This window comes from Melozone crissalis, unplaced genomic scaffold (assembly GCF_028551555.1).
Source record: "Melozone crissalis strain CALT ecotype California unplaced genomic scaffold, PUWL_Pcris_2 ptg000027l_1, whole genome shotgun sequence".
NCBI lineage: Eukaryota > Metazoa > Chordata > Aves > Passeriformes > Passerellidae > Melozone > Melozone crissalis.
In genome coordinates, this window is record NW_026535805.1 from 69,642,442 (window position 1) to 69,766,558 (window position 124,117).

The 124,117-nt window shown below is 40.8% G+C and overlaps 4 protein-coding genes across 6 annotated transcripts; 2 read left to right on the top strand and 2 right to left on the bottom strand.

Moving 5' to 3' along the window:
• The first annotated feature begins 425 nt into the window (after positions 1 to 425).
• On the top strand, positions 426 to 53,849 carry AGPAT5 (1-acylglycerol-3-phosphate O-acyltransferase 5). The gene is made up of 8 exons (XM_054280556.1): positions 426 to 745; positions 15,381 to 15,450; positions 15,660 to 15,775; positions 20,898 to 20,987; positions 28,371 to 28,461; positions 37,020 to 37,181; positions 50,569 to 50,692; positions 52,354 to 53,849. Exons 1-8 carry the CDS (start codon positions 527 to 529, stop codon positions 52,577 to 52,579), a joined length of 1,098 nt encoding a protein of 365 aa, XP_054136531.1. The 5' UTR covers positions 426 to 526; the 3' UTR covers positions 52,580 to 53,849.
• A 37,401-nt stretch (positions 53,850 to 91,250) lies between these two features.
• On the top strand, positions 91,251 to 99,692 carry TMEM14A (transmembrane protein 14A). 2 transcript variants are annotated; one of them, XM_054280568.1, is made up of 5 exons: positions 91,251 to 91,328; positions 92,579 to 92,664; positions 94,251 to 94,352; positions 97,715 to 97,799; positions 98,798 to 99,692. In XM_054280568.1, exons 2-5 carry the CDS (start codon positions 92,589 to 92,591, stop codon positions 98,835 to 98,837), a joined length of 303 nt encoding a protein of 100 aa, XP_054136543.1. In that variant the 5' UTR covers positions 91,251 to 91,328; positions 92,579 to 92,588; the 3' UTR covers positions 98,838 to 99,692. The 2 variants fall into 2 exon arrangements, with proteins under 2 accessions (XP_054136543.1, XP_054136544.1); XM_054280569.1 differs by lacking the exon at positions 91,251 to 91,328 and adding an exon at positions 91,726 to 91,819.
• A 1,083-nt stretch (positions 99,693 to 100,775) lies between these two features.
• On the bottom strand, positions 100,776 to 111,677 carry LOC128939531 (glutathione S-transferase). Of its 2 annotated transcripts, none has more exons than XM_054280559.1 (7): positions 111,605 to 111,677; positions 107,339 to 107,445; positions 105,898 to 105,949; positions 105,532 to 105,664; positions 104,773 to 104,914; positions 101,846 to 101,977; positions 100,776 to 101,122 (listed from the first exon to the last, which is right to left on the bottom strand). In XM_054280559.1, exons 2-7 carry the CDS (start codon positions 107,423 to 107,425, stop codon positions 101,000 to 101,002), a joined length of 669 nt encoding a protein of 222 aa, XP_054136534.1. In that variant the 5' UTR covers positions 107,426 to 107,445; positions 111,605 to 111,677; the 3' UTR covers positions 100,776 to 100,999. The 2 variants fall into 2 exon arrangements, with proteins under 2 accessions (XP_054136534.1, XP_054136533.1); XM_054280558.1 differs by lacking the exon at positions 111,605 to 111,677 and adding an exon at positions 110,052 to 110,264.
• Positions 111,678 to 113,828: 2,151 nt separating this feature from the next.
• Positions 113,829 to 120,576, bottom strand: LOC128939536 (glutathione S-transferase-like). The gene is made up of 7 exons (XM_054280564.1): positions 120,558 to 120,576; positions 119,363 to 119,476; positions 118,718 to 118,769; positions 116,375 to 116,507; positions 115,372 to 115,513; positions 114,549 to 114,680; positions 113,829 to 114,230 (listed from the first exon to the last, which is right to left on the bottom strand). The coding sequence occupies exons 2-7, from the start codon at positions 119,447 to 119,449 to the stop codon at positions 114,111 to 114,113; spliced, it is 666 nt and encodes a 221-aa protein (XP_054136539.1). The 5' UTR covers positions 119,450 to 119,476; positions 120,558 to 120,576; the 3' UTR covers positions 113,829 to 114,110.
• Between the last annotated feature and the right edge of the window lie 3,541 nt (positions 120,577 to 124,117).

Below are 124,117 nucleotides of genomic sequence, written 5' to 3' on the forward strand. Positions count from 1 at the left end.
TTTTCTTCTAACCTATACTAAGATATAATTAATACAAACTAAGTTCATCAGTCATAAACACGTGTGTCTCGTTTTGCACGGAGCCGAGCAGCCCGCCCCCATTGCTGCCTGTTCTACATGGGGAGCGATGGGGATGCGGCCGGGACGGGGCGGGGGACGCGGATAGAGCCGGTGCCCCAGACCGGGGGCTGCTCGTGGGGCCCGGCCCGGGCCCGGCCCAGCGCCAGCGCGGCCCCTCCCGCCCGCCCGGAAGCGCCGGGCCCGGGGCCGCCTTCCTGCGGCGCGGCTCCGCCTCCGCCGGGCAAGATGGTGGCGGCAGCGGCGCTGCGGGAGCCGTGAGCCGGTGCCCCTCACGCCGCGCTCTCTCCCCGTCCCTCCCGGCCGCGGTCGCCGCCGCCGCTGCTGCTTCGCGGGCGCCTGGCGGGTGTGCCCGGCGCGGCGGGCGATGCGGGCGGCGGGGCTGCGGGGCTGTGTGTAAGCGCGCCGCCCATGTGGGTGTCCCGGTGAGGCCGGGGGCAGCGGGAAGATGCTGCTGTCGCTGGTGCTGCACACCTACTCCATGCGCTACGTGCTGCCCGCCGCCGTCATGATGGGCACGGCGCCCACCTACATGCTGGCCTGGGGCGCCTGGCGCTTGCTCTCCGCCGTGCTGCCCGCCCGCTTCTACCGCGAGGTGGATGACCGGCTGTACACCATCTACCAGAGCATGGTTCTCTTCTTCTTCGAGAACTACACGGGCGTGCAGGTGAGCCGGGCCGGGCAGGGCAGGGGGGCTCCGGCCGTGGTGCCGGCTCTGGGCTCGTCCCTCGGGCCGGCCGCCGTGGGGCCCGCGGGCAGGTGCGGCCGTGGCCTGGGCCCGGCACCGCAGAGCATCCGCCTCGTTCCGCAGCCGCCGCTGCTCCTCTGGTGATGCTTTTCACGGAGTGTTGGTGTTGTGTTCGTTTTGCAGGTCGGGAATCGGAAGAGATGCGACACCGGTCGTGCTCTATCAGCACTTGAATGGCAGCCGCCTTTGCCCACTTTGAACCCCTGTGGCCTGTGCTGCACATCTGTAGCGTTAAATTGGCAGCAGATGAGAAAGCTGTCGTCAGCTATAATTGTACATAATACACGTACGAGGTTTTAATAAATAGATCACTTAATCTCTCTGTTAGTACAGATTTTTAGTTTTCGTGCAGTCTGCCTAATGTCACTCTTTGGCCCTTAAATTTTGGATCAGTCATGGATTGTGATTATTCAGAATCTCAGTTTCAGGTTAGTAAGTTGAAATTGGAGGCCTCTCTTGTATGATCAGAGGGGTATTTGCATTCAGATGACAATACCTCACAAAGTGCTCAGTGTTTGAGAGGTTTGTATTTATCTGTAATTTGGAAAGTAGGCAAGGAGACTTTTAATTCTACATGTAAAAAAATAATAAATGACAGGCACTTCCTGTGTCTAAACATGACCTTCAAAATTTTTTTAATATACAGAAGGCTGTTTGAGGATAGTGTCAGCTTTAGGTGCTTGAGAGCAAGGAATAGCAATATATGTTGACAGACAACAGAGCTCGTACAAATAAGGACTTCTCATATTCATGGCTAAGGCCTTTTTCCACTCTGTAATGGAGCATTTCTTTCAGAATCAGTCTGGATCTCTCCTAATTTCCCCTCTTGAGTGCAGTTGTAGGCCTTGCTTTCATACTGACTCCTGGGAAACCCACCAAGCCAGCTAAAGATACAAGAGTTGCAGTTTGACATCAGAGTAAATACAGCGGATACAAAACTTAGCAAGATCTTCTTTTGGTGGTAGTTTTTGTTTCAGATTGTAATTTATGTATCTTCGCCTTACCTCTTGTCCAAATAAGCTAACTTGTGATGTGTTTGATATGCTAAAAAAAAAAAAAGCCAAAACAAAAAGGAAGAAGGAACAGTAGTTAACAGGTACTTAGAGTTTTAGCTGCCTTCTCTTTTATGTAGTGTCTCTAGTGCAGATACTTTAATGTGTAGTAACACACTTTGGTCATTAAGTGCTGAAAGTAGTAGTATAGAAGTTTAACTTGACCTATTCTAAGAATGAGAGCCAAAAATCAGTGTATAAATTTTAATGGAAAAGCTGCTCAAGCTGCCTACAACTGCTGTGCAGACAGTACCAAATGCTTAGAATTTTTTAAAGGAACTATTATCCAAAAAATGCCTGTGATATTAAAGAAAGGAAAATGCTAACCAAAAGAAACAGCAAGGCAGTCATCATCTGTTGGCCTCTGTTTTATTGCACTGATAAACTTCATACAAACAGAAAAATGGTGATGATTAATTATAGGCCACTAACAGGAGATCAATTAGGAGAATATTGAAATAGAGATGCTTTGTCACAGTAAGCAACAAATAATGATAAGAAACTGTGGAGGAGGAGGCATGTGTCATAGGATAAATAAAGTAGTAATCATGACTGGAAGGTAAATAAAAGCTTGGAAAATACAATACATGTGTAGAGAGGTAAGAGCTATAACCTTTAAAATCCATGGAAGATAGTCCCCACTTGTTTAAGAGAGAGAAACAGGGTGTCCTTTTGGACCGACTTTAGTGAACGCTGCACGTGTTTTAACTTGAAACTCACAGTGGAAAGTTAACCATGTGCCTGAGTGTGTGAGATTGGGATGGTAACCTGAGACCTGCTGTGGATGGGCTGTCTTCAGGCATGTAATTAGATGCAGAAGTATGGCATCATTAAACTTAATTCCAGTAAACCAGCAAAAATAGTGGCTTCATAAAGGCAGCTGTAGGGCTCTACCAGCACTAAGGCACCATAAGAGCCATGGGAGGGAGGAATTCTGCATCTCTTTCAAATCTATTAATTTATTCAATCGATTGAAGAGTGTTGGGATGTTTATTTTTGTACCTGAATAAACAGGAGACAACTTCATCCATCAGAATACTGGAACTTGTAGTCTCACTCAAGTCATTAGGATTCTACAGATGCTTAAGTGACTTTTTGTTAACACTGTTGCTGTCTTACTGTATTTAAAATGCCTTTAATGTTATGTATTGTTTAGCATTCTTTGGTTTTACACTTAAGTTATTTGTGGTTTCTCAATACAAGGACATGCTAAACCAGTTGTGGATATTTGAAGTGTCTGATCTTAAAATAATTTTCCAAAATTCCCAGTAATGTGAGTGGGTATTAATAGGGTAGAGTTGGTTACAATCATAAACATGGATGACTATATTTTTGATTCAAATACTAGTCTATTGTGATATTTTTTTCTATTTATTTATTTGTCAAAAGGTGATGTTTCTCTCTATCATTTGCTGTTAATCAATTAAGCTTCTAAATCTGTCTCACAGCTGCATGCACAAGTGTATTTTTCTTCTTTTCTTTGTTCTTGACTTGGATGTTCTTAGCCAATTCTTTAAAAACAAAAACTGTAGTTCATGCTAGGAAGGCTTTTTATCTTTATAGCAAGCTCTTCTGTTTTGAAATGTAACTAAATAAGGTGATAACATGATAGAAAATCTTGAAATACTAGTCTTTTTCTTTAAGTATTTGACTTGAGATATAAAATAATTCCAGAGCTATAATTGCTGTGAGCTCTAGGTCCTAGCGAGTGGCTTATGAAGTGACTGTAAAAGTTTTAACTTGGTAAGTAAAAAAGTATTTAGTTGTAAATACTTTCTCTTTTTAAATTTTGGTCAGACTCTTTTTTCCATTGAAGCAATTTTGTTTTACAAAGCCTGAGAGAACTCAAGCTTCCTTGGCATCAGTTTAGGTTTTCCAATAATATTAGAATTCATTAACGAATTGCCAAAAATAGTCCTTTTTGCTGACTGTCATGCAAGAGTTGGCAGTAGAAGACTGAAGAACCAGTACTGAGAGTACAGAAAGCAACAACAACATCCCAGTGCTGTGAGGTAAACTTGACAAAGCCAATATGACTATAAAGTGAAACCCTATAATGCTGTGTAAATTTGTCAGTGCAGTTGCAGTTTAGCGGGCATCCATGAATTCTATTAAGCAGCTGTAAATATTTTTAATTAATTAATCTGTGGCATTGTGACAGTTCTCCTCACCAATCTCTTGGATTATATACTCAGAGTAATGAAATGTGTAGAAGTGGTATTGGAAAGTGGCACAGAGAGCACGCCCCTGCTTTGGCCCTGTGTTACTTCTCACCTATCCTGCTGTAAGATGCAGGTGCCCTACAGTACTGTTTTCTAGGAGGAATATTGTATAAAGTGAAAAGGATTCTATGTTAAGAGAGTCTCAGAGAGCAAAGGATGTTAATTTTATCAGTGATGAGTTAGAGCAGTTCCTGGTAGAAGCAGGTACAATTCATGCACTTTGAAGGACTTCCATCTGCGAGTGCTAATAGTTGGTTTGGCCCCAGGTTTCTGAATCATCAAATAGCTGATGAACTGTGGTTGTGTTACTACTTTTCTCTTTACTGTGTCAGGGAAGTCTGGTCTCTTCCATTTCAAACAGGCTATAAACAGTTGAGTCTTGCCACAGAATGTGAAAACCAGGATGGCTGCAAATATGTGTGTGATTAGAATGGTTGAAAGGCTGAAAGGACTGGTAATTGAATATGATGAATGCTCTCATCTCTCTCTGACCCTGAGCATCTTATCCCAGTTGCTGTCAGGGTGATGAAATTAATGCCTATTGTGTTTGTGCACATGTTTCAGATCAGATGAGGACTAAATGTTCTTCAACTTTTTTTGTTGTAATTGTGTTTGATATTTTGTACTGAATGCTAGTGAAGAAATAATAAAGAAATCATCACTCAGACTGCTTCCTAAAGCATCATTTTCATCTGAAAGGTTTTGACAATTGAATGAAATCCATAATTGAATTAATGCTCAAGGATTTTGTTCAGTACTTGTGTCAGCTGTGTTCCCTACCCCCACTTCCTGATTAATAGAAGTTTTTGGAAGCGGTGTTTTTATTAAAGACATAATGAAATTCTGGTCTTCGATGTCTTTACAGGGCTCTGGAAAGGCTGTAAGAATCAGATAATACCTTAGTGTTGTTTAGTAGAGCTAAACAATTATTTTATAAAATACAAGAGATGCTTGTTTAACAGTGTGAAGTGCTTCCCAGATTGATATTGAAGCTTGAACTTGCTGAATCTCAATAGGGTTGAAAACTACTTAGGTTTAGAGCAAATTAAAACTTTGTGGAGCAAATGTACTGCAGAACTCTTGACAATACTTTCCAGTGGAGTAGAGCCTGGGATATTTTTCATATCTTGGCTTCCTAGGAAATGTGTGAGGAGAGCTTGGTATGTGAGATTGGGATGCATGCTTAGTCTTGAAGCTGTTGACCAATTTGCAGTGCAAGTGAGTGTCTGTGCCCATCTCCGTTCCCAGGACAGCAACCTTCCCAGGCAAGATAATCTTTACTTACTTCTTGCTTTTCCTTTTGAAGCTGTTCAGCTGCCCAACAGGTAATTCTTGAGGGCCCAAGGTGCAAGTGGGAAGGCAAGAGGTAGTGCAAGTTTGACAGCCAAGTTGCAGCATACAAGGAGGTGCTTTGGTTGCTGTTGGTGGGGTAGTTTGTCTTTTCTTAGGAACCTGGTTCTTCCCTTTCTGCACTGGGGGAGGCATCACAACCAGGCTTCATCATAGCAGGGTGAAGGTTTGGTTTCTGACTGCTACCTGTTGGTAGATGTGAGTGACAGGGTTTGGCTTCTCTTTAGGTGAGGACCCATTTCCCAGGCAAATGACATAACCAGAAACTCCAAAGGAAACAGAACTTTTCACCCTTCTTCAGTTGTGTTTGGAAGGAAAGTGCTGGCAGTTGCATTTTGGCATGAGCCTGGGTATATGAGCCTGCTCTTGAGTTTCCTGAGCTCTCCTGCCTGTGTGGCAGCTCAGGAGTGGGAGGATTCTGGAATGGTGTGGGAGCTGAGCGGGAATGTGCAGAGCTGCCATCGAGGCAAACCTCTAAGCTCAGGTTGGAGCTGAGCAGCCTCTGAGGGCTCGAGCTTTCCTCGTTCATGTAGCTTGTGACAGTAACCCCAGTTAGTACCTGCTTACATTGCTGCTTTGTGAAACAGTGTTAGCTCTTGTGAAGTGTGCTGAGAGGTTAAAATAATCATGCTTGTAACTTAATTGCAATGGTGGAAATAATGCAGTAAAGGTCTTGGGGAAGTGATAGAAATGTGGGGACTTGTGCAATGCAAAGACTGAAAAGAAACTAGGAGAAGGTAGGGAAGCGTATCATGTTTGTGTGATAAACTTTTGAAAGAAGCCCAGTGAAATTTTTCTGCTGTGATGAAATTTTTCTGGCTCCATTCAGTAGGTTTACCCTGCTTCATTTCATTAGAGATTTCAGTGTACAGCTGTCTCCAGGCATATATGTCTTTTGTAGTACACAGCTAAGTTCTCTGTGTTATTAGAACAAAAATTAAGTGATACCTGCTAAGCCTGAGGGATGCAGCTTTCAAATTGAGATGCATACCTAATTTTAGACTCTTACGTTCAACTGTGGTATGAGGTAGCAAAAATAGATTAGGTGTGTTAACTTTGTGCTCTTTCTGTTTTAGATATTGCAAACCAAATATTTGCATATATCTTCATTTTTATCCTGTGCCTTTGACTATAGATCTGAAGGTGAAAGTGGTGTCCTTCAGGACTCTTGTTCAACAATATACCATCGAGAGTTCCAGTCTGTTGCAGATCTGGCTTTGGGGCAATCTGGAAAGAATTTAGTATGGAGAGGTTCTGCATTCAGTGCTGGTTCTGATCATCCTCCACTTACTGCCTGATATATGAAAAATAAAATAAATAAAAACTGAGGTCTAGTTAGCATTTTTAGAAATCAAATATCAGCTACCTGAACCGAAACTGCTGTTTGGGTTCATAAACTAGTAGCTTTGTGTGGAGATTTGCCTAGCATAGGTTTCATAAATGGCAAGTCACAACTGAATCTGAATTTTATAGAGCCTTATCTGTCTCAGTCCACAACTTAAAAAATAGGTGTTTACATTTTAAGTTAGCTGCATGTACTTATGAAAATATTGGAAAGTATGTGTGAGGTAGGAAAAACTAAGGAGTCCAAGGACAAGTTTGAATGCTCTTACAAATTCAGATTCCAAGTATTTGACCAGTAAGTTTTGCAATCTTATGGTTTGGTTTTAAAATTTTCTATTTAAATATACTTTTTAAAAATATCTTAAGATTTTTGGTATGTGGATTTTTCATTACAATTTGTCCTGACTTAGCATAATTTGTTACATTTAAAAATAAAAGTGATATTTATTGCTATTTTTTTAGCCAGCATTGGTTTTGTACACTGTATTCTTTTTGTGTTTAACTCTGTTCTGGTAGATGCTGGGCTGTGGAGTTTTACAGTGCTCTTCCATGCCCTTTTCTTCTGCTTACATAATATGTCCAGGTACTTTATGTAAGGATGATTGTTAATTTAGATGGTGTTTCTCCTGGTACTCTACCATCAGATGCTGTTCTTGCCAACAGAAGATTCTGTTCATTGCTAAACATTTGCGTGCACTTCTTTCAAACTTTTTGCCGTAGGCTTGCAGGTGGGGTATTCTTTTTTCAGTTTTAGTTGTGTTAGGTAAAGTTGGCTCAGATGTCAGGGATTTCGATATTACAGCTATGAGGAAGCAGATCTTCTCAGGGGAAAAATACTCTTTAATCTCTTTTCTGTCAGTTTGAATCCAATGAAGGGATTTAGTATAAAAAGCCAGGGAAATTATTTTCTTTTGTTCATTTCTTTTCTGTCACATACTACTTGTCATCTTCTCTGTTACAACTAGATCTTCTGTGGGAGTAGGAAATGGCATTTATGCTAGTTTGATTTTTTTAAATGTGAAGTAAACTATACATGATTTGGTAAAATTTTGTATTTTAGTTCATGACTAGATATAAAAAAATACTAGTTTGGAGTGCTTTGAACTGATTGTGGTAGTTGAAATAATTTTACCTGGCGAACTTGCAGGTTGACTAGAAGAGTTACTTTGCTCCATTTCATAAGGCTGCATGGGAATCTGGGGGCATGCATGTTCTTTTTGAGTAAGCAAACAGTGCATAGTTCTGAGCAAGCTGCAGGTGAACCAGCTCATTCACACGCTGTGCTGGTGAGCAGATAGATGAGAGTGATTTTAATGTGGTGATTTTTGAGGCTGATCAGTTCACTGTGTTCAGTTCTGGAGGCAGAATTGTTGCAGATACCTCCCTACATCTTCTTATGCTCTATAGTGATTCCTTTGCATTACTGTGAAAGTCCAGAGTGCTTAAATTCTAAATACCTACTGATGATGTGTGGAGAAGCTTTCAGAAATCCTATTTCACAATCACAAGCAGAGGCTAGAGAGGTTTCATCATCATCCTCATTCACGTCGACTCGCTGAGAGCTTCCCAGCAGCTTTCAGTCTCAACGTGCTACAAACACTTGTAACAATATTACAAATAGAGATGCAAACAACTTCTCCGTGAAATCCAAGGCATTTAAAAGCCAAGTTCCTGTTACAAAGAGCTGTGACTGGAGGAAACACTGCAAACTGCTACAAGGTTTCCTGCTCTTGTGTGGTGGGCAAAGGGTATTTCCAGAATGAGCTTAAATGGGTGTTACATATTTTCCACTACAGAAGGGTAATAAAGTAAACAATAGCTACATGTATGTGAGTTGCTTTTGCCCTTCTTTTAAGGAAATTACTGAAATGTGCGTGAAGAAGTCTCCAGAGATGCGAAAAGCTTATAAAGGAGACTTTCTCTTATTGAAACAGGTGCAATACTTACTTCCACTCTTGTACTAGAAGACATGTTCAGGTTTTATATAATGCCAAAATGCCAAATGTTCAGAAAAACACTCATGTTGAAATCTCATCATGCAAATAATTACCTTTCAGATATGTCTGAAGTATATGCAGTTATTATTTTAAAAATTTCATTACTGGTGATTTATGATGAAATTTAGGTACTCTAATTTTGATTTTTCCCAGATGGTCGCTGATTGTAATGGTGGATTTGTGCCATTGAACTGCACTGTAACCAAAAGCAAGTAATTTGGAGAAAGAACTGTAAATTACTTGGGCACTGAAAATAGGATTTTTTCAGACTTTAGGTGTCAGAATCTTAAAATCATAGCAAATCTTGGGGGGTTATCAAGACTGGAACTGTTATCAAGACTGGAACATTTAAGATATACAGATGCTTTTAAAAATTTTTGTTAAGGATTCATCTGAGAGCTAAGGAGTACAGAGGACAATTATCTTTAATTGAGCTCATAATCTGTAAAGGCTTTACAGTCAGCATCAGAACTAAGTGACTTTTATGCATGTATCTAGTACATGGAATGAAGTATAACCAAACACTCATAGAAGTTTGTCAATTTATACCATAAGGCTAAAAACTAGTATGCAAATAAGAATGTACAGGCTTCATATATAATATAGTTTTATTTCATCTAAATAGGTTGTTATTATAGTTTTCTTACAAAAAGGAAATTAAACAACATTAAGTGTATTTTCTAAAGTTCTGTGCTCTCTGGTTGAATCAAGTCACAAATGTATTTTTAAAAAATTGAATTACATTACATATAGGAATCTTTTCAATATTCTCCAGAGATTAATCTCTTAGTAAGGTTTTTTCCCACTGAACCTCAGCAAAATACATAGCTGCAGAATGTTTGAATGAACTCTGCTTCAATAAAATGGGTTGCTTTGTGATTTTATGGCTTGCTGCTGAGCTTGCTAGAGCTGTCTGAGCAGCAGACTTCAGACTTGCGCAATTCTGTGTTGAGCAGATAGTCCCTAAAGAGGTTATGACATGTAGCAATAGTATGATTGTTACCTTAAAGCTATGTGTCCTAAAGGTATTTTTAGAAAATTTATAAACTTTTTTTTCAGATCTAGAGAAAATGCAACTAATAACATCAAAGTCCTTCGTCTTCTGTTCCATTCATATTCTTTATGCTGTAGGCAAGTGAAACTTGTATCTGTTAAATGTGAATAAAAGTGCTCCTTTGTCTTCCATGAAGAAATATAAACATTTAAAATTCTTATAGTAAGACATCTGAAAACTTGAGAAAATTGTCAGCCCCAAGTACAGATTCCCTATCTGTATCCTGTCTTGAGCCTGCTTCTAGTCAAACAGGGTAAATAGATTCTATGGTGTGAGGTGCTTTCTCTGGGAGCTCACAGGACTTGAGACACGAGGCAGGTTTTTGATGCCTGCAGCAGGGCTGCAGAGGTCAGCTTGCACTTGGGTACGTGCTAGTTGGTTTGGTGGTTTGTCATGCAAGCTCCACCCTTTCGCCAGAAAATTGTATCCAGAGTTTGTAACAAACAGATGAAAAATACGTTTTAGGATACTATTTTTTTTAGTAGACGTGTTGTATAGTGCCCAACTAACAGAGATGCTCTCAGCCCCCATTAGTAATCGTGAAGAAATAGTGGAGAGAGGTGCATTTTGTGAGGATAGTACAGCTGAATAGGAAGTCTGTGTGGTCCTTTTTAAGTGTTGATGTCTTGACTCGTTCTCCAGAAGAGGGGTGGAATATTCTTCCTCTGATATCCTGCTTTTATCCCTCTTCCCAGTTTCTCTTGCCTGTGCTTGAAGCTGATGTTTTTCCTTAACACAGTGCTCTGCTTTCACAAAGTACTCCAGTGAACATAAGTTTTGTTGAAGTAGCAGCACAGATGGGGACATCATTCTTTAATTCACATCTGGTATCTTTGAATAGAGAAGGGAGGAGGGTTAAGAAGTCTGAGGAACCAAGACTGAGTGTGCTGGTGGACTGATAGACACCAGATGAGTTGGCCCAAGTTTTTACCAGCAATAACCAGTTGTATTGCCTTAATGTTGCTGAAGCAAAGTCACACTATCAGAAGATCTACTTGCAGATCAGCCTCTAACTGCTCCCATTATGAGCCACATCCAATTACAATATTAAGTTAATCTCTTTGCTAGGACTTTGATGTGATCACCAGTTGACCTGCAGCAGATCTTCTGATAGTATGATTACTTTTGCCTACAGTTATTTTTGCCATGGCAGTGTTTACTGAGCTGATACTGCTAACATGTGATTAAATGATCTATTTAATTTTCTTTAGTATGTCAAGATTTCATAAGCAAGAAATGAAATTCTTAACTCTAAATTAGGAGTGTCCACTTTGTTTCAGTGAAAACGTGTGCATATTATGGGTTATTTGGGTGGGGCTGCCATGCAGAACTGTTCCATATTGCTACATGAGCTACCACAATTAGCACAGCCGTAGTTAAGTATGTTGCACTGGAAAAAGCAGTCTGGTAGGGAAGCTGAAACTGGTGTCACCAGATCACCCAGGAGCTCCCATTTGCATGCCTAGATCAGCCTATCACTGAATCAGTATATTCTCCCAGCAGAACTACTTGTCATTTCCTGCTAATTCATCAAAGCTTCACCTGGACAGGACACCCTGAGGTGTGTCTTGTGGCTGCTGAGCCTGTGAATAGCTTGGTGTGTGGCATCCATGGAAGCTGGGTGCCAGCCTTCCCACAGAAGGGATCCAATAGCATCCAGTTTCCTGTATTTGAGACCTCACTGTATTGAGTTTGACAGTGCTGCTGTATAAACAGATGTGAAAGGCCCACATTAACTGTATTACCCATTACTGCAGACTGGACTGGTTAAGCAACCAAAACCTGGCTAAAAGCACACATTTCAGTGTTGTGTACACAAGTAATGTTTGCGGTGTTAGACTGTACATCTGCATTTTAAACACTTTCCCTCAAGTCTCTACTTACTTTGGCTTGCTGTGTTGCTCTCCCTATTGACTTGTTTTCTTTGCTTGACTTCATTGTGCCTTTTTTTTTTTAACAGCAAATTCTATTCTAAATGAACAGGTTCCTCGCTTGCTTCATTGTGGCTGGCAGGGCACTTTTCAGTTCATTAAGCTGATAGATAGGTAGAATATATATATACTGTAGTGTCTGGACAGCCATGCATGAAATATGTGAAACACTATACTAAAATTCAAATTGCCTCCCAAGCATGCCCTGCCTGTCCTGTGCTGTTTCCCTGGCACTGGCTGCAGGGGCAAGACCAGCCCTGCCGACGCTGTGTGCATCCTGGGAGCAGCACTGCTCCGAGGAGGAGGGCTGGGAGTCTAAGCCACTCTGATGTCTTCAGGTTGCATCCAAAGGGGCTTGAATAAAGGTGGGAACTGTGGACTCCTGTTTCTGCCCTGCTGTCCCAGGTGAGTCACTCAAGTGCTGCCTTAGAGCACAGTGCTAGAGGCACCAAGGTATGGGTTTGATCCCCATATGGACATTCACTAAAGAGGTGGACTCGAGGATCCCTGTGGGTCCCTTCCAACTCAGAATATCCTGTGATTTGGTAATTCACTGTGGCCCCCAAACATCTGCACCAGCAAAATGAGAGAGTTAGGAGGCTGCACAGCCTTTACAGCAAGGAATTCTGCAAAGTTAGCTGAGAAAAACAGCATGAAGTCCAAGGTTGTCTGGAGGCCATGAAGAAGAGTACTGTATTGTTTCCTTCTGCATCTATAATATGCATTAGGTGCTCTGGTTTACCTAAACACATCAGAAGGCCAGAAATTGGAGTCTTGTCCTGAGTAGATTATTCTGCTTATACACGGGCAGGTTAATTCCTCAGACACCATCTCAAAGGGTAAAGGACATTCTGTAGGATTCAAAGCTCTTAACTGTTACCATTCTGTTGTGTATGATGAATATTTTCATAAAGCAAAAATGCCATGGTCTCAGAGGGAGAGCTGCGTGGGTGCCCAGAGTAGGTGTCTCCTGGGACTGCAGGCTGGAAGCTGCCATTCTTAGCTACTTGTAGTAACAGTTGTAAGTTTGTTTCTCAGTTCTTTAACTGAGAGTGTCTAAGGTGAATGGCTGTTTGCTGGCCTTTGATGAACTGTGTAAGCCTTCCCTGGAGATCTGTGAGATGGGTGGTGCCGAAGTGGATGATGCTGCAGATAAAGCTGGTGCATCCTCTTAGGCTGAGCCATCTGAGCAAGCAACATAGAGCTTTCAGATTTTCTCATTCTTATCTTTGCTTTGAAATGAAACATCCAGTTTTCGTGTGTTTAATGAGAACTAATATAAATGAGACTTTTTTGTTTTCTTTTTTAGTTCTGTACAACAGTTTGGCTGTGTGTTTTATCATGAGTAAAAGATTTTGGTGCATTACATGTAAACACATCTAACCCTTAGGGTAAGCCATAATGGTGTGCATAGAAGTTGTTTACAGGAACAGTGAGTGGGTGTTCCTCTGAGGTTAAAAAGTGAACTAGATCCAATCTTACTGAAATAAAAAATTACGCAGATTAACTGTTTTATTTGGCAGACACCAGCAAATATATATTTTTTTATGAGAATGATCCTTTATATTTGTTTTTACCCATGCAATAGTCCAAAGCTAGTGCTTTAAATTGTGGGTCGGATTGCACTGAGATTTTGACTTCGTACATTAAAATGGAAATATTTACAAGTTGAAGTTATAAATTGTGTATTTCAAATCCTTTTTCTTGTGTGGGGCAGCTCTTGGGGTTAAGGGCAAGTTTTGTTTTACTCTTGTTCTTATTTTTTCTCTACATTTTAGAAAAGCTCAAATAACATTCAAGACCTTCTGGTTTAATGATTTCTTGTATTGGGCCTTCTCTCTTACTCTAAAATTCTCTTTGCCAGAAACTGCATAGTGGAGTCTTAACTTGAAATTAAAGAAAACAGAATTTATGGACATGGTGCATAACAGTGCTAGGACAGCGTACACTTGTAAAATGAAGTTTTAACTCTATAAGTGAGAGTAGGAAGATTTATTTCAGAGGAATTTGTGCACCTGAACTGTAAGGTCAACCCTTAGACTGCTACCTTGCTCTAAACTGTGAGTGGTACCTAGTGTCAGCAGTAAGGTTATAAATTCTGGTACTTAGGAGAAGGCTACTATAGGAGAAGGCTACTCCTATAGCAGAATCTTGTTCAAATTTCTCAGATACTGTTCAGAATATACTTGTCAACTGACTTGTTACAGATATCTCTCACTTAGAATTTATTGTGCATGCCTTTTTCATTTTTGGAAAAAAATATCTCAAGTTATATCCTCTTTTACTCTATGTTGAATGATCTCTTGTTCACATATTAACTGAGTATCACAGTTTGCCAATATCTGGTTTTGGCCTTCAAAACATAACTTGATCAACAGCGTGGTTGTATTTTCAAAGAAGAAACGGCAGGAATGTGAAACATATAGTGTTTTTGTGGGGTTTTTGCCTAGAGTTAACAATGTGAGACATTAGCCGTTCAGTATCAGAGGTTACCTGAGGGATGCACAGAGTTTCCAGAGATGCTGGTAGAGACCTCCTGTAAGGATCAAGATGAGACTTGGCATAATAAATTATACCATTTAAGAGATCAATGTTAGTGCCCAGACTAGGGAAGTGATAAAAATAAGTGGGTAAACCTTCCATATAGCACTTTGCTTTTTTGGTAAATGGAATAATTTCAAAGTAGCATGTATGTCTGATACAGCCAGCTTCTAGAGACAAGGAGTATGTCCACTGGCAGAACAAGGGTGAAAGCCTACCTAGAATGTACTGGTGAGAAAAACTATGCTTCATTAAGTAATGAAAATGTTTATTAAAGGTAATTGAATAGGTGAATTGGTTCTTCAGTTCAGAATTTAAATTATTTTCAAATATAAAATGAGAAATTAATTAATTGAATGAACCCATTTTAAAAGGGTGACCAAGATTCTAGCATCAGAATCTTGTTTTGTAGTCATGTTCTCAGAAGATTATTTCTCTAGTAGACCAGTACCTTTCAGGGGTGAGACACTACAAGGTTGAAATGAGTCTTTAATGTAGCAGAGGAAAAACATATTAAAAAACCTGCTACTTGGAAGACATAGACTAATTTAAAGGCACTCCTTAACCTCATGCTTTTTTTGTTCACTCTTGATGGTTAAAATAATGGCAAATGGTTGAGATTTTGTTCTTGATGTAATCCAGGAAAATGTACCATTTTAGGTTGAATGATAGCAGGTGTCTGGATAAAGCATGTCTTTTTCATTAGATGTGTAAATTAAATGGTTATTTTGTACATGTCTGTGATTCCTCATTAACTTCAATTATATTCATGTAGGGAGCTTGTGGCTGAAGGTCACATTCCATGGATCCAGTTCTGGGGCCATGGCACAAGAACAGAATAAGTTTCTTAAGCCATCCTTAATTGATATTTATAGCTTTGTTGATAAGACAGTTATCTCTGTGGTGGGTAATGATGTAGTGATAGGGTGTTTGTCTGTTAATGATGCTAACTTGCTGACAGTTTTTGTAGTAAAAAGCCTATTACTGCATTGGATCTCATCACTGCCTGATGCAATGAAAATAAATTATAAAGTAATACTGCATATTTTTTAATTTTTTTTAGGTAATTATCTACGGGGATTTGCCAAAAAATAAAGAAAATGTAATATATTTATCAAATCATCAGTGTACAGGTTTGTATTTCTTTTGCTTAACACTTTTATAGATTTTAAAAAATCTGCTTGTGTGTTTACTGTGTCTCTTCCCAGGCTTGCCCTAACAAGCAAGAACTTCTAGTTCAGAAACCTTTAATGACATTTATACATACAACATGTACTTTTTGTTTCATCAGTGGCAAATAGGAGGTAATTTAGCTGATTGCTGTGGGGTTTTGTCGTTGCAGTTGACTGGATTATCGCGGACATGCTGGCGATCAGGCAGAACGCGCTCGGGCACGTCCGCTATGTCCTGAAGGATGGCTTAAAATGGCTTCCACTCTACGGGTGGTACTTTTCACAGGTGAGCCACTTCACTCTCTCCTTGCTGTTTGTGAGTCAAACATGCAAGATGTACTTTGTCCCTATTTTCCATGCATGCTGAGTTGACATTCAATTATTTGAACATGAAAGCAACTGGCTTCACTCAGTGTAGTTAGATGTGTATCTAAGTTGAGAAACAGTTACTAAAAATTCAGCTTATTTTTCTAAATGAATACTTATAATAGAATTGAAACTGTGGAGTCTATTAGGAGTATTTCAGAATATTCTAAATATTTCAGAATATTCTAAAACTTTGTTCTTGTTACAGTCTAAAACTCGAGTTTGTAGTCATGCTCTCAGAAGGTTAGCAGGTGTAAACAGACTCATTTTGCTGTATATCATGCTACAAATTGGGAGGAAATTGGCATTACTGTTTAATGTACTTCTTTGTTTTTAGTTGTTTAGGTTTTAGCATGATATAAAAGAGAAAAATTGGATTTTAGTGTAGTGTGGAGGAAAGGCAGATCCCACGTCCATGAAAATGTTGATGGTTATTTCGGACTTCAATTAAGCAAAAACCTGAGTCTAACAGTATTCCTACCTTTTTCTTTCTTCTCTTTCTGCATAATATTCCTTTTGTTCATTCTAGTCTGAGAGCTCAACCTGATGTGACTCAATTTTATGCAATTACTGGGAAACAGTGGGCCATGATCACTAAGCAGCCAACATACTGAGTGGATATGATATTCAGTCTAAAATGGTGGAGAGCAGTGTAGATGACTTACTTCCCTAAAATCCCCTGTGAATTTGTCATGTCTGTTTTTTGCTTTTTCTGAAAGCAGAACTATTTCTATGTGAAACAAAATAAAATGTAGAGATGGATGGGTTTGGAAGTACTGTCCTTTTTCTAGGTGAGCAGAAATGGCTTCATGGTACTTATCTCAGGGTTTAGATGGGTGCTTAGTTGTTAGAATAGAAATGGATAGAGTTTTGGGTAGTGGTTCCAAGTGCTTATTCAGTAAGACTTCTCTCTTTTGTCTTTTGCATTTTCTCTTCATGTGTTCTCTGAATATTAATCTGCTTTCTGTCCCTCACCCCATTGCCCAGGCAAAAAAAATTAAAAAAAAAAAAACAAAGCAACCAAAACAATACAACAAAACAAGCAAACAAAAACACAAAATCTCAACCAAAACAAAACCCCCCACACGCTTAGGAAAATATTTCTAATAGAATTAGACAGTTTGATTGAATTGACTGCCAGCCCTGTCCAACAGGGCAAGAAGGTGGAGAAGATTGAGAAAAATATTATGTTAGGTATGTTTGGAACTATTTATTAATTTGTAATGGAGTGTATGAAGAGTAGGCAACTACAGGTGTATGTCTAAATAGGAGGATTTACTCTTTCCCTCATCTTTGCAGCACATCCAATGTCTTCAGCTTGATGGTTGAAAATCTTTGTTGTCTTTTGAATGAGCACTTTAGTGAGTAGGCTATAGATCTAGGCTGGAGCATGGGTGATTGCCATGGTTTCTGGTAAAATTGGTATGTTTAGAGAAGTGTATGCTGCAGAGAAAATGAGAAAACTGTTCACAATTTCTTTTATTGGTAGGTGTGCTGTCCCTATCCCCTGAATAGCTACAAACTGTAAGACCCTGTCATACCTCACTAAGGGTATGCATAAGGAGAAAATGGAATTCTCAATTGTCTAATGCTTGCCCTTAATGCTTCTTTACATTTTTTGTCCAGCAAAGTGACTGATCTGCTGCATGGAAATATTTTGCTCTTTGCCTTTAGTCATTACAGTCATTAAGTCTGCTTTAATTAAAATACAAACAGGATATATATTCCACCCACTATCACTAGATTTCCGGAAATTATTTTTTTCAAGATTTTGGAAAATTACTTTTGCTATGTGGAATATCCGGTGCTCAGTTTCCTGAGCTGTATATTGACTGTTAAAAGGAGGTTCCTGTGGAAATTAATCTGAATGTCACTTACATTTTTAATCAAAACATGTATATATTAAATATATATTTGAACTCCTCAAAAAAGAAAACTTCTGCAAGATTTAGTGGGGGGTGACTATGTATACATTTATATATATATTTAAATCAGTGACACAATTGACAGGCAGTGGTGATGCATATATGGCTAAATGACCAAGACGGGATGCAGAAGGCCTGCAGTGCAAGCTAATAGGTATTTTTATTGTTTTTATCACACCAAACAGTGCAAAAACATAAAACACTTCCTGCCCTTCCTGTTGATGTTCTGTCAGTGATGTCACTTACACTCCACTAAAAGTTTCCAGAGCCACATAATTACGCCATGCTTACGGAATTCATATTCCCTTCCTCAGGTAAACATCCTGTTTGGAAATAAACGTGGTCTGGATGTCCAGGAGAGCAAAATTCAGGCACAAAGGAAGTATATTTGTAAACACAGTCCATTGTTGACTGAGAGAGGGGCTTTTAAAGTACAGCGGAAAAAAATTATAACCTTAAAAACAGTACTTCCAGAAATCTGTTTTGAAGAGCGTTCATATATTTGATCTCTTACTGAAAAGGAAATACAATACAAGTAGGGGAATTTGAGCTATATACAATCACATAACTAGCATTCTTTTTTGAGGCAGCTATCTAATAGCAAGGAAAGAAAAGAAACACTTAAATTAACCTATTATGTTCCAAGTCTGATTTATTAAGTAGAACTGTTTTCTTTTCCTAAAGCTGTCTTTATTATTTTTGGGTGGATCTGAAATATTTTTTTGCTCCTATCATTTGCTACCAATGCATCCCATCGCTCCTATTTGCTTATACTATCCAATTCATTCCCATTTATCTTATGCCCTTGATGAGGCTGGGATGTAATTTTGAAAAGTATTTTTGATACCCCACAGTTTGCTTGACTTTCTAACATAGAGAGTATGTCTTTATCTTTTCTGTTATCCAGCATCAGCTTGTGCACCCTTTTGGCTGTTCCTGAGTTTTAGCCACATATCCTGCCTCTCTTTAGCTTTGTGCCCCTGAGCCATGGGGACCTGCCATAGTGGTGGAGTTGGAGTGAATGCAGGGAACGCTGATCTTGTGATACTTTGTCTGTTCTTATGTTACATGACTCTGTGCTCATTTACTTGAGAAGTGCAAATCTATTTCTGAGCATTAAAATGTCTGACATGCAACACCAGATCTATCTTTGGTGCCATGGTGTGTGTCCGTGACCAAAAAGTCCAATAGTAACTTCACTTGTCCAAGTTGACAAATCAAACAAGGAAAAGTTGGTTCAGTATTTTTCCAGTTTGCTGCAGCTGATTAGTAATTTGATGGTATGGGAATGCCTCAATTCCAGGTTTCACTTATTATCAAGGCTTGATCTAGCTGAGCTCGCAGAGAATGATGGCCTACCCATTACATGGAAGTCTTATATAGTAGATGAATTTTTTCTCATACTGAACTGAGTTTGCCCCTTTGGAAGTGATGGTTGTGTTTGGTGTCAGAATACAGCTGTACTTAAGTCTGCTTCAGCTTCTGTTTCCCTTTAATAGTGTCAGATCTTGAAAACAGTCTTACATGTGGAATGTGGAGATAACATGAGGCTCTGTTTGCTACACAGCTGAAGAAACGTCTTTCTGTTCATGCTGCTTTCTGTCTGAAGCTGTTAAACTGCTTGTGGGATAGTCCCAACACCATGCCACAGCCAAGCTAGGGAATTCTGTTCATGATTTTGGTCCCCTGCCAGTCACAGCAGCAGAGCTGAGTGTTAGAGCTGGCTACTTCACCTTGGGAGGGAACCACAGATGATAAAGTTAAGACAGAATATTTAGTATGGAGTTAATGCATCATTGGCTTTCTGTTCCCTGTCACTGCAGTCTTTGAAGAGCAACTCAAAAGTCACATCAAACACCACTAGCTAAGCAGCCATCTCTCCACACCATGAAAAGCAAATGCTGAAAGCTCTTGGCATGACCATCTCTTCTGCCTGCCTCCTCCTAACCCCTCCAATTTTATTCCTGTCCATGCCAGGGACACAGCTCTGCACATAGCCACCAGCCCTGTTTCTACCATGTACTGTATCTTTTCATGAGATCAGGTATTTGAGTGAGGCTCTGCTCTTAGTAGTTTTAATCTTGCTATCATCTTTCTGTTAAGAGCATGCAAAACCATAAATGAACAGAAGTTGTCTGACAAATCCCAATACCAATTTTTATGGTGAACAGAAAAGAGTATTACCAAGTTATGGAGTCACCATGAAAACAATGTACCTTAAACCTGAAATTCTCTTATTTGGAAGCTAATCATGTTTTTTCCAGACTTCATTGTATCAACTATGAACAGTAGTTCATAGTTGGTGCATCTTTGTTTACATATTCTTTCTCTGTAGATAAAACAACATGTTGGAAGAGGGAAATGATAGGGCAAATTTCTTTTTGTGTGTACTTTTACTGAAATTTTGTGATTAATTGTGTGCAACAAGTCATAAAATTAATCTCTTCCAGGACATAGTTTTACTTTTCAGTAAAAATACTTCTACAGAATTCTTTGCTTCATGAAGACTTTGGTTTACTTATTTAATTATTCTCTTGGTATATAATTTCTTTATTAAAAGTCTGGTTCTCTAGTAAAGTGCATGGAGGTTTCCAAAAACTATGCTGGTTACTTTTATGCTATTGATAAATTTTGTATGTAGAAGTATGATACTTGCATTCCCAGTATTTGCATTAGTTACTATTTAAGAGAGGGTACATAGAATTGAAAGCATTGACCTGTAAGTACTTGCATGTGAGCAACTTCAGTTCTTTGATTTTCCCTTGATATACAAATGAAGCTGCATGTCAGCGTTGCCAGGAATAAATACCCTGGGGTCACTTCTAATGCCATCTTCTAATTCATTACTTAGCACCTTTAAACAAGACACTTCAAGTGTCTAATGCATTGGGGGGTGTTATACATGATTTTTATTTAAACGGATTTTGTGAGCCGAAGTATATGCAAATGTAAAATTAGTTTCACATGTTTTTGCGATAAGAGAAACTCTTGTAGGCAATTTGCAGCGTGAGTCATAAAGATGACTTGTCATTGTCTCTTGTTTGTTCTTCTGTCAGCTATTCTGCATTAAACTACTTAAATATTTAATGCTTTTCCCTTTTTTTTTCTCTCTGATAGCATGGAGGAGTCTATGTAAAAAGAAGTGCCAAATTCAATGAGAAGGAAATGAGAGAGAAGTTGCAGGCCCAGATGAAAGCTGAGACTCCAGTAAGCTTATACCTTCCTTCTCATTTCTTTGACTTTTTTAATGGCAAAGGCTTGTTGGAGAAAAGAGCCATGCCCGATATCCACAAACTACTAAGATGGTAATCATGGATTTGTTTTCTTTCTGTGTTTTTACAGTTACTTTCTGTGATTAGAGTGATACCTCTAATTAAACTGTGGAAAGTTTGACTGGCTCCTTATGATTGACAACAGCTTTGTGGTCCTCTCTGTAGAGGACAAGTGGGGTCTGGACTTAGAACATGAACTATAGTACCTTCCTTGAGAAACCTCTATTTCAAAGGAGAAACCCTCTGTTTCAAAAGACAACATTTTGACTACTGTGTGCTTGTCAGAGACTGATACACTCGACTTCTAAAAGTCAAGAACCTTTCCTACCAAATGTTAATTAGTCATCACAATGATCAATCATTTTTAATGGCAATGACATCTTAGAATTCAATAACTTTTTCTGCTATGCCTGGAGGAGGGAAAAAAACCCAAAACAAACTCTTGATAATTTTCTATTTGAAGAATGACTGTTACTGCCAAGTGACTTTTCTCATGACTCCCTGTATGGTTTGTGGCTCAGTGGTTAGAATCGCTGTGCTTTGCTTCCATTACTTGCTGTGCATTAGATTTTTTTTCTTCCTTTTTGGCCAAGCTAAATGAAAACAACTTAAGCAAGCCTTGATATAGAACAGTTAAGCTTCTATTTTATTTAAAATTGTGTTATTAGGACTTAGACTCCCCATATTGTCAAAACTTTTATATCCTGAGACTTGGGTAAAAAGAATTCATAGGCTGTTTTGACATTCATAATAGTATTTTTTTTTCTTATTTGGAGAAGGTGAGTTTATGTTTGTGCATGTGCCTCTGTTGAAAAAGTAAATTGACCTTGTGCTTACTGAGGGGCTTAAATGAGCAAAGTGTCCCTATTTCAGACAGTGCTCAAACTCATTTTGTCTTCAGTTAAGATTTAACATTATCTTTTTGTGTTATAATTAAGAAAGTTCCAATTGTTAGCATATAAGTTAGGCCAGAAATACCTTACAACAACTAAACAGTATCTAATCAATGATGTCCATGGAGAAGATGGTCATGTTCAGTGGTGGCAACCTGCACCCTCATTAGCAGGGAGGGTTCTGGGATGTGAAGAGCTTGTGTTGCCTCATTATTTGCCATATGTCAGTGGTAAAGATTCTACTTGCTGTAAAACTTGGGGTGTAATGGAATAAGCAGAGGCTGCTTGCAGGATGTATGAAACATGCTTGTAGTCATCCCCCTAAGCAATTTTTCCCACTGAGGAGTGCTGGTTAAGTTCATTTCAGTTAGTCTGGAAGAAATAAGCCAGCAAGGTGTTTTCCTGCATAGGCCCATGGCTTTCTTGCTAGCTAAAAAGACAGGTTCTGCTTGAGTCTGGCTTTCTGCCTTCCCTCTGCACCCACTAAAAAGCAGGAGTTTGTTGTTATTATAAGGTTTACATTGTGGTAAGAGTCTTAATTCAAAGTCTGTGTTGAATTAATCTCCAATCGAAAAATGTGTATTTTTCTTTTAATACAATCTTGGGAAGATGTGCCTAGAAACTCTTCTGATTATGTCCTTGGAAACCTGTAAATGGTGTTCACCCTCACTGCAGTGTGTCATTTTAGCACAGTTGGAATGTAAGGAGAGGTTTAAGCATAATTCTTTTCTTTAAAGATAAGAACTGATGTGGGTTCTGCTTTCCATGGGGTTAGTAAGTGAAATAAATCCAGAAGTCTTAGTGGAATCATCTTTCTTCTCCCTCCTGAGTTGTGTGTAGATTGAAAGCCTATACCTAACCCATCAAAGTTAATGCCTAATAAATATGAGACCACTTGGGTAAGCTTATTTTTTGCTGCTGTTTAGCTCTCTGGGAGTTTGGTGCTGTTGGAAATGAGCACAGAACCTGGACCTGGGTAGCAGGCAGTTGTTGCCATTTGCCTCATATTATCAGGTGTTGCAGTATAGAAGAGAAATAAGTATTGCAGAAATTAATTGTTTAAAATCCTTCAGTCAAATGTATAGGGAGTGACACTTAAATTTACAAAACCAAAGTTGTTAAAAGCCTGTTTACTGAGGCAAATGTTTGCATCTGCAGGGGTAAAAGACACAGACCATTGAGCTGTCATTTGAGGGAAGACTAAACTTCTTTTAGCCCACTTTATCTGAGAATTTAAATGTAGAGGCTCTTAAATGGCCTTTAACCTACAGTTACTTCTGTGAGAAGAACATGATAACCTGTGTCCTTATTGCATTATTCATGCAGATCTGAAACTTAGCATGACATTTACAAGCAACCATATTGCTTTTAAAATGAAGACATTTTGATCAAGTATGCCCTGAACTCATCAGCTTCATGCAAAAAGAACTAATCTGTGATTCTGGAATTTTCATGCACTGTATGGTACAGCTCAGGGTGGACTTTCCTCACTGTAGTGGGCAGCTGGTGTAGCTTAGTCATTCTGAGTGTACGTGGTGGAGTTCTTTCTTCAATGTGGTGCTAGAGATGAGCTGGCCTTTCAGCTGCTCAGGAAAGATTTATATACCAATAACGAGGAGATGGACGGGAATCTGTGTTAAGGGTCACGTTGTTATTTACAGTTTCTCTCCACATGCAATTTAAACAAAAGAATCCAGATGATTAATGTTCAGTCTGTCTGGAGCCATCCCTTTTCCCATTAAGAAATTGAAGATGTGTAGGAAAACAGAACCAGTCTTCTGTTCTCCTTAGCATAGCAAGTTCTTTACTGCTTCTCTGTGTATCTTTGTTTTTTTTTTAAAGGTATGACAAGTACATTTGAGTTAAAACTGACAGCCAAACTAAGGCTGCCTCTTGGCCTCTTACATGCACAGTATAACTTGCTCAGTGCTCTGATATGCCTCCTTTTGTGTAGACAGCAGTGGACTGCATGATTCTCCTTGCTCACCTTGTCTTGTGACTTGCACCCACCTGTCTGCTATAAGCAGCCTCTTCTCCTGCCCTCAGCTCTGCAGCTGGTCCATGCCTCTTCCCAGATGCAGCCCAGCAGTGTCAGACAGGCACAAAGCTGATAGCAGACTGAAACATTGCTGCACCTGTGTTTTCTTAGTGGGCATCTTGAACTAATATATTTTCTTCGTTGTTTCTGGAAGTCACTTTGCTTTTCAAACTCTCATTGAATTATATGCTTAAATGGTGCATTGTTAGGACTTTTGTTGATAAAATTCACTCAAGATGTGATTTGGTTTAAAATTCCATAAAATTTGACTGATTGCTAACAAATTGCAATCATACATCTTGTGAGAGCAGAGACTGTCACAGTGTTTAAAGAACACTTTTGTGTTAATGTTGTTTTAATGTAAGCCATAGATGAATGTAAGCCCAATGAATGGGTATCCAGCTGTTACTTGATATGCTTAATCTACTTGATTTATAAAAAAAGTTAACTCTTCTGAACAGCAAACTATTCAATTTGGTGACTGAAAATGTCACTTCTATTTTTTATATCATGCATTCAGAGTAGGAAATCTGTATTCTGAGATGTGGGATTTAACCCTGTACAACCAATATTTAGCTGATTACTATCTGTTTTGGTTTTGTCATTCATTCAGTCCTAGAGTAATCATTGTCATATGAAGAAAGGCTAATCAAACAATAAAAACATAGAGGTTTAATTAATACAACTCTTATGAGGCTTAATGTAATAATTTTGTGATATGGTTACTAATTTGCAAATCCCTGACAACTATATAAATCACGGATGTCCTTGCCTGCTTCTTCCACATCACCTTTTGTATTTTGATCCAATTATACCAGATAGGCTTTCTCATACCATCTGCTTTTCAGTTACTGGTCTGAGTGGTAGTGTTTCTCATCCAATTCACTAGAAACATACTTTCTAGGCAGTGGTCTAAATGGATGCAGATATGAATCTGTTTAGCTGTCAGGATACAATAGCAGTAATAATAATATTAAAATTAAGCAAGTGCATTGTGTAAGACAATTTTGAATTTTATAAATTAAAATATTTGTTTTCCCTTTTTCACATGAGAGCAGCACAGTTAATGCAAGATACCTTTACTCAGCAGTTACCACTTCTTCATGCCCTATTTTCTTCTACAGAGTAGCATATACTCACTCCAGGATGTTCTCCAAAGCCCTTGGCCACCTTTTCTTGCTGTATGTTTGTGGTTGTTCTGTATTCCAGGGACCTGTGTGTCACTTTGCTGCTTTCCCATGCTCCACCCACACCAGCTCAATTTGTGGCACTCCGATCTATCTCAGGGACTCCCTCAGCTGCCTTGTCCCCTCTCTGGGAGCACGACTTCCCCTTAATGCCATTGCCATTCCTGTTTGCCTGTGAGACCCTGACAGCGCTGGGGAAATGAAGCATTGCTGTTTGGGAGAATGCAGCTACCATCTTCCATTCATTGCATTTGCGGCTTGTGGCACTGGGGACTCTTCAGGTAGCCCCTGATTGGCAAAATGCGAAACACTTACATCTTTTTTGATTTTCTGGCTCCAACAAGAATCAGTAGGGTTCTACTAAATGAATCCTGATCCACTCCTTGAAACTTTCAAATTGATGAGATATACCAAGTTTATTGACACCCACCTATTCCACAGATGGAATGAAATGCATACCTGAGCATAGGGACCTATTGCTTGGGTTAAAATTGGTGTCTCAGTGAATCAGGGACTGTGGTAATCCAAAACTGTTGCTGCTGTTTTGAACATGAGCACTGTATTTTGCAGCAATAAAGTGTGTAACTTTTATGTAGCTAATTGCCCTAACTGAAAAATCTGTATTAAAAATGGCCTAAACTGCAGCTAGTGTTTCTAGGCAATTAAAATGTTCCTACAAGTTCTTATTTCAAGTTCAGGGGAGCTTATTTAGTTATTAAAATCTTGGAGATTTGTAGTTCTTACAGTGTTTGGAAATAGTGCTTAAGGATTTAACTTCTGCTGCCCACGGTGGGAGAAAAGCCAGTTGTACAAGTGGTTCTGGCACTGGCAGGATATCTTTGTCTTGTGCAGGACTGTATGTGAGTATAAGTAGGTCATCTATTTACATTCATGAATTCTACTGTTAAAACAGTCCTAATGAGCTATATAGTAGGTTATTATATGCTGAATTTAATGCAAAGGCCAGTTCTCTGTCTTGTTAGTGTGCTTTTAACTCAGAGATATTCAGATTCTGGTCAAGAAACCTGTTTGGCTGCTTGTGTTGTAGAGGTTTACTAGTAAGTAAAATACAATTTCAGTCCCTGGTTTGTGTTACACATAGGTCTGCAGTAAGTAGATACTGTTCCCTGTTGTGCAACCAGCTTTTAGGGGTGATTATCTGCTTTGAAGACCAGTAACAATGTTGCCTGCTTTTAAGTGCTGAGCTATGTACCAAGACTGGTATTCCTGTCCTGGGTGCTTCATTTCCTTTGCTCTATAACCTGTTACAGTCTCTGTATTACCCTTTAGAGCTGAGCAATGCAGTCTTTAATGGGGGTGGAACTGGAACAGCTCATCTTGAGGTACCATTTTCAGCATCCAAATTACAAGTTTTGCACATAAGCACATATATGAAAAGATAGAAAATGGATCTGGATTTGAATGTTATGTCCTTTCCAGCTACCTCTGAAAAGTTTTACTTAGTCACTTAAATATTTCAACATTATACTTCTTCTATGAAATGTATAGATGACTGGGGGAAGTGTGGACTACATCTGGGTCTAAGGATTCCTGTGCTTGTCCCTATACTTATGCTACAGTTATATATGAAAAAGTACGCACCTTGACTCTTAAACCCATTTTCTTTTGTTCCCTCACCACCAGATCTATACACATCTTGGATTTCTGTGGGTCCTTGAACATTCTTGGACTTCACCTGCCTCTGCAGTCTGCCAGTTTCCCCCAAACATACTGTAGTCTTTCTCCTAATTCTCTTTACTCTGCTGACACTGGTTTTGCTATTTTTGATGTTTGTTTCCTTTTTTTTTTCCCTGTCAGGTTCTAGGCTATGTACTCAGCTCTCCTTTTTCTTGATCTCCAGCTGGCTTCTCTGGTTGGCACATTTCCTAGATTTCTTCCCACCTCTGCATTTTAGTGCATCTTTCAACCTTCCTCACTGTGGGGTGATTCTAGAGAGGTCATTTGCTGGGGCCTGTCTTTTGGCATTCAGCCCTTTCTGTAGCTGTTCCACAATCATTAAGTGCAAATACCAGCACGCTCTGATGTTTTGTGGGCTAGAAGCACAAAGTTGCATTCCTATGTGTCTCTTTTTGAGTTTTTATTTAACTTTGTATCTTAATGTGATGTGCACTCCAATTATCAAAGTCTCTGTCTAATCACTGATAATATTCCTTGGACTGTTTTGTAAATCCATTATCTTATTTTCTTTCAAATGTTTCTTGAGACTGCTTTCTTCAAAGTTAATAAATTATTTACATTAGGCATTTTACTGTGAATGTGTCGTGTTTAACTCCATGGCAGTAATCATTTGTGACCACAGTTGCTTCTGCAGATGAGCCCCCAATATGGAATTTTCACTGTTTAAGTGATGTTTTGCATCAGCTTTGTTTGTAGGAGATTATGCATGACGCACACACACACAAAAATCCTGAAACCCCTCTGTTCTGTTTCAAAAGAAAATGGAAAATTGTCAAATTTGGCTCCTCCTATTTGGATACATAATTTTACAGTCAGATATGCAGATACTTAGGCAACCTTTACCTGTGTAGTCATTTGAGAACCCATAGATTTGGTGCTGAACAGGCAAGGAAATTAATTTACTGGGGAAATCTAACCTTGCAGACACTCATGCTTAAAGGAATGTGACTTTAAAGTTCAAATTACACTAAACTATGAATTTGAGTTCCGAATATATTTAATATCCAATTCAATGAGAGACATAAAAGACCCAACAGACCTATAATTTCAATTTATAGTATTTCTAATAATGAATGAATTATTGTATATTTCAGTATAAGGAAAGACTAGAGGCAAGATCACTACTAAAATAAATTGGTCACTTTGTGATTTATTTGTCTGTCTTTTCAAAATCTCTTAAAACTGATATTCTTGTTGATATCAGCTGCTCCTGACTTGCTGACTTCTGTTGACACATGCTGCCTCCCTTCCCAAATCACATGGAGTATATTCTATGGTGTATTTTCAAAGGAAATTATTATGAACCTTGAGCAGTAAGTTTCTTAGAGCTAAGAAATGTTAGCTCAAGTATTCTGATTTTCTTTTGATCCTTGATTTACAGTAGTCAATGGTGTGAGCTAAATACAATATGGACCTATAAAGTGTTGATAATTTCTGTAAAAGCAGTCAGTTTACACTGATTATAAGAACTTGTCTGTTTTATTTCTTTTTTAATTCTACAGATGTATTTAGTGATTTTTCCAGAGGGAACTCGTTACAATCCAGAAATACCAAAAGTCATTGCGGATAGTCAATCGTTTGCTGAAAAGGAAGGTAAGCAAAAAAAATTTTGAAAGAATTCTTTTGTTACTGTGCTAACATATATTATATAAAATTGTTACATAATATGAAGATCATCTCACCTTAACTGGACTTTTAAACCTGCTTGGTATTTAAAGCTTTAGAATAGTATAAACTACTGTTTTGCTTACAGAGTAAGATTAAGGTAGCTCATATACAGAAATTTCACACATTTTACAATGTACAATAGTAACAGTACTCCAGAAGGCTCGCTGCAGCTTCTACCTATAGCTGTGTATTTACTTATCTTCTTGCTCCTTAAGGTTGTAGGAATTGCCTACACTGAATCAGGGCACTGGTCCATCTAAGTTGATATTGTAGCTCCAATTACAGTTGTTAGTCGATATAAAGAATATTTTGCATAAAGCTTGTTGTGTCTTAAAAGAAAGAGTCTTCCATCATTTCACTTTCAATTAGTGTTAGTACTCCTATGGCATTTTGGTTTTCTTCCTCTCTCACCTTCCAGTCTCACTGTTCCATGGTCGAACTTTATTCTGGAGTTGCTTTGATTGTTGGCATTGTCTCTATAACACAGATGGAATTACTTCATCTTCAGAAAGGCTTGCAGATAATCCAAGAGTCCCAAGATTTTTCATACTTTCTCACATCATATGCACGTAAACTTTAAATCCAACACTTCAGTGAGCATGTTTCCTGATTTTGTTTTTTCCTGTTGACCAAAAGTGAAATAATTCACTCTAAAAGTAAACAAAGAATAACAAATAGGTCTGGTAAATTCATCTCTGTGACACACTGAAATGAATTCACAAGTCTGAGAATCAGCCTGTTGATATAATCAAGCTATTAAGTATTGTTAGCTCTTGTCCAAAAGGATATATGCTTTTCTTCTCCTTGGGAAGAATGGAATTTGTTTGCGTGTATGAGCAGGAGAGCTGAAGTCATAAAGTATTTGTTCATCGCTTCAGTTTCCTGTCGGAAATGAAAGTCAAATGTTTCATTTAGGTTGGTGGTTCTTTGAGAGTTTAGAGGGAGGGGGCTGTTTGATATTTTTTTTTTTCCTCACCTCCTTCTTCAGGGAAAAGGCTCTTACTGTTTTACTATTATTTTATTTCACTTTTTAATTATATCTCTGCAGTCTGCAAAACAGTAAAACACTGCTTTTGTGCTTTCAGAGCACCTGTTTGTTTCTTGTAATGGTTTTCTCTCCAGTACTGGTCTATTTTTATTTTGCAACAATTACTCCTTTTAAAAGCTCTCACGACAAATAATTATTAAACAAGAAGTATCTCCAATTCTGTTGCAGAATCCTCTTGATCTCCTTCTCCCCACTGCTAAATTACTTTGTTGGCCTCTGTTCCCACTTTTTAGGTGGGGAGGATGGGAGGCAGTCTGTGCTCCCCTGGGGCCCTGCTCACCTGCATGTCCACACAGATACAGATGCTCAGAGGAACTGGAGCATCCCTCGTGCAGATGTGTTGAGAAGCAGGGGCCAATACTGAGAGCAGAACCAGGCTGTTCTGAGGGCTGAGCCTCGAGCACGTGCCAGTCCAGGGCACATCCCAGTACACTGGGAACTGTGGGGATGGGGAGCTCCACGTGGCTGCTGGCAGGATGTGAGCCCAGCTCCCCAGGGTCCCACCCTGCTGCTGGGCAGTGCTGCTGGCCCTGACCTGGGGCTTGCCCTGAGCAGCCCCGGTGTCCCCGCGGTGCTGGCTGGGTGCTGGGGCTGCAGCAGGGAGTGCCATGGCCACGGGCAGGCTGAGCCACGGCCGCGTCCCTGGGAGCGCTGTTACTGAACTGCTGAGCTCCAGCAAACACACCTTGCCATGCTTGCCCGAGAGATCCCAGAGACTTCTCACTTCCTGCCCTTGTAGGAAGGGTAAAAACACACAGCAGTTCTGCCAGCCAGAGGAATGAGGAGGACATACTGTAACTTACAATTTAAATAAAATTGCACGTCATTCTTTGTGGGGATATAATGAAGGCTAATAATTTAGTCTTGTCATCTTAGTGTATTTGTTACAGAGCACGGTGCTTCAGTGTGGGCCTGACCGACACATAGGGGAATTTCTTTCCTTTTTTTTACTTTGAAATGATTTTTTTTCCCTACATTTTTGCTCAATTTTATGTTGACAAAATACTACAAGCCTAATATTGGGGAAAGTGGTTTAATTAAGAAGAATTAAACTAGAAATGTTAGAACCAGAGCTATTACCCCCAAAGATAACAAAGCTATTCCTAGAGCACAAGCATAACTCAATTTTTATGATGCTGTCTGAAATACTGGTTTTGACATTAGTGTGTTTATGTGTTTTAGTAGTTTTGCAGAGAGGAAGTATAAAAAGGCTTTTGTGGGATTTTACTTTTACTCTCTGTGAGCTGCATCCTCTTCTTGAGAAGATACATAAGATTCATTGGTTTAGGCAGAATCCTTGGGCTGAACTTAATTACCTGCTCTTAGTGGGACCAGCTGATGAGCTGCATCTCATATGTTGATGTTCTTTTTAAGTTTTGCATACAGTTACTGGCTCTTTACAGTTGATCCTAGGACCAGTTCAACAAAATGAAATTTAAAATTAAATTTTGAAAAGCTGATATTGACATACAATGAAGTATTGTGACATACCTGATTTCAACTATTGTGTGTTCACTCATTGATATGATTATTTAAATAAATCTTAATTGTCTGTGAATAGGATGGAAGGATATCAAGCAGCAAAAAAATTAAAACTCTAAGCCCTTGAAAGAGAGGCAGCATTTAAAAATACCAATAATTATTCATGTTACAGTTTGTTTTACCATAGGGCTTGAGTTCTACACAAAATCTCAATTTCTATCAAGAAAAGATGGTTTTCTTCTTTATGAAACAAGCAAATCAAACACACAGGGTGGGTCCATTGTAAGTTCTCTACAGTGAATTGGATTCAGTCAGAATTAGCAACAGAAAGTTGGTTACTTCCAGGAATATTGATTTTGTGGTGATGAACTGAGAATGTTGTCATCTAATGGCAATGCTAGTACCTCCAAAAACTGAAGGATTACTCACTTTTACAAGTGGCAGAAGATTCCCTCAGATCAGCTTCTTACCTGGGATAGAAGGTAAACTCAAAGTATGTTTGTCTGGTTGTATTGGGAAAAAAACTTGTTGACATTTAAAAATGAAAGCAAAAGTCTCTAAAACTAAGTTGTTTCATTATTTGTAGTAGGATTAATGCAGGAGTTAATCATAGAACAAGTTGAATTTTGTAAAGTTAATTAATCCAGTATTTATATTTTTTGCCCAAAATAATAATATTTGCTGGAATTTTACAGCTACAACAAGCTACATAAGCCACGTGTTGCCACAATATCAGATGTAGATGTGTTAGGTTTTCTCATTTCTGGTGGAGGCTTCCAAGCTAAGGGGCATGTGTGCCATGTAGCTGGATTTGAGCCTGATACAGCTCATTGTCCTCTCCTGGCACAAAGTAGGTGCCTGGGTGAGATGACTCCAGGAATTGCTACCAGGATGGGCACTCCCTCCATGTTTCGGTATGGTTAGTGACTCCCATGTTTCTAATGGTACATATTGCAACATTCCCATTATCAAATATTTCTTCCTCTGCTCTCTCAAAGAGCTAAGAATATGATGGCATGGGTTTTGCCCCTTGTCTTCTGAGCTTTTGCATTCCAATTTCCAGTATTTAAGTATATAGTCAGTAGTCAAGTTTGCTTTTGTTTTCCACTGTGTGGGAGTGGTCAGCCAGCATGGTTCCTGTCTTCAAAGTCTGATGCCGTCACTCAGCTTACATACTAGTGATGCCTTTCAGGCTCTGTTCCATGGGTTTAGAAATCTTAAAAGTGCAGGACTTCTTCCCCACTAGTCAGTGAGCTTGAGTTGCTGAGTCCAGTCTTAATATATACGTGGGACTCATATTTTCATAGGGATTTAACTAAGTTTGTCATAACAATAGAAGTGGTAATTTTTATTGGATCTATTTAATTCAAACTGTAAATCTTTTAAGCCTGGGTCTTTATAATGATATTGGACATAGAGAAAAATGTTTCTAAACCCTGTGATACACATGATGGTTGTTTTTTTTGCGAGCTTCTGGTATAAAGTTTATTTCATTTGTATGTAGCCAAAATATCTATGTGTGGATTTCTTATCATTTTGTAGTAGTCAGTCATAGAATCACAGAATATGCTGTGTTGGAAGTTCCCTATCAGGATCATTGGGTCTGAATCGTGGCCCTGGACAGAATATCCCAAACACCACAAATTTCTTTGGTTAAGTAGAATATTAATTCTATCAAGATGTTAACATATGGCATTTTAAAAATTTGAAAATAAATAGAAATAATCCAAAGCCCTCCTACTCCTAATATTACTAGCTCTGAAAAGTCAAAGCCAAAGGGATGAGAAGCTTCTTAAATTTAACTTGGCTTGTTTTTGCTGAATGAAGACAAAACAATCTTCCCTGGTGAAAGGCGTTTTTGGAATTTTGTATTAATGTTCAATTTCTTACAAAGGTCATTTCATCAAGCAAATATTTAAGGTATGCATTTATTATCATCTTTGGTTTTATGCAGAAAAGTTGCTAATGTAAATATTTTTTAATGCTAAGCTTAGCTTGACAAATATGCTTTCTGCTAAGATGTTTATGTATGCAGGATATGCTTATCTCAAAATTGTTTTACAGGTAATGTGAAAAAGAGGTGTTTCAATGGAGCAAATTGAAAATGTTTTTCCTTCTAGATCTTGGCATTAGTTTTCAATTGTACTCTAAGGCAATTCAAAGTATTCAGTATCCTTAAAAGTTGTTTGGAATTGTCTCTAAAGAAAATAGCTTTTGGTGGTGTTTATTCTACACTTTCATGAAAGCAGGCTTGGTCTAAAAGTGCTTAGTGAGATGTAGACAAAGAATATAGTTTTTAAAAAGAGTAGGTTATGGACCTTGAGTAGCATTTGAGACCAAGCATTAGAATGAAGTAAGGGTCTATGTTATTAACAGCCATACATAGGAAATTAAGATAGGAAAACAAGAAGCTACATTGTATTTCTGTAAGTAACCATCTTGGAAGAAAGTGTACCAATGTGTGCTGTCTCCCATGTCTTGCTGTGGGCTGATCATGCTCTTCCTGTGGAGATTAGTTGCATTTCCTGTATACTTTTGTAACAGAAAAACAGTTTTACTAGTGCATGCAGTTTTTTATACTGCTATCATCTGAGTCCTGTTTCTGTAAGTTGATGGAATACTAGCATACAAATGGATGAGCTCTCCCACCATTTGTTATTTTTTAAGTCTAATTATGGATTCTGGTTTCAATATGTAAAGCTTTGAATCACTGGAGGCATTCCAGAAAGCTGGTGGGAGCTCAAGAGTTGGGTGAGTACTTGGGACACTGCACGTAACTGCAGAGCTGCAGTTTTTCTGTCTAATTAGTATGTCTGTCTAATCTCTTCACTGCACACACATTCATATGGAAAAGGAAAGATCTAATTGTTCTTGAAATCAATTCATTGATTTTCACCCTGGTTTTAGATTTTGTGTACATGAAAGTTGAGTTTCAATACATAGTTTCATAGGGAGGGGAGAGAGGTGTGGAGACCTCAAACTAATTCTGACATCCACTTTCAGTGAGTAATTAACTTTTGTTGATGAAATGTTGTAATGCTGATGTAATACACATAGAGTACTCTTAAATTAGAGCTGACAATTTTTACTGTTTACTTTTTCAAATGTGGTGTGTACACATAAAGGGTAGAAATATAACTAACAAAGTCCAACTCTGAAAATGTGGATGGCCTGCCTGTACTGAACAGCTCTTTGAGTGTCTGGCCTGGATCAAGAGGATGCCAATCTTCTACACAGAGTTGTACTTAGCTGCTATTATATGTTACTTCACCCTGATGAAGTTAGATAAATGATGTTTTGTTTAGTGTCTTTTTGTTATTTTATGTTTAGGTGAAAAAATCAGTTCTATAGATGTTAATGATTTGGGTCTTTGTACTTGCCAAAGTAATTATTTTATTTCATTCAGTTTTCTTGCAGACTTTCTGAAGTAATTCTACATCTTACAATAATGTAGTAAATGGATGATTTTTGAAGTATCACTGCTCATCATATTTCTTCAGATTTCCTTTTTTTACTGTCTATCATTCAAAAGTTAGGAGAGCAAAGCTATGGCTTTTTAAGGTAGAACATTACAATATTACTAGTATCTAGTTCATTTTCTTTGGCATTTAAAATAAAATCTCATGACCTTAAATACTTTGACAGAGGGTCCTAACTGTATTGCACAACATTAAAAACAGTTTAAGCACAGTGTGTTTTGTGAATTGGATGCAGGCAGCTTGCCAAGGTAACTATACTGTAACTACTTGGATTTAAATTCTGTTATGTTGATTTTAGCAAAGATCATAAGTAAGTGTAAGAATATGTGATAATGTTTTTATAGAACAGATTCTTTAAAAGGATGTGCTGAACTGGTGTTTCTGCATGTTTATCATGCACTGTAGTGTTTCTGAATAATGGATTATGGACTTTATTGATTTAGATACATACTCATATTGTACTTGAACTCTCAAGAGCACACTGAGAGCATGTGGAATAGGATTGGCTCATTTGCACTTCACAGATTGTCACTGACCATCTTCATCATCAGAACTGGACATAGATTAAAAAAAAATTAGCAGTTAATAGTCATAGATACCTAACTTAATAATTTGTCTAGATTATTCAGTTCTCACAATTTTCCCTTTTTCTTCCTCACAGTAATAGTTTGGTGAAGGGAAAGATGAGTTGGGCAGGAAAGGAATGACAGTGTTTTTAGAATATGTTTGGGAATTTGGCTCAGCAAGAGTTGTGTTGAGTGTCATGTCCACACTAATATCATTGCTGACACAGCACAAGAATATTCAGTGCTTCATTTACAGAGTAAACATTTTGAAACATAATATAATTAGCTGTTTGATGTAACAGTTCACAAGCTAAGAAAACACTACCACTATGTTATGCTTCAAAATATTTACATGATCCATATAACATTTTGCATAGACAGTTATCACTATTGCTGGTAAGGCATGGAACAATGGCTTCAGAAGGAGTGCTGATAAACAGTCTTTTATCTTTGCATTCAGACAAGGATATTCTTAGAAAATATTAAAAAAATCAAGATAGTGATTTATATTGAAATTTTCAACTCTTAAGAATGTTAAAAGTGGTGTAGAAATGAGCACTATCCTACAATGTTCACTAGATATTTTCATAAAGTTAGATCAAAGTATGTTTTATCCAGCAAGGGAGTTCAGTACAAAATCAGGACATAATATAGAATGTTTTGAATTGGTTTAGCAAGCAGAAAGGTATCAAAAGCAATAGCACAATACTTTGGTTCAGAAAAAATTCCTGGTTCACCCACCAGGAACCAGTAGATTCACCGATGGATGGTTCTTTAAAAATGGACTGAAGAGTAAGCCAAAGAAAAAAAAGACTAGAAATGAAAAGCCATAATTTTATTCTGATACTTCTGTTTGAGAAACATACACATAGAAAAATACTGAAAAATTTTACATAGCATGCATTTTTTTTTCCTAGAATCCCTTTCAAGTAAATATGGAAGAGCTGTGTTCAGGTGAAGAAAAGGTTTTGGGTTTGGGCTTATTTGCTTGCTTGCTGGTTTTAATTTTGAAAGTCATTGTATATTAAAATTCTGGAAAAAGAACCAGGTTTTTCCTCTTGAGGTCAATGTGTATTAATGTTCTTAAGTACGCTCTAAGTGGAAGTGGTCAACTGAAGTAAACATGGATATGAAATACTGTTGTTAAAATGTGTGGTGTGATGTTAAACCTGATATTCATGTGTCCTTGACATACCAATCTCTGTGGCTTGGCCTGGAAAAGTTAAAAGTTGATTTCTGTCACTGAGAGTTTGTCAGTAGCCAAGTCAATTGTAACAGATTGTTTGCAGAGAAGCACAGAAGATTTCCTCCTTGGTTTTGGTTCTCAGTGGTGTATTTTGCCCCACTGCTGCTAAGATTCTGCTGGGATAGTGAGTAGGTTAGGATTCAGTATGTTCACTAAATTGCTTTGTCCTTGGGAAGTAAAATGCTGGATGAGCATTAGGTGTGCTTAAAATTCTCTGTGATTATCTGTGAAATCTTTTTCTGATACAGAATTTCAGGAGGTGGTGCTATGTGTGTTTAGTATTTCTCAGATAATTTGCTCTTTTTTTCCACCTCAGCTGGACACACATAAACAGTAAAGAGAAGTGCTGTGTCATCACTCATGAGCCACATTGAAACCATCACTACTTCTAGTGAGGAGTTGTAAAAAAGGGCCCTCTTACTGAGCAGCCTTCCTATTGTTAATGTCCTTTAGGATTTCTATTTCATCTTCTACATATGTTCAGTAGAGCATAAGCAGTGAGTACACATGCACACTCTCTCAACTGAGAATTGAGATTGAAAGTAAAGCTCTTGTGATTTTGAGTGGAGATGCTGACATTCCTTGGTGTGATGTTCCTTTTGTGAATATAGTCCAGTTTGATTTCAAACACTGTAGTTATTTTTTATTTTTTTTCCCTCTAGGACTTGCTATATTAAAGCATGTGCTGACTCCACGGGTGAAGGCGACTCATGTAGCCATTGACTCCATGAAAGAATATCTGGATGCAGTGTATGATGTGACTGTGGCTTATGAAGGTACTGTGGACCACAAAGGGCAAAGAAAACTGGCTCCATCTATGACAGGTGAGTTGAGGCTTATGAGACATGCTGTAGCTGTTGTATGCTTGTTTATATACAGAACCAACTTCAGGTGCTTTGAAATGCTCTGATGATAATCTCCACAGCACTTCAGCCATCCTGTAGCCCCCTGGCAGGGCATTGTTTCAATCACTGGGCTTTTACAGGAGTTACCTTTGACACCTCTGCCCTCTGCTTCCCTCTTCCAGTTCTACATACAAGTGCCCTTTGCAGTCAAAAGGAACTTGGAGACACAGGCAGCAGAGTCCATTTACCTTCTAGCACTGGGATTTGGCATCATCTTAAATTCTCTCTCGCTTCCTCTGCTGTGCTACTTATGTGTACATGTACCCATGTACATCTAATTGCTGAAGTGCACATATTTTAAAGGTAAAATGCATAGCAGTAGTATTCTACTGACAAATTTTCAAATTGCTGCACACAGCCAATAATCTTACAAACACTCAACAGCATTCTATACAAGTGGGTTTCACTTGCTTTAGTACTTTAAACTACCTACTTTTAAGGACCTTAAGAAAATTAGATTGGTTTTACGTTCCTTGAGTATTCTAGCCAGAAAACATGTTCTGGAGTTTCTGCTGGGGAAAACTCAGGGACAGAGAGCTTCAGGGTTTGCTGTTTATTATGCTTGGTGGTGGACTGATAATTTATTCCTAAGTAAATAATTTGCCTGTGCTGTTACTGGAGTGCCAGCTATCATCTTTCTTTCCATTTTAGTTGCTGTGTTACTCAGCTGTATCTGTGCCTGACTGTCTGTTGCTGGTTGGCTCAAAGTGGCACTTTTGAGTCTTTGTCACTACGAATACCAAGTTGGAAAAAACAGCTACTGTAGTTCCACAGAGCTCTCCAGAGTTTTTGGCTGAGGGGTCGGTGTAGACTGAGGGACCTGCGGGGAACTTATCTAACTCTCTGCTCCTCAGCTCACCCAGTGTCACTGGGACTTGTTCCTTCTGCTGCTAAAAATAGTTTGTAGTGCAGCTGTTTCCATGTCACTTCATTAGCAGGTGTAACTCCTTGTGTCACATGCACTGCTTCCCAGGTGCTAGTTGATTAGAAGTTCTGCAGTTGTCTATTTTTACATCTTCACCCTGTTTAAAATTCTTCTGGATAGGTGAGAAACAAAACTGTCAACACTGTAAATTAGCTCAACACTTGTATTTTACTGTCATGTCTTAGGATGGTTTTATTTTATGTACATCTTGTTCCTAATGGGCATTTTTAATATCAAAAGTTCTTTTTATTATTTACAGTTTTTTTGGTTTTTTTAAATGCCTTCTGACCCTTTTATTGTACCTTTGTAGACTGAGCAGCCTCCCTCTTGTCCCATCACCCAACCCTAAGACCCCCTTCAAAACAAACAGGATTGTTTCTCCTTCCCTGCAGCATATCTTGTTTCATGACTTAATTACTAGGCAGTTTCAGCCATTCTCATGCTGAACTTCTCACTGCCTAATGGTTAATTAAACTATTAAAATGTCATTACCTAATGATAAGATGGCAAATGTTCAAATTCCTTACAAGACCTCTTCACCTATTGAACCTTATGGTTTGCATGAAGCATGATATAATTATGGAAGGGGAACCAACAAGCTGAATTTCCCCGGTGTCAGGCAGGAATGGGATGCTTTGGGGTGGCCACTCCACATCCAGCCTTTTGGAGCCTCCATGGCAGCAGTCCAGGCATATCTTTCAGCCAGGCTTACTGTTAGGGCTGGGGTAATTAGTGGCTCAGCCTTGGGGTAAAAATAAGGCAGTAATACAGAATGAAGTGCAGCCAAGCAGCTGTTACCCCTCACAGAGCAGATAAATGATAGATCCGTGACAGATCAACATCACATTCCATGCTATTGTGGCAGGCACATGTATTTCATATAATATAAATTATGTAGATTAAGAACACTTTATGAATTACAGGGTGGAACATCATTGTCATTCTTTTGGGCTTTCCAGACTCAAAGTGACAGAAAAACAATTTCTGTTGTATGAGATCAAGATCATTTCACCATTTGTTATGCAGAAGTCCAGCAACTGGTCTGTCAGGAACATAACAAGAAATGAATTAGGCATAATTATGCATGTGACATTTTTTAGCATTATTTCTCTTTCACAGTGCTAAATTGAGTTATGCACACATGACAAGGACATCTTATTTCATATGAACATTTAATATTTGTGTCAGGGCTGGTTGAGAATTTTGTTTTTCATTCTCATCGGAATAAAATGGCAGTGCAATCCTGGTAATTTTTAAAAGATAAGGTTGACATGTCTTTTTCAATCCAGTAACACTGATGGAAATTTATTGCATGGAAAACAAACTTCTGATAAACACAACTTTACTTGAGGACTTTATTTCCCATACTATGACATTTCCCATGTGAATGAAATCTGAATTCCACACTGATACAGTGTTTCTTCAAATGCATTTTGCTTTCAGTTCTATAAATCTCAATTCTTCAGAAGAGCCTGTGCCATTTTAGGAAAAACCCATACTTACCTAGGACATCATCAGCTCTTGGCTGTTGTGTTCAGTAGTAAACAAAACGGATTAAAAAGAACTTTTTAGTGACTTAATTGTGACGAGTGCTAGCACACTTTGTCTGAGAAATTGTTAGCAAAATGTGAATGGGAAAAAATCTGAAGAAAGGGTGAATTGCTTTTTAAATTTTGTAGTATGCAACTTTTAGTCTAAGTAGTCTTTCTTAGCAAAATTCAATTTTTGAATTTTTTTTTTTAGGTCCAGCAATTTTAAATATACTCTTGACTTGCTCAATAGGATTAAAACACAGCTTAGTATAGGTTTCACCATAAGAACAATGAATGCCAAACATACCTGATATAACATGGTGCTATTTTAGAGCAGGCAAATTGTTGTAGCATATACTTCCAAATGTGTTGAGCTTTTTGTCACTACTTATGCATGTTAGTATTTTTTTGGCACTTTTCAGTGGCAAGTTTGTTTTAGAAGACATCAGATTTGATTAGTCCTCGACAGTGACTAAGACTAGATTAGCTTTACACAGGGATGTTGCTTTCTGCTGTTGCTTCACGTCCAGTTGTAACCAATGGATGGATTTTTTTCCTACCATTTGTTCATTCCCTTTACTACAAGTTTGGATGTTGGTACATTACATGGCAGCCTTTCCAAAGAATAGCAATTTCCCACAGATTTCTCCCCCCTCTCTACTCCTGAAGATGGCTTGTCCAGATCATTAATGCCAGAACACCATGGTCCTGCCTGGGGAGGACCAGGCTGCTAGGCACTATTTATTTGTGGTCATTAAAATAAGATGCTAATAATCATATGAGCACTGCAGCACAGCTGAAAGACATCCCAGGTACTGAAGTCTGGAAGAACTATTTAGAAGGGAAAAGGAGGACAAGAAACTTTTGAATTTGTTGATACTGCTTTACTACACTGTCATCAAGTGAAAAGCAGAAATAAGTTTGGGAAGAAAGGATGAGAATGTGGTTTTCCCCCCTTCTGAATAAATGTGCTAAACGTTCACATCCAGCTTTGTCTGGTGTTAAAAGGCAGGTCTCGTGGGACGTGGGAACTGTTATCATTCTTGCACCTGAAAGAGCATTATGTACACATCTACATCTTTATTATTCTGCCTGAAGGCTTTAGTGTAACCAGATGGTATTTATCTGGCCATTGTAGATGAAAGAGTGTGTGAAATAGCAGTATGTGACAATGATAAACACTGAATAAAAATAGCAAGTATATAGAGACTCTGTCTTAAAGAAGTCTGAGGAATTCTTGAGAGTTATTGACTCTGCTGTATATCAGTTCCAGAACAAACACTTTGAAAGCCTGTGTATGTGAGCATTTCTGAAAATCTGTACATCACTTTGATCAGTATAATTTGAGGAGGTCAGACTGGCCTAACTTCCCTCGGGGAAAGTACACTTTTCCAAAAGCTTGTACTTTTGTTAGGACCCAGTTAGACAGGGACTATAGAAAAGACAAGACTATAGAAAATAAACTGGAGAGATAGAAAACATTCTTTGTCTGGACTGTGGCACAAATTTGTTAACACCCATTGTCTCTCCAGGTCCAAAGAAGGATAACAAGCACATGGATACAGATGTAACCATCAAGGAAAGAATTAAAAAGCTAAATTATTAAGCTGATAAATATTAACAGAAGTATGAAACAGTCCAAAGGAAGTTTTATAGTTATGAAATTACTAATAATCTTTTCAGATCTGTGCTAGCTGTCATCTTCTATTGCATGGAAGAATATTGAAGAGTAAATGTCATTTGTTTTAGAGTAACCAAAGAAAGGATGTAGATTAGACCTTTCATACTGTAAGAATTGAACATTGTACTTCTGGTCAAAAACAACATGTCACCAAAGAGCAGCATCAGTTTATGGGAGTGTATGAAAGCCTTGATGTAGTTCATCAGAGAAAATGAAGGTCAGTCTGAGCATGAGTAGCACCTCTGCTTCTTTATCCATCTGAAACCAAGGACACAAAGATGTCAGCTGTGTTTGGAATTCCTGTAACTCAATTTCTTGTCTCCACCATCAGCCAATCTTGGATGCCTAAGGAAGAATGTAAGATTCGGGTGATCCTAAATGTGTCTAACTTTTCCCAAATCACAGACACCTGTGGGCACTGTGTCTGTGTTCTCACACCCCCTTGGTGGGGGTAAAGACCCTCTGCAACTCCTTCTGAGCCCCAGGCATGTGTTCTCTGATTGTAAACCAGATTATTGTGTATCTCAGTTATTCCCAAGCAGCTTTTACTGAAGGTAAGCATCTGTAGCTTCCCTTTGGGAATTTTCTATTTGAAAACAAATGGTCATCAGGAAACCTCTGCTACACAAGAGGCTCTTGAAAGTATTTACACTGGAGATTCATAAAATTACCCTGCACCCTGGACCTTGTGCACATGTGAGAGGAAGCATTCCACTCCCCAAGCAGCCATTTATTTACAAAGGCTCAAGGAACTCCTGATCTTTATGCAAAAGTGTATCTAAACCCTGAGGATAACAAAAACAACTTTAACTTCTTCACACCGTCAGATTTGGCCAAAAATATGTTGCTGCTTTGAGAGTCTGTGTTTATTTTTGGGGGTTTTATGCATCACAATCCTTTCCTTCTACTCTGTGGTGCTGTTCCCTGTTAGCAAAACAGACTGAAAGGAAGGCAAAAACATCAATGCTAGCAGCACTGGCATAGTTCCTAACAGATCCTGTTTTTTTGATATAGAGAACATAGTTTTGAACTGGTCCACTCCTTGCCTTTTTTCACTTCTGACACTTTAAAAATATTCCAGGAAAGACACAGATATCTCCTGAATTTGCTCACTTTTAGTTACCAGTGATGGGATACCCTTTCGATGTAATCCAGAGACCTAACCTGACCCAGGTTCTGTTCCTGACAGCCTATTGATCAAAACTGTTACACTTTTGTAGGAAACCTCCTGCTAACTCAGCCAACATACAATATTCACATATTGTTACAGAGCAGTACAAAGGCCAGACTGCATCTGTTAGAATAACACATTAAAGCCACTCAAAGATGGTTTCAGTGAGCTATAATGTGCAAGTTCTGTGAGTCTTCATCAGAGACCATCTTGGAAGAGCAAGATAACTTACAATGACACTGTGCTGCTCTCCATTGTTAATATCAGTGTAGCAAACTATAGATACCATTTTCTAAGATTTTTTAGATCTCAGCATCTTCAGGAAGATACAGGCAAATGATTATTTTACCCTTGAATTTTCAGGATTTGTAGATCTATAGTTCTTATCTGCCATCTTCAGGATTTATTTTACATATGTATATATAATTTTTTAAAGCTGTCATATCCTTTGTTCTGCTTCCCTTCTCCAAACTGAAGGGAAGCAGAACAAAGGATATAAAAATTTGCCTTTTTCATGTCTCCTTATTTGTAATGGAGGTACTTTGGTACTTTTCCTCCTTAAATGTTTTAGTTGGTCTTTTCTGTGGCCGTCTCTGAGTCCACTACTTCCTCCTTCGGATGCAGAGACCAGAACTACACACCATATTTAAAATGTGGATTCATAATCTTTATCTGTAGAGTGGCTCTCTTTGCCTTGTTCTTGATGTCCTTCCTCAAGCTGCCCAGTATTTGGGGGATTTGGAGTTGCTGCTGAGAGGATGATTTTCGGGAAGGGTCACCAACTCCCAGATTGTAACCAATTCCAAGTTAAGTGTCATGTAATCAGGGTTTCAGTTATTTTTTTCCCCCACGTTTGTTTACACTGAAGCTTGGCTGCCATATTTTTACCCTGTTTGTTCAGCTTTGAGGGCTTTTTGAAGTTCAGCCAACATTTGACTACCCAAAAGAGCTCGGGGTCTTCTGAAAGAGATGTGAAAAACTGGAGCATTCACAGTTTGCTCCCTTCTTCAACTCATCAGTCATGAGACAGAGTAAAACCAGTCCTGGCATCGATCCTGGAGGACCCCGGTGGCCAAGTCCTTTCCACCTCTAAGGCCTTCCATTTGCTTCCTCTCCTTTAAGCAGCTTTCAGTCTTTAAAACATCATTTCCTCTAATCCTGTGGCAGCTTAATTTTTTTAATAGCCTTCGATGTGGAACCCTGTCAGAAGCTTTATGAAAATTCAAAAATATCATGTCCAGTGAATCCCCTTTATCCACCTGGTCCTTGACACTGTTGTAGAAATCCAGCAAGTTGATGGGACAGGATTTCCCTTTACAGAATCCCCACCAAATCTTTTTCAACAGACTGTGATTATCTGTGTGATTTTGTTACAGACCTATTATCTTACCCAGTGATGTAAGACTCTGGTCTGTATTTTTGTACTTTCCAGCATCATCTCTAAAGTCCTCATTTGTAGAAGGGAAACTCTCAATTTTTCTGGCACAATGGCTGTTTGTGATGATAGGTTACACATCTTTGTTTTTAAATTCCACATTTGAGAGCTTCTGGATGAATGCTGTCTGGTCTTGGTGACTTCCTGACATCTGACTTGTTTATTTATATTTAGTCTAATATTTTCTGTCTGTTTACTTATTGATCTAGTTCCTTTGAATGATCTGGTACAAAGAATGCAGTGGGTGTAGGAATCAAACATTTTCAACAAGAAAGAATTATGCAAGCAGATATATGAGCTTCTCTTGCATGGGCTTATACTTGACTATGAGTGCTGCTCTTCACACTTTTGTCATCCAGCAGTCCTACCAGTGGCTTATCAAATTTATTGCTTTTAATATACTGAAAAAAGTTAAAATTTCCATTTTTCAAGTTCATTTTCAGTCCTCTTAAGTTTATGTTTACATTTGGCCTGAGTAGTTTTGTGGTTTTTCCTTGTTTGGATGAGCTTTCCATTCCTCAGAGGGGAGAAGAAGGTATGAGTATCATGGTAGCCTCCTTGATTTTCCCATTAAAGTCATACAGCTGGTTTTCAGACCCACACAGACTTTTCCTTTTGCAGTGTTACGCATCTTTTATGCAAGCTTCTATTACAAGTTTTTCTGGGGTTTGGTATTTGGTGAGTTTTTTAATAGCTTCTAGGTTGCCTTCTTTTGGACTGTATATTATAGGGTGTTTTGACACTTTGCCTTCCCTCCCATTGTGTACTTCCTTTAATTCATAGAATCATTAAAGTTGGAAAAAACTTCTAAGATCATGAAGTTCAACTTCAACCAAACACCACCCACACCCTCCAAGCCTTATCACAAAGTGCCATATCTGCTTATTTTTTGAACACTTCCAGGGATTACAAACTCACCACTTCCCTGGGCAAGCCTGTTCCAATGCGTGACCACTCTTTCAGTGAAGAAGGTTTTCCTAATATCCATCCAGCCTGAATTTCCTGTGTTGTGCCTTGGGGCCATTTCCCTTGCCCTGTCAATAGTTGCCTGGGAGAAGAGGCCAACCCCAAAGAATTCTGCATTTCTGTGCTGGATTCTTTCTCTACTGCTCTGAAATTAATTGTATTGTGGTTGCAGAGCAAGACCACACCAGGAACAGCATCTTTTCTTGTGGGTTTTCTAATTTACTAGTTCTTCCAGGAAATACTGTTTTTTCTTCTCTGATGTTTTTGTCCAATTGTTTGGGTCATCTTGGTTTGGGTTTATTAGGGATTTTTCTCCCTGCTTATCCTGCTGAAGTATCAATGCTGTTCAATAAAGGTAGCTGGAATCTCAGCCTCCTGCTATCATTCCTGAACTTGCAGGTCTCAGTCTGGTTTCACAGTTTCTGCTCACTATTATTAAGCTTACTTGGAAGTAATTTTATTATTTATCTTATATATATTCTAGTAGAATCTGGATTTTCTGTCCACAAGGACTTTATTGTGCTTTTGTCCCCTTATTATATAAAGCTATTATACTTCATATAATCTTTCATGCACAGCACCCTACCCTCACTTGTACATCCTTTTCTGTCATTCCTGGTAGTCTGCTAACACTGCCCACTCCTGCAAGCCCACCGGGATGCCTGTGTTACAGGAAGGAGTGATTTCTAGGTGCCAGTAATCCTTGTAATGACCTCATATTTAGGCTCCTCATGTTGGTACAGAGGCACTTCTGAATCTGCCCCCACAGCGAATTTAGCTACATCCACCTCGTGTTACATCCACCTGAACAAGTTGCTTTTTCTGACTTTCAGTCTTGCCCAACTGCCAGTAGAAACTGTCTCTGATTTTTCAGTTTTCATGGTCAGCACCTTGGCCTAATAATGATGCAAGTGCATCCCGTTTCTCACTTCAAAACATCCCCCATCTCCTGAGCTGTACCATCCTTACACTGTGCCCCTTGTGCACGGAGGGGCGCTCTGATCTCTGTGTGCATGTAAGTCCTTGCACAAGCATTCCTGAGAGCTCTGTTCCTCAAGTGCAGGCTTGTTTCCTGGCTGTGAGCTTCAGTCTGGGCTGCACAGCATCCCCTCCACACTTGCTGCATCCTCACTACTCGCAGGTACTCGCAGGTGCTGCTCCTCCGCTGCTGCCCGGGGCCACCAAGCTCCGCTGGCCCGGGATGTTTGCTTTCCTGTCTAGTGCTGCTTTGCTCTACTGCTGCTTTATTTTGTTAGAGCAAGTCGTGAAATAGTTTCCTGTCAGCTCAGCTTGGGATGATGGAAAGCATGAAGCTGAGAAACAACGCAGCACTTAAATTTATATTTGTTTTGCTGTTTGATTGTTAATTTGGTGTACAAAGTAAATGGAAGTGGAGAGATGGGATTTCTTTCTTTGAAGAGGACGTAGTTTACAAACTGCTTTGGTAGCTGAATACTGAAATCCAGACTAATGGAAGTTTAAGAAGTGGAGAAAGAATCTACAGTTTAGAGGAATGTCTCTGCTGGCTTTGCCTGTAAAACTATACAAACCACAATATACAATGTTCTCTTACTGAAGAGATGTATTTTTACACATTTGAAATGCTAGTTATTTAGAATAAATATACATTATTCAGATTTCTTTTTCCTGTGATATCACTATCAGTTTATCACAAATATTACTGAAATTATTAAAACAGAGAGACTTGAGGGCTCTCAAAGTAAACAGAAGGCCTCAGTTTGTCCGTTCTTAATTTTGAAGGACTTTGGCAACAATTACATTGCAGTGGAAGAGTCGGTGTAGGAGGTTGAAACCTGAGCTACTTTATTGCTGTCATATTTAAAGTGCATATAAAAATAGACTTCATTAGTAATTGAAAACTGGAATATCTGTTTAAGTGTAACACTGCTGTCACAACTTTCTTAAGGGACAAGGCAAATAATTTGGAGTGGTGGAATGAATTTATGTGGTTCAGAAGGGGAAGGTAGTCTGAGGCCAGTTGTTTGTCCCTTCTCATTTACAGAAAAATCTGTGTTTCGGAGCTTCTCTCCTCCCCCAGTTTCCCTGGTAATGCTAGTAATTCCAAAGAGAATTAATTGGCTTTTGAAGGTGAGCAGTTGAGAACTGGTAGAATTTTGTAGGAGCCCCAAATATTGGCTTGCAATTAAAAATTCCTTGGATTCAATTTATTTCCTGGAGTCTGTTGAACTTCATTTGTTAATTCCAGTGCTGCATTGGTCCCCCCTCTGAAGCCTTGTGTTAGTGTGAATCCTGTCTCACCGAAGGAGGGATAGAGTTCAGTATCACAGTTCAATAACAAAAAATGTTTAATCCACTTTATTACAATTTTCAATTCCTTCTTTCTGCTGTGCTTGGTCGCTAGAAGCATTATAAACATTCTGTGCTTGTATCTGTTATTTAGCCAGATAGAAGGTTTTATTAGGAAATTATGTCCCACACGAAAGCCAGTCCATTTGGCTCCCACACAAAAGTTGTTAGTGTTCATTTAACCCAAATTGTACAGGGTTCTTGACTAATGCTATCCCCAACATGTTTGCTTGTAATGTATGATGTGCATTTCTGTTTTGTCTCTTGAAGGAAAGTTCAGGCTTGCTTGTTCCTGCTGTTAATTATAACAAATTCTGGCAAGTTTAGGAATCTGAAAAGCTTGTCAGATGTTGGCCTTAAGGGCTAGTGTCCCTGAAGTTGGATGTAATTTGTGCATAATAAATTGCTTCAATAAGATTTTGTTTCTTAGCTTAATTACATAAGTCTTTTGGGAGTTAAGCTAATGTGAAATTAAGGGTCATGGGACCACCACAAACTTTTGGAGGTTATGGTGATAAAATCCAGATGTTTCTTCTCACAATCAACCTCCAAGATGTTGTCCTTATCCAATGGTGTTCTTATGTGATTGCTGTAACACTGTAGATTGGTTAGTTGCATTAAACACTGACATGAATTGGATAATTAAATACTAGTCAGATTACCTGACTTGGCTGACTGCATGCATTACAGTGTCATCTGCAGATGTCCTGAATACCCAGACTTTGGATAAAAGAACTTTGAATCAATGTGTGGGAATCATGACCTTCCCCAGGGTAGTACCTGAAGCAGCAGATCACACAGCCCTGAGTGAGGCTGAACTAAGTCAAACTCAAAAGGGAGGGTGAGGTTGTTGGAAAAAGCAGTGGGATTCATAAAAGGTAGGAAATAATGACAAAATTTAGGACCTTCACATATGGGGATTCAATTTAGAGTAGTTGAAGAAGACCAGGGTGGGAACTGGTAAGAATCAGCTTGCATTGGAACTTGGGCCGGAGGTGAAAGCCAGCAGCAGCACTTAGGTATTTGAGGGGGGGATTTTGTTCTCTAAGTAGAATTACAGAATTGCTACACTTCAGCTTTGGTGGGGGAAAGTGTTTCTTTTTAAATACTTATGTCTTGAGTTTTGATTGTTTTATAATTTTCCTTAATAATTTATAACAGAGTTATAAGTGACATCAGTAAGGACTTATTTGTTCCTATGCAGAACAGCCCATGTGCTCTGAAGCAAAAGAAACATACACTATACAATGCACAGAGTTTTTTAAGTATCTTTTGAAGCTCAATCTTCAGCTCTAACTGAATATGCATACCATAGATGCTTTGTATAGGACCTTATTACTTTTTCTGAAAAGACCAGATCATCTGGCTTCCAAGCATTTGTTTTCTAGATAGTTTTGCATATGATTAGAATGTTCCACTTAATAGGTAATGACTCAAAAGAGGATTTGTACATCATGAACATTATAAGCATTTAAGACATGGATAATACATCTGTCACTTTAAGATATTAATAGAATGCTTTTAGGTGCCCATATAGTCACTGACCTTCATGTAGTGGCCTGGATAGTATCTTTAGAGAAACAGCCCTGCAAAATCCCTTCTTCACATTAAAGCAAGAGAAAAAAAATTTCTTTCAGATAATATCGATTTCTTTGTGGTTAGTAAAAGCACTGCACATAAATCTGAAGGAAATGTCTACATGTGCCATCATTCCAGACTCCAGGTCCTTAACTTGCCATCTTATATACTTAACTGCCATCTAATAGCTGGGAGAAGGTTCTACCAGAAGCCTCTTGGCAAGAGCTGTTTGCTGCTCCATGGCCAAGAGGTAGACTCGTGCCTGGATGGAGCCCTCATCCAGCTCCCCAGCCGATGCTGCGGGGCAGTGTTCTCCCTTTGCGCTGTGGGCTCTGTGCACGACGTCCGGACACAGCCACGCAGCACCTTACAGATTTCTGCATCCAAGCGCCTCTAGACCTTAGAGATCTCTTTATCTCTTCTCCTTCCCTCCCCCTCTGCAAGTACACACACACATTTGCATGAACAGGCTTTTAAAATTCCTTAAGGCAATTTCTAGTATGTGATAAGGACTGTTTTTACAGCAGAGTCCTTACAAATCAATAATCCTTTAAAGATGAAAAACAAATGGGGGATATCTGCTTTGGCAGACAACAATAAAGATGTACATGCTGTAACAATTTATTTGCAGATTCATTCCTCCAGATACCCCTTACAGTTACAGGTCAAAGTCTTCTGTGCATCTGCACTGCTGTCCGAAAAATGTCAACAACCTAAAGAGACCACCCAGTCTGTGTTACATTTGTGCCTGTCTGTATTGTAGGAAGGCACTTCTGGTCTCTTTTCAAAATAGGATTCCTATCCAAATTTCTAAGGACTTCTATCCTCACATCATGCAAATCTCTGTCCAGGGCTACTGTGGTTACTGCCATACCCCTTGCTACTGATAAATGTGAATGGTTACCAATACACACTGTGCAGGATTTCACATTTACAACATGCAGTATATTACAGTAATCATGCCCAGTATTTTTACCACTTGTTAGTTGTAAGAAATCTCACAAGGCCATTTGAGTAATGGAGTTTTGTTTGTCCTTAATGCTTGCTTGGTAAGTTTGTCTAGGGATAAATTGAGGAAATGGCATTTGGGGGCAGGGGGGAGGCAATAGGGCTGTCTCAGGCTTTGTGAGACAGAAAAAAAAAAGGAAGGGATACAATATAGAGAGCAGCATTTTGTTCTAAGTCTTTTATCCTATTACACTTTTTAATTACAGATTATTGCTTAAACTGAGGCATACTTTCTCTTGGAGATGCTTTGGGAAATCACTATAATTCAAATTTTGTCATTCAGCAGCAAACAAAATTTAGATTTTAAAAAGGACAAGCAAGGAGGATTACTAACTTTAAACAAAATTGCAGGATTGATGACATCAAAGTTACTGTATCTGACACTATTGAGTGACTAGATTGCTGCTAAGTAGAGGGTAATATTTTCAAGCACAGCCTTTTACAGTTAACAAGGTGCATATTTGGACAGTTCTTCCATGCTGTGCATGATAGTGGTCCACCATTTCAAGTGTGAGGCCAGATGGTTTCTAAGTTCAGTGAAGTGCTCAGGATCAAAACATAAGGAGGGAAGGTTTTTGAGCACTGAAGTTAGGCTTCCAAGGCACTTACAGTCAGATTTTTTTGGTGTATTTATAACTCAGTGTTTTTGTAACTCAGTCATGTTGTTTTGCTCTCTTCTTAGAGTTTCTTTGTAAGGAATGCCCAAGAGTTCATATTTTCATTGACCGAATTGATCTGAAGGACATTCCAGAAGAGCAGATGTATATGAGGAGGTGGCTTCATGAGCGTTTTGAAATAAAGGATAAGTGAGTAGAAATACAGAGAACTTTCTATTTCAAGACTCTGTCTTATTGCTTTTATACTAATAAATATACCCATGATTTCTGTGTTCCAAGTGGTGCCTGCTATAGGGCTCTCTGAAAAGGGGTGATGTTGGTACTCCTGTTAATGTACTATAATACAATATAATATGGCCTTGTGGTTAAACCTTTTGCTGAGAAGGTTGGGATTCCTCAGGTTTTGTCCTTCTTTAGATTGAAGAAGTGTGAGTCCATGTTCCAGGCAAGACTCACTCATCTGAATACTCTCCATTCATCTTCTTGTAGTTAAGTCCTGTGCAGGAATGTAAGATGCCTGTGGTAGGCAAGCAAGAAAAAGCAGTGTGATTCTGCCCTTGTAATCAGTGTTAAGTTGGAGTGATAGAGGGGCAGGTCTTGATCTAATCTCTTCTGCCCAAATTGTTTACAAATCTTTCATCCAGACCGCGACTGGATAAAAACACAGTTAACCCCAAAATTCCTACCTTCACTGGGGAAACAAGGTGAAGTAGAAGTTTCATTTGTCCATTTTTGAATTGTGGCAGAAGTTAAGTGCCTGGCTTCCTCCAACATCTCCAGATAAGGTCACTAGTGAGTATATGCAGCAGATCCTGGGGTACCTTGTTCTGCAGAAGGACTTTGTGTCTAAATGTAGGATTTAAGTTTTCTTTGAGAGATGATGGTTTAATTTGCCAGATCTGAAGTCCTGCTTAAGGGAGGTGAATCTGTTTACTTTCTAAATCCTTGAATACTTTGAGTGAGACAGAAATTTCCCTGGTTCTTTAATATTGTTCTGCCAGTCTCACACTCCATGGAAGTAAAAAATGTATTCATTTCTCCTGAGAACTTTGAATTCATGAAGTTAACATGACTATCTGTAAACATGACATTGTTACTAAAGTGTCTTAGACATTTAGGATCACTACTTTTGAAAAGTAGAAAGTCTGAATTTAATTTAAATAGACAAGGAGCTGATACATAAAATAAAAGGCTGTCCAATGTGTCCCTTTAGTTATCTAGTGAAAGGGAACAAAACTGAATCATCCATGTGTCATTGTAAGCTCCTGTTCATTGGAACATCTTGCCTGGGACCAAATAGTCTGTCAGGCAAATTTAGAGATAGTTAAAACCTCAGAATTTCCAGATCCGTTTATTACTGTTTTTAAAAACTAGGAGGAAAAAGGTTACTACTAAGCCAGTAATGCAGCATCTTGCTCTTGCATGTTTATCTTCCAATATATTCAGTGTGTTGGGTGTCCTTGTTATTTATTAATTTATTTTATGAAGATACTTCCTCCTCCTTTGGTGCTCAGTGTATTGTCATACAATATTGTACAATGCTCTGGACTTTTTTGCTAAATGCTGAATGAAATCAATTCTTGTCAACTTTTATATTCACTGTTGCGGTTGGTCCACAAGGAAAATATGAAATATGGCCTTAATGCTTCCAAGGGTTCAGGCTGAGTATTTTGACATGCATCATATTTGTAAGGTGTACTTATTGTTTGAACTTGTTACAGAGGAGCTGCTACATATTATGAGGTCATTTACTAAAAATGTTTGGTTAGAAGCAGTTACTGGTTGAAAGTAAGTTTGTGTAAAATGTCTTACTGTCTGACTCTGACCATCTCCTTTTTCTCTGCTTATAGGTTACTAATAGAATTTTATGATGCAAAGGATTCTAAAAGAAGAAATAAGTTCCCTGGGAAAAGTGTTCATTCCAAACTAAGCCTCAAGAAAACTTTGCCATCTTTGCTGTTTTTAGGTGGCCTGACTGCTAGTATGCTTCTGACAGAATCAGGAAGGAAACTATATGTAAAAACATGGATATATGGAACTTTAATTGGCTGCCTGTGGGTTAGCATTAAACCATAAGCAGATGTTAGTCTCCAATCAGTGAAATGTGCAGTCTTTTCTTGCACATTACACCAAATTTTTTCCTGACTTTATAGAAAAAAAGTGTAAATAAAGCCTTATTGATCGAATATTGGAAATAATAGATTTTGTGACTTAAGCCTCTGTGTGGTTGGTCTGGGGAAAATAAATGTAGATTTTCAAATTTGCTACTGATTTTTGCTGGAATAATGACAGATAAACCGAGTCATATGATAAATTGCTTTCCCCATGAGCTAACATCTATCTCTCTCTGCAGATTTGAAAAAGTATGAGTTATGCATAAGGGTGTCTTATGTGGACCTGTGAATGTATTTACAGAGATTAATTTAGGGTATATATTTATTCTTCTGATATTCATGTCAAATTTTTGTTACTCTTTGGTGCATTACAGCAGCTCAGTTGCATCTATCCCAGCTGTATCGCAACTAAAATCAAAATTTTCCTTTTTTCTTTCTTATTTTTACTCTTCAGTTTTCACTAAATACTGTGTTCTTTAAAAGGGACTGTGTAAGCTGGCAAATCATGAGATGTTACTAGAAGCAGCATAAAATGTTCCTGAGAACTACTGTTCATGGGGAAGAAGCTCTGTTTATCTAGTGCATGACTTTTGATTATATTGCAGTATTAGGTGATTGTTTTACATATGCAAAACATTAAATGGTACCGAACAAACGGCTTCTTTTGCGCACCTCACATTTGTGCATAAAAGGAATGTGTGCAGTGTAAGGAAATGTGAAGTTTTTGTTTCTGGCCAGAACCCCTGTAGCCTCCCTTGTGTCTGCATTACCCCTCTCACCACGAGCATTCAGCTGAGCTCACACTCCTCCTCCACGTGTATGTGCCATAAGCAGAAGTTTCCCATTACCTCACGATTTTCTGGAAGCAAACCTTGTTGTTTGAGAAGTGCATGGAATCACTGTAACAAGGAACCTTCAGGTGTTCCTGGTAAATCTGGAGCGTGTGCCTTTCCCACTGACCTGATCTAGCCTGGTGTTCCACAGGCTAGCAGTCATCTCTGTGCTGTAGTATCCCACTAGATTTGAGTCATTCTAGGCCATGCAGACTGCACTTAGGTTGAAATTATGGGGTTGATATATATGGTTTGCACAGTAGATAATCATCAATGAAACGCATATCTTATCAGTATTTCACCTGCTTGAAAATATACTTTAAAAAGCAAAATCAACAAACTCTATGAAAGTCTGAGATTCCCAAGGCTGGTATCGTTGCTGGGGAAAGCCATTTCCTGATTCTATATATACACCAATGGGGTAGGAAAGAAGATGTATTTTATCTTCTTCCATTAGGGAATTGGACTCCTGTATCAAAATTTAAAAACTAGAGAATATTTTTATATCACACTTGCAAGCTTTAAATGTGCATCTTTTTCTAGCTTCAGTATGATTTGTCTTGCTTTAGAGTCCATTGTTAGAGTTAAACATCTCTTAAAATTATATCTCAGTTTTTCAGATTCCACCATTGCCAGTTGATTAAAGGTTTTACTGTGTGGGGTTGTTTTTGGTTTTGTTTTTGTTTTCAACAGAGTATTACAGAGGAATTACAGTTCCACCTTAAAATCATTCAGTACAGCTTTCAGTTTGCAGTTCTGTGTCCTTCCATAATGGATTTTGTCACTGGAGTTATTTATATCGGTGATTGATTCAGGATATGTTGATGAACCATTTTAAAAACAATGACTGGGAACAATGTTGAAAAACAGTATTGTTATGAGGCTGTGAAAAAAAAAAAAAAAAAAAGCCATTTTATGTAACAGCCAAATGTGCTTACATGTAGTTCTTCCTATTCTCAGCTGACTGTTACCAGTGGGTATAATGAGAAGGCAACGTTCCTATGTTAGTGTGAGTTTTTTCAGTCATGGAATGAAATTTTATTCTGACATGGCTAAATTTCTTTGTAACAGCTAAGAATAACATTTAATTATACATCAAAAATAAATGCAAAATGCTTAATTCATTTGTAGGAAAATAACTGCTATTTTGGAGAGCCTAATTACATGAAATATTGGATCTCTCTTGCTGTTTAAGTACCAGGAATATAATTGACACAGTGCAGCAAACAAACAGGATGTTTATTTTGAACTTCATTCTCTATGTTAATCTTTTTTTTTTCCTTGCCATTAATTTATAAAGTCTTGAAACTGTAATTTGCTGACGTATTTGGCATTGGGAGTATCACATGCTATTTCTAAATATGCACTGATATTAACTTGAAATATTTCTTCATTAAAATAAGAAGAGCCAATGCTCATTCAACTTTTCTGTCCTGTCTGCTTGTTCAATTTTTTCTGCACTTTCATGTTTATAATTGGGAGCTGTTTAAACAAAGGCTACAAGTGTGGTTTTAAGTCCCCGATGGAAGGACTTGTATGAGAAGCAGTCAACTGAAAGAAAACAACTTTGTCTTTTTTCCCATGCAGCCAGAAATGTGTTGGAATTGATCTGTGCTTGTTCCAATGCAACACACCACCAGGTCAGTCGAGTGGCAATAGCTTTAATCCCTTGAGCACGTGCATCATTTGCTGCTCATTAATGAGGTTCATTAGTGTGCAGGACCAGCTTCTGCCCAGGAATTGGCCTCAGTGGCAACAGGCCCTGGCCTGACAGCACTGGCAGAGGGTGGACAGACCCAGGGGCAGGGAAGAAGTACTGCAAACAAATACCTGAAGCATATCTTGGTAGCAATGCCACCAAAGTTGTAGTGATGTGTTAAATCTCAGAAGGACCTTTATGTTCAAAAACTGCCTTTGCCAGCTGTATCAGTGCCTCTGATAAGAGCTGTTTCCCTCCCACAAATACCACTCTGTTCATATGCACAAGCTGTGTGTAAAACTTGCAAGACCACTAAATGCTAGTTCTACAATGAAATCCTTGTGTTTACTTTGGGGGAAGAATTCAGCTGAGCAAGCATTAACTTACGTGATGGAGAGCACAAAAAGTGAAGTGACAAAACATTGCATGATACTGGAGTGAAGAAATGACTGAGGAGGACACGAGGGCTCCACCCAGATGCAATCCTTTGCTAACTCCTCTGAAGCATTTTGCTGTAATACTTGTTTTTTCTCCTTTCAGTCAAATATAGAATACCTGTAAAACTTCCTTTAGTACTTAAAAGTTGGCCCCTGATTGTTTTGGCATTTTAGCTTGCAGAGAATGTTTATACTTACTTCAAGGGAGAGAGAGGTAACTGTTTTGTGTTTGGATAATGAAGAGGACCATGAGAAAGTTTGGGATTTTTGGCTTAGTGTTAAAAGTGAAAAAAGATACTTTTCCCATACCCACCTCCAAATAAAAAAACATTTAATGACAGAAATTTCAAATATTCAATAGAAAACCAGCTAACAGGTTCAAGATCTTGGCACCTGCTTTATAAATGCTTTTCCATTCTAAATATGGGAACCAGGGTTTGGTTCTAACCTGCAATTCTAGGTCACTTTTTAGCACAGTGGCTCTGGTGGCTGGGCTTGGAGCAAACACAGTGGGGTTTCTCTTATCATTTTCATGCCTGTCTCATCAGTTTGGAGCTCTGTGGTCCCAGTGAAGTGTGCTGCCCAATTTGCTGGGCAAAAGACAAAAGAAGAAATTGTTACTTTAGTTTGTATAATAGCAAAAGTCACACAAGCAAAACACATCATGTTCTGAGAAGGAAAAGGAACAATAATCTGAAACAAATATTAGAAACATCAGCTCTAGTCAGGCATGACCACATCTGAGTGATTCCAGGGAAAATTTGTTTCCTGTGTGAGGACCAGTTTCCCTGTCAGTGTGGTGAATATTTCCCCTGTCAGTGTGGTGAATATTTCTCCCACCTGTCCAGTTTCAGTCCCAGATCTGCAGCCTTACTCTGGGCTGACTGCAGTCCCTTTTTTCTAATAAGTCCTTCAATACTTTTCAGACTGATGCAAATCTTGTGTTTCCTTCATTCTTCTGGAACTGAAGGATTCCCCTATTTGTTTTCAGCCTGATAAACTGCTGACTGACCACTGCCACCCACGTCCTTCTAATATGTTCTCCTTTAGAGGACTGACATGTGGTGGGCAGAGGCCAGTGGAAAGGCAGGGGTCTGTTGCTGTTGCGCTGGAAGGAGGTGTTGCTGTTGAAAGAAGGTGTGTTGAGCTCTGAGCTGCTTGGGCTAGTGGAACATGTCCCTGCCCGTGGTAGGTGGCTTGGCACTAGATGGTCTTTAAGGTCCCTTCCAACCAAACTACTCTGTCAAGTCTATCCTGGACATCTGAGATGGATCTCCCTCTCTCCTGCCTGTGCCAGAGCCTGCTCCTTCACTGACTGGCACCTGGCATGGCTTTGAGTAAAGGCAAAGGCCAGGCAATGCCCTGAAAAACAGCGACTTGTTTCTGGGTCATATTTGTGATGTGAAAGCTCCATTAGTTAGGCTTGTACAAACTATTCCATAGCCTTTTATCTTCGGTGGGAACTCTGTTTTTGAAGGACATTTTGATGCCTTTGTTTGTATTCCCTGTGTGACTAATTCAAACCAGAGCCATTTCAACCTGTTTGCCTGACAGGCCCAGAGAACCTAGAGAGGATGCAGATGTTCAGGGGCAGAAGTTGCTGCCAGTTTTCTGTCTGTGCAGTGACAGAGCTGCTGATCAGAACTGTTGGGCTCCCCACAAAACCTCTGCAGAAAATAAGCCCCTCAAATCCCAGTCCCACCATCACAGCCCGTGAGAGGCATCACCATGGGCTGCCAGTACAACCAGTTTCGGAGTGGTAGGTCCTAAAAGCCACTTGGCTTGTTGGCAAAGTATCCAGGATGTGGTGTTCTCACTGTAGGGTAGGCTGGGCTTCATTGGTGCTTTGAAGCATGGATGAGCAACGAGTTGCAGAATTATGCCTACTTTAGGGCATCAAAGCCCTAAGTATCTCACTGGGATGAGAAATAGGAGATACAGCCTCAACAACTCCTGGCCTGAGGAAGACCAGAGATATTTTTCTTTTCCCACAATTCCATGCCCTCAAGGAGTTCCCAGTGCTGCTTTTCACCTGGCTAGGTTGGAAAAGATTTGAAGATTTATAGCACCAGCATGACTGCCTGATGCCAAAGGCATTGGCTGGGTACATGGATATCTGCACTCAGCTTTGGTCCTAGGACATTTCTGAACTGCCCTAGGAACAAGGTGGAACCAGAGATGGCCCATGGCTCACACCAGTCTGCAGGCAGAGGTTACAGAGAAAGGAACAGGAGAAGGGTTCCACCCTAAAGTGCCAAATTTTTGAAGTGCCTTTCCATGTTAGAAATGAGTCCAGTGCACCATGGGCACCAGCAGAACTTGTCACCACTACACTTGTTGGGTCCCACACTCCACACCAAGACCCTCTTTCCCTGTCTTCTTCAGAGGCACTCACAAAGGCTGAAATTGTCAAAGCAGTTTTGAATTTCTGGATATAACCAGACCCTGGCTTTATTCAGCTCTGCAACTATTTCATCCAGTTGGGATCACAAGGAAAACAGAATTTAATTTCCAGTTGGCCAAGATGGGAGAGTTGACACTGTAATGATCCCAAAAAGTATCAAATGCTGCACAACATCATTAAGCACAAATAGAACATGCAGATTTCTCAAGGCTGAAACCTGAACTGGAGGTATTAAGTTAAATTGCTTTTCATGCTGTATGCATTACAGTCACTGCTTAAGGCTGTCACGGTTTAGCAGGCATTTGCATCTCCTATAGTGTCCTATTGCACTTTTAGCAGAAACACTATAGGTCCATAAAATGGCATTGCCTTTAAGCTAGTTTGCACCCAAGTCTTTTAAAGTCTTTCATGATAAACAGGCTATAAAAATTTTACCTTAATCTGTATAATCTATGAGTATTTTTTGGCTTCTATAAACTAAGAAGTCTTCACTTTTTGTCTCACAAGGTATAAAAAAAGTTGGTTTGACATCAGGATGCTTTAATAAATTCCTGTTTATCACAAAGGATTGCATTAGTATGGTCACATACTGAGAGATGTTAAAAAGACTTTAAAAACACACACTGTTTTTATAGCCAGGGGAGATAATTCAAAATGCAGAAATACTTCTTTCGGGAATCCCACACTTGACCAGGACTTGGTTGTAGTCATAGGTGAATAACCTGGTTCACACAGCTGTTTAAAGACAAAGAAATAGAAGTTCTCTGGGAGATGGAGAAATGGTAATTTTATTGTCCAGAAAAGGAAAGGTATTCCAAAGAGCTGACAAATAATTCTGCATAACCCATAGTAGTTCTGTTGGCACAGGATATGGTATTGTTTTCTAAGTTTAAACAGTAATGAGAGATTGTGCGTACGTATCCTGATACTTTCAATTGTATTCCTGACAAAATCACAAGAGATTCAAGAAGTCTCAGTGCTTAGAACACATCCCCTTTTGCACTGCAGGGTTGGAAATGCCAAGTGGCTGCTGTCACTAGCTCATCCTGTGTTTCCCTTTGGAATGCTGGCCGCTGCTTTCAGAGCCTGTTTAAAACTAACAATCCTTCTTGGCAGCACAAACACGTGTGAAAGCAGAGGTGTGAACTGGGACACGTCCCATCACCAAGGACGGGGCACTGCAATAAAGCCTGGGCAACCCATCAGTTGGCCCTGCAGAAGCCAGGAATGGGAGCTCAGGCCAGCACAGAGCTGCAGCCACCGTGAGACAAGCACGTGCCTGTTTGAAGAGCGAGTCTCAGCACAAGGGTGGGCACTGGCAGCACCGCAGGCCTTACAGCACGTGCCACACCAGGCTCAGCTGAAGTAAACAGAGACTTCATTTTCCTTTTTTAATAGTAGAACAAATTTGAAGTTTAAGAAAAAAAAAGTCCTTTCCAAATTATATGGCATCCCGGAAAGGAAGGAGTACTCCTGAACCCTCCAAGTTTGGAGTAATTTTGGGATCAAATGATGCTGCAGAATAATTGAATAAAGGTCTGCCAGGCTGCAAGTTCTCATCCCTCTCTTATTTCTCAGCTCAGGTCAAATCTTGCCACATGCAGTTATAAGCTTCCCTTATTCCTTAGGTTCCTGACCTAAATTACGCCTAGTTTGCAGAAGAATTTAGGATTTGCAGCTGCTGGAGAAGGCAACACATAATGAACATGCACACATCACTATACCTGGTACAATGTACTTCTTGGATTGAATAATCAGGAAATACTTCTAGACTCTGGTTTTCTGTTTGTAATATGATGGCAGGGCTGTTCCTTGAATTTTAAAGGTGTTCAAAAAATGCTTTATTTTGTGAAGTTTTGGCACTTTTTTTTATAATATTCATCATGAGAGTATCAGAAAGAAATACATTATTCTGTCTTCATAGCCAGGCTTATTTACCAAGGAGTCAGTAATGGATGGGAAGACCATCTGAGTGAGCTCAAGTGTTCTTAAATGAGCTCAGAATAACATGCAAAGAGGCCAAAATGAAATCCTTCACATCCTTTTCCCACACACCACTTCCCAGTTGCCTCCATGCTTTGCTGTGCTTTAGTCTCCTCTCCATCCCCTGATTCCCACCTCAGTGTTCACAGACTTCAGGTTCCTCCAGTTCTCTGCCAGGATTCCCTTTGTCTGTTCCAAGTCTACTTTTCCAAATTATCTCCTCTTGCATGTCTTACCTCCACTGAATGTAGTTCAACTGATGTCCTTCATGTAGACTGGAAACAAGCAGTTAAAAAATAAAAACAACCTGAAAATCTGTACCTTCAAGTATCTGGATTTAAAGCTGCTTTGGCCTGAAGCAGTTAGGAAATGCAAGTTCTAGGGAAGTCCCACTCCAAGTCCTGGAGCATGTCCCATGCTCATGAACTCACTAGAGAACAAAGCCTGCAATCTCTGGCTGGCCTCTGGCAAGCACATGTGAACTGCAGCTGGCTTGGTTTTTATCCAAGGCTCTATGAATTGGCCAAATTTTCACTGAGAGTATAAAAAGTCCATCTCAACAGCAAGGTTAAATTTTGTCCACTTCCAAGTCCCTCTTCCAGTAAGAAAAAAAAGCACCACTGCTTTTCAAGGATTTCCAGAGTACTAGGAGGGGAAAGTGGTTTTTTGTTTGGCTTCAATCTGGCCATGATTAGGTTAAGAATAAAAGGTGCTCTCAGAAATATGAGCTATTTTGGCTGAAACTTTGAAGAAAATCCAGCTTTCAACACACACCTGGCAAGCAAAGTGTGGCTAAATATTTGCTAACTGGGCAAAAGTAAGCAATAATAAAAAAATATATATAAATGATAAATAATCCCAGAATTTAAAAGGCAAGATGCATTGGGCAGTCCAAAATTTGGGTTGCACCATCAGCCATCCATGTAGCTTGCATCTTTCCCTCCCTCAGCCTCAAACTCTGAGAAAATTTGGATTCAAGGATCGATGTGGGATTGGTTGTGGTTTGGATCAGTCTTTGTTTTTAACTTGATGTCTTCAGTGAATCCATTTTATGGCTGCACATATCTCAGATTTGCTTTCCATGTAATGAAGTTTGGCTACTTGAGCCAAACCCAGTAATATGCCTAGGAAGATTGGCTATAAAAATGAGGTTACAAGGGTTTAACTAAACCAAAGGGCTGAAGCAGAGAGTAGCTAAGTCATGTGCAGAATATCTGAGTGCTTTGCTTCCTCATGTAAGCAAATACTGTGTTTTGTTCACTGGGTATCAGTTTCTAACACTGTTCCTGAGTGTACCTTTATCATCCAGCACTGATGAGTCTCCAGTGCTTGGAATCAGTCCTGCCACCCAGGTGGGGTCAGTGTTGCTGTAACCAAACTGGCTGGCTGATATTACTAACTTCTGCCTCGAAGAATTTTGACAATTTGATTATGAAGTGCATTAGAAACATGAGACTTAAGGCTGAAGGAAAGAATGCAGGCTTTAATTGAAAAGAGAAGCGATTCCTGTCATGAAGAGCACCCTACAGCACACAGCTCTTCGGTCATACAGTATGCCAGTACTACATGTTAGCAATAGCCACATGCCTTGGATGTTCAGGCTCATGGGGTTCATTCTGGGGAGTTTCAGCATCCTCCTTAGCCCTGCAGACACGCTGGCCTGCCAGTGCAGCTGGAGTTTGCATCTTCATGCTGTGCGAGTTGGTTGTGAGAAGCAGAGCTGTAAGACCCTAGCACTCTGCCAAGCCTCATATCCTTCTCTGTTCTGGATCCAAGAGTTCCTCTTACACCACCTGCCACCTCAGTGACTCTGTTGAGTTTGCACAGGAACAGAGCCAAGGAGCAGCTTCAGACAAACAGCAGAGATCTCGGTGAAGAGGCAAGTATGAGCCAAGAGGCTTGTCCAGTGTTTGTTAAGATGTAATTTGTTCACAACAGCAGCAGCTCAGCCAGCATCTTGGATTAAACCCCAGAATTTGGGCCCAGCTGACACATGCAGTGTGGATGCTGTCTTACACATTGTCTGACACGAGCCTCCCCTTGCTCATATCCACTCCAAGGCACTCGGCCACCACAGTCCTGTGAGGCTCTGTCCTCTGTGTATTTTGCCTTTTTTACTTCTGCTGTCATCACTCACCAAACTGGAGCACTGAGGTACCAACTACTTTTTTCCCTGAAAATGACCTCAAATGAACTCAAGCTCACCTGTCCTCTCAGCAAGCCACAGTCACGGTGGGTGACACTCCATCCCTGTAAGCTCAATCTCTGTTGGAGGCAGGAGCCTGCGGCTGAATGCCCCATCTTATCCTACTTCCCATCCCCAGTGCCCCCACAGTGACATGGGCTAGCTCAGCCTTTTGAAACATTTCACACCTAATTCCTGTCCTGGGAGAAGCTCTTACATTGAGCTACACAGGAAGACCAGAGAGCTATGACAGCTTGCAAGCCAGGGGGCTAGAGCTGTCAGGGGGCAGGGATTATCCAGCAGCATGCCCATGCTGATGCCACGCACGCTCCGGGACTGTGCCACAGCGAGCACACCGGCACACAGGGAATGCAGGGGTGCTTGGGCATGAGGACTGGCAGCTTTTCCTTTCCCTTATCTAGTGTTTTCCCACATTAGGCTGCAAACACAGAAGGGACACGTTGGTTTTCATGGCAGCGAAGAAGTCAATCCCAGACCTTTCTGTGTGGTTTATAATGAAGCTTCAAACCTGAGGTGCCCTGCATGCACAGCTTTTGCGACACAGCGGCTACTCTAAGGTAGCCAATGCATATTGGGAAGGCACTTTCTGTAGGACAGATGTTCCCTCGGGAGCCCTGTGCCAGAGCGCTGGGGAGCCCGGGCTGTGACGGACCCTTCCCTCCCATCCTTGGCAGATAATCCTGCTTTGCCCAAAAGAGGGAAGGGAAGGGAAGGGAAGGGAAGGGAAGGGAAGGGAAGGGAAGGGAAGGGAAGGGAAGGGAAGGGAAGGGAAGGGAAGGGAAGGGAAGGGAAGGGAAGGGAAGGGAAGGGAAGGGAAGGGAAGGGAAGGGAAGCGGGCGCTCGAAGGCAGCTCCAGCCCAGCGCTTGCCTCTACCGCCATCTCGTGGCGAACCAGCAGATCCCAGCGCCGGGCCGTTCTCACCATCGGCAGCGAAGGGAAGGGGCAGGGAGCTGATCCTCGGATTTTAGGGTCAGTGCTGCCCCCCTGACCCCACGCAGAGCGGGGCCGGGAGCTCACTGAGCAGGGCGCACCAAGGGCGAGGGAAAGCAGCAGCGGGTTCATTCCCAGGGGATGTGCCCAGCCCAGGACAGATCATTCCCAGGTGATGTGCAATATGTGCCCAAACCAGGACAAGCTCGAAAAGCTCTGTCTGACAGACCTGAACTCATTGCACTCAGCAGGCCCCCCAAACCTCAGTCAGAAACCTGCCTTCCAAGGAGCCCTCCGTCCTGAGGGGTGCTCTCAGAGGACGTGATGCTTCTCCTCCCATGCTGGCATAAATGGAGGGAGGAATAAAAGATCTGCCTGCTCCTTTTTCTGTGGGATGGTCAAATAAACGAAACCAGTGACAGTAGCAAGACAGATTCACAGCAGAAACCAAGAAAATCAGTTTAGAAAACAGAATTTCATGGCAGGGCAGAAGAGGAATGCCAAAATGATGGAGAAGATTTATGATTTCCTACTGAAAATATGTGAAGCAGTTCTGAGCTTCAGTTTAGCTGCTTTTAGTAACCAGTGACAGTAACAAGCCTTAATACCCCATGCTTTATGTAGGGAAACTCCATAAATGCACCATGGACTAATTTCTACATCTCAGGTTCTCTCTGGTCTGCAATGAATCAGAAGTGGCCTCAGGTGTGTGGTGTGGGGTCAGCGAGCTGCAGTCTGAGCCAGATCAAAGGGGGCTGGGGACTAAGGCAAGGCAAACCCGGCAGTGCTCACTGGGCACCCTCAGGAAACACGGGGTGTGTCTCATGTGGTTTCCCCATGCAGAGCCTCTTGAGCTCAGGTTCCATGTACTGACTAACCAGGACATTCTGAGTTGGAAAGGATCCACAAAAATCATCAAGTCCAACTCTTAAGAGGATGGCCCAGACAAGAACAGAACCCACAACCTTGTCATTATTAGCACCAAATATTAGCACCAAATTGGCTCTAACCAAATGAGCCAATATCACAGAACAAAATACTTCCCCCCCATGCCCCATATCTCCTACTTTGCTGCAAAAAGCAAAGCGAAGAGAGATCCCTTTAACTTCCACCTCCTCCAGAAAAAAAAGACTTTCTCATCTCATTTTTGAGGGATCCCTAGTGTGGACTGTTTTGTCTTTGGATCCCATGCCAAGCCCTCTGCATTCCTTTACTCAGTTCTTGGCTGTCCCAGCTAGAAAAAGGGTGTTTGATTTAAATCTGTGGGTGGTGATCAGCAGGTCCCCAAGCTATAGCTGTGCAGACAAAGCATTTGGCATCACACTTGTCTCAGATAACTTGAGACATCCATGATATACACAGCTAGAGCAGATCTGGACTGCCTTATAGCAGACAGAGGAGTCCAGACCCTTTTACTTCTCTATACTATCACTTGGGAAGCAAATGCATGTCAGTGTTTCCTTCATCTGAACAATTTTAGACATCAATTCCAGGACAAGATGAAACAGAGCCTGGCCTGAATCATTATATTGACTGTGTGTCTGTGGAAAGCCCAGCCCCAGCAGCCCAGGCACAGAACCCGTGGTGCAGGTTGGCTGCCTTGAGCCAGGTGGGTGCTGGGCCCTGTCCCTCTGCCTCCATCAGCACCTGCAGCCCGGGGGGAAGGGCCACAGGCAGTGCAAGCAGTGCAGGCACCCCTGGGCAGAGGGGTCACCCCCTCCCATCCTCTGCCCCTGGCCTGGGGCACGGAGGGTGACGTGGGGTGCCAGCCTCCCAGGGATTGTTACAAACTGAGCTGCCAAAGCAAGGTGTGTGTGGTTTGGCTTGTGTGTCTTGAGATCCTCTCATGGAGGATCCCACCCCCCTCCTTTTGAGGATGGGCCTCGGGAGAAATCTGCCCTCTTGTCAGGTCTGCTTTCTCTGCCCCCTTGTTTTCTTGATATCCAGCTGATATGGAGCTACTTGTTTTGTCCTGTGGAGACCAACAGAAGCCGAGTTATATTTAGCAATGTTCCCATACAAAAGATCAGTCTTGTTAGGCAATGTTGGATGTACTGCATCTAGTGAACTACATGGCTAAGTGCCATACTCTGATCCAGAAATTTCTATTGCTCAAGCAAACAGGAAGCCCAGAAAATGCAATTATGTGCCTACTTTTAGAAGGAAAAATCTAAGCCATGGGCAGATCTATTTCTAACTTACTTCAGAAACTTCTAAAATGCATTTCAAGGTAGTCAGTGGTGCACTTAGAGGATGATAAGAAACAAACCTTGAAGCTTAACACCATTATTCACACTGAAAGCTTGGCACAATGAGGCGGCTGGGGCTGTGGGCTCTGCACAGGGCTCAGCTGTGACACATCCCCATTGGGTTCAGAGTAAATTACTCCTATCTGGTTTTCAACAAACTTGCATTATAGTCACTGGACTGTTACAAGTTTTATTTCTCCTATCAGGCAAGATCTCTTGCTCTGTGGTGCTAATGATCTCCTAAGCATTCCTGTTGTTTAACTCTCCGTGCAGAATGATGCATGATTAAAGCAGGGCTGTATTTTATTACATTATAATAGTGTTTCTCAAACTCCTGTAATGAAATACCTGCAGCAGAGCCCGAATGTCCAAGGCATCCTGGTGTGCACTCAACAACATGCCATGAGCAGCTATCTGTGCAGCCCACAGTCAATGAGAGCCAAGGAACAGAAAAAGGAGGAATTGGTCTTGTCTCGCATCAGAGGACTGGGCTCTACGAGAGCAGAGCTTTGCAGAGCTCCTTGGGGCCTGTCTTCTTGAGTGAACTGTGGAAGGACAGACAAACCAGCATCACCTCTCTCTAAACTGGCCATCATTCTAACTTTTGTCCTTGCCAACATACTCACTGCAACCTACAGCTTCCCTCGCCTCCACAATGTACCCCTCATGGTGAAGATCAAGCACATGCTTTTACTGCTCACAGAGAACATAACTCATATTGCCAAGAGCTTGGGTTATATTTAGTTGTTATTAAAAGCTAGGGGAATCAAATAAAAGACTATTGGCTCTGAGAAGCTCTGCTCTGCAGGCAGTCAGATGAGATGACCTTGAGAGCTCTCCCATTTCTGGTTGCTGCAGTAATCACTGCTGCTGGGAAAATGAGCCTGAACAGGATGAATTCAGCACACAATTTCATTACATTTCTCTGTGCTTGTGGGGTTTTTTAATGGAAAAGCATTCCACATTCTCAGCTTTCAACTTTATTTCTCTCTTCAGTTGTCCTGTTTCTATCATCCTTATTTCATGCTGTCTTCCCTCTTTTTATTCCCTTCTTTGTGCTTTATAGATCACTACTCTCGGCCAAACACACAATGTATCTCTTTGTGTATTGTTTTCTTGTATGTTTGCAACTTTATCTTGGCCCTTCCCTCTGTCTTTTACCACTCTTCACTTTGAGGCACTCTTTTCTCCACCACGTTTTGCCTTGGGTTTTTTTGTATCCTGAATTACATGCTGTTTCTTGGAGTGGATCTTTATTTTTCATGTAAAACCTGTTGCATTTCTTTAATCTCTAGTACAATCTCACCACCACTTATACTACGTTGACTTCATTGATTTCAGGGGAACTGGAATGGATAAGATGATAATCCAATTTGGGAGAGATCAAAAGCCAGATAGCATGAAGTGGTAAAATGAGGAAGAGAAAGTTTATAATAACCTTTAAGGTAGATGTTCCTGGGTTGCAAAGGGAAATCCTGCTAGAGCCAGAGCAGACCTGCTGGCATGACTGCAGTGTGCAGCTGGGCATGCCATAAGCTCACCTGAGCTTTCCAGAGCCAAGTAATGCAGGGTCAGGTCACATGCACCACTTCCCAGCATTCTTATGGAAAAGCAGTGTATTCATCCAATAGACACAGTCCCACATTCCAACTGAATTTTGGCCTACAGCTGTCTGGGGAAACTCACATTATACAACCTGCAATTAATCACCTTTTCCCCTTGTCATTTGATTTCCCTTTTGCTCTGTCAGTGATAGAGAGCTCTTCTTTTTCCCACTGTATCTGTCTCTGGTCTATGAAACACAAAGAATATCTCTCCCTTTGTAAATCTGATATAATTTGTTAAGGACAGAGAAGTAATGGGGTTAGGGAGACTATTTTATTTATTAAAACAGTGCTATCAGCCCAGTCTCTAGTGTGAGGCAGTTACACAGCTCAGCAGCATTTTCCATTGCCATAGTTTATTCCTTGGCTTGTACTTGGGTCAGCAGGACAGTGCCTAGAGTGAGCAGGAAAAACCGTGAGACCAAAATTAAAGGACCAGAGCTAACAGCAATGAGTCTGAGCCAGGCTGTCAGTTGTTTCAGTCACCTTCCTGATGACAGAGCTTGCAGGGCTGGTAGTGCTGCCAGCAAGTGGGGCAAGGCTTCTATTCCAGTCTGTCAGTATGCATTCTTAAAAGGTTGCGTTTAATCCACGCTAATACAGCCACAATGTTTTACTGTCTCAAACATGCTTAGCCTGTACAATTCCCACAGATGTGTTCATAGCCCCCTGAATGACATAGATGTCACTGCAAGCCCCTTCAAAGTCCCCAGGACATCAGGATAAACTTTTCTCTTTGCTGTTCTGATGGCTTCAGTCAAAGAACAATTTTGTAGTGTTCAAATGCTCTCTCCAACATTATAGTTTAAAAATCAAAATAAAACCAAAAGCAAAAGAACAACATAAACTAGGAGGCAGGCCCTGTAAGACTAACTTGGCAAAGCTGACCTGCTTAACAGCCTGTGGTGCCCAGCCCAGCCCAGCCCAGCCCAGCCCAGCCCAGTGGATGCTGGCCATGCCATGGGTTGCCATCAGCCTTGGATCACTGCAAATAAATAGTACAGCCCTACCCAGTGGTGACAGAAACTATATGGGATCACACTCTGTATTTCCCATTGCTGCTAACGCAAAATCAGAATGGCGGCCAACACTGAAATTGTCATAAAGCTGAAAAGTTGATAAAGTGGATAAAGCTGTGGAAGTGGATAAAATGTAGAAGTATATTAAATATAATGTTTTTTTAATTGCATGGTATTACTTTATTTCTCAAAGTAGCTGCACTAAAAGTTGTTTTGACAACATTCTCAGTGAAAATGCAGTAATTTTGTTTCTTTTACCTAGAGCAGATTATAATGGGGGTATGAATATACCATCCCTTAAATAGAATTGACAGCTTCTTTGCCAGAACAAATTTCTCCTTTTCACTTTACAATGGATATACTTTTCATAACAATCATGTTTAAGAGTTAATTTGCCTAATGAACACAGACACAGCCACCTGACTTTCCCATGCTGCCCTGGAGATGCAGTATTGACTTACATTTTGTTGTCTAAAGCTGTCAGGATTGGATGTGCTGACTAAACTGGAATTTTGTTTTCAGCTTTTCACCTGTCCCCATGCATGTCCCCATCATTTCCCATTGTTCCATCAGTCCACACAATTCCTCATGCTGCAGCCCATAGATCCCTGCATCCTGCTCCTGCTGCCCAGAAGCAAGGCAGTCACTGGGGGCTGTCCTTGGCCAAGGCATCAGGGAAGGTCATGTTTTCTCCTGTCTGCTTTTTCTCAAAGGAAAAATTGACCAAGGTTTGCAGAGAGGCTTCATTTAGGCACCAAATGTGGTTAAAAACCAGGCTTGGCACTTGGTGATTCCTTTCAAATTGTACCTCTGTGACTCTCAACAGGGCAGTTAAGTTTCATAATTTCTCTTGCCTCTCATGGAGCTCAGGGCTTACATAATCACAGTAAGGTTGGGGTGGGAAGAGACCTCAGAAAAGTGGCCAGCCCAAGTCCAGGATCATCTAGCAGGGCCACCTACAGCAGGTTTCCCAGGACCCTGTCCAGTCAGGTTTTTAAAATCTCCAAGGCTGCTGTGGGGTGCTAGGGTTTAGTGTACCACTTTGGTGTGCTTGCTGAGCCCCTGCATGCAGGCCAGCAGCTGACAGACCTCTTTTGTCTACTCTGCTACTGTGGAGAGAGATAAGATAAGGAATTCCAGCTGCTGTAGCAAGGAAGGAAGGTTGGAGTATGTTAGGAATTCCAGAGTAGCAGGTAGGAGACTATCATCTTGGACTGAGAGGGGGATTTCTAACAAAAGAGGGGTACATGGGGTTTATATACTAGTGTTGTAGGATAAGATTATATTAAAGAAAATGTGAGGTGGGAAGTGTGTCTTTGATGTTTTTGTGCAGCCCATCCAAGGCATACTTGGAGAAAAGACCATTTCTCTCTTCCCATTGTTCTTCCTCTGAAGTCCATGCATGCCAGAATGACAGGGTCCCTGGGTCAGGACTTTTTGTGTTGCCCCACTTTTCCTTCCTGGGATCTGTTTTCTTCTAAGCTTTGTGCTTTCAGGTGTTTCAGGTGCAACAATTTTTATCAGGTTTGTATCACACAGGAAGCCTGATGGCACATCAGCCTTTCAGCTGCAGCCTGTTTGATCAGGTGCAGAGAGGTAGAATTCAAATGACTCTCTATCTATATAATAGCTATTGTTTCCTCTATCTCCCAACTCCAGAGCTAGAAAAGAAAGATGTTGTTTCCCATCTTTGCTTCTAAAAGCCATGGTTTTCAAACAGCCTTTTGATCTGACTTTCAGTGACTGCCAAGGTAACCAGTTCCTGGCTTGCACACAAAGGGCACCTGCTCTCCCTTGCCTACCAAGGGTATTAAACTTGGGGGCCTCTTTCACTGCTCTTGTTCGTTTCCAGCTGGGAAACTGCTGCTGCCAGGTAGGTTTGTAATGCTACTGGGCCATCTTTGTAAAGTTTCATGTCTGCTTTCCAAAGTAGCATGTAAATCCACAGAGAGGTGATCACTAACATTCATTTCTTAGCCAATGAATTACACCAAGAAAACCATCTCTCAATCATTTCAATGTGACACAAAGTGTATCTCAAGAAAACCAAAGTATTGAGATACTTTGTGAGAGCAAAGGACAATAAGGAAGAGTGGACAGATAAGTAGTATGGCCTTGATGACTTTAAAACTGTATGAATGTGAGAAGTCTGCATCTGATTAAAGAGATCCATTCCTCACATCTTCTCTCCCCTTGGCTCTGCATATGGCAAGGGAGGAAATTCATCCCTGCTGTAAGCCAACTGAAGTCATTCTGATCTCTCTGTTTTAAATGCTTACTGTTGTGCTTTTTGTATTTATATGAAGAAATAGCATAAAGAAAGAAAAGAGAGAGAAAAATTAGGCAAAGTTACAATAACAAGTGAGATACCAAACAAAGATTAAAGCATGAAACAATGTGTTAAAACTCAGCATGGGGTCAAACACACAAAAATTCAGCATTATATTTTTCTATCTCTTCTCCTCTTTCTGTCTGTACGTTGTTTTGTTGGACTGTCATCAGCTTTCTACCTCACAAATGCCTGGTATATTTTATATCTTAAAAATTGAACATGCAGAAGGACAAAACTTCACTTTTAAATAAGGCTATATTTCACAAAGAATACACAAATTCTAACTAACCTTACTCTGTTTGTGTCAAATACAGAAGGAATTTTTCAAGGAAACTTCTCTCTGGTGTTTGGTATGGGCTGCCCACTCCATGCCAAGGAAGGCCATGAGAGTCCACACTGGAGGTGAAGGGAAAGGGATCCTCTCTTTCTGTTCTCACTCTTTGAGTCAAATTTGATGCTGCTCAAGTTTGTAAATCACTTTATATAGATGTATGTGTGTTTCTAGGAACATATATCTGTATATAGGTAATGCCTTGAAATTAATACAGCTCAATTCTGTTGAATCTTCCAAATTTGGGGTAGAACAAGAGTAATTTTTAGAACTGCAGCTTCACATAGACCCATCTAAATCTTGTCTATGTATTTTTTTTCCTAGACCCAAATCTCTATACTTTAGTATACAAGGTATTTATTTTACCTGGTAATATTGCCTTGGGGTAAAGCCCAAGATAAAAGCGAATTATCCCCTCTTGGTCCTGACTCTTTCTGTTTAGGTAAGAATAAAATTAGAAGGTTAACTGGCAATGGAAAATCTTACACATTGGACAGTGGATAACTGCAGGGTTTCAGGGCTCATTCTGTTAATGAGTAGCAGTAAATAGTATTTTTTGTCTTCCTATCTAGTTTTTTTTTTGGATAAACCAGCATTGTCTTACACTCTTTCAATTGCAAAGCAGACCCCCTGCAGAATGCCAGCCCTGGCCAGCAGCGGGGGTGTCCTGTTTGCACACCTGGGCAAATCTGCTGTATGGATTGCAGTGTCATAAAGAGGCACCCAGGTAAACCTGGAGTTTAGACACAACCAGGTGTGATAACTCCAAGTACTGAGGTTGCAAAGTTCATGTAAAAGGAAAGACAAACAAGCAGTGCTGCACTGATGGCTTGAGTCCCATGGCAATGGCTCATTGAAGTGTTTGCAGTGCGGACCTGCTCTGCACGAGCACAGAGCTGCAGTCAGGGAGAGGTGTGAACTGCGGAGTCCACAGCTCTTATGGACACACCAAACACTTCAGTTTTCTCCTTGGGATAAAATTCATGTTATCTGGATACAGCTGTGTTTGTGAGCTCAGCTAAGAGTATCTGCCTAGATAAACGCATCAAAGCTGAACAAGAAAATATGGTTGCATAAGCAAGGCAATCGTCTTTGAACATGAGGTAGGTGTCTAGTCATCTAACACACTTGCTCTGGAGTATTCTGCCATGCTGAGAATTTTAAAGAAATTGTTGGTGGATGGCAGCTATGATTTCATCCATCTGTACCCTCAAGAAGAGTCCAATTCCAGTAGAAGACAATCCTCATAAAAGAATAGTTTTCATAGAGCACTGTAGTATTGGTCATGTGAAAAAATGTGGCTGACAACTCCTTTTGAACAGCCCTTCTTCATTCTGAGAAACGTTGCTGAACTTCCTGGCAGGTTCAGTAGTTTAACATGAATAGCCTTATAATTTTTATGATATTTTATATTTCCTAATATTGCAATTTCACAGATTCACATAATTTTTGAGGTTCAGAGGGATGTCTGGAGATGGTATGGTTCAACCTGCTTGCTCAAGCAGGGCGACTGAGAACTGGCTGCCCAGGAGCATATCCAGCTGGCTTTCAAACACCTCCAAGGATGAAGACTCCCCAGACTCTTTTGGTTATCTGTGCCAGTGCTAAGTCGCCTTCACAGAAAAAAAGTGTTTCTTTGTATTTTGATGGCACCTCCTGTGTTTCATATTTACAGAATCATATTCACAAAATCACTGGGTTAGAAGAGACCTTCAAGATCACCGAGTCCAACCCATGCCCTAACACCTCAACTAAACCACAGCACTGAGTCCCACATCCAATCTTTTTTTAAACACATCCAGGGATGGTGACTCCACCACCTCCCTGGGCAGACCATTCCAGTACTTTACCACTCTTTCTGTAAAAACCTTTCTCCTATTATCCAACCTATATTTCCCTTGGTGCAGCTTAATACTGTGTCCTCTGGTTCTGTCAATGGTTGCTGCCTGGAGAAAGAGACCAACCCCCCCTGACTACAGCCGCCTTTCAGGGGTTGTAGAGAGTGATAAGGTCACCCCTGAGTCTCATTTTTTCCAGGCTAAACACCCCCAGCTCCCTCATTCATTCCTCACAGGGCTTGTGTTCCCAGCCCCTCACTGCCTTGTTGCCTCCTCTGGACGCACTCAGGTGTCTCAATGTCCTTCCCAAACTGAGGGGACAGAACTGGACACAGCACTCAGGGTGTGGCCTCACCAGTGCTGAGTACAGGGGAAGGATGACCCCCCTGCTCCTGCTGGCCACACTATTCCTGATACAGGCCAGGATGCCCTTGGCCTTCTTGGCCACCAGAGCACGCTACTGGCTCATGTTCAGCCGGCCGTCAGTACCCCCAGGTCCCTTTCTGCCTGGGCACTGTCCAGCCTCACCATCCCCAACGTGTAGCACTGCAGGGAGTTATTGTGGCCAAAATGCAGGATGGCCAGGGTATCAGACCCAGCCAGCATGGGTTTAGGAGGGGTAGGTCATGTTTGATCAACCTGGTCTTCTTTTATGACCAGGTGACCTGTCTGGTGGATGCAGGAAACGCTGCGGGAGTTGTGTGCCTGGACTTCAGCAAGGCCTTTGACACTGTCTCCCACAGCACACTCCTGGAGAAGCTGGCGGCCCAGGGCTTGGACAGGAACACTCTTTGCTGGGTTAGGAACTGGCTGCATGGCCAGGCCCGGAGGGTGGTGGTGAACGGTGCTGCATCCAGCTGGGCCAGTCACCAGTGGTGTCCCTCAGGGGTCTGTGCTGGGGCCAGTTCTGTTCAATATTTTTACTGACGATATGGACAAAGGGATTGAGTCTTCCATCAGTAAATTTGCAGATGACACTAATCTGGGATGGCTGGACTGATGGCTGCCATAGCCCAGCAGCCCCTGGACTCAGCCCTTGCCTGGGCCCCAGGGTGGGCTGCTCTGGCTATCTCTCACAGCATTCCAGGGATGATCCTGCTCTTTCCCTGGTGGAAATCTAATCTGGGAGCCTGTGTTGATCTGTTGGAAGGTAGGAGGGCTCTGCAGAGAGACCTAGAATGGTTGGATGGATGGGCAAAGCCCAATAAGACGATGTTTACTAAGCACCGAGTCCTGCGTGAAGTCCCTCCAGTTGCAATGGGAGGACTGGGGACAAAACTTTTCACTTCTGGCTTCCCTTACAGTCAGTGGAGAGATAGAGCAAGAGCCTCACCATAGGATCACCCATTCTATCCATTCTAATATAGATTTTTAAGAGAGATGGGATAAATTAGTGAAGGCTTTCTGTGTCTGCCAGGGAAGGAGCTCAAGCAGCTAGCTCAGGATAAAACATCTAACTTGCAGCTCAGGTCAGTAAGATGAGCCGTACACTTGCCATCATTTAAACTTATTTTAATTCCTTATCTGTAAAATGAGGACGCTGCCACCTCCTTTTTTCTCCCATCTATTTGAACTGTATGTAACTACTATGTTAGGCTGAATTGTGTTTTGCCTGGTGCCTAGAAAAATGACAACTGACATCTTTTTGAGCTTTATTGGCTTCAGGCTATCACTATTAACAATGAAGGGATAAAATACAGAGCTTCCAGAGCAACTAAGTTTTAAGCATCCATACACAACCTAAACAACTGACATAGAAGAGGCATGAAGGAAAAAAAAGGCAATGAATTTCCACAATTTCTCATTATCTCAACCTTCTGAACAGCTGCCAACTTCAAACCTAAACTGGCATATTTCTTATTTTGCTGTTTTAACAGGAGATAATTATAGCTCATTGTTCCACAGCTTACTGTATAAAATGCTGAGCAGTACTTCTGTCTATTCTTCTTAGGTCGGAGGAACTTTAACTACCTTTGATTCTTGTGTTCCAGATAATCACTATTAAGCAGTTAAAAGTTCATTAAAAATGAGGCCAAACATAGATGAAGATGCCAACAAAAACATGCCTGAAAATAATAAATAATAAAATGGTAGTGCCATTAGAAAAAGATTTTCTCAGACTATATTTTTAAACATATCTAAAGAACATTTTATATACTTCAATTATATTTGATGAAATTAACTTTCTTTGACATAATTGTCCTAAGGATGTGGAATTTTAAAATGGAAATGATACTCTGAAGCAACACCCAATGAGGACATTTTCTGCAAATATTCATATGTATATCTTTCATGACCTAGAGTTCAAATTTATCCACTGTTTTCCACACTATGGAAATAAGTTTAAACTATAATGCATAATTTAAATGAAGATGGGAAAAGCATGTTTGAGTTGCAGGCCTGTACTTTTCCACAATTAGGAAGGCAACAGTTCCCTTGGGTTTTCTTTCTTTGCCTGTGAAAGAAAATGGCTGAGTAGTATTTCCAAAATATTTCTGTGCTATTCCACAACATCAATACCTCAAGAAAAGGAGATTCCTTCTCTCATTCTTTTAATCCAAACTCCAACTCCAAAAACCAGCAGAAACCATAATTAGAAAGCATTCTTTAGACGTTCCTCTTTTTTTTTTATTTGAAGTTCTCCAAATTGAAATGCTGCTCAGATCATCCCTTCTCTCAGCCTGAACTCTGCTAATGAGAAGGCCTTTGGCATTTTTTCTTCTTTGTGGATGGGTAGGGAACAGCCAGTGCCTTTCTTGCTTGCAGATAAACAGGATGGATGAATAGGGCACCACAATCCTAGATTAGGCCAGAGATTCATCACTGACAGATAGTACAAAGGTCAAATAATATCTTACTAGAAAATATCTAAAATAGTGAAGCACACTTGGAAGCACAAGTTGAAATCATAATTCCTAGCTAGGTCACAACAATCAAATCTGTTTTCTTACATTTAAAACTACCTCTAAGCCACTAAACAATTACTAGTAAGCTTTGTGTTTTGCAGCCCTGGTTGAAGAAGCGTAGGGAGCTGGCAGAGCCAGAGCTGGCAAACGGGCAGCAGGGCAGGATGCTGACCTGAACAAGGCAGTAAAAGCATGCCAGTGTCAGCCAGTACGCTGCACCAGGCCAGCTGCTTGTGCAAACAGATGTTTGCCAGAGCCTGAAATAATTGTTCAGAGAGCAAAGTAGGGCAGTTCTAGGAGAGATACAGGCTTAGCAGCCATCTCCTCTGCTGGGCTGTCAGGAAAAGGATACAGATAATCAGCAATATGACTGAAGGGAACAATTATGGGTGGAACAATTTTTTATTTGCCAGAGACACCAAATACCCAAACTGTTGTTGGCCCATTCCTAACAGCTGCATTACTTGCAACATAGTCCCATGAGAACCTGATGGTCATTCAGAGATATAAAATGAACCTCTTTGTTGATTCATGGTATGCTGTGGGCTGATAAACATGAGAAAAATGTAAAGACCATATTAAATAATAAAACAATGTTTCTGCATTTGCTCCTTAAATGCTGCAGAACTTCAGGAATAACGATCCAACTCCAAACTGCTGTGCTCACATGAACCAAACCAGAAAACCAAGAAACCTAATGAATGTGAAATGTCAAAGAGAGGATAACCAAATTCATAAAAGTACATAAGATAGAAAAAAAAATCAGGCCAGATGTGGTCAGCAAAGAGCCTTTCCAGATTGGTTTTGAGCCAACCTAGAGTCTTGCTCTTATTAAATAACTTCAATGATTTGTAGTCCTGTTTGTACACAGTTTCCTCCTATTTTAATCTTAACAGGATCAGTAAAATGTTAGCTCAAGGATACTTTCTCTCTGAAGCACAAGAGGCTTAGTCAACCTGTTCTGCATAAACATGTGAAAATACACAGATCAATTGATTTACAAAAGGCACTACAGTATCTACCTTGCCCATTCCTTCCTGTTCTGAGGTAGCAAAGATTAGAGATATGGGACATATTTATTATGTTTTCCCTATGCTTAAACAATCATATGAAAATGCAGTTCTGCTAAGTCTGTAGGCTGAGAACCAAGGATACTCCAACTCCTTCTGTTCTGCCATCACAACAGGTCTTTAAGGTATGAAAGCAGATCAGGTAAGCAGTAAAACCTCCCCAAGTTTTCTTCCCCACATTTCTGAAAGACAATGAGAATGCAGTGTGTAATGTGATACTGAAATAAAATGGGTGGCTCCAAATCTGGCAAAGTGAACCAGTCCTTTTCCTCTTTTAGGAACTGAAATATTTAGACACACAATAGGTTTCCTTGATATTTCTGTATGGCACCTTTTATCTGGCAGGATCTTGGGGACAGGTGAGTGCTTTCACACACTGCTGAGAGCCTGAAGCTTCCCAGGTGGAGTTCTGGGGCCCTGATCCAAGACAGCCATAAGGACTAACACACAGAGCTGAAGGAAGCAGCAGAAGAAACAGGCTGCTCTTAAATAGCACAGCACTAGCCGAGTACCAAAGATGTACCCTTGATTTAAAACAAGGCTTGTGTCATCTTAAACAACCACAGCTTGTTGGTGGCCAAGCCGGCATTTCCAGTGCCACTTGGAAATCTGATGCACATCACGTACCAATTAAAGAACAGTGTTTGGGCATCAGTGTCCAAACTGTGCAGTCCAGACAGTCTCCTAGCTCTGTTTGTTGGGCAAACTGCACCAGCAATTTCTACCTGATTTGAACTAACCATTCAAAATGTGCATCTTCATCCTCCTTGTGCCTGGTCTCCCTGGCACCTGATCACCACCATGGCCAACAAATTTGATCACTCACAGGTGAATCAGACAGAGGAAAGGACTGACCACCATCTGACAGTTTTAAAAGCTCTTGTTCAAGGAAAAATATGTCCTCTTGGATTTGAGCTTCTCTGGAGCAGCTGAAAGGAGATCTTCTGTCTTCCCATTGCATCTATTCCATCAGAGGAAAAAAACTGCAGACCTTGAATGCAGCTGAAGCAGGCACAATTGTATCTTTGCCTGAACACTACACTGAACCCTTTTTTTTACCCACTGTTACAGCTAAGATGACTGAATTACAAAGTCACGTATTTTGCCGAGGGCCATATCATGAGTCATTTGATTAAAACTCTGCCCTTCCTGGCTCACAGTCCTTTTCTCTACTTATTAGTACACACAATGTAATAAAATGTTGGAATACCCCCAGAAAGGAGTCTTGCTTAGACCACTTCCTCTGTAGTTCACCAGCACAGACCTCAACTCCTGGATTAGGCAACTTTCCAGCTCAATTACATGATGCAAAATAACATTTTAAGTTAAATTTCAAGTGGGATAATTAGCAGCTACAAAACATCAAGATTGTTCTAAATCTAAACAAAATCACAAGAGGAATTTTAGAGAGGATTCAAGAGGATAAACAGAATAGAGGCTAAGCAAATGCATAGTGGACACTATTCACCCTTTCTATTATCCATCTTGACAAGGGCTCTTTGATGCCTTTAGTAACTTATGACCTTCCCCTTCTTTCTTTTTTTTCCCCCCCACAATTTTTAGCAAAAAACCTTTAATCAACTCTCTAATCTAGAATAACTGAAAACTGAAAAGTTGGTAAAATGAACCAGCTGTTCTGACTGATGAGAAATCATTGATAACATGAGGTATTTTATTAAAGTTGCAATAACACTCTTCTAACACAGTTTAAGGAAGGGTTCATTTTATAAACTCATAGGGTGTTGGAATGAAAGATGTGATCGTTCCCATGTAACCTCATAAATTCTCTTGCTAGTCAGTTTCGAGTCTATGAGCTTCAGTAAAATTCTCATGAGAACACAGCATCCATCCATAAAAACTCCTGAACCCACCATGGGAATCAGCTGGTTCAGAAGGGTTCAGAGGTTCAAGCCTGTGGTTTATTTATTGAAATTTTCTCAGTAAATATATCATGGTATAATAGATAACAAGCACACTGTTTTGTGCTAGTAACATCCGTCTTCCATAATATACATGCACAGTAAGTTTCAAAAATAGGAAAGAAGAACACTAAGTTACATTTAAATGTGGGTGCACTGAACCTTTTGTCAAAAAGAGTCTGAAATCATAAACAAGAGTGAGAATTTGCTTCCTTATCTTTTAAAACCACTGTCATCAAATGCAGCTAAGATACTGCTCTATGCAAAGGCATAAAAAGGGAATTCAGATCACCAGAGGTTTTGACAGACTGGGCTGAAATTAGATGCTTCTAGTGCCAGAAGATGATGGTGACAGAGATAACAGTGGTAGAGCATTAGAAGCTGGAGAAGTACATTCCTTCACTGTAGTATTAGAAGTGTGAATCTGACCACGAGCACCATGTCCATGCTGGAAACACAAGCATTTCATACAGTCTGTGGTTGAAGGCTCTGAACCAATTTTACCTCCTCCCTCTATAAAGCCTCCAAACCAACCCCTAAAAAAGTGCAAATTCCTTCCTTTCCTCAGAGACAGCAAACAGCAGCAGGAATGCAATAGACAGCAGAAGCTTCTGTGAGGCAATGTGGTACCCAAGAATAGCTGAGAAACTTCCTCAGGTGATGAATTTGATAGCTAGTTTGTGTCAGACTAATTATCCTAACACAGGATTCATGCCGTTATTTCTACCTCAAAACGCTTCTGAGGGAAGAAAAATACCACTGAAATCCAAATTCCTGTTAGAAACCAAAGCCAGTTAGTCTATAGTCTCTGGTGGTTGATAAGAACACTTCCACCCTAAGAAAGAGTCAGTCTTTCAGTGAAATTTTTGGGCAACTCATTTCAGGCTTTTAGAAGCAGGCTTTGGAGGTGGCAAGAACAGAGAGGTGACAAAGTCACTTCCTCCCAGCTCTACAACCAGCTGCCAGCTTCCAACTCTGAAAATAAACAGACAGATGGCCACAGCACTCTCTGTGGTCCAAATCATGCTGCTTCATGCAGGTGTGCAGAGCACTGCAGCCTCAGCACACTGCAGGGGCCAGGACTGCCAACACCACCATTACTCTAAGGTGTCAGGGATGAGCATGCCATGGGCAGCCTCTGCATTCTCTACTCTGCAACTCCTATATGCTGCACTCTTCTCCTGGCACTGCAGTATTAAGATAAATGGGAGAGGAGGATGCTATGGAGAAAGGGTGGAATACCCTGGTGTATTCCCTGCCTGGCTTCTCTGGGACACAAATACACAGCCTTCATACTCAGCTGCTCTGTGCTCCATATTGCATCCCATCCTCAGAGCCCCACTGCCTAACGCTGCTGGAGTGTTTGCCTAGAAAGAGCAAAAGGCTGTGCAGAAAATGAGCCTTTAGTCTCTCCTCTCTGTATTCTGTGTGCATGCAGATCCTGCTCAAAAAAACGGGCTTCATTCTGATTTCTGCCAACCATCTGCTGAAACATAAATGTGTTTTAGTTTTTATACTATTGAACTCCAAGCAACTTCACAGGCTTCCTTCACGTACCCTAACAGTACCTTGAATATGTTCAGAAAATTTGCTTGGCTTTGATAATAAAGTTCTGGCTTTGTATTTCAAAATAGTGTACTTCAAATCCTGCTGGGAGTGCATTTTTAATAAAAATTCTCTATATCTTTTCTTTCTCTTCATGTGAGCTCAGCATATGTACAGTATTTAAATGCCTGGATTAGAAGCATAATTAACAAAAATATTCCAACAACTTTTTTTTTTTCTGGAAGAAAGAAAACTTACTCTTTGTGTGTGTGTGTCTGTGTGCCTGACAGAGCTGGTTTCCTTCACACTGACACACCCAAAAATGTTTAAATAAAATTCAGCGGTTTGATATGCAAAATAAGCATTGCAAATCTTTATTAATGTCTTAATGTAATCAAGAGTTTGATCTCACAAGCAGTTTACATTATTATTTAGTGTTAACAACTATAGCTGTGCAAATACAGGGAGTCTGCAGGTACAGTTATACATCTTTTCTTTGGAATAGAGCTAGCCTTTCCATTTGCTAAATCATTTACACCATAGGGAAAGTGGGAAAGCAATGCAATACAGCATTGATTGACTTTTGCAAAGTAGAAACTAGATCTAATTCCATTTTAGCCTGGTCAAATCTTAAGGCTTTAAGGGAAGCTTCTGCTTGGTCCAGTGATAACAGTAACTTGTAATTTACACGGCACATCTTCTGAAAAATTCTCAAACTTACAAAGATTTACAGGGGTCACTTCTGTCAAGAGTGAACTGCAGAGAGGGGTGAAAAATAGGTTTGTGTGACATTAAGAGATGGGCAATGGAAATTGAAGACAACAGAGTAATGTATTCCCTTGAAAAATGTAGACGATAATAGATAGACACAATATAAATTGCAACACTGAATTATCCTTTAGCTCACAAAAAATGTCAGGAGACTTTAAATACCACAGATGGTCAGTGCCTCCATTTTCAATTACCTCTGACAGATGGCCCTTCCCTACGGCCCAGTGCTGATATGCCAAGAACACAGATAAGAGACTGACTCAGAGGCAAGAGCAGTGCCATACTTTGCAGCTGTATTTATAGACAGACCCAGAGCGTTCTTTGCCTCTGTATCTGCAACTCAAAAACACTGCATGAAGACATATTGAAACAATAGCAGTCACTTGGTTCTATTCCCTGTCCTGATTTACCACCATAAATCATACTGTAGGATATTCACCAGCTGCATGAAGGCCCCAGAACGTATCAGTATCCACTCTAGCAGCTAACAGCTCTGCATATAGTTAATGCATTTCACTATCACTGCAACTCTCTTTCATTCCCAAAAGTTGAGGATTCTGTTATAGATCAAATCATCAATTAAATTATTGGCCAGTAATCTCAAAACCCCAGCCAACTGCTGACAAATCAAATCCACAACTGGCATTTATGCTAAATTAATCATGTAGCACATGGGTATTTGTTAGCACTTTACCACATTGTACACAATCAAGTTATTTCCTGACTCCAGTTCCAGTTTCAATCATGGCTCTTTGTTTTATGTAAAACACCCAAAAAATAAAATTATCCAAATGTCTTTATCACCTAAAAAAATGTAAACTGTGGGAGTGTGAAATGTAAATTCTTTACAATCCATTAAAGCTCCAGGTCCAGATGGTCTCTCTGCAGTTTTTCCAATGATCCAATTTGCTGTTTCTATCCCATTTATGATGCCTTTATTGAGAATCATAATAGGTGTTCAAAACACATTTAGTAAAGCAACTGTTAATTTTATTTTTGGATTTTGGAGCATGAAGGGAGTCTGGAAATAGATTTGCTTGCCCACTTATCATTACCATCTACTGAGGGGGATGCATCCAGAACAGAAGTCACTCTGGTTTGAACAATGCTAGCCACATGGCTGCAGGCAGCTTGGCCATGCCCCTTGCTCCTCTCCCTGCTCCTGTGGCCCATGCACCTCCCAGGGAGGGCCCTTCCTCAGTATGGACCTGGCAGGGATGCAGAGCACGCCCTGGACAAATGGCATAGGCAATGTCATCCCTGAAGATGATGATGTGTGTGAATTGAGTGTCTGTGTGTGTCTGCAGATGAAATACACCCAACTGCCCAGCCAGCATTTGCCCAAACTGATCATGTTACAGAAGATGATCATCAGCCAGATTAAACAGTTACTGGGGAATTACAAAAATACTTGACACAAAGCAGGAGCCAGACTGAAAAAAATTATTCAAGAAGTGTGAAAACTCATAACAGGACAGACCTCAGAAGGGAAACAACTATCTAAAGGGTGTGTGGTTCAGCCCATGACTTGTAGGGAACTTCAGGGATCTGTAAAAAGGTAGAGGATCCACATGTCCTACAGGAGACAAGTAAACAGGGAAATCTGCAATCTTTGGGAAGAGGGATGTTTTTGTAACCCATACTGCCCATGAGTTGAGATGGTCCATACAACTCTGTGCCGATGTGGACCTGCATATTTCTCAGATTAGTTATAGAAGAAATCTCTAGCATGCTTTGCCTATTTGTACTACTGATCTCGTTTCCATAGTTCACTGATTGCTGTATAATTACACTCTGCTAATAAAGCAATAAACTGCTTTGATTCATATTTATTTTTAACTATGTGAACTCAGCAGCTTTACCCCACAACGTGTAACGAGTTGCTGAAGCAACCAGAGATCTCTGTAGCACAAGGATTTCATGTTTTCTTCCAGAGCATTGATTGACACTGAATAAATTCATGTTTATTGAACTGTATGTAACTGAAGGTGAGATCCCTTAAGTGCATGTAATATTTTTCTCAATATAATTATTTTTAAGTAAGGCATTACACAAATGGTTATTTCAGATGTCCTATTTCTACAGGAGTTCATATGCAGGTGTTACATGGTTAGCACTTGTAACTAAACATACTTCAATCTGGGAATCAGCATTCAATGTTAGCACTGTATTTTCCCCCTTGAATTATCTGTGAAAAAAATGAACTAGGCTGATTTGAATCTCTATTACCACAATCAGAACTGCAAAAGTGTTTTTTGCATGTTGCAGGGGTTCTCTAATCCTACAGGTTTTAGAATATTTTTTTGAAACATCAATTCAGAATTTCTTTTTTCTTTAAGACAGACAAATCTTTACAATTTTACCCATTTAACTGGCCTGGCCAATTCTCCTTCGTTCCATAGCTGTAATAATATACTCTGGTATTCCCTAAAGCACGTTTTGCTGTGCATGCCTGGGTATGCTAGTCAGTGCTAATTTGCTATAATCCCACTGCCCTGACTTTCTCAAACCACATCACTACAAATGTAGGCAGTTTGGTCCAAAGTGTGGACTCTGCAACAGCCTGACAGCCCTAAATGTTACAAAGCATTGATGCATTACCAGCGACAGCAAACTCCCCACACATCCTCAGAGTACAGATAAGGCACAAGCAGCCAAGCAATCAGAAAGGCTCAAACACTTACCAAACAATGAACTTTGAACAACTCGGTAAAGGAAACAAACATGCACACAAAAAAGGTCAGTTTCTGGGATGAGAATGTAGCTGAATATCCCAGCCAAAGATAATTGTATTTCACAAAATTGCAAACCTCACATGAGAGTTTATAGTGGAAAAACACTGACAGGCCATTGTCTGTGGCACTCTATTCACAAGGCTGCAATTATAGCTTTACCATAATGAGTGTAACTCCGTGGTCAGAAAGACTGCAAGAATATGATATTTTCCATGGAATACTTCTTCTTCCTTCATGGGTGTTTGGCTTGAAATCTGGATTTTATGTTGCAGTGTTGTAGGTATTATCTCACACTTTCACGTTTGTGGCTGAATTATGTAAGTACTTTAACTTGGCTGCTTCTTTTAGGTGTATAAAGAAAAGTTACTTCATCTTTTCCAAGCGTGAGTAATTGCACCCAACAGTAGACATGTAACCACTTTCTATCATTTGATGCTCATAATCTTCCCTTTGCACTCCCAGCAGTACTCCTTTGGGTATCCTCAGCCACAGAAAAATGGAGACAGCTTTTTTCTCTTTTTCTCAAATTAAGTTACTGCTGTTATTAGGCAATATCCCTACGGTCTCACTGAGCTGTGCTTCTCCAGGCAGGCTTGGCAAGACATATCCTAACCCACGCTGCCTGATGACAATCACCATGAGATACCAGTCTCACCACCCACTGGGGGCTCCTCTAGCAATGTTTGTGGAAGGTTCCTGGCTCATCTGCACTGGAGGAGCACCAAAAAAACCCTCAGAGGAGACAAAAGATCTGGCTTCATAACCAACCAAGCATGAAACACAGTACTTGTGTATCTCTAAGTGTGGGAAGAGCTTAGGAAAGGGAAGGAAAACAACATCTGAACTCTTAAAAATGTTACTTCTGATAGATGTAAAAGACGGGTTGGTAATCATTACCCGAGGCTGCTGAGCAGTGGGTGGTCCTCCTTATGGATGTACCAACTCTGATGAGAAAAAGGTCAGAATTTCAAAAGGAAAGTGCTGGAAAAAGAACGTTGCTTTGAGGGCCCAAGCCTGTTCACCACTTTTTCTCAGTATTACATTTGTAAGCAATACTCCTGATGTTAATGAGATTATCTAAAGGCAGAAGGAGTACTCATACAAATAAGGGCTGGGATTCATGCCTAGTAATCTGTCTAATCTGGCACTCTCTCTCCTTCAGCTGCACTAGATATTTTTCAACAGATTACTATCAAATAATATTTCCAAAATACACTGATATCCTGGGGGAAATTCTATCACAACTTACAAAATCTTTCCTGAGACATGAGTATTCATCAAGTTCTACACAGACAAAGCAAAAGGATCTCAGGGGAAAGTGCAACATCAGGAGGGCTATAGTTCAGTCTAAGAGTCCCTATCTAAGCACTGATATTATGTGGACTGTATTAAAAGTGTATGTTTCCTTAATAGGGTACAAAGCAGTTTTAGCGGCCTATGGTTCAGGTCTCACTGAAGTAAGAGAACCCTGAGGTATCATCTTCAAAAATTAAAATACAAACTCCTACCAACATTGTATTTATCCTCACGTACCTGTAGATACAAAATCAGAGCCCTGAAAAGAACATAAAGGATGTCCTGGTGGGTTAGACCAACATCCAGCTATCCCCAGTATCCTTTCTTTAATAACAAGAGATACTATTTAAAGAGAACAAGCCAGGCATATAAATTTCCTTTATTCTCCTCCAGCATCCACAATCATCATATTAGGGATGCTAGGGAGCATATCCCTATTAAATTCTTTTTGCATCTGTCTATGAATATGCAGTCCATTTAACTGTTTAGTCTCCTTTCCAGTGTGCTGACCCATTTGCTTCCAAAACCTCTGGCAGCAGTAAATTCCACAAGTTTATTATATCTGCTACAAAAATAGTATATTCCATTCTATCTTTTCTAAACCAATTTCCTACTAGTTTCAACAACTTTCCCTACTTCTACTTCTGGATGATTTGGAAAACATCAATCTTTATTCACTCTACCCACTGCCTTAATTGTATAAATCCTGATTACATCCATTCTGAGGATCATGCTGTGAGTAGCTTCACTTCCTTGTATTTGATCCATGAGAGTACTGGATGTGGGTTTGAGTGGGACTGTCCCTCCATCTTTCAGTCTCTTCTTCAAAACATAAGCAAAGATCATCTCTAAGGATCAGATCTAAGATTGCAGTTTCAGAACAAAAATGTCAGCAGTGAGCTAAATTTTCTGATGATTTATCATCATGGCTCAGCATAGAGCTTGCTGAATGTGTGGGTCAAGGAAGTGACTGAGAATGGGGAATTCAGCAACTGAAATAGTTATTGCAAAATCACAGCCTGAGCCACACTCTGTGCACCCCATAAAAGCTAGGATCTCAGAGAGCTCCTCCATCTGGGAGGGATGTTGTATCTTACTTTTCCTTCTTTTTAGTGTGAGGATGATCTGGAGGATGCCTATGATGTGGATACTCCTGTTCACAAGCTTGCCCATACTGGGCCTGACCAAAGTTCAGCCAGTTCATGCTCCTGTCTTGGTCTATGGCCAGGGGCAGGAGAGAAAGAGTTACAACAGCAGGCATGAACTGATGTCTAGGAAAGAGTAAGGACAGGGCATTTATATATGAACTTTCATCCTAAAGCTTCCCTAGCCTCAAATGGGTTTTTCAGACCAGGAAGCTTTGAGGCACATACAGGTTTTAGGTAATTCTTGGAGTATCTGGTGTATCTTGGTGTATCTTGGAGAGGGCAAGTGTCTCTGTGCCTCTGTCCTTCAGTGAGTTGTTGTCTGAAAAACTTGTCTCTCAGTATGTGCAGGTGAAAACAGACCCTTCTGTACAAGCACATAGTGGTGAGGGGTATCAGAGATCTGCTGTCTATCACAGGATGACAAATATTAGGGAAAGGGTCTGAAAATACACACACACACACACACACACACACACACACACACACAAACAAACACACACACACACAAACAAACACACACACACACACACACACACACACACACAAATCCCTTCTTTCACCCAAGAAACTTTCATCCTCATGAGTTATTTTCAATCAGCTGAAAACACCAAATAATGACTAATAAGCCACTCCAAATAACTTTGAAGTCCCTTCGAGTTTCACTCTGACTTCATGAACTACTTCAAAATCCACATACTTACTATAAAGATGGAAAATGTGGGATATATCAGTAGCAGAGAACAGATAGTGGTCCTAATCTGATTTAGTTAGACCAAGAATTTCTGAGATGCTGAAGAGAAAAACCTCCATTTCTTCAGATGAAATCTATCAGCTTTTGAGAACTCAGCTGGGAAAATGAAACCACTACATTGAGCAGAAGCCAAGGCAGTTTAACCACTCACTCTCAACACCACCTACAGCCCTTTGATTATGCCTGGTGAGCAGAAACAATCTAACATATGCTCTCTCAAACCATGTATACCACAACTCCATTCTTGCATTTTGTAACTATTGACCTCTCCACCTTTACAGGTAGCTAGAACCTAATTTCTCACACTAATATTGTGGATATTGTCAGCTTGCAAGGCCCATAGGTCGGTTTCTATGGGCATGCACCTTTTTTCAGTGTTTGCTGGACTCAGCATCTAGGAAGATTCCTGAGATACCACTGACCAACCATAATCATGGGTTGCATTTCCCCAGATTTACCAAGAATTTCAACTGGTGCCATACCTAATGGTTTCTTGCAGGCAAAGCTTCCTGACAAGTCAAAGAAAATGCACAGCTTCAGGTTATCTCACTGTTTTTTGGTGATGCCTACAGAGACTCTCTCCAGCCCCTCAGCTGGTCATGCAATCCCATCTTCTCCTTCATGTTCTGATGCTTTGTAAAGACTCCTGACATAACTAATTTAAACAAATGACTGATTGAATGAATTCAGCAAAAGGTGATAAACTTTTCTGCCTGGTTATATTTCTGCCAGGCTACTGAGTTGACTCAGTCATTGAGGACTGGGAGAGATGGCGCAAAACTCATCAATTACTTCACAAATTAACAGACTGGAACACAAACTGGAAATGATGAGGCCCTTTTGGCAGCAATGACCTGTTAAACCTGAGCACCATCTCCTCTGAAATCACTGCCCAAGAACCCATCTCTTTTTCCTTTGCAGCCTTTAGTCCATGTTAATTCATAGAAAAGGCCTTAAATTTGTGTGGCTGCCTGCCAGGTTACTTCATAATTATTATTAAAAACAGTACCTCTGCCTTTTACTATTTGATTGATGATTCCAGATTTAAGCTTTCATACTAAATTTTCAAGTGACACCTCAGAACTGCAGTGTAATAACCCACAAAGTCAGCCCAGAAAGCTGTACATCAGTCTGTGCATCAACCTCCTTAGCTTTTTAAAACAAGTTTCTGTTACTTTGACACCGCTGTCCTTCTCACTGCTTATCTGCCTATGTGTGTGTATATAAAAGCTTACAGAATTTATACCTAACAGTTGCTTTTTTGTACTGGAATATAACAACTGACTCCTTCCTTGATTAACTATATCATTAAACCTGAAGCCTCTGAACAAGCATTTCAGTATTTTATCTCCTCTTCCTTTTCCATAATCCCACCCAATGAGGAGAACAGCCTTTGCACAAAAATATTCCAGAATGACACCTGTCTCAGGGTGCTTAGCTGCTCTCTTCTCCCCATCTCAGTATCTTTTCTTCTGTCTATGGGATTTCAGAGGCACTCTTCCATTCCTTCCACTCAGAGACACCATTCCACTCCAGATCCCTTCTGGAATCACTTTATGTTCTGGGATAGCAGTTAGCAATAAAGCTTACTGGAAGCTTACGATTATGAGTAGCCCTTAGCGTTAATACAGGAAGACCAACAAAAAGCACAAACATCTCACCAGAGACAGGGATCTTTCATGTGCTTCCTCCTGCCAACACCTTCTCTAACAACAGGTAGCCTCAGCAAAAATGCTCCAGGGCAGAGAGGTGGGCTGTGTTACACAAGCCCCTTAGAGGTTTCTTGTTTTAGACACGACATAAGCAAAGCAAGGCACGAGCTCAGATTTTCTCAGGGAAGGATGCCTACATTCAGTTGAGACTGTAGCTGGGGCTAACACAAGGTAACTCATAATACAGGTGAAACTTTTTAGGGACAGGGCTGTACAATTTTAAGAAGGCTCCACTCAACACTTTTAACTCTTTTCCTCTTCAGGTCACATTTTCCTGAAGATGGAAAAATATATCCCTGAAACTAAGACAATTTTCTTGCCAGATTTGAAAGTTTGTTTTTTCAAAGCAAAGAGATGCTAGGGGCTGTTCAGTGAAATAGCTATGTTTATAATGGACAAAACCATGTATTTTTGCCTAAATTCATCCTTGTAGTTGGCTCAATTGTTGTAAATGGAACTTTCCAAAACCAAATCAAACAAGTCATAATACAAAACAAAATAACCAAAACAAACTAAAATAAAACAGCTGGAAGCAGACACCCAACAGGGGAATTTCAGCTCAGATTGGCAGTAACAAGCAAGTGAAAACTATACTAGAAAGCACACAGCAACAGTAACACTGGCTATGTTGCTAACTCTGTTAGAGCTCTCTGTAAGGACTGAGGTGTTTGATTTGTCATGCTACCAAAAACTAATTTAATTAATTCTACTCCTATTCAAAACCTCCCATCTGTGCTGTAAAATACAGCAACCATTTTGCATCAGACAATAGTTAAGTAAAACCTTAGGGAGAACAGTACAAAAATACTTTTTGTAATTGAAAACTGAAGGGAACATAATAAGCAGCATATAATTATGTGAATTCAAATTTTACTCAGACTTCAGGGTTACCCAGTCTTATTAAGTGATGAGTATCATTGAATCAGTGAACACAACTGGTCATTATCCTAGAGGTGCCAAAAGATACTGTATTTGTTGCACTTTGGAATCCCCACAAATAGAATTGCATGGTTCTGCTCCATTTAATTCCCTGTTTATTTTACTGCGTTTTTCAAGAGCCGCAAGTCTCATAATACTTCATCAAGAAATCCACTCTCTGGATTTCAGCTTATGAATCCACTTTTTGTTTGCATTTTGGAGCCATCCTGCCCTCAAGTGTCCTGTGTTTGTTTTCCAAAGCTGGTGTACCTTAAGTTTTCCTTCCCACAGACACTGTGGTGAGATAAGGAGAGCAGTACTGTTTTCCACTGAGCAGACAGACTTGGACAGCTCACATGGAGTGGGTTTGTATTGCAGCAGTTAAACACTACCAGAAAAAAACAAATGGAATGTTAGGAGTGGAAATTAGATACGTTTACTCTAATGAGAATGTTGATTTGCTTTCCAGTTAGCTCTTTGGAGCGGAAAACTCCCACACCTTTAAGCAAAGAAATCTAAAGGAAACACAGGATTTTGGCAGAGATTTTCAAATGACCCCTGAAGGAGGCAGGTATCCAAGTCCTATCACATGGCACTGTGAGTCTCTCCCTGTTGTGGCCATGTTTACGCTCAGTCTATTTGTGGGAACAAGGGAAGTGTGGGGAACGTTGCACATAGGCACCCCTGTATCACCCCCGAAGGATATGTCCTGTGCTGGTCAAGAATCGCTCACTTAAGAAAAAGCTGAAGAAACACTGCGGAGGGGGACAAAATATGGACAAAAATAGCTTGCAGTGGAATAGGTCCAGCAAAAAGGGTCAGCAGACAAGAAGTCAGGGTGTTAAAATAACCACATCAAGCAGTTTCATAAATGAGCTACGTGTTTAGTATCAGAGTGTCAGGGCTTGTCCCTGATGTTTACCCTGACAAACACATCCGAGCATTCAGCCTACGTGCCTGCTCACCTGGCTTCATGCAGCAGCTCTCAGACTTTGAAAATACACAAGCAAGGAGAGAGAGGAACCTGCTTATGAGAGGGGCAGGGGGCAGAAGGGTGCCTGACACAGCAATGAGTGCCCATTGCTGAGTCACAGGGCAACTGTGGGGGCTGCAGGCAGCAGCCCCTCACCCTGTCTCTGTGGAATGGGCGCACTTTGGGGACAAGTGGATCTGCAGATGGGACTCCATTCGCTAATTCTTCCATCCCAAACATGACAAGGGGGGTTGGCCTTAAAAGAGTAAAATATCCATGGACCTTTCCAGAGCCTGAATGACGGGATAAGGAGTCTCAAGCAGGAGATGCCCACCTTGGAGCAGGGCACAGTAACTGAGGGGCCCCAACAGAGTGTGCTGCCCTACTGCAACAGCATAGCCGCAACTCACAGAACTGCTGGGGGTGGAAGGCACCCATACAGACCATCTAGTTCATTACTAGTACCATGCTCTGTCCAACCGAGCTGAAACTTTGTGTGGTTTAGTTTATGGCCATTGTTCTATTGCTGCACACCACCAGGAAGTCTGGCACCGCCCTCCCAACACCCAGCTTTGATTTATACCCATGAATGAGATCTCTCTCATTCTTGTCTAGACAGAACAGACTCAAGTCCTGCAGCCTCTCCTTATAAAAGAGATCCTCCAGATGCCATCTCATCTTTGTGGCCTCCGCTGGACTCTCCCAAGTAGTTCCATGTCTCTCCTTTACTGCGGAGCCCAGAACTGGGCACAGCAGTCCGGATGTGGCCTCACTAGGGCCGAGTGAGAGGGAGGGATCACCTCCCGCTGGACACGCTCTTCCCGATGCACCCGCGGATACCACTGCTCCCCTGGCCACAAGGGCCCTGCCGGCTCATTGCCACCCGCTTGTCCCCCGCGGCCCAGCTCCGCCGAGCGCCGCCAGCCACCGCTCCGCCGGCGGCGCTGCGGGCGGGCCAGCCCGACCCGCCGCCATAACGGCGACAGGCGCCCTCCTTCCGCCGCCGAGGGGCTGAGCCGGGCGGGCGCCCCACGGAGCCCGGCGGGCGCGGGAGGCGGGGCCGGGGCCGGGGCAGGTCGGAAGGCGGCGCGGCAGGACGAGGTACGGCGGGGCTGAGCTGCCGGGGGACAGCGGGGGGCGAGCGGGCAGCTGGGCGGGGCGCGGGGCCGTCCCTCCGCAGGCGCCTGCCTCCGCCTGGGGGCCGCCTTCGCCTGAGGGCCGCATGCCCCCGGAGCCGCCCCCCGCAGGCGCCTGCCTTCGCCCGGGGCTGCCTTCGCCCGAGGGCTGCGCCGCGGCGCTGGGAAGCGAGATACGGGCTGGGGGCCTGGGCGGGAGGCGGCTGCGAAGGCCAGGCACATCAAAGGCCTGGGAATTCCTGTCCCCTGCATCCCTGGCCCCGCCTCTGCAAACCTCGGTCTCCGGGGGGCCATGGCCCCCTAAAGCCACCTTTTGTCCTGAGGGGTTACGACCTGGGGAGGAGTGGGCTCGCTGCGAGTTGCTTACTTTAAATACTAAAGGGCTGACATGAAATGCTGAGTGAGCACTCTTTGCTAGCACCCTTTAACGCTGTGGTCAAGGGCACCGACGCTGAGGTATAAAGAAGGATGTGCGTAATTAATTTGGGAGGAGGAGGGCAAAGGTGTGTCCCACCGCTAAAGGGAGAGAGGCCGTGGTGCTGCAGGGGCTCTAGGGACCAGCATCACAGCAGAGCCTTAAATGCTCTCTGCGGAACAGAAGCCTAACTTCAGACAATGCATCGAAATGTAAAGGTGAAATAAAAGGGGCATAGATGCAGGAAAAAGTACCTGTATGTGTAGCTTCCCAAAACACCCTAAGTTTCTGTCTGGAAACTTTGAATAGACTCTAAAAATTCGGGGTTTTGCCGGGTGCAATGTTTGTTACATGCCTCTTGAAGTGCTCCAGGTCTAGTGTTGGTGAAAGGAGATGCAAGCCCTGAGCTGAGCACTCAGAAGACCTGTACGTATCCATAGTGTGCTCTCAGCTCAGCAGCATGACACAAGTGCAACTAAACATGCTTTGGATGGTGTCAAGCTTTTTGCATGCATACATGTATTTGTGGCTGGGAAAAATGTATGCCACATATATCCAAAAAAAACCCTAATGGAAATATTGTATACCCCTATAGTGGGGTGTAAGGAAGGGCAGCAGTTAGTGAAAGGATGGTGCAATAGCTAGCAGGCACACCTTCACCTTCTGAATGTTTTGACACAGTGCCAAACATGACTTAGGAGAGTGTAGTGTTATTTAGAACCCATTAAATAATGAATTCTTTTTTACCAGGAGGAAGGAATTTGTTTGCCTTCAGTTGCAATATATTTGTTTTTTTCCAGGGCTGGGACCATGGCTGTTGACTGGATTGGTTTTGCATATGCTTCATTGCTGGTGTTTGGAGGACTTGTAGCATACACCCGTAAAGGTTAGTACTGGGACAGAAGGATTTGGAAATGAAGCATTTGATTTGTTCTGTGCACTGTGAGACATTAAAACTTTGCTGTAATTAGCACAGGTGCATTTTACATCCATCATATGCTGCTGTAAATGCACTGAGTTTCATGAGATGCTCTTGGGCCAACTTAAGCATTTAAGTAAGCTTGTTTTCAGGGCAAAGAGTGGAGGTTGTCATGTTATCTTTGACCTTAAATACATTTTGGGCTTTTTCATCGCCTTTCAATCATTCCTATGTTGAGCACAGTTGTATCCTTGATTAAAGCTTATTTTCTACAGAGAAATCCAGGCTTGATTCTGACATTTCCAGATGCACGGTGGGAGAAAGCCCTCTACTCATGATGGTTAATTCTCTGGTACTTTAGAATGGTGCCTTTCACAGTAAGCTAACGAGTCGGTTTTAGGTGGCAGCGTACCCCAAAGCGCAGTTCGGTGTTGCGGGGGTTTTGCAGCCCCGTGTCCCGGCTCAGCGCCCGGCAGAGGTCGCAGCGGTACCGAGGACGGGCGGGCGGGAGCTGCGGGCGCGTTCCCGTCCGCTCCCCGGCAGCGCATCGGTCACCGCCCCTGTGCCATCGTCCGTCACCATTCCTGTGGTTCAGGGCCACCGTCTCCCTTCCTAGTGTGCCCATGCCTTGCTCTCAGAGACACGGCTTCACGCTGAATTTCTGAGAACGCTGTGGTTTTGTGTTTGCAGCCAGCTGCACTCACTGACTATCCCATTCACCTGTTCTCTTCACTCTTTAATACTTGGTCGATCCTTGTGGCAGATCTAGATAATTTTTTATTGGTTATGATTTACATTTTCTTGCAAAGTCTTGATTAAAAATACTCAAAAGGATTGGGAACTAAATGGCATCGGGGATCTGAATTCTTTATTTATAAACATTTGGGGATCAGTTTAATTCAAATAAGGTCTGCTGTGCAGATTCTACACTTTTTATCATATAACAAATGTCTGTTCAGAAATTTAAAATATTAGGGATATATCTGGGATTTATGAATCAGTTTTTCAATAGCAAGAAGATGTCAAGGTACTTTTAGAAGCCTTGTTTTCATCCTCACTGCCATTTTTTTGGGTTTTTTTCATTCTTTATTCATTAAATGGGATGTTGGTGGTAGCATTTCTTTGTCCAGGACTGATGTTAGACTGAAAGGCCTGACATTATAACCACACATGTTTTCCAATTTACTCTTTATATATATTAGTACATTTCTACCATTTTTGTGGACTCCTAAGATATAGTTAAAATGAACATACAGTTCAGAGAAATTACAAAAATCCTTCTTAAGTGTGATAGAGAAAATAGCCAGATTTGGGTTGTATTTTTCCCAAGTTGCAAGTATTACTGGATCCTGATCATCTCCCTCTAACTTAGTTGACTTTTCCCCTAATCTCACACATTAGAATGACCCAGTTACAGAAATATTACCTCTCTCTTCACACTGGGTAAGCTGGAATGTGGCAAAATCAGTTCTATTGTAGAGAGACAGCTGCTGCATAAAGATTGAGCGTAAAGACCTTGTGTTGAGAAATAACACTGGAATGATTTCTTGCAGGTAGTAAAATCTCTTTAGCCTGTGGACTCACCTTTGGCTCTGTGGCTGCTTATGGAGCTTTCTGTGTAACGTGTGATCCCAGAAATGTGAAGATATCATTGTGTAAGTGTTTCACTACAGTAAACAAACAAACAAACAGCATCCTGAACTGCATGTAAAATTCTCTTTTTAGTAAATTTTGGGTATTGCTTTGGTTTAAATATTGGGTTTTAACTAGAGTTCAGCACTTCAGCCTAGCTTGGAAACATCAGGGGCCATTTACAAGGTAAGGCAGATCATTGACACAAAGCCAGTAGGTGTGTGTTACCACCTGGCAGCACCTCCTTTTATGAGATGTTTGCCTAACATTGCACATATTGTGAAATCCAGCTGATAAACAGGAGATAGTACTATAATAAAATCATTACAGATTGAATTTTGCAATCTGAGCAATAAAGGAGATGGGGATCCACTGTTGCATAAAGTGATGTATCCTCAGCTCCCAGGGAACGGAACAGTTCAACTTAGGGGTTTTCCTTTGCTGCTAAGGAAGACAGGATACAGACTGGGCAATAATCGTCATGGCAGCTAGTTTGCCATGAAACCCTCATGGTGGCAAAAATCTACAAATCTAAAAATCTTTTGGGGGACATAAACCTTGCACAAGTGAATTTGCAATAAGAGCTGTTGGGAGGTTGTCTCACTCATGGTTTTAGCAAAGGTGGTTTAGGCTGTGGTTTCACATGCAGAAATGCATTTAAAATGCATTTAATCCAGATTGTGTGAGTACACAATTAGTTTTTCTCAGCTTAGAATTTGTGGTGTGTTGTTCATTCTGGCTTTGTTCTTTGCACCAATCACAGTTATAAAAATTTCCATTTTAAAAAAATGTTGCGTAGCATTGACAGCAAAGTGTTCCCAGCAAGTTCTTTATTAAAGGTGGTAATTGTGGACCTGATCTGCTCCTAGATGGCCTTAAATTGGATTTCCAGTTTTGCCACCATGACCTTGCTCAGATTAAGTTATCCCACTGTTTAAAAAAAACCCAAAACTTTTTTTGGAATGAAGACATAGCCTTAAATATATGTACATTTATAATCGTTAGTGTGAGATGCTTTTAAGTCAATTAAGTCACTAAATTAGATGCAGAATTTATGGAAGACTCATTAAAACTTTATAAATGCTGCCCATTTCCCAATTCCCAGGTTTTGAAGGGACTAATACAAAATTTTCCATTTATGTGCTTTTGAATGTCTGATATCTAAAATACCCAGTGTTTTACATTTAGGAGTTTCTCAACTGGAGAAATGTACAGTACTTGTTTAGCAGAAGTTACTGCAATGAGATGAGATAGAGTTCACTACAACTGCCTTAGAAAGTTTTTCTTACATAAAGTAAAAGGAACAAAGACTTTTTAAAGCAGTCTTAGTTTAGAATGTTTACAAAGAAAGGTTTTAATTGCTTTTCTTACAAATGTGTATTGCTTTTGTAGAAAACTAGGATGTTTTCACTAGTGCCTAACATGCCAAAATGTGAAAAGCAGCTAGAGCACAAGTGAAAGATGGAAATTAAGTGCATGGAAGTGACCACTCTGAACTTGGAAACCACTACAGTAAATTACAATGTAAAATAAAGCAAGCGCCCAAACCTTTAAAAGGTTAGGAAATCTAAAAACAACCCATTCATCCAAACCAGAATTATTGACAGTAGTTTTCACCTATGCAAGGCTCTCCTGCAGTAATTTAGGTAATATTCTACTACAAGACCTTGATAGTAAGGGTGTTGTAACTTGTCCTACATACAAAGAGTATGTAGCCAAGGGGTACCCCAGGCAAATTATCTTAGTTGTTTTATAAATTACTATTTCAGGCATTTTCCTACTTCACCTGAAATAAGCTCTGTGTTTTCTTGGCTACTTTAATGCATTTTTATGTGTTTGAAGTAGATTTAGAAATTCAAAGCTTAGTATGCAAGAGTTAGTAGCATTCATAATGCAAGTTGATTCTGATCTGTAAATGATTCACTGGATTGAATTGCTCTTGATTTATTGAATCTCTTTGGTTTAAGGTGAAACAATGAATGTGTAGCACTTTCTGAAATCTGGTCTGAAAGTTGAATGCATTAAAAAGTCTCTGGAATGTATGAAAAGCCAGGTACTAGCAAATGGGGGAAGAAAGAACATTACAGAGTGAATATGCTTTGTAGTTTGTAATAAACTGTAAATATACTCAGGACTCTGGCAAGACACATGCTGTGGAATAGTTCACTCCTTGAGACATTCCTGAGAGGATCAAGGCTATGTGACTAGAAAATAAGAGCAATGGATAATGGAGCATAATATTTTTTTTTTTTTGCAGCATATCTTTGATGAGTGCACATAGTTGGTAGAGTTCTGTAAGATACTTGTAACTGTCAGGGCTTGTTTTGTATGCTGAAGTGAGTTTAAAACTAATTTTTGACACCTATGAACAAAGGATTGGCCCCAGGATTAGACAGTGGAATTTGAAGAGAATTAGCCAGATGGTTTAACTACACCATAAAAAAGGGAGGAGATCTGTGTGACTGCCATTACTTTGGCTGTGAAAGTGACAAAGCCCAGCTGCTCATGAGAAGTCCTGCCTCTCTGCCCACTTTTAGGAAGCATTTCAAGTGCCAGTTATTTAATGAAGGTAGCTATCTTTGCAGTTTCATGTGTTCTCCTCAATCTTCTCATTTATGTAGCACTCTGCAGCCATAGTTCAAAGTGAAATCCCTGTGCCTGATGAGTTCAATGGTGCCTCCATTTTTAGATTAGACTACTCCAGGAAGAAGATGTAGTTTCTTTCATAGTTGTTCTCTGCTGCTTGTCCTGCATTTATTGCCCTCTTGGGCTGCCCACCTCTTGCCCACAGGCAAGGAAGGTTCCCTCATAGCAAAAGGCTCCAGAGGAATTGTAGTCATGAAGGAGATGTTGATAGCCGTATTCTGTAGCAAAACCAGGTGGCAAACCTTCCAATATAGCTTTTAAGGCTCAGCAATTAAAGAGCTAATATCCTAAAAATAAAACAGATAAGAAGTTGACTGCTCTAGCTCCTTGAATAGTTTGAAAACAGCTGCAATGATCTAGACTGGTGGGATTTATGAGACACTATTCCTGTAATTCAATATTCATGTGACTGCTATGGCCAAGATTCTTTCTACTTTGTTGGTATCCCCATGAATTCAGATATGGGTGAGTAGAATTGACTGACTGACAAACTTACCCAGTCTTCATGGAATAGGATTCAGCATTGTGCTGCACAGGGAAGCTTTATTTGTAGCTAAAAGAAATCATAATGGTGTATTTTGGAAAAGCAAGAATGTCTTTATAGACTCTGTTTCTGATCTAATGTTTCACTAACTTGCAGTTCATAGAAAAACAGAAATGGCCTTTGATAACTCTGTGTGTTCTTGAGTGGTCCACTGAGAAAAGTGAGAACATAAACATATTGGATTGTCTTTTACAGTTTCATCTTTTCTTTTGACCATTATAATGGGAATGAGGTTCAAGAGGTCCAAGAAATTAATGCCAGGACTAGTAGCATGCCTGAGGTAAATACATATTGCAGATCTTATTGTAAAGATTTCACAGGTTATCAAATAGTTGCCCTTTCACACCCTATTCAAGACACTGTTGGTGGAAGTCACTGTCATTCAGCAACTACACAATTTAAATGAAATTAGTTTGGAGGTCACAGTCCTGTTTCCAGTGAGCAGCTTTTTCATCTTACTAGGCAGATACAGTTGGTGAGAAGTGACTTTCTCAGCACAGAAAGGAGAGGGCAGCAATTAAATATTAATACATATTGATAAGGCTTTTGGAACAACCTAGATAAGCCTTAGTGTTTTCAAACACATACATATAAAATTAGTCTAATTTCATACAACACTGTCATCTTAAAAAAAATAGGCTAACACTTTGGTTTAGAAGTGCTGCATTCAAAACTACTGGAAGCACAGTACTGTTAAAAACCAGGACATTTTAGACCTGATCTAAGAACTTTGGCCAGTATTAATGCAAATTTTTAAAAAATTCTGGCTGTTCCAGCTGCTTTATTGCTACTGTTCAGCATTCTGGAAAATATGATTTTCTGAATCTCTTAATTTGGAATTAAATTATGGAGTAAGTTCAAAACTTTTTTCCCAAATAGTCTGTAATGCAAAACATTTTCCAGGTGTAAATCAGAATCCCCATCTCCTGAAGGAATAATAACTGTAGCTTTTTCATTTTAATATTACAGATTTAATATAACACCATTCTGTTTTACTTCAGTTACATACAGGGAAGAAAAAATCAGAAGCAATTTAAAAATTTAAGAATCGGGACTTACACTGGAAAATGTTATTGTCCATTGTGGATTGCTATTCCAGCCTCAGTGGGCTTTGTTTTTCTAGACACTGTGACTGGAGATCTGGACACCTGAAAAGACAGCTTAATAGAGACTCTAGTGTCAGCTACTTAAGAATGCACTGTTATTTAATGATGACTTACACTGATTTTATTAATGACAGCCATATTTATGTTTTCTTGTTTTGGTTTTTTTTTTCAGCCTATTGATGATTTTGAGGCTTGTTTTTATGCTGCTGTAGGAGAATTTAGAACTGAATATGACTGCCATGACCACCAAACAGACATGCTCTCCGTACTTGAAAGACAAGTTTGAACACAAGTCTTACACTGCATTTATATTTTCTGTAAAAGATCTGTACCTGTTAATCGATTATTGATATGTTGTTGATATTTTAAAAGCTTTTTTAAAAACTAAAGCAAGTGTTTTGTTCTTATATTTTGATCTACTTTCATTTAAGCAGTCTATTAACTCATAGGATTTTTCTTTGTAAGTTTCTTTTAGGGGCGCAGAGCACCCCAGGAAATTGAATTACTCTTGCACTGTATCTCTGAAAGAATATCTATAAATACATGTTTATGCTAAAAAGGTATCTTGTATTGAAGTATAATTTTGTAGTTTCTGAGATTAAATAATCAGTTCTAAATCAAAAAAGTCTTGGGCCTGTACTGTGTTGCACTAAAAAAACAACTTTCTTTCCAACCCACGCTCTTGTTCCCCTGGTTCTAAATATAAAAAAAAATCAGTGCTCAAATAAAATATAACAGGTTTGAAGCTTATCAGTTTTTTAAGCAGAAGAGTGAGGCATTTTGTCAATGAAAGAGTCTGGTGCTCTGCTGTGCACTCAGTAGTGGTTTAAAACATGTTCCATGCTGTAAATTGCCAGTGACATGAACCATGGCTGAGGTTTGTCATCATGCTGCACAGAGAGGTTGCAAGCTCTCAGTACTCTGGGACAGGTTTGCCATTCCATTCTCACACAGACTATCTTGCTGAACTCCCCCCCTGGTAAGCAGAAGAGACTGTTCAGTCACAAACTATTCAGGGATTGAAGTTGCTTTGGTTTGTGTACAAAATAAATATTCCTGAAGTCTCACAGCTTGGCTAAGACTGTCTTCTGGTGTACAGGAAATATAAGGAAAATCGTTAGGAAGCAGTATGGGTGGGTGCTTTGCTGCTTTTCATTTTTTTCATACAAAGCTTGCTTATGAAAGTTATTGTGTATCAGGATACCTCCTTTGTGCTGGTTCCTAAATCATAGCACTTATCTGGAAGAGAGGAATAGCCCAGTGAAATGAGTACTGTGCTGGGCAAAGCACCGCTTCCAGCTACTGAGGTAATCTTAATGCAAACCTGTTTGGAAGTCAGCACTGGGGCAGTGTGGTTTGTACCTCTGAAATGCACATGGCTCTTCTTAGGTACAAGTCAGGGAAGGAGTTAACTTTCCTGGGCAGCAGTTCTTCATGTACACTGGCTGACTGCCTAATCAGTTGGAGTCCTGCTGAGGAGAAACAACTAAGTGCAAAGAAGGATGGTTTATGGCAATGTTCTTGAAGGGAACACTGATTGTTCCCATGAAATTAGGGTAAAGAATCTGACAGAGTAGTGCAGCTTTAAGCACTGTTGAGGGAAAACTCACTTACTGAAAAGGTAAGCAGCCAGTGCACTTGGCTTTATAACTGGGAAGTGACTGCAGAAGGTAAAACCTTATAAAAAAAACCACTCAAGGGGCATTTGCCTCACTGACCAGCCAGCCAAGCAGCAAAAAGAAGAGCAAGGGAATAAGTGCTCTCAGCAGATGAAAATCACAGCAGGCCAATTAAACACAAGGACTTTGATCTTTCAGTGAAAAAATCACTCCTAAGAGATTCATGTGGAGATTAGAAAAGTTTTTTACTTCTGCCCATAAACTTAAAAGGATCATGAATTTTAATTTTATTTTTTATTTCCTTAATTTTTAAGCTGTGAAATACAGCAGGCAGACAGTGAACTTTCTAGGAGACCTCCTGAAGAACCAACCCAGAAGATTCTAGGCCTGAATTTAAATGAATTCTCAGTTTTCAGGGTGTGACTCCTCGGTCTGGCAGTTTATTAAAATGGGTTTGGGGATCATGTGGCATTTCTACAGTACTCCAGAAGCTACAACTGAACATTTTACCCTACCAAGCATGCACTATAATTGAACACACACCAAGTGTCAGCGTATTTTATTTCATATAACTGCTTCATGAAATTCTTCTTTCTAGATGCAACAGATCCAAATTAGCCTTTTACTCTAATTTAAAAGTGTATTCAGAGTCTATTGTTTCAACACTGGCCATAAGATGCAAGTTACAGAGCACATCTATGAAATTTACAAAGCAAGCTCTGGTAATCTACTACAGTTGGGTTATTTTCATCAGATTAGATATTGAATATTTTCCTCACAACAGCAACAAACTTCTCATCTGTTGGTGGCTTCCGCTGGCTACCAGGCTGTAAGAATTTTTTGATTGTTGGAATGTTGCTGATTCTTCCTTTAAAAGCCTGTAAGAAGCAACAGTAATGCCAGTGAGATTAAGGAAATTATAATTCCATCCATTATAGTTTAAAGATCAGGTGACTTGGATTTTTACTTGTCAGACATACTTATTAAAGAGTAAAAGGTATTAGCTTTTTCTGATCTGTAATGCTGATGCTATACCTTTGTTTCCCAGATGGGAATGGGAGAAATTAATATTAAAGAGTTAAGATTCATCTAGTAAAAATTGGAAGAAAAAACTCCACATAGCAATCCTGCAGATATATTTGAGAAAAAAAAAAAGAGGCAAAGACAGGAATATCTCAGTGCAAAGCACTACAGAAGTCAAGATATAGGAAACTGAACTGCTCTTTGTATATGATTTCTTAAAAATATAATTTTGCTGGCAAAAAGTAAAGGACAGGAACTGCAGACACACCAGGCCACAGACTTTCCTTCTGGATATTGCTGCTGTGTTTGAAGACATGGAAGTAGCAGTTAAAGGATCAAACTGGTTGCACTAGTGAGTGAATTCCTGCCAGCTGAGAACAACTAGGAAAAGCAGAACTGGAGAAAGGCAAGTCCCCAGCAGCTCTGGGGCAAGGCAGTGCACTGAGTGCAGGTTTTTGTAGTCAAACAGACCAGAGAAGTGTCAGTACAATGGTTCAAAAGATGTAAACATCAATTATCTTCCAACAACAGTCAGTGAAATTTGTTACCTCCCATATTGACAGCAGATGATTACTAACCTGCAGCAGGGGGAATGCAGACAGTACATCAGGCTTACATTCTTCTGCCATTAAAATGGCTTCCAGCAGATGGATGTCTGCCCAGCTTAATTTGTTGCCAACAAGATAATCCTGTCCATGATCTTTTAAGGCCTATAAAGTATGAACAAATAAACAAAAAAAGTTCACATGGGATGTAACTATTTTATCTAGGTATTTCATTGCAGACAGATTTCTGAAAAAACACAGCAGAGCAAAGCCATGCAAGAACCTATGAAGTTAGAAAGTGATACATATTCTTTAAACAAAAAATCAAATCAGAATTCATGTTTCAGTGTGTGCAGTCCCATCTCTCACTCTAACCTACTGCACCAGGTAGCTGTATATCAAGTCCAGTACCACAAGAAAGACTTAATCACACAAAAGGAACAGGACTAAAGTAATTGGAAGAAGTAGTCAGGCCAGTTTACATGTAAGCACACCTCTAATTTTTAAGAAAAAAGTTAAGTGAATTTCCAGATGTTTCAGCAAAATTTGCGTCTGCTGATTACAGTTTGAAATACGTGCAGAATGAAGGAATACAACCTCCCAGCCTTTATCTCGTAAGGAAGGACTTGTTTATGGCAAACTGCTGATGCAAGAATCACAGCCTGCCAAAGCTAACAAGTGTAGCAGACAAGTTGAGATGAACATTGCAGCACAGCTTCAGAGCAGTCACCAGCTCTCCAGCCTGCCTTTCACCTGAAGACTGTCACCCTCCCATCAGGAGCAAGAGAAGGCCATGTCTGTGCCTAAGTCACACCAAGGCCACTCCAAATTAACAAATGTGCAGTAAGACATCAGTCTGTGACCCTGGAAGCCAACTGCTTCTCCAGGCCCATCTGCCAGTTCTACCATAGAGGCAGCAATCATGGGCAGAGTCACAGCTGATCCCTTCACGTAGTTACTTCCTACTCTGCTCTAACAAGGTCTAGCACAGCTTGTTTATCACACGGTGTGGAAACTCCAAACATAGCATCTGATTGCCTGCAGGGCTTTATATTGCTTTTTGCTGCTCCATCTGGCTGCTGAGTGTTTAAAGTTAACTCTCACAGCTAGGTATGCTTCCTGTCAGCTTCCAGAATTAATAACACATAGACTGCAAACCCTGATAAGCTAAGCTGAATCAATAGACATCTCCAACAGCTGGTACAGAAAGAAAATGATTAACCATTTTAACAAAATTAACTAGGCTAAAATAATGGAAAAGTTCAGCTGTGTCTCTACATTAGCAAATAGGGGTTACTTTAAAGACTCTCCTACATGGAGCATACATGCTAAAACATATCACAACAGTAGTTTATGCCACCTAAGCACAGGCTTAGAGAATTTTGGTGCATTTTTATTGTTTAGTAACTTAAAATACATATCAGACTTTGAAAGATTTGGGTGTGTAATCAATATCTCTCAGCACAGCCCTCCATTGGCATGGGAGTGGATATATATGAACTCTGATTACAGAAGTGCTGGATTATCATTTACATTTTTATTTTACAGGGCAGCCTCTGTGGGTTTTGTTTGTGCAATTTAAGGCTCTAATAAAGTGGGACATGAAATTGCATCAAGTCCTGTAGTTTTTGAGTGGACTTCAGCTGCCTGGTAACAAAGGCTTCAAGCAGGAAACCTAGTTCAGCTCTGAAACAGCGCAGCTTTGTACCCTTGGCAGATTTCTGAGGAGACCACTATGCCCTGAAAAAGCAGTGGCACCAAAGGAAAAGTTACAAACAGAAACAAACTTGTGAGATGAGGATCACAGCTGGCTCAATTCAAACAAGAAAATCTTAACACAAAAAAATTTAAAATATCCTTACATGAGAAATAAAACAACAAAACAAACAGCAAGTTGGTGGAAAATGGCAGTTCAGTAACATCCCGGCAATGTTCCAGGGAGAAGAAAAGAACGATCCACCCCCTCCTGACCAACTCCTCCCTAGCCAAGAAAGCCTCCTCATGTGCTCTAAGGGGATGGCAGGCACAGTAATGCCTTCCCTCACAGCTCAGGCTCTTTGGTGCATGCTAGCCAGTAAATAATTGCTTTATGCTTTCTGTGCTACATGTATCTTGCTTGCAGAGCCTCTCTGTGCACACCTAAGGATGCCCAAGTAGCAATTCAGAGAATGAAAATCATAGTCTCTAAATAAAATACATTTAAGCAATTGATTTAAGGAAGATCATAGAATTAGATCCTTAGCTGTAAAGCACAAAGATATTTTACTTTGAATAGCAGGAATAAAGGAGGCTGAGTGTGACACCTTATTGTTCTCTACAACACCCTGACAGGACATTGTAGTAGGGTGGGGGTCGGCCTCTTCTCCCAGGTAACCAGTGACAAGAGAAAATGGACTCAAGTTGCACCAGGGGAGGTTTAGATTAGATCTGAGGAAATTTTTGTTCATGTAAAGGGTTGCAAAGCACTGGAACAGACTGCCAGGGAACTGGTGGATTCACCAACTCTGAAAGTGTTCAAGAAACATGTGGATGTGTCACAGGAGGACACAGTTTGATAGTGAATATGGTGGTGGTGCTGGGTTGACAATTAGACTTAATGATCTTTAGAAGGTCTTATCAAACCTTAACAATTCTGTAACACATTACACTTCCAGACAATAAGTACTGAAGGCTGGCACAAGGTCTGAAATGGTGCATTTAGGCAAAACACTGGGAGCCATCAGCCACTAAGCTAGGTTGGAAAAGAAAGACAGCAAAGAGACCCAGTACTGAAACCACCCCAAAAATTATTTTGTGGCCCTCTTTTCACATTGCTGGATACTGGCTCCATCATACATTTCCAAAGTTATACTGTCACTTGCATTCTGGAAAGTATTTGTGTGGGAATAGTGGGGGAGTGGGGTAGGAGGGGGAGCCCAGAACTCACTGTCTTTGTGAACTGCTGGTGATTTATCACTTACCTTTTCATAAACAGGGAAGTACCTGGTTGTAGCTCGTTCAATGATTAAGGCAAGATTCTTTTCTTTTGTATCAGCTGGTTGAAAGGGGAGATACATGATCATTGCCATTAGGTCTGTAGTTCCCTCCACGTACATATCAATCCTGAAACAAATATTTTTGTTCAACATATATAATTCAAACTTTCCATTTTAATTCTTTTCCTGAAACACAACCCTGAAGTGATCACTGAGTAAAATGTTTATTAGAGAATAATAAATATTTTACTCAGTGATTACTTCAGAGTAATCACTGAGTAATACACTGTAACGTAATACACTGGTTTCTTTTCTTGGTTCTTCCACTTTGAGAAAACTTCCAGTTTTTTTCAAAGCACAAATTGTAAAACAGGCTCACCGTATATGCAATAAGCAAAACCAAGGCTGCAAGTAATGTATTTAAAGTGGAATTCACGCTGTTTTCCATTAATAATCTACACATTTATGCTGTGGGAGAAAAGACTGCACATGCAAACCACTTTAGGGAAAAAAAATTAGTTTTGAGGTCTAATCATGAGAGGATTCTGGCTAACAATTGCCAGTCCATAACAATCTCCACAGTCTCTGGAGCCGCCCTTCCATTCTCACAAAATAAACTCTCTACAGTAAGTGACAGTCTGCTAGGTATACTCACCTTTACTGCAGATACTTCACAGCAACATTCTCTCTGTAAATATTAACAGGCATGGAGGAGTGTTAGTAAGTGGCACACTGTTACCATACCAGGCTCTCTCCTTCAGGTCCTTCCCATAGAGGTTGTACTTTGCTGCAATGTAGCTGAGGATGGCTCTGGTCTGCACCATCTTCATCCCATCAATCTCCACCATGGGCACCTGCTCAAACAGCAGCACTCCATCTAGGGAAGAAAAAGGATCAAGCTACTCAGGCTGCTGAAATACTACACTGAAAATAAGGAAGAGACCTGGTAAGACAACAAGACATTTCTAATTCTCAGGGATGAAAGCATCCACAAGGAAGAAGTTCTTCTTTACAGGTCAGATCATATTGCAGGTCTTAAAAAAATACCTCCTGTTGTTCTTTTGTTCTGTGTGTGAGAATTTCTGTTTAGGGTACGGTTTACAGACTCACCATTGCGCAATTTTTCTAAGTCTTCTTTTGTCTCTATGAATTCTTCCTCAAACTGAAAAGCAACAATAGAAAACAAGGCTGTCACTCCAAAGGCAGTGGAGAAGTGGAAGGAAGGCTGGCAGTTAGAGCTCACCTCTCCACACCATTCTCCACACTTCTCTCATTGTGTTGACCCTGTGAGGAATCCATTCAGTGCCAGGAGCTGGGGGAGCAGCTGCAGTCCCAGCTGCTCATGGAGCCCTGGGAGCCCAAGGCAAGAGCTGGGAACTGCCTCCCTTTGCACAGCACAGGGCATGGGGACGTGTGGCACTGGCCAGGTGAGCCACAGCAGGAGCCCATGACCCCAAAGCTTCACTTAGACTGTGAGGGTACAAAAGACCAGCAGTTTCCTTTGTTCCAGGTCCCTCCCTGGAGGCATAATGTTACTCTGTTGTTGCACCAAGACTGAATTACTTTAAGGACTGATGGACAGGCTCCTGGATGGTCAGACAGGAAAGTTTCCTTAACAGATCCCCTACTTCATCTCTGCTCCAGCAGAGACAATAACCCAAGACTTTGGTGTCCCCAGCCCCACAGGACTGTACAAAGCATTAAGCTCCAGAAAGAACTTCCTCGTTATAAAGACCACAGTCACCTGCATGAACCATAAACTGATACCAAATAATGCAATTAAAAAGCAGCTGATGCCACATGAAATATTGAGAAAATTCTTGTAAATTATGCCTCTCTTACACAGCATTTATCTCCATCTTTAATCCACTGGATTTTTTTTTTAATATGGACATTTGAATGAGGAGAAGATCTTGGTTTCCTCAGCACCTGTGCTCTGCAAATTCTCTGTCAGCAATATTCTCAAGTGAGCACCATTTAAAAAAGCCTTTTATTTCCAACAGAGTACAAATAGTTTCAAAAAAACATATTCAAACAAAAACTTAATGTAGAAATTAAGATGTCATAGGATGGCCTTCACCTTATGTGAATCTAGATAGATCCCCTAACGCTGCCTTTGGGGCAGATCTGCTGATTTATCCTACTCAGGTCCTGACCCAAAGAACAAAAGGTGCTTTCTTTGGAGAGAATGTTCATAAGTTTTCACATGGTATGCATGGTCTTTCAGTGGAGAAGACTCATGAGATACAGGGAAGTTATGAGCATTGATAAAAAGTCACTGTTTTGTCTGTAGCGACAATTTACAATCTCATCTTAAAGTATGTTTCAAAAATGACACCCATCAATTCTCTTTATATGTTAAAATATCTTCACTGTGTAACTATGGCTCAAGGAATACATGAAATAAAACACAAGAGTGTATCACTCAAACTAAGCATCATGACACAATTTGTCATGATGTGCATATCCCTAAGCACAGATGCAATTGGGAAACCCTTCCAGAGGATACCTATTTTAATCACAAGTCACTTTATAAAAAAAAGGTACAAACCTCAACCCCAGCTGCTGCTAACAGCCATCGGATTGACTCCATCTTCCCCCTTCCCTTGGTGTAGTGCAGCTTGGGTTTCCCAGCCATGATTTCAGAGTTCTTGTTTCCTGATAAAATCAAGATGATAATCTTATGGAAGCATGCTTTAAATTAGCATTTTGAATGTCTCACTCCAAACTATTAAATACAGTTGGATAAATGAGAAAGTAGAAGAACAATCAAGTCCTCCATGCTTGTGTTTGATGCAACCAAGTTTCCTGAGAATGAATGGAATAAAAGAAAAACTACACAGTACCAGAATGTGCAGCCATTCAGCCACATCAAGACAATAAGCATCTCCTAAATAATATATTATTGTAGTTTGAACAGCTTACTGAGTTTTACAACCAAAGCAGAACTGTAGGGTACTCCTGAACTAGCACATTTTTAACCTTGCAGTGATGCAATCTCTTCAGTAGGTGTTGGTTTTGTCACATGTCATACCATACTTGAAAAATGTACTGTATCAAATGAATGGCTTCCAAAGAACACCAAACTAGTGTCACCAGCACTGTTTTCACCTCTCTCATATGACAATTCAGAGCCCTGCGCTCCTGTGCCTTTACAAATATGCTTTTAAAAGCAACATATATCACCAGGGCTTCTACATTCCTTATCCAGCTGCTACAGTCAAACTGTAACAGAGATTTATATTCTATCTGCCCTGAAAATTTAACTTTAAAATCAAAAACCAAATGGAAGGAACTGACCTCTGTTGGGCAGATAAGGCCTGGGCAATGCCCCTGGCACAAGAGGGCTCAAGTCAGCCCATCAGATGATGGTGCTGAGATGAAACACTTGGTCCTTTCAAATTTCCCTGCCATGTGCAGTCACATGCCACTGTATGACATGGGCAGCTGATGTGAGCTTGCCTGGTGCTGGAAACAAAGCTAACACTGTACTCTTATCCCTAATGGGTCACAGAAGAATGAACCAAATTTCATAAGACAGAGGCACAGACTGACAGAATGCTTCATTGTTAAGCCAAAGGTTTATCAGTTCACAGGCAGGCTTTTATTTATGCTCGCATTGACTTCACAATACATAGCTGGGCCACAAAGTAAAAACTTTGGCCATAATCCCAAGGCATCAATAAAGAGGCACAGACAGCACAACAGTGTCAGGGGAGCCTGCACCCCTGGGCCACTCCACTGAAGTCCTTTGTGATGGGTGCTGTCTTCCACAGGCTCTACAGCACACAGCCATCACTCTGCCAGCAATGACTCACAGGAGAAAGAGGCGCCCCCATCCAAAATGCAGCTCTTCAAAACCACTGCTCAGCTTCCACCTAGCCCTGTGTCATAGTTTAGCAAGAGAAGAATTTTTTTAAATAATACAAAGCTTCCAATCACTAAAAACCTAGACAAGACAAAAACCCTGAGAACTTCTTTTCTCTTTCACAAGTTACCAACAAATCAAGTAACCATTTACAAGACCGAAGCAACATGTTAACCCTTTCAATCCTCCCTCAAATAAGAAAAAAACCCTCAAAATACAAACATACAAAAAAACCCCATAAAAACATCAAAGTCAGTAAAAAAATCAAATCCAGAGAAAAAACATAAAGAAATACCTTAATTTTAAAACTAAAATCCTCTTATAAACTATAGAGAAAAAACTCTTTTTCCTTATAACACCTAAAACTATAAAAAAATTTAAAAATCAAATTAATATAAAACAAAACCCTCCATATTAAAATAAACAAATATTAAAATAACAGTAATCCCATAAAAAGTTTTTTAAAAAGTAATCCTCTACCCCCAAGAAAAAAAGAAAAAAATCTGTTATTTTAAAAATAAAAATAATTTTTAAAATAAATAAAAACTTTTACCTTTTAGCAACTCATCTTTAAAACAATACCCCATAAATCAACATAACCCATAAACAAACTGTAAGAAAGCTTATAAAAAATAAGAACTTCACAATTACAAATTTCCCTGAACAACTACTGTTCGTTAACAAAACACAAGAAAACGGGTTTTTTCTTGCAGAAAAGTCTCCATAACATTAACAAAAAAGACTTCTCTCCCTAAGTAAACTAAAAAAAAAAATTAAAATATTAAGCTATTTTTTTATTTTGTTTCTTGACATTATCAGTAAGAAAAAATATTTTAAAATATATGTTCTAAAAATGTTGTTCTAATTCTTATTACTCTTTCTTTTAGTTACTGTTAATGATCTTTTCTTTGTACTCTTTTAAAATTTTGAACCTACTTTACCTTTCTCCTAATCCCACCTCACAACAACAAAAAAAATCCATTAATAATTAACCAACACCAAACCCACCACACTCTTTAAAACATTAACCAAAAGAATCTCAAAGTCAATAAAATCTCAAATTAACAAACCAAAACCACGACACAAAATTAGGATTTCTACCCAGTTTCAAACTAAAACCACCACACCCTGGCAGTGTCTGTGTCCCTGGACAGCTCAGTCCCTGTTCCCCTGACACAAAGGTTGTGCTTGTCAGTGGATTGTGTCTCGAGTGCAGCTGGCATCTGCTCCAGCACTGCCGGACGCCTGGCTGACACCTGAACAAGGCACTCAAAAAGGGACTTGGCACAGCTCCCTACCAGGCCCTACACACACAGGACCATGATCTAAACCTCCTTTCTATTTCCCATGAATGACTTACACTGTAACAAGTAAGAGAGCTCCTGATCGTCTATACTTCAGAAATACTTCATTCCCCGATGCTCGGAAAGTAGGTGTTGGTCTCAGCTTCACCAGAGGGGAGAACTGCACTTAAACCCTCACAGAATGGACAAGCACTCCAACCTCCAGCAGTGGGAGGTCCAGTGGGACCAAGCCTGAGAAACACACTGTAAGGACAGGCTAGCATAGGCAGAAACAGCAAACATCCTTGACCTCTCCACAAAGCAGAACTGGAGCTGATAAAATTCAGCCCACGCAGAGCCCTGATTGCCAGAGCCCCGATTGCCAGTCTCAACTCAGTGCTCCACTGAAAACCGGGACCTATCCCCTGAAAAGCCAGCAATATCCTCCTGCAAACGCACTGCTAAAGGTCCGAATTGGGCGTTCAGGCTGAACACTTACATAAGGCTGCAAGCTATTCTGGTGACCCTTTTATGGCTCTGCAATGAATATCCCTTTGTAAAATACTGAGCAGTGATAAAAGAGTCGCAAAATTGGTAAACTGTCTTTCTTGAATAGCAAGAATGGACCTGAAAATTAATCACAAACTTTCTTGATGTTTTAGCACATCAGACTTTCCTTGGACCACAGCCACGCAGGTGTCAGAGAGGCAGCTACTGCTGTGATCGCTGTATTAAAAACACCCCACATTGTTTTGTCCAAAACAATTCAGGCACCAGCCTTTCAGTGAGGAACAAGTAAATGAATTTAGCAGCAAGCTCATAATCTGAACAAAGATCTTAAACTTTCTTCCTAGCCGGATATGGGCCCCGGAGCAGTTCTCTGCAGCGCTTTGTTGCTCGACCCCGTCCCGCAGGGGCAGCTCCACACAGCGCAGCGCTGCATCGCTCCGGACCACCTTAACCCTGCGGCTGCTCCCCAGCGGCGGCTTCCGCTGCGGGCCGGGCCAAGTCCGGCTTCGAAAAGCTTCCTTCTACCGCCGGAGCCAGGAGGAGCGTCCGGACGAGGGGAAAGGCAGAGTACTCCCAGAGATTGCAAAACTTGCACTCCAAAGAGCAGTTTCTCTTCAGCTTCCCCGCTGATCGTACCCAGAGCCACACACAAATAAACCCCCTCTGTGCCCACCCTCCCGACCGTCCCGATCCCTGCTGCAGGAGACAAGCTGGGGAATAACCCCTGGACAAACTCCCTGGAGCAGCACAGCAGGACGGGCCAGCCGGTGTGTCACGCACCTCGCCCTTTGCCCTCCGGGCAGGAGCGCTGACCCGGCCGGCACCGGGCAGGAGCGCTGACCCCGCCAGAACCGGGCAGGAGCGCTGACCCGGCCGGCACCGGGCAGGAGCGCTGACCCCGCCAGAACCGGGCAGGAGCGCTGACCCGGCCGGCACCGGGCAGGAGCGCTGACCCGGCCGGCACCGGGCAGGAGCGCTGACCCCGCCAGAACCGGGCAGGAGCGCTGACCCGGCCGGCACCGGGCAGGAGCGCTGACCCGGCCGGCACCGGGCAGGAGCGCTGACCCCGCCAGAACCGGGCAGGAGCGCTGACCCGGCCAGCACCACTCGCTCCACCGGGCTGGCGCCGCCCGCCCCCCGCCCGCCGCCGCAGTACCGTGTGCCCGAGCCGCTCCGCCGCCACAGCACCGACACGGCACCGAAACAAACAGCGCCCGGTCCCCACACACGATCCTTCCGCCCCGTCAGGCGGCCGCTCCTCCCCTCGGCTGCCGCCGTGCCCACCGCCCGCCCCGCCGGGCGCATCATCGTCCCCCAGCGCTGCAGCTCAGGGAAAAGCCCGCCCAGCCTTGTCCCTGCAGTCTTGCCGAGTTTCTGTTGCAAAATGTGGAATGTGTAAACATTTTCTTGACGAGGGATGTGCTTTGATGTTTGATCTTTGTATACTTGCAAGCCTAATCAACAAGAAAGAAGTTCTAATCTGTGAAACAGAGAGCAGTTACCTAACAAGGTCTAAGTGAAGTCCAGCTGTGGGAAAGAGAAATTACTTGTCATGAGAATCGCCTTGTTAAGAGTTGAACATGTTTTAATGATCTCAAACCTAGGGGGAGTTTAACAAGGCTTGGAAAGAACAATGTACCTCTGATAGTGGATACATAAAATACAGAATTTATGGGGCACAAGGGCATTTGGCAGAACTTCCAAGATAGGGAAGAAACGAAAAAAGCCCACTCAGCAACTGTGCTGAGATCAGCTCTGAACGGCTATAAGACAATTCTGGCAGGGAGAGATTCCCACACTACTGACTCACAGCCCACCAAATCAAGAAACCCAACTCAAAAGAAGACAGAAGACACAGTGAGCATGTAGACTAATTAGCATGAGAAGAGGGAGAATCATTAACCAATAGAAGAGAGAACATTGATTATTAAGAGAACCAGACAACTTGTAGTCAATTAACATTAATGCCTTTGCTTGCTAAAATGAATAAATAGTAAAAACTTCTTATTGATTTTTGGAATACCACCAAGCAACCAGGCTTGCACAACTCTGAAATTAATAATCAATGTCTCATTTAAGTGTGTGTGTAATTATTGGTTTGTTGCACACTTGTTATGGTTTGACACTGGCACAATGCCAGTGCCCCCATGAAAATTCCCCCCTCCCTGGCATCTGCTGTGAGATGGTAACAAACCTAGATTTTCTGGACAACATTTCCACTGGGCTGGCTCCGAGGCAGCTGCACATCAGGGACATGGCTGGGACACCGTGAGCAGGGGACAGGCTCGGAGGCCCCTGAGGCAGCAGCGATTGTGTGAATTGTGGGGGGCTGGGGCTGCAGGCCTTGTGCAAGGCGTTCAAGCACTCCTTGTGCCAGGGGCTCAGGCTCTGAGTGGCCAAAAACTGGGATATCTGTGAGGGATCCTGACAGTACATGGCCATGCCAGGAGCTCATCCTCAGAGAAGGCCTCATGGCGTGGAGTCAGTACCCACAGCCCAAGGTTCTGGTGGCACTCAGCAGCTGCCAGTGTTGTCTAAATGCTTCAGCGAGGCAGGAGGGAAACAGCTCCTGCAACAACCCTCTGTAATACATGCTTTCCTACTGAAAAATATTAGTTTATTTCTCTTTTTGATGACAAAAACTGGTTCCAGCAGCATGACATTTCCTATGATGAAATTGTTGGCTTTACCAAGACCTACATAGCCCTGAGATTGCCCAGCTGAAAACTGACAGTGCTCCAGTTGTAGCTGGATTTAGGGCACTGACTCTTTCATTTACAAACTTGGTTTATTTGGGGTTTAAGTAGTATCACAGAATCTTAGAATGGTTTGGGGTAGAAGGGACCTTAAAGATCATCTAGTTCCAACCCTCCTGCCTTGGACAGGAATACGTTTCACTACATAACTGCATATATTTATCAAAGCTCAACAGTCTTGTTAACCTCAATACTGGAGTTTGATTTAGTGATTAAAATGAACAACTCCAGTACAACGTGTATTAAACTTGGTTTAATATACAGTGACATAAGTCAATATGGATTCCTGCATTCCAGGATCTCACTAAGACCTGACACCATCCTGAATCCTTCCGTGACAAGTTTTAAACTGGTGACCAGCATTTGTTTCTCAGAGTCTCCAAAGTTGCTGCAATAGATCTCCTGATAAAGGAAATATGGGTGAAGCTGCATTACAAGACTTCAAGTGTCTAGTGCCAAAGCAGAGACACAGTAGGAGCTCTGGTCCAAGGATATTCAAAGTTCAGCTCAGAGGAAAGCAGAATCCAAACTTTCAGCCTCAGCTAGCCAGAACATGCAGGCTTTTCCTGGCATTTCCCAGAAAAAAAACCAACATGACATACTGTTTGGGATAATCTCTCCTAATTTTCAAACAATTCTTGGGAATGCCAGATAAACACAACCAGACAGATCTTAGGAATAGAAGTAGCAGCAAGAAATCAATGAACAGCCAGGTTTTGAGTATCAATAGTAAGAATTTATTTCAGGTATTCTCTTTAGTTATTTAAAGCATTCTGTGTTGTCCAATATACCCCCTATTTAGTGAAATATTGCCTTTCCTGGTAGGATCAAAACATGGTTTTCAGTGTTTTCATTATTTCCCCAATGTCAGCAAGCACAATGGAAATAGTTTCTGCAGCTTTAGACTCAGCAGAAAATTTTCATTACTTTTGGTACCTCTTCGTCAGTTATTAGCGGTTTCCTCTGGCTGCCAGGCTGCAGGAATTTCTTTATTGTGGGGATATTGCTTATTCTTGCTTTGAAACTCTACAAAACAAAATCAAAACAGCACAGTGCTTAAGAATCATTGCAGCTGTCAGACATTTCAATGATATCTGTGCCCTGAAAGACACATTACAGCTTGGTGCTGCAGAAGAAACTATATGCTTCCCCCTTTTTTGTTTTCGGGATTATAAAAAGATACCACAAATATAAAAACGAGTAGCCAAGGCCAGCTACAGTACTTGGGATATTTTTTCCATATTTCAAGTCACTTCTGACCCTCTCACTCCCACATATTTCTCAGCCACTTTAAATCAGCAGTCCTTTCCTTTCATTCTATATTCAAATTGCCCAATCATTTACCTGCAAGAGAGGAAATTTGGCAAGTATGTCAGGTTTGTACTCCTCTGCCATCAAAATGACTTCAAGTAATTGAACATCTGCCCTGCTCAGCTGGTTGCCAACCAGAAAGCCTTTTCCATGGTTTTTCAAAACCTAAAAACAGAGAACAGAAGCAGATCATGTCTCTTCTCTGTTAATAAAGTATAAAATAACATATAAATATATAAAATATAATTTTTCTGTTCTTCTCTCATAAAAAATATATTTTCAAAGCAAGGTCACACATTGCACAGAGTTGTCACTGAAAGAAGGAAATGCAGGTCAAACACCTGCAGCACAAACAATGATCTGAAGGCACTGCCACCCTAGGCATCATCAATCAGCTCTTTCACTTCTACATTCCTGTCTGGCAGCTCAGTTGGACTCATCTGGCCTTGCCTGCTGTAGCTGCACTGAAGGCTCAGCTGTATGAGATACAGGAGGAACTGCAATGCTTTTACACAGCATGTATGGTACAGGGCCATTTGCCCTTCAGGAGGAGACTTGATGTCAAAGCTGGTGCTGTAGAGTCTTTTGTCTGAAACAACACACACACTGAAACATGGACATTTGGGGAGCTCTGTGAGTGCTGGTTTTTGCAGCTGTACATCTCTCCCAGATGTGAAGTGCCTTCTGTCCCCTCTGTAGTGTCCTGTCTCCACCTTAATCCCAGCACCACTAAAACCAGAGCATTGGTTTTCCAGGGGTAGCTTCTCTTCTGTTTTCCTCCATTAAACCAGTGTGCTTCCAGGATGGAGGTTCAAGGTAACAGCATCAATGGAGCTACAAGCTCTTTGCCACATACCTTCTCAAAGGCTGGGAAGTATCTGTTTTCAGTCTTGTCCATCATATTTGCAAAATGTTCCTGCCTTTGGTCTGGTGGTAGGTAGCCATATGTCATGAGTAACTCATTCAGATCAAACATTCCTTCCACGTACATATCGATTCTGAAAGGAAGAGATCCACTTGGTCAGGTCACACAGTAGGTCTAAACAGCACAATAACTCCTGGCACAACCTCACTGAGATGCTGGGAAATCCCTGCCCCATCTATCCCACACACACACACATACCCTGGCAAAGATCCCCCTGGAATGCAGTTGCACTGGGGCCAGGCAGGGGGGGGCTTGGGCCAAAGGAAAATGCAAAATTCCTAGGGAAACCTAAAGACTGTAGGACTCCCACTTGTTGCTGGGACTGATTCTTGTCTGGAATATGGGTTTGTGAACCTGATTACAAAACTGTCATGTGTACCATGAACACTCGTGTTAAAAATCCAATAAGACAGCCTAAGTTTAACAGCAGGTCTATATCATTTCTAGCAAATACCGTGACAAATGTGTTTACCAGTGCTTATTAAGTTCAAGCATTCAGTACTACCTCAGGTGAAAACATGAGCTCCAGGAGTCCTCTCCTTTAAAAACCTGTAATTAAATCTGCACTAATTCCGGTTATTAGAGAGAGAAGGGTTTTTCTTCCCTTAAAAGACATTGCCCTAAATGTGAGGAGGGTAAAATGATGCTGCTGACAACTGCAGGAGAAAATGAAATGCAGCATCAGTGGGACAGTCTGCCCCCCGACTGCTTTCTTCTGATAAGTGCATGGACCTCTGACTGATGATTCCTGGGCTCGCTTGCCCTATGGAATCCAGCTGGCTCTCTCTGCTGTAGACATCAGCTGCAGTCACAGTGATCTCGTGCACTGCTGCCCTCTCCCACTGAATCGAGCTGGGAGCTGGATACCCTTGTGTTTCCCTGAGCTACAGGGTGAGCTGGGGTCCAACAAGCAAAGGTGGTACTGTTACAGTACAGGGCTCTCTCCTTCACGTCCTTCCCGTAGAGGTTGTACTTGGTTGATATGTAGTTGGCAATGGCTCTGGTCTGCACCAGCTTCATCCCGTCCATCTCTACCATTGGCACTTGCTGAAAGAGCAGGGATCCATCTAGGCCAAGGGGAACAACACAAGGAGAAGTTCAGTCCCTCAGTGAGAACCACCCACATGTGCTAGGCAAAGAGACCACACGTATTACTTTTCATTTAGAATCTGAATCAATCTGGATGGATAAAATATCCCAAGATCATCAAATCCAATTGTAAAACCAGCAATGCCTAATTCCACCACTAAACCCTCTCCCCAAGTGCACGTCTACACGCAGTGACTCAACCACTTCCTTGGGCAGCCTGTTCCAATGCTTGACAACACTTTTGGTGGCAACCTTCCCCATTCTTACAGGAAGGTGTGGAAAATGCTCACCATGCAGCAGTGACATGTTAATAACTTAATACTATAGCAATGAAATTGTGGGAATTTCAGATTGAGGAAACAGCCAAAGGCAGAACTGGCAGCTGTCACACATTGAAAAATACATGCACTGCATGGCTCTAACACAGGTGATTTTCATGGAGGTTCACAGAGATGAAAAGGACTGAAAGACCTGGTCCAGTCCATTTCTGTCATGTTTTGCTAAATACATCTGGACTTTCTAATCACTGGCTGACTTATAATGTGAATACTAATGAATATATAAATAATAGTGAATAGAAAAGCAAAAAATATCTTTGTGACAACTTTATTGACTTTATAAACGGCAGCTCATCTGTCTAGGCATGAAGTGGGAAGACTGAGAGACTTCCATGAGATTCCTGCAAGACACAAATATCACTTGGAGTGAAGCTGGAGCCATGCAACGCTTTTGCTAGCACAGAGAAATCTTATCTTAGCCTGAAAGATGTAAAAAATCTTCTCCAGAAAGAGAGGTATCAGATCAGAGAGTCAGCAAGAGTTTTTGCTTGATGGAATCATATTTCTTGATTCAGATGACTGATCAGATATGTCCCTCTTTGTAAGGGTGCATTTAGCATTCTGCTTGTGTCCCAAAATACTTTTTGAAAGGCAGCCTGTTACATAGGGACCAAGTCATTATTCCTACAGGACAGCAGGACTGCAAATGATAACCCAAGCTCAGGTTGCTTTTCACAGGCCAGGTGAAGAGCACAGACATGCAATTTGGTTTGGAAGAGACATGATTATCATGGCCAGGAAGACAGAAGTGGAAGCCAGCACGGAGGGTTGTTGCCTTGGGAGGCAGGAATGCAGCAAAGGAACAGGTAAACTCGGAAATCTGGAACTCTGTTTTCTTAGGGATCATAAAACCACAACTTTGAAGGCAACCTAAGATGCTAATGACTTTCAAGATGATCTGAAGACAAAGGCCTCTATGGCCATAGGATGGAAAGCAGTGGTCACAAAGTGAAGCAAAGGAGTGAGACCTCATGGGAGATGACCCCTGGGTGCCAACTGTAGGGGCTGATCTCTGGGGCCGTTCGGGTCCCATCCGGCTGCTCTGGACCCCCGCCCATCCCAGCCTTTACGAGGACAAAAGGAAAAGACTCGAGGCTCTCGTCTCCTCGGGACCAGAGCCCTACTTTATTCCTTGACACGTGTCACCTGGAAATCCAGGCAACATCCCTGGGGAAAAAGAGGAGGAATGCTTGATGGTGGGAGATTTCAAACCAGGGAATGGAGGGTGGAGGTAAAGAACCACAGGCAGTGGGATACAAGTGGGGAGGGGGAGAGGAGAGGAGGAGACCAGGGAGAAACCACTGCTACTGGGGCTCAGGGGGCAAAGGGGAGAAGGAGACAGACCATGTGATCAGTGCAATTTACCAGACACACAGTGCAAAACACCAACTAAATGAACTATTTAGTGCAATACAACAAAGGAGAGTCAACCATCTGAACTTCAAGAAAGGCTCTTGGACTGTGTGGGTTGTCCAGAGAAGCTGTACATTCTCCATCCTTGGAGATACTCAAAACCCAGCTGGGCATGGTCCTGGGTAACTGGCTGGAGGGGGCCTTGCTTGAATGGGGGAGGTGGAGTAGATAATCTTGAGAGGTCCCTTCTGACCTCAGCCCTTCTGGCATTCAGTGAAGGTTGAAACAACTGGGTGGATGATATCACCTAACACTGCAGTGTGCAACTCTGAGAGCTCATGTACAATACTGTATAAGCCATTTTCTTTGTAAGGCACTAAGACTTCAGAATTCTTAGGTGATCTCAGACAAGCAATTCTAAATCAAATTTTAATTCTGATTACTTTTATTATTATGATTATTGCTGCTTGTATTATCTAAAAGTGAAGGAAACTTACCCTTCTGTAACTTTGTCAGATCCTCCTTTTTTTCCAGGTAAGATTCTTCAAACTGCAGGAAGGAGAAATGTTCTATTGTTATTCCATGATTTAGCCTCTCCTCCTTTAGGTAAAAAAGGCCTGAAGTGATATGTATTGGGCAATGTTATATTTCTAAAACATAAATCATATTTGAAATCTTTAAGGCACATTGGCCTTCACTGTGACAGAAACCCTTGTATTTGAAACACACAGATTCCCATACACCATCTCAGGTTTAGTATCAGAATCTGTCAGAGGAAAAAAAAAAGAAAACCTGTAGTTTTGGACATTGGAATTTAACTGAAGGTACTCAGAATTGCAGGTGCTTGACCTCTGTAATCAGAAGATTAGGAAGCCAGGTTCTGCTGCTGGGGTTCTAAATTTCTTCTCTCTCTAGCTACAGGGGAGGAGCATTTCTGGTGCTACCTGCAGGCTTTGCACACGATGCATGCAAGCGAGACAGGAACTTGCCCCCTGCTTAGGGCAAGCTCATGGGCCCTGTTGGCCTGCTCAGCAATGCACTGAAGGCAGAGCTTGAAACTGCTGCTCAGTCGCACTTTTCAGAAGGAACAGTAGAAGCACATATTTGTCACAGGATCTCAGTACAAAAGACCAGAAGCAAACCTCAACCCCAGCTGCTGCCAGGAGCCACCGAATTGGTTCCATGCGGCCACGTCCATTGAAGTAGTGCAGCTTGGGTTTTCCAGACATGTTTCCACCTGCCTGATTCCCTGATATCTGCAATGAAGAAAGCAGGGTTGCACAATAAACATTCACAATCCTGGATTCAACTCTCTAATTTGCACTCAAAATTGTCTTTTTGAAATCAATGATTTATCGTCCAAGACTTGAATTAATCAACAGTGGAGGTAAAAGTTAGAATGTATTGAGAGACTGCCGCGTATCATTCTGCCTTCACATATTACTCACACATGCAGAATATTTAAGCAGAACTCTGTACTTACAGCAATTGGCCCAGAGAGAAAACCAGTCAACCAAAACAGTTTTTATTCAAAGTGTTCAGTTCTGACGAGAAAGCTGCTTGTGCTCATTGTGTATTTTTGCATTATCTCAAAACACAGTTACTGTTTAATCACATACATGCTATAATCTCAGCAATTGCTCTGCTTTCTCCAGCAGCCATTTATGCTCCATTATAACCAGCCAGGAAGGAATCCTTTCCATCAGTCAATCTCTTTTACAACACTTCATGCTTCTAATATGTCTTTAGACAAACCTCTAAAAACATGGAAATTATTTTGCCTCTGGTAACATCAGATTTGCCTTTACCACAGGCACAGCCTCAGGGCAATGCTTGCTTGGTCCAGTTCCAACTCTGCTGGAATTTTGAGCAACAACAGCTTCTAGGCAGACACTTAAAGCAACAACAGTTTCAGAGCAGACTGTCACCCACCCCACTCAGAACCATGTGTGCACATCAGCCACAAACACACCCAAACAGTGCCCAGCCTGTACCAGCCTCACAGCTATTGACACCCTGTCAGCAACAAAGCTGAAGCCTTAACAGCAGCAAAAGGAAAACAGCCAAACCACCACCATATTCCCCTTGTAAATAGAATGTCAGCTTCTCTACAGTAGGAAGGAGGAGGTGAGAGAAAACACTCCCCACTTGTTGCATCTGCACTTCTTTTTCTAATTCTCTGCACCTCAAAAGCAGCTGATTAAGAATTAACATTTGGTACACATAACCATGTTAGTAAAGAAAGTACATACACACATTTATTCTATAAAACCCATTCAATGACTGAGTTTCACATACAACAACTCCCTGCATGTCCAAATAAAAGAACCCACTTACCTTGTGCACAGTGGAACTCACTCTAAGCTCTCAGCCGTTCTGTCTTGAGATCATATATCTCTATAGCCCCTCCCACACCAAGTATTGCCAACAATTCTCTGCAAATGGGAAACCTCTTTCTCTTAAGCACACAAAACCAATTCTCTCTGTTTAGTTACTTCTTATCTACAGAGAACAAATTCCTGAATAATGATGACAGTGCAGAAATGTAAGATACATGAGAGATCGTGATCATTGGAAGTATCTGTGTCAGCACAAAATGGTAATATGCCTCCTATTTGCCATTTTAAAATAATTATAGTGTCTGAAAAGGTCATTCAGATTTAAAAAATACTGCAATGCCAATCACACTTATTCTAATGGTTTTTTTTGTTTTTTACTTTTTACAGCTTGACACTTTACATAAATCACATCAACTAATTCAGCTCAAATCTGATACAAGCTTCTATGCCTTGCTAAGTGTATATTCCTTCAGGACACTTCTGCTCAATTTCATCAACGGACATTGGGGTCAGTTTTTACATTTTTTTACATGTTTTTTTGAAACATTTCCTGGAATTTGACTCAGTGTAAATACACACCAAAGACAACTGTGAGAGAATGTGAATGAAGTGTGGTATCAGAAGTCAACTGCCCTCTGCACTCCTGACTGTTTTCTTTTGCCAATTGTATTGATTTCAAAATGTCAATACAGAATAATTCTCCATGCACCATCCTGCCTATTTAATCTACGTGGTTAATATTGATGTAGGCAGTACCTGCAGTCAAGGTCAACATAGACATGCAAAATTTGGCTGAATTACCCTGCACATAGCAGTGAGAAGGATTATTCTTCTTAAATTACACAGGGAGATTGTATAAATTGCAGTGTGTCACACAAAAGAATTGATTTGTTACTGTAGGAGGGGCTGTCTCCCTCAGGTCCTTCCTGGACACTAGCTGCAAGTGTTGTCCAAATGCTTCAGTGAGGCAGGAGAGAAACAGCTGCTGCAACAACTCTCTACATGTTTCATCATGCTTTGCTGCTGAAAAACATGGGTTTATTTCCTTTTTTAATGAAAAAAACTGGTTCCAGCTGCATGACATTTCTTATGAAGAAACTGTTGGCTTTAGCAAGAGCTACAGAGCCCTGAGTTTGCCCAGCTGAAAACTGACAGTGCTCTAGTTGTAGCTGGATTTAAGGCACTGACTCTTTCATTTACAACATTGGTTTATTTGGTGTTTAAGTAGTATCACAGAATCATAGAATGGTTTGGGGTAGAAGGGACCTTAAAGATCATCTAGTTCCAACCGTCTTGCCCTGGACAGGAACACAATTCACCATTTAAATGCATATATTTATCATAGTTCAACAGTCTTGTTAACCTTAGTAGTGATGTTTTGCGGAGAAAAGAAAAAGTACCCCCCAACTTTGTGAAAATTGTAAAGCCGGTATGTTTTGTTACAGCGCTGGACGCATGCGGAGATTGCTCTCCTTAAAAAGGTATGCGTACCTCTGAGAACTTCAGGTCTCTTTTTATCTCCCTCTCAAATACATATGCATACAGTTTCACAATAGGTTCATGCATATTCATTTTTATGAATTTCGCGTGACATTTGCCGCTAGTTCCTTTTTATCAGGAAGAATTCTTAGGTCACTTGACCTGCTCCCATAACACTTTCTGTCTCTCTTTATCATCTTCTGTCTCCCCCCCCTTATCTCTGTCCTTCACTGAAGTAACTTCACTGAGCTTAGGCCTTGCAGTCAGGCTAAGTAACTACGGTTTCTAACCACAGACTCAACTCAAAAATGTACATTTCACCTAAATCAAAATGGATTTCTATCCTGGAAAATTTCCACTTTGCCTCATTCCCCCCTTTCTTAAAAGGAGGAAGCAAATTCTTTTACTTCGTACAAATTCCTTTGACAACAAGTGTACTTCAGTGCTGAACATTTGTTAATGGATAATCTTAAACTTATTCTAACTAATATTAACAAAACTACAGTAGGATGATGCAACTTATTAGAGATTCCATTTGAAGTTGGTGACCACCCAAAGACCACATCCCACCAGTGATGATCTGCATTTTGTTTTATTCTTGGCAGAATTCTAGTTATTTAATTTCTATCATGTTGGACAGTAATTAAGGTTTTCTTTCCACTTTCTTGGATTTCCTTCAAGATCTCTAGTAGGTCTTGGTGCTTAATTAATTGTTTTACTAATGTAAGGTCCCTCCCAATAGGGGTAGGTGATAGTCCATGATACATTGTATAATTGGGTTTAATCATCTGGTGGGATGTCACTGGGGCCAAGTAGGAAAAATCACACCGTATAATCTTAACAAAATTACAAATACAGAAATTAGAATGATTTCTACTAGACAAAATAACATCATTGCTATAAATTTTTACAGCAGCACAGGCAGTTCTCAGGCACACACACTCTTTTCCAGTATCTACGAGCACAGTTTTCTGGTCAGTGACTGGATGAACTTCAAAGTGGCAAATACTCTGTTCAGTGTCTAGACATACATCCTGGGCATTAATAGTATTGCTTTCACAAATGAATCTCATAGTTAGTCTAGTAATGCAGGATTCCAAGTTTACTGTCTGCCACTTTTCATTCATCTTTCATGCCCACACTCTATGTTCTAAAGGGTAGAGCATTGTTCTTTCATGGTTTAATCTTAGTGCAATGATGGGATGGATAACATAAACAGTGTCATTACATATGGTAAGCACAAAGGCAGTGGCCACATTAGAAGCAGGATCATAGGTGAAATTTACCATAGTCCACCAGTATTGAAACTTCTTTTCAAGATCAATCGCATTATCCCAGACAACTTTCTGAATTTCAGCTGGAAAATTTCCTTCATTTCCTCTCCGTATGATCAGAGCTGCTGTTGCTTGCATCTATAACTGTGCTTGTATACAACTGAAAGCTAAAGACACATTATCTTGAACTGTACCAAGTGCTTCTACTATTAACTTTTGGTCTTGGTCCCCGGCCTTTTCGTACTTTCTTACTTTGGCAGTACTTTTGAAATCTGCCACTGGCTAGTTCCTAATGCCAATAGAGATGACTGTAAAGGCTGCTTCAATTTTGTTAGGCCACCTGCTGCAGTGGCCAGCTTATTCATCAGTATTTCTGAATCAATTCCATTTAAAACTCCTAATCCTGTCCCTAATATCCCAGTTAGATCCTTTCTTATTCTGCTCCTGAGATATACTTGTCTTTGTAACCACGTTGTCCAGCCCTCAAAGGATGTTTTTAGGAAGGAGGAGCAGGGTGGTTGGATTTTTGAGATATTAATTTGCATTAGCAACTCAACAGTTTGAGAGACCATTCTGGATTGAATAATAGTTGTGTTCACCCACATTCCTCACTACGTAGGGGGCTATTTCATACACTTCAGGTTCAAGTTTGGGTTGAGTCTGAACTATTTGAGTCCTAGTATGGGTTGAATAAGGTCCTGCTGTTGTAAAAAGTGCAGTGCCTACTTTGAATTTAAATGAAAGTCTGATAGCATCCTGAGCCCAAAGGCAAGTCACTTCTACAGGCTGTATCAAGCCGAAATTA

Coding starts and splice junctions, on each gene's coding strand:
- AGPAT5 (XM_054280556.1), top strand. CDS start 527: ATGCTGCTGTCGCTGGTGCTGCACACCTACTCCATGCGCTACGTGCTG. Junction 15,451..15,659: donor ATCAAATCATCAGTGTACAG/GTTTGTATTTCT, acceptor TTGTCGTTGCAG/TTGACTGGATTATCGCGGAC. Junction 15,776..20,897: donor ACGGGTGGTACTTTTCACAG/GTGAGCCACTTC, acceptor TCTCTCTGATAG/CATGGAGGAGTCTATGTAAA.
- TMEM14A (XM_054280568.1), top strand. CDS start 92,589: ATGGCTGTTGACTGGATTGGTTTTGCATATGCTTCATTGCTGGTGTTT. Junction 92,665..94,250: donor TGTAGCATACACCCGTAAAG/GTTAGTACTGGG, acceptor GATTTCTTGCAG/GTAGTAAAATCTCTTTAGCC. Junction 94,353..97,714: donor AAATGTGAAGATATCATTGT/GTAAGTGTTTCA, acceptor TGTCTTTTACAG/TTTCATCTTTTCTTTTGACC.
- LOC128939531 (XM_054280559.1), bottom strand. CDS start 107,425: ATGGCTGGGAAACCCAAGCTGCACTACACCAAGGGAAGGGGGAAGATG. Junction 105,950..107,338: donor TAGCAGCAGCTGGGGTTGAG/GTTTGTACCTTT, acceptor GTTGCTTTTCAG/TTTGAGGAAGAATTCATAGA. Junction 101,123..101,845: donor CTGCATTCCCCCTGCTGCAG/GTTAGTAATCAT, acceptor TGCTTCTTACAG/GCTTTTAAAGGAAGAATCAG.
- LOC128939536 (XM_054280564.1), bottom strand. CDS start 119,449: ATGTCTGGAAAACCCAAGCTGCACTACTTCAATGGACGTGGCCGCATG. Junction 115,514..116,374: donor GACGTGAAGGAGAGAGCCCT/GTACTGTAACAG, acceptor TCTTCCTTTCAG/AATCGATATGTACGTGGAAG. Junction 114,681..115,371: donor ACTTCCCAGCCTTTGAGAAG/GTATGTGGCAAA, acceptor CTCTGTTTTTAG/GTTTTGAAAAACCATGGAAA.